General features: G+C 40.4%; 5 protein-coding genes across 21 annotated transcripts; 4 read left to right on the top strand and 1 right to left on the bottom strand.

Moving 5' to 3' along the window:
* Positions 1 to 8,699: 8,699 nt before the first annotated feature.
* On the top strand, positions 8,700 to 66,214 carry LOC133476949 (rap1 GTPase-activating protein 1-like). 16 transcript variants are annotated; one of them, XM_061771063.1, is made up of 26 exons: positions 8,707 to 8,827; positions 22,698 to 22,733; positions 38,604 to 38,697; positions 44,091 to 44,126; positions 46,325 to 46,372; positions 46,643 to 46,681; positions 46,822 to 47,016; positions 48,280 to 48,383; positions 48,721 to 48,799; positions 48,889 to 48,942; positions 49,026 to 49,109; positions 51,011 to 51,111; positions 51,762 to 51,891; positions 53,069 to 53,224; positions 54,261 to 54,332; positions 54,405 to 54,491; positions 54,584 to 54,727; positions 55,925 to 56,059; positions 57,195 to 57,272; positions 58,757 to 58,866; positions 58,942 to 59,061; positions 60,615 to 60,741; positions 61,627 to 61,738; positions 62,707 to 62,786; positions 63,964 to 64,011; positions 64,093 to 66,214. In XM_061771063.1, exons 1-25 carry the CDS (start codon positions 8,784 to 8,786, stop codon positions 63,970 to 63,972), a joined length of 2,274 nt encoding a protein of 757 aa, XP_061627047.1. In that variant the 5' UTR covers positions 8,707 to 8,783; the 3' UTR covers positions 63,973 to 64,011; positions 64,093 to 66,214. The 16 variants fall into 16 exon arrangements, with proteins under 16 accessions (XP_061627130.1, XP_061627147.1, XP_061627020.1 ...); XM_061771036.1 differs by having other exon boundaries at positions 8,704 to 8,827; positions 58,757 to 59,061; XM_061771082.1 differs by lacking the exon at positions 49,026 to 49,109 and having other exon boundaries at positions 8,706 to 8,827.
* Positions 66,215 to 67,177: 963 nt separating this feature from the next.
* Positions 67,178 to 71,132, top strand: fitm2 (fat storage inducing transmembrane protein 2). 2 transcript variants are annotated; one of them, XM_061771023.1, is made up of 3 exons: positions 67,178 to 67,458; positions 68,823 to 69,224; positions 69,310 to 71,132. In XM_061771023.1, the coding sequence occupies exons 1-3, from the start codon at positions 67,193 to 67,195 to the stop codon at positions 69,347 to 69,349; spliced, it is 708 nt and encodes a 235-aa protein (XP_061627007.1). In that variant the 5' UTR covers positions 67,178 to 67,192; the 3' UTR covers positions 69,350 to 71,132. The 2 variants fall into 2 exon arrangements, with proteins under 2 accessions (XP_061627007.1, XP_061626998.1); XM_061771014.1 differs by having other exon boundaries at positions 68,823 to 71,132.
* Positions 71,133 to 71,448: 316 nt separating this feature from the next.
* On the bottom strand, positions 71,449 to 84,626 carry gdap1l1 (ganglioside induced differentiation associated protein 1-like 1). Its single transcript, XM_061770999.1, has 6 exons — positions 84,389 to 84,626; positions 81,686 to 81,878; positions 78,457 to 78,630; positions 77,962 to 78,056; positions 75,530 to 75,644; positions 71,449 to 75,458 (listed from the first exon to the last, which is right to left on the bottom strand). Exons 1-6 carry the CDS (start codon positions 84,566 to 84,568, stop codon positions 75,115 to 75,117), a joined length of 1,101 nt encoding a protein of 366 aa, XP_061626983.1. The 5' UTR covers positions 84,569 to 84,626; the 3' UTR covers positions 71,449 to 75,114.
* Positions 84,627 to 87,880: 3,254 nt separating this feature from the next.
* jph2 (junctophilin 2) lies at positions 87,881 to 106,330 on the top strand. The gene is made up of 6 exons (XM_061770971.1): positions 87,881 to 88,630; positions 92,987 to 93,803; positions 101,393 to 101,511; positions 104,348 to 105,231; positions 105,683 to 105,783; positions 105,867 to 106,330. Exons 1-5 carry the CDS (start codon positions 88,252 to 88,254, stop codon positions 105,761 to 105,763), a joined length of 2,280 nt encoding a protein of 759 aa, XP_061626955.1. The 5' UTR covers positions 87,881 to 88,251; the 3' UTR covers positions 105,764 to 105,783; positions 105,867 to 106,330.
* A 9,588-nt stretch (positions 106,331 to 115,918) lies between these two features.
* On the top strand, positions 115,919 to 122,642 carry LOC133476933 (probable nuclear hormone receptor HR38). Its single transcript, XM_061770985.1, has 7 exons — positions 115,919 to 116,781; positions 118,734 to 119,433; positions 119,785 to 119,914; positions 120,417 to 120,580; positions 120,656 to 120,858; positions 121,167 to 121,345; positions 121,902 to 122,642. The coding sequence occupies exons 1-7, from the start codon at positions 116,630 to 116,632 to the stop codon at positions 122,150 to 122,152; spliced, it is 1,779 nt and encodes a 592-aa protein (XP_061626969.1). The 5' UTR covers positions 115,919 to 116,629; the 3' UTR covers positions 122,153 to 122,642.
* Positions 122,643 to 123,304: the final 662 nt, after the last annotated feature.

Raw genomic sequence — 123,304 nt, 5'->3', positions numbered from 1 at the left:
TATCACTGCAGCTTACTCAGCAATTGTGACCGTCTTTTCATGTCTATACATAAGGATGTATGAATTATACTGCCCCCAGGTGACCAAGGCGTGTAAAAGCAGAAGGAGCAGCACAATGTCAATTTTGGTCAAGGAATGAATTCAACTTGTGTCTCAAGTCACCTCTGTAGTGGCGCATCGTGTGTGGAGCCACTGGGCTGACTTGCACTCGTTGTTTGATGGATGGCTGCGGGAGCGAGTGGTCACATCTGCTCGCCGCGCGGTATACGTGCTCGTGTCAAGACAACCGACAGCCAGACAAACCTCATCTTCTGAAATCATTGACCAGATTTGACTTCTTAAGAAACCTTTCCTGCTTTTTGTCACTGAGTTTTACCCGTACACGCCTTCATCCTTCGCTGCCTCCATCCTCATTGTCTCTTGTCACAGTACTTTGCTTCTTCTTTCTTTCCATTTTCAAAAGGTTTAGTCCTCCTCGCATCCCATCATACGCTCCCTGCTTAATCTTTTCATTCCATTTCCGCCTCCCGCTTTTTATTTCTCTTCGGTCTCGGTTGAGTGCCTCTAGTGATGCTATGCTGGCAGCGAAGAGGATTGTCAGTCCCTCCTCGCAGCAGCCTCCTGTATTATTAAACGTAACGGGACCTTTACTTTTACAGGCCGGGGATGATGGAAGTATTCCTTGCAACACGGTGATCTACACGGACAGGAACCGAGTAAGAAAACAGTTGTGTTATTTGTGTAGCTGTACATCCGTAGTATCAAAGCTTCAACATCTTCATCGCGGGTCGTGTCGTAGTTATGTTTTCCCACAGAAGGCCGTGGGGTCCTTCATTGGGGTCGATTCATTTTGTGAGGGAAATGAGCGTGATGGAGAAGGGCCCTGGAGTCAGCAACTAATTGGCTCTGCCATTGTGCTGGCACGAGGCAGTTGCTGTGCACTCATTAATCAGATGTCACATGATGTCAGAAAAGGCACTATAGGATTAGGGATGAAAAAAAAAAATCCTCTTGTATGAATTGTTCAAGTAATTGCGTCTCTGGGGTTAGATGAAATCACGTCTTACAGACCTTTTGCGTCAAACAGCGGAGTCCTTTTGTGAGCGCGTTGTGCCTCATTTGCGGCGCAGTCATATTCTGAGGAGATGATATTATAATTATGACTTCCCACTAATGTATTCAGATTTAGTCTGACAGAAGTGGCAAAGGTTCTTGCACTCTGTGCTGAAGTGGACATAAAGATACTTTCCTGGACCCAGAATGTTATATACTCTCTATATACGAGCGATCCGATTTAACACATTTTTAGAGATCCAAGTGATGATTTAAAAAAAAAAAAATTTGCCTTAACTTGCGAGCAAAAATTGGAGATACGAGCACTGTATGGTGGCAGTCAACTGAAGTGAATTCATTTCACAACAAGTAGCAGTAGCAGTAAGTAAACCATTTTTCACTGCGGAAGAATTCCATTTTTGATATTATTATTGCTGTCAAATGTCAAAACAGGTCAAATTGACCTGAGCAGTATGTAAGGATTACAGCACGCCACCGGGAACCTTAAAACCGCAGCAAGCGACATTGCGCACATGCAACGGCAGATTTGTCATGGGTTATTTATGTGAGGCCACTGGGCCACTCCTGAGGGGCTTTGCTCTCGCACTGGCGAGCCCCTTTGGCTTAGTTGCCACGAGGATGATGCCAGTGTGGCCCTGTAATGCTCTGCAATCTTGCTCCCTCATGCTCCACTTTGACATCTCATGAGTTTGAGTGCAACCTTGTCCACGTTGCAGAAGGCAGGTTTTTTTTTTTTTTTTTTTTGGAGAATATGGTCCTATTTTCCAGAGAATAAAGGCGTCGTTTTTTTTTTTTTTTTAAATAATAAAACATATAATACTATGAGAATAACCTTGTATTTTTTTTAAAGGAATTTCTTCCCTTGTTGAAGTTTGACTTCAGTGTCATTATGTTAAGACTTCATCTTGCAAAAATAAGACTTTATTCTTGCAAGATAATGATTTCCCCCCCCCCCCAACAACAGACATCTTTGATTTTTTTTTTAAGATTCTGATGTTTTTATTTATGTATTTTTTGTTATTACTTTTTTTTTTTTTTTACATTTTAACATTACACCCCCCCCCTCAAAAAATATATTTATATTATTGTAAGGGTTAGGTTTTTTTTCTCTAGAAAATTGTCCATTGTTAAGATCACGAGGGACTCCTGTACCGAAAAAGTTTGAGAACCCCTGTTTTTGTTTGGTTGTTTTTGTTGCATGTCAGTTCATCGATTTGTTCTGTGACAAATCTCACTCATCTTTAGAGTCGTTCTAGTACTTTGACGCCGTCAACAAACACAACAGTATACGCCAGAACTATGAGGCGGATTTGCAAACCACACGAAAAAATGTTCCTCACTTTTTTCTGTGAACTTGTTAAAAGGATAAGATCTCATGGTGAACCCCCCCCCCCCCCCCCTTCTATTAACAGAACTGGTGTTCATAATTTCCCTCCCTGTTGAATTATTCATGTGCCTCCTCAGAGTCTACGTCAGGCGAACTGCTGCAAACAGATTATTCGAGCCAAAGTGTAGCTTCTCTTTGATGCTTTTTGAATGAGTCTTCTAAATGTATTCTCTTTCTCACGTTCTGCCTTTGTTCCGTCATCCATTGAGTTGTGTGTCCTTTCCCGTTACGGCCCATAACTAGCCTACTTGTTTGATGTCACACTTATTATTAAATTAAATTAATTACCGGTTCATTAGCTGTTCCAAGAAAAAAGGTGATTGGTGTAATATGTAATGAACACTTGTGTACAGTACTGTTTGTTCAATGTCTCTCACTAATACAGTGGTGCCGTGAGATACAGGTGAGTCGAGTTTTTTTTTTTTTTTTTTTGACATACGGGCCGTCATTCGGCCACAAATGGTGGCGCAACACATGTAGACAGATAACATAACATTACTTGCAGGCATGTAGTCTTTATCCTCTGCAAAGAATGATTAATTATTGCAGGTGCAGAATCCCTGACAGCAGTGATGACATACTCGTTTGGGTCAACTGCATTATACTGCCCCCGGTGGAAAGGACACACCAGAAGGAGCAGCACAATTAATTGAATTGATGCATTAAATTATGTTTAATGCCCATGCTATTATATTATGTTATTACTCTGATTTTATAAAGTACACTATTATAGAGTGAGAGTTTCCATATTCAAAAACACATTACAACATTTTTGGTTGATTTTTATGGGGACGGATTAATGGCATTTCCATTCATTTCAATGGGGAATGATGATTTGAGATTTTGTTTGGAATTATGAGCATGGTCACTGGACGAGTTAAACTCGTACCTCAAGGTACCACAGTATATGCAAAATAGTTTATTATACTAAAATTGTTGTCTTTTTTTTATCATAATGCCATTATTTAATGATATTAATGAGAACAAAACTTGTATGAATAGAGTATATACATTTTAATTAACCAATTTCGGGAAAAAACTGCTACATGAATGCAACAAATTATTTTTAATTACGGCAGTCTTGATAATGTAACTGCTCAGTGGGCTGGATTAAATAATGGAATGAATTATATGTGGTTGGTGATGTACTAGAAGTTAACTTGTGTAACTTTATAATGTCACGAGTAGTACGAGTTGCAGTGTTTTCACCTGGAGTGCACTTTTGCCTCACTGGTAACACATTGTCCTACTTGTATGCGAAACAAAACAAAACAAAACTCAGCAGAGGGCAAGTTTAATTTCCCCTCGAGGGATTATCACACCAAAAGGTTGTTTTCCATGAAGACCGCAGTGAATGATTGAATGACTTCTTTGTCTGCCAGATGTGTTGATGAAATCCCTCCAGCAAGCGCAACAGTTCTCGCACATGCACAAGTTTCATACAGTGGAACCTCAAATCACGAATTTTTTGAGATACAAGTCGTTGCTGGGCTGATTTTTTTTTCGTAGTAGTAGTTTTTTCAATTTTTTAAAATTAATTCAAAATAGAATATCAGACTGGAACAGGCTGAAGAAAATGCTTATTTATATGGCGTGCCGTTTGTAAAGCGGGTCACACTGAAAATAACAAACAGTGTTTAAAAAAAAATTGTGTGAATTTTCGAGAGTCCATTTTCTGCATATTTAGACCAATATTTGTCATTATAGGTAAATCCAAACATTAAATGTTACACCTAAATCTCAAATCTAAATGCTAAATATATATTTAAATATTAAACATATATCTAAATATTAATTTTAAATATAAATGTTAAATATATATATATATAAATCTTAAATATAAATCTTAAAACTAAATGTTAAATCTAGACATAAATATTAAATTTAGATATAAATATAAATCTTAAACTAAATGTTAAATATACATTTAAATATAATGATTAGATATAAATGTTAAATGTTAAATCTAAATGTTTCAGGTCAAGCTAAATATATCGCTAATCTGTAAATCCACACAGCTATGAAACGGAAGTAACAAAATAAAAGCTGTGTGTTCGTAGTGTAAAATAATGTATAAAAATATTTATCTTATACAGGGAAATGGACCCTTGAACATAGATGATCACTATCTGAAGTAATAAACCAGTTCGGGAAACTTTATTCGACGAGTACTTTGACTGTTTAGTGTCACTTTTATGAAGAAGTGCCGCTTCGCCACAGCTCTGCAATGAGTTATGGCTGGGTGCAGCTAGAAGATGCCGCTTCTCTCTCTGGAAATCCTCGCTGGCTGGGACCTCTGCCTCCTTTTCTCAAGCAAGGAAGCTAGCTAGCTAACACAGCCGCCAGCATCTGCCTCAGTGCCTCTGCCGCCGTCCCCCTTCACAGCGCTGGACAACCGAAGCAGAAAGCGGCAAGCATTTTGAGGTGAGCAGGCCTGCTTCCCTGGCTCCTGCCCCTCGACTTCCAAGTGACAATTCTTCATAAAAGTGACACTAAACAGTCAAAGTACTGGTCAAATAAAGTTTCCCTAACTGGTTTGTGATTTCAGGTAGTGATAATATATTTCCAAGGCTCTTGGGAACAGGTGGGTGCCATTATTGGGTATAAAAGGAGCTTCCCAGTCATTTACAAGCAAAGATGGGGCGAGGTTCACCTCTGTGAACAAGTGCGTGAGAAAATAGTCCAACAGTTTAAGGACAATGTTCCGCAACGTACAATTGCAAGGAATTTAGAGATTTCATCATCTGCGGTCCATAATATCATCAAAAGGTTCAGAGAATCTGGAGAAATCACTGCATTTAAGCGGCAAGGCCGAAAACCAGCATTGTATGCCCGTGACCTTCGATCCCTCAGGCGGCACTGCATCAAAAACCGACATCAATGTGTAAAGGATATCACCACGTGGGCTCAGGAACACTTCAGAAAAACAATGTCAGTAAATACAGTTTGGCGCTACATCCGTAAGTACAACTTGAAACTCTACTATGCAAAAAAAAAGCCATTTCTCAACAACACCCAGAAATAGATAATAGATATAATTACACTCCAAGCTTCCAACATGTTTTTCAAATTTATGCTTGTATCATTCCAAAATTTGGCTGCAATTACAGAAACACACCAGAAATGAAAATAACTGTTGTATGGACTGTTGTGCTTCATCATGCAAACTAGAAGCCCTTTATCAGTTCCTTTCAATGTCTTGTTTATCGACACACGCTGTAGTTACGGTCTGTATCCAGAGGAGGGCGCCATTACCCTGCATCTATCTAACTATCGATCTATAGATAGTTATAGAAATAGATCTTTCTTTGGGGTAAAGAGTGATGGTAAACACGCCCCTTTTGGTACTAGACGCTCATCCCGTATCACGTGATATTTGTTTGCTCCGGTTCAGTGACCTCATGGTCAATACATTTTGTAAATGTAGGATTTGGATTGGAAATGAGGCAGCCTGAATAAAGTCTCATGGCAAAAGTAGCCTTACAGTTCCCCGATATCTCAGTCAATTAATCAATTAGTCCAAATTGACTGTCTTTACCTCTTTCTACTATATTTACGTCTTTTTTATATTGTGTCATCATCAAGACGAGAAAAGTAATTAGGCACGCATCTGCTTTCAAATGCAGGAAATAAAAGTAAAAAGTTGTTAGAAAAATAAATACAGTGGTGCCTTGAGATACATGTGAACCAACTTATGAGTTTTTTTGAGATGCGAGCTGTTGTTCAAATGATTTTTTTGCTTTGACTTGTGAGCAAAAAAAATAAAATCAAAAATTGCCATACGAGCGCTGTGTGGTGGCAGTGACCTCAGGTCAAGTCGCTTCACAACTAGCAGCAGTTTGCCAGATTGTGAGAAATTCTTCAAAAAAGAGGCTTCAAGTTGTTTCTTGCCACTCCCAGTTGAGGTTTACCGTCAAACTACACATAAAACAAAGTTGGTTTTACATAGCTGACTGTCTGTTTAGCCTAAAGCTAACAAACAAAAAAAAATACAAAATGCGATAGATAGGCTAACAAATAGCATCTTATTGGGGTGTTATAAATCTCAAAGCAACGGATACTTGAACACAAACGGAGGAGCAACACATGTAGACAGTATAACAATACTCACAGGCATATATTCTTCATTTTTTGTGTGAAGAATGACTAATATTACTGCGGCTTACTGAGAAGTGACCATCCCTCACGCTGCCCTGCTGTGAGACGGCCACTAGGATGCCTGGTGCACATCAAATGGACCTTAAACTAATTAGCAGCTTCCCGTCAAATCTTGATTCCTGGCTTCAAAAGACTCCTTCCCCAACCAAAGGGTTGAGGGACCCTCCCTCCAAGAAGTCTATTTGGTTAATATTCAAACAAGCACGTAAGGCGCCACCCACTGGCGTTGAGAGGAACTGCAAGCTCAAACCCGTGAAATCGCCTTTGATGTTGGTTAACTGAAGATAAAATATAACTTTACTTTTCCATTTCTTCTTTGTGTTTATGTTTGTGCATCTTTCTCCAACCCAACCTGCTTCGAAGACCACCCCAAAGACACGCTGATCTGCGTTCTTGAGTCGACACTGCAATCCTTACTATGATGTACAATAATTTTGGGGAAATTAGTAGCTTCACACGAAATCCCAACTTTGCTTTCTCTCGCTCGGACTCAAAGGAATAAACGCTCACGTTTCCAACTTTAGGCCAACACACGAGGTTCTATTCCCCCTTTCGCGTGCCGATTTTCCCTTCTTTTTTTTTTTTTTAACCATTATTAGTGTCATTTTCTTTCTTTAATTAGACCCCTGAATGAATTACATTTTTATTTGACCGATATACGCTACACCATATATTTCAGTATGTCCGTAATATATTGCCACCAGGTGGCAACGAGCAATGCAATGTCCATTGAATTGAAGCATAAAATGTGATGTTCTTTACAATCTTATTAACACTGCCATTACAGTGAACTACTACATATTATAAAGTGCTATTTTTCTTCAAAAGAAACATATTACAAAAATCTTCCCACCACTGATGATTCGCCATCATATGGTGACCCTCGCATGAGACGCTGTGAAAGGCAATATTGTGTTTGTGGGTGCCTGAAGGCTTCTTGGGAAGGAGAACGCTTGAGCAACAAGCCGCCTCTTCAACGCCGTGGAGTCTAAATACCGAGTTTGTCCACAGGATGTGAAAGTGGTCTCATTTGCAGACACAAATTAGCCAGCAGCACTCCATGACCAAGCAGTCTTATTCACTGTTCCAAAGTCCTAAACATCGTCTTTCAAAATAATGACACGCTGCATGGCTTCAGCTTCCATCAGAAGAAACCCAAAGGCGAGATAAGGACTCACTTCTTTCCACCTACTTCAAAGCACAATTGCCCTTTGAATACTTGCGCACTTATATTTGGACGGCACCCCCTTCCTCTGCAAACTCTCCAAATATCCGCCTCTATGTGCACTCCTTGTTCACGCGGGTATCTGGAAAATATTTAGAAAGTACACAAGGGCAATAGGCAGTGTGTTCATTCTCATGCAAGTGTAAATATTGAGGAAAAATGGCCCTCATTCCTTAAGCGGCTGTTTGCGTGCGTTTGATGTTTTTGCAGTTCAGCTCTTTGGTTTCGTGGCCAATGCCAACGCAACACATAATTGTACAACATTACCCTGAAAAAAAAAACAACAAAAAAAAAACAAAGCTTCAGTTCTCATATACATAGATATCATCAGGGACTGCAGTTATGTCATGGAAAGGAATGTGAGTATTCTAACATTAAAAAGCGTTTTTGTCTTTTCGTTCAATAAACAACAATTTGGGCATTTGATGATGTCATATTGAGCAATTGAAAACATTGATGTACAATGTTTTTTTTTTTACAGGAAAAAAAAGAACTGACATATTGTTTTTGCAAAACACACAAATACACACAAGTTGGTAAGATAATGAATTAATCAATTAATCAATTTTCATGGACACATATTGGAATTTAAATCTGTGCTTCTGACTTTGTTGAGGCCAGCAGAGAACGCCTGAATGGGAGAAAGTATAGAAAGCCAGGCCCCCCCCCCCCCCCCCCCTCCCACACCACACTTTTGGTTCCCAGGGTGACTGGCATCGTCAGCACCCACCCCCATCGTCCCCTCTCATCCTCTTTCCCTCCCCTGTTTGTGAAGAAGGCGTGTAAGCAAGGAAGAGGCCGGCCGGGCACGCCAGCCGTGTGGACACACACACACACACACACACACACACACACACACACACGCACGCTCAGTCAGCGTCAGTGACGCGATTCCATTCAGACCTCCGTGGACTCGGTCACTGTTGTGTGTCAGCAGGTATGCCGCAAAGAAAGAGGAGTTTTACGTTTGGAGCCTATGGAGGGTAAGGGTCACGTTCAGTCGGGTGAAGCTCCTCATAGCACATGATGCGTGCGATAGGGACGTTTTTGGGGATGTGGCGCTGGCTCCCGGCTTGATGACATTGCACATTCTCGTGCGTGTGTGTGTGTGTCCATGTTTGGACTGCCATTGTGTTTATCACTGCAGCTTTTTTCCTCAATGATGGTTTGGGTTTGATGATGCTTCAACCCATGATGAATTTAGCGGAGTAATGGCGCCACTGCCTGATTTGGAGGCGTTCCTTGTAAAGTTCAGTTTTACTCATGACATTTTCCTAAGAAATTGCCTTAACAGGTGTGTGACACAAAGCTTCTACAACTCAAGGTTTTACTTTTGCTTCATGGTTAGGGGGTATACGGGTGCCCCAACTACTGCATATGTTCATATGTAGCGTATATAAATGTATCTGAAGTCTTCCCACAAACACAACCATAATGTGTTTCTGTGGAGCGATAGGTCAAACATATTGTCACTGTCCAATGAAAAACATATCAACAAATTGGTTTACTTTAGAGTTTTTCCATCATCGCCAAATTTGGATTTAAAAGCTTTTCATTGGATAGTGACAATATGTGCTAAATGCAAATATTGATAGATAAACAAACGATCCGTGTAACTCTTTCCATTTTCAAGTGGCAATAAAAAAAAAAACACAAAAAAGTGGCAGATTATTTGTTTTTAATCTAACACAAAAAACACATGCTTGATGTTGATCACCGTGTAAAATGTGATGCATGACGTGGATAACAATAACGCTTCAACGCATTTGTCCATAATCTAATATGGCTGATGAATCATTTGCAGCGCGGTGTTCAACTCAAAACATTTGTATCTTAAATCATATTTCCCCATTGAAATAAATCCAAATGCCATATACCCATTCCAGTCTCCCAAAAAAAACAAATATATTTATAATGTGTTTAAAATAGCACTCTATATTGTTGCACTTTATAAAAACATACAATGATTACATAATAAATAGAATGTAAATAATTGAAACAGTGTTTGCCATAATTTTTGCTTCAATTAAATGGCCATTGTGCTGCTCCTACGAATGCGTGTCTTGGCCACCTGGAGGCAGTATAGCACAGACATAAGGATACACATGGAGCTGGTCACTCTTCAGTAAGCCAAAGTAATATTAGTCGTTCTTCGCAGAGGACAAAGAATATATGCTTGTGAATTTGTTAAATTATCTGTCTACATTTGTTGCTCCAAAATATGTTTTTAAAATATCTGTTGCTTGAATGGTTACACCACATAAAAATGTTATTCGTAAGTCTGTCTATCGTGTTTTCGACTGTTAGCATTAATTGTTTTAAGTACACAACATGTAATTCTTTGGGTTTTATCTTTTGTTTGACAGTAAGCTTCAACTGGAAGAGCCAATAAAAAGCTTGAAGACTCTTTTTCGAAACGATTGCTTCCTATCTGTCAAACTGCTGCTTGTTGTGAAGTGAGTCAAATTGAGTTCACTGCCACCATACAGTGCTCATATCTCAAATTTTGGCTCGAAAGTCAAAGCAAAAAAAATCGACCGGGCGATGGCTCATATCTCCAGAAAAAAAAATCTCATAACTTCATATGAGCCTAAAACATTTATTTGTGTGCCGGATTAAAAAACAAATAACAAAACAATCAATCACTTTTTCATTTTTGATTGCACTTTGAAAATGGAAAGCATGAATAATACACAGATTCTAAGGCCGTTTGTGTACTTCTTCCTACTTTTCAGGGGGAAAAAAAGCTTGTTTTTCACTGTGTTTGATATGAATCCCAACTTTCAAATGAGTTTCGATGCAATGCGAAGCCTGCCGGTCTGGTCACATACATGCATGAGCACAGTGTACAGTATATTCTCTGTTGGTTGTCCCCTCATGAACACTTGGTGGTGAAATAAATAGATGGACGAGCGCTGTCCTCAAAAGAGCTCAATGCTCGCTCTGTGGCCTCGGGGAAGGGAACACCATCAGGCGACATGAACAATATGACGCTAATTGGCGTCATGACGACACAGACGAAGAATTCTGTCTCATTTAGATAGCAAAAAAAAACAAAACACAAGATTTTTTTTTTAACCCCTACTTACTGTTAAGGACAAATTTGACAGCAATAAAAGATGTTTTTCTAACATGGGCCAACATATACAAAAATGAACAAATTTATAGATATCAAGGTTTTTCCAGGTCAAATAAGACCCGTTAGATTTATCGCAATTCCACCGAGTAGGAATGAAAATCTTTGTCTTTTTTCCAACTTTAAATCTGACAATACACTACAAAAAAATAAAATAAAAACTACTTGAAATTTGTAATGGCCCATCTTAACATTAAAAATGTTTTATTTATTTTTTTCAATGTTATTTTTATTGTACCGAATCTCCTCATGAGGAACAGGACTGAAACTTAAAGGAGTGGGTTTTTAGTAAAGAATTAGAAAAAAGCGTGAACTACACCCAAGTGGCATTTAGGCTAATAGTATGTTGACACTAAGCACATTACATTGATTCAACAACAACAACAAATATTTTAACTAAAAAACAAATAACATAAAAAATTATTTCGGTTGGCGGCACGACTGTTTAGCATAACCGCCTCACAGTTCTGAGGACCGGGGTACTCCGCTTTCATCCCACATCACAAAGACATGCATGGTAGGTTAATTAAATACTCTATCTTGCCCGTAGATGTGAATGCTTATTTGTTTATATGTGCCCTGTGATTGGCTCAGCCTCTCGCCCGAAGATAGCTGGGATAGGCTCCAGCACGCCCGCGATTCTCGTGAGGCTAAGCGGTAAGGAAAATGGAGGGATGCATGATTCAGGACTGAGTTGTGGTTTTAACCCCCCTCCACCCACAACACATTTGAAATATCATTAAATGTACATTAAAATAAATGAGTGAGCTTACTTTAGGATCTGAATGACACAAATTCCGGTGGATCGTGTGACAAGTGGAATATTTCGAAACATTCAGCAGGGGTAATATGTTAGGGTAGCAGGACTGAGTGAAAACCCAGGCACACACTTAAAGTGTGAATTTAACCTATATTATTCTTTGTTTTTTTAAAGAGGATAAACTCTAATTATAGTTGGGATAAGGACTAACATGGATTTGTAAAACAAAACAAAATGTTTCTAAAGGATTTAAATTAGAATATTTTCTGGTCAAGTCTAATTTTAGGAAGTGGGGACAAGTAACAAATGCTATTTTTCTAGTGTTCAAGGTAGTTTAAATTAATCTTATAAACTGTATTTATTAAATATGCAATCAGATCGATGTGCAGGACACTTCATAATGAAAAAAAAAAAAAAGATTTTACGGTTAATTTTACTGCACATTTGTACATTTTATTTCCTGGTGATACTGTGTGGTAAATCAAGGAAAATTGTGTTAATTGTGGTCATCTCAAAACTGTGAAACCGTACATACTTTACCATAAATGTGCATTATTTATTTATTTATTTTATGAAACAGTGGTACCGGTGTTAAAGCGGGAGCTTGAAGCAGTCATGAAAACGGTCCGTGCCCACCACCTTGTGACGACTATCCGCAGAAACGTGCACCTGTTGGTCTTTGAATGGTCATGGGGGAATCTCTAAAGAGTGAAAAAGTAAAATAGCAAGAATGGTCATACATAGCCAACTAAACATAAGGAACTGAAGTCAAATAGCCTAACCTTAGCCTTGCCCGAGCCACCTCACCTGAAGCTGAAATGAGCTCTGAAATGAAGGAACTTTTCTACCTTCTTCTAATTTATTGAGATGTACCCGTATTCCAGTTTCTGCGCTCTACTGCAGATGCGCCTACTATGAAAGTACAGCCCTAAATAGGTTTGCCTGATTTGTCCCCTGTTGGATTCCTCTGTCACGATTACAATATGGTACAGTGTGAACACAGTTGCGCTCACAAAGACTCCGCAGGAAACCTTGACTCGCATTCAAAAAACACAATGTTTGTATCTGCCTGCTGTTTGAAAGAGCAGACGGGCGGCTGTCGCTGTGAGAGATTTGATGTCCTCATGCCTGACGCTTATTGTACGGAGAATGCGCGGCTGCTTGAGGACAGGAGGCCATTGGAGTGCATTTCCAAGGGCAGGGCCAAAACAAACAGGAGATGGAGGCTGACTGGAGGGCTCTTCAATGCCTACTCAGGCAGTCCACCTTGCAAAATTACTTTGACGTTTTTCGAGCCATCTTCCCATAGAGAGACACTGCGCTAAATTCAATCATCATGCCATCTTCGTTATTCATGCTGCTTAATTAGGTGGCATTCTATTATACACATTATTCTATTATAAATAATCCTTTGTTTTATATGTCAGCAATGGATCCATCACGAGACAAGATGGGTAGATTTGCTTTTGGCACAGTAAAGGTCATCACCGCATCTTTAAAAGATGATCTGCAAAGAATTCTTACACTCAAAGCCGTTCAACTGGTTCCACGTGTATTTTCTCACATTACATACTCATGTTACACAATATATTTTCACTGACAGCTAATTTATTTCCCGAGGTGACAAAAATACTCACACTGTATTTAATTAGAATTACATATACTAAAAAATGACTGGTAAAGGCAGACGTACTAATTCAACTCCTGTACATGATTAAAGGTAAAAAAGTACGTACTTTGAAATGTCCTCTACAAAGGTACAAAAAACAATTCCAATGAAGTTGGGATGTTGTATAAAATGTAAATAAAATCAGGATACAATGATTTGCAAATCCATCTCTATTTATGTTCAATTAAATACACTACAAGGACAAGATATTTAATGTTCAAACAGTACCGTAATTTCCATCCTCTGTATGTGTCACACATATTGAAGAATTGACAATAAAAGTACCTTGTACCTTGTACCTTGAGGAACTTTATTGTTTTTTTTTGCAAATATTCTCTCATTTTGAATTTGATGCCTGCCACATGTTCCAAAACAGCTGGGATAGGGGCACTTTTGCCATTACATTACCTTTCCTTTTAACAACACTCAATAGGACACTAATTGTTGAAGCTTTGTAGGTGGAATTCTTTCCTATTCTTGCTTGATGTCCAACTTCAGTTGCTCAACAGTGCGGGGTCTCCGTTGTCGCATTATGTGCATCATAATGTGCCACACATTTTCAATGGGAGACAGGTCTGGACTGGACTGGACGTTATTTTAATACACAGCCACACTGTGGTAACACATGCAGAATGTGGGCATTGTCTGGCTGAAATAAGCAGAGACGTCCCTGAAAAAGACATTGCTTGGATGGCAGCATATGTTGCTCCAAAACCTGTATGTACCCTTCAGCATTAATGGTGCCTGCACAGATTTGCAAGTTACCCATGCCATGGCCACGAACACGCCCTCATCCCACCACAGGTGCTGACCTTTGAACTTTGCGCTGATAGCAATCCAGATGGTCCTTTTCCTCTTGGGCCCGGAGGACACAACGTCCAATTTGAAATGTGGACTCATCAGACCACTGCACACTTTTCCATTAAGCGTCAGTCCATCTCAGAGGAACTTGGACCCAGAGAAGCCTTTTGCGTTTCTGGGTATTGTTGATATATGGCTTTGGATCCGCATGGTAGTTTTAACGTGCGTTTTTAGATATAGTGACAAACTGTGTTAACTGGCGATGCATAGGGACCCCAAAAGCTCAATCAATCAAGATCTCAAACGCGATTGACTTTAGCGCTCTCAATTTACATCCTTTATACGTCGTGTTGTAATTTGCCAAAGTTGGAAAAAGGAACGAGGCTATTTTGCCATTACCTCCCACCACTGCTTACGTTTATGCTGAAATATAAAAGTATAGGATCAAAAGTATAAAAATACAACTGTATCATTGCAGGCAGCTGTTTGAATGCTATATAATTCATATCAATATGAACGAACACACCATCTCAATCTTGACAATCAGATATGACACCTGTCGCATGAATGGCCACATAATGAGTTTGTTTGTTGTTATTCTGCTGATGGAAGGCTGTTTGATGTGTGTGTACGCGCGGGCCCGTGTGCGTGTGTGTGTGCGTGCGTGTGTGTGCGCGTGCGCACATCCGCATACTGTACTAGAACTTGTAGTGGGGCGAAATGAGAACACTCAGCTATTCGGCACCCACGTCAGTCAAAAGGCTCATTCAGTCTCTTGTACAGTTCTGGCTTGTTTTCATTGTGTGCTGACAGTATCTATATTCTATTCTCACGTATTTTCAGTCACAAATATTCCAATCGTTGTCATGTTTGCTTTGGTTATTTTCATTCAAACATGTCTCATGCACTCAAAACACTTGGATTTTGACTACAGACTATTTAGGGTCGCTCTAAAGGGAAAATAAAGACGTCGTATAAATTTGACATATCACAGAGAAGAGTGTTGTTAAGAACCATGCCAAATTTGAATGAGTAAAAAAAAAAAAACATTGCCAAGTATCTAAAATGGAGGCAGCTTTACACCCAAAATAAAATCAGCCAACAAGTTTTGCGTCGTTATCCCCAAAACGTTAATGAATGCATCCTCACACTATTTCAGTATAAGTGTCCATATGTTTGTTGTGATTAAAAACCTCCAATCAATAGTCAGAAAAAAAGTCAACATCGCTGACGAGATATGAATGCTTTACATTTCTGGAAGTTCACATGGTTGTGAGTGATCTGAAACAACGTATTGAGTTGCCTTCAAAAACGATTGACTAAAGGATGCATTTGTCTCACACAGATTACGTTTGGACTGCTTCAATTTCACGTCGAATGTCGCCTCCAGACTATGTCAGTGCAGCAGATTGCAAGACAACAAACTTGTTTGTTCTAAGATGGATTTATTCGGGGCGCACTCCTCAACCCTGCCTGATGACCTACTTGCAAACAGCCATGTTGCTGACTTGCTAACGTAACGCGGCTCGCTCGAGATGTGGAGCAAAAAAAACAAAAAAAAAAAAAAAACATTATAGATGTTTAAAGTTCCTACAGTTGCTTTGTTACGGCGCCTTTTCACCCGCACAGGGAGGAAGTGCTTAGACCCGTTTCGCCGAATGCGGAAGTAGGTTTTGCATATACCGGATTCAAAAGTTTCCTCCTTTTGTGGTTTCTTTCTTTAAAAGGGTGCAGTGTGAGAATGAAGTAATAATCTTTTCAAGAACAAAGACATACTGTATTTTGTTGGGAGAAGAAGTATTAATATTCTAAAGATAAAAGTCATATTATTAGGATATTATGGTCAAAGTTTATTACGGGAAGAAATAAAAAATTTATCGTGGTGCTTTGAGATACTGTATGAGTTAAATTTGTTGCGTGACCATGCCCGTAACTGGAAACACACATATCTCAAATCCTTCCCAATTGAAATAAATGGAAAGACCATTAATCCATTCCAATGTCCCCCAAAAAAGAACAAAAGTGTTGAGGAAATATAGCACTGTATAATATGGTACAGTATTTAATAAAAAAAAAAAAAAAAAAAAAAAAAACTGCTGACATAATTAAATAGAATGTAAAGAATTTAACTGTTTTTGCCACATTGCTTCGATTCAGTGGACATGGAGACAGTTCTCAGTAAGGTGCAATTATATTAAGTTGTTTTCAGAGAGGATAAAGAATATTTGCCTGTAAGTATTGCTATATTATCTGCCTACATTTGTTGCTGCACCATTTGTGCTCAAATAGGCATTGCTTAAAGGGTTCTAACACCGTGACAGTGATGCTATACATTAACACTTAAGCTCAATTGAATTACCGGGGACCCCAGTTTGGGAACCACTGCCCTAGCCTTTTCCGATATCTCTTTCCAGGGAAACCAGCTCATGTTTGATCACTTGATGAGAGTGCAGCGATTGAATGAAAAGCAATATTTTTCTTGCCCCATGACACAACTAAACCAGTTCAACAAGTCCATCTACTTTTTTTTTTTCCAAGCTAAAAGCAGGCAATGTACACTGTTTGCACTCTGCAAATATGACGCATGAACCACATGCACATTTGTTATAACCTACTTTTGTCCATCATAAGAAATCAGACAGACTCGTCTTTGTTTCACCAAGACTTTGTTTCATAATGTACAGTATATAACAGAACGTGAAAGGAAACAAGAAAGCCTCAAAAACTACATGAATACTAAGCCAGTGTTGGCCAAGTTTCTTCTACAGTATAATATATTACTGTATTCATTACAAGTTACTGCCATTTAAAAGTACTTAGTTTCAAGAAAGATTTTTAAAAAACAAAACAAAAAAAAACAGCAGAAAGCATTTTGTAAGCCGTGAAAAGGGCAGTTGTCTAGAGAAAAGATGACATCTGGTTATTACAAGTTTCCAATGTAGATTTTAACTCGGGAAACCGATACCAGTTTAGGTATTGTGCTGATACTGCACGTCATTACTTACTTAATCTGAGAAGAAAAAAAAAAAACAGCTTTAATCCTCCGACATCGATACCACTTTACCAGGCTGGCAATTAATTGCATTTTAATAGAATACAAATATTTGACAAATTTAGCAATGTTTGTCTCTTCAAATCCATTTCGGTTGATGAATAACCAATACGTGAACTTCAGCAACAATGGTTGCTCCCTTGAGCACTGAGAGCACTGAAAGTTGCTTCGAAAAGTTCTCTTTCGCTTGGAGTACAGAAATAGCAAAGTGCGATGAAAGTAATGTCACGCATACCATGATGTCAGACCAAGAAAAGATCACATTCTTCATGACCTTGTGGCACTTTTGAGCCTCATTCGTTGCACTGTTTGGACAGGAGCTCTTATGTGCATTGAGTGTTGGAGCAAGATGCTCGATCTAATGAAAGTGTCTCTTATTGGCTCATGCAGGACTGCAGACGCACCCAGGCCGATTCAATTGACAAGAATGACAAGAAACTTAGTCAGCAAATGAGATTTTGATGTTATTCTCTGGGGGAGAATGGAACCCTTCCTCACACTGAGTATCTTGACAATGAAGCAAATATCAAGTTGTGCGTGCGAGTGCGTGTGTGCATGTGTGTGTGCGTTTGTGTTTGTGTGTTTTGGAACGCCCATAAGACATCTTTAAGTTGTATCACATGTCGCAAGTTGTATTTTGCTCACATGATACCTACTTCGGGGGAGGGGGAACAAATTAGTATTACGGTATGTATGCATGCTCATGGATCTCGTTTGTTGTGCGTCCCGCATCGGAGACTGACAAAAATGAGAAGGGATGCTGAAAGTACGCTCATTCTGCATTGTTTGGAACTTCACCGTTGTCAAGATGCTCAACAGAAAAAGGGAAATTCTAACTTTTGTATTTTTCTTCGGTCAAGCACTTTATTTGAACACGTATAACTTTTCGCTTTTTATTTACTGGCTCTTATTGTGAAATGAAGCCCCACTTTTATTTACGAAATGAGAGCACATTACACAGTTGTGCTCATATGTTTGATTACAAAGACAGAATTTGTAAGAGGTGTACAATTCTTTATTATGTTCTAATATCATTATATCAGCGGCATGAAAAAAATAACATCAACGATACATAATGTTTTTGGAAAACAATACTTTATATCGTTCTAAAGAGTCTTTTATTGTGGCACGTCTAAACACATAATGTATTGAGCGGGAGCAAGAGCAATGGAAAAATATTGTACAAACAGTATAAAAGATAGCGTAACAACTGTAATAAAAATGTGCAATAGCGGAGAATTACTGTATCTATATTCGGTGATGATAAATTGCAGTGTTCAAGGGCTGGGACTCATTGTTTCCATGACATGTGTATCCTGGGGCTCACATAGTCTCAAGTGTAAAACGAGCTAGGCATGTTATATCTATACTGTGACCACGATTAACATTTTTTCCCCTCCATTTAATGTTTGGGGGTGCCATACATTTAGCCCACCCATGAAAGTTAAATACTGAGATTCAGCTGAAAACCAAAGCTGCTCTTCTTCCAGGAGCTTTCATTTGCGACCACATTCGCGTGATTTTTTAGCCATGGTGAAGGTAGAGTGACTGAGTTTGAACTCCTGAGGACCCGCACGGTGGAAAGCAGTCGTGCATCACCGTCGTCAGGCTCGGCAGCAAAACTATGTTAATTCAATTGTACGTCTGGAATATTTGTGCAATGCCGTGCGCGTCCTGACTCCTGACATACTAAACATTCTGTGTTCCACGTGTTTGCAGTGTCGGCGAGCTTAGGTGTGACTCAATGAATAGTGCAATACCGGTCGTTCTTAAATGGAGCAGGTTAGGCGTTATGGTGCATCTGGTGATGAGCAGGTAAATCGGTCAACTTAAGACAAATGGCTGTTTGTTTTAATATACAACCCCAATTCCAATGAAAGCTCGGACGTTGTGTTAAACAAATAAAAACAGAATACAATGATTTGCAAATCATCCATCCATCCATCCATTTACTGAGCCGCTTCTCCTCACTAGGGTCGCGGGCGTGCTGGAGCCTATCCCAGCTGTCATCGGGCAGGAGGCGGGGTACACCCTGAACTGGTTGCCAGCCAATCGCAGGGCACATAGAAACAAACAACCATTCGCACTCACAGTCATGCCTACGGGCAATTTAGAGTCTCCAATTCATGCATGTTTTTGGGATGTGGGAGGAAACCGGAGTGCCCAGAAAAAACCCACGCAGGCACGGGGAGAACATGCAAACTCCACACAGGGGGCGCCAGGGATTGAACCCGGGTCCTCAGAACTGTGAGGCTGACGCTCTAACCACTCGTCCACCATGCCGCCGATTTGCAAATCATGTTCAACCTATATTTAATTGAATACACTACAAAAACAAGATTTAATGTTCAAACTGATAAACTTTATTGTTTTTAGCAAATAATCATTAACTTAGAATTTTATGGCTGCAACATGTTCCAAAAAAGCTGGGACAGGGTCATGTTTACCACTGTGTTACTTCACCTTTTCTTTTAACATTCTATAAATGTTTGGGAACTGAGGACACTAATTGTTGAAGCTTTGTAGGTGGCATTCTTTCCCATTCTTGCTTGATGTACATCTTCAGCTGTTCAACAGTCCGGGGTCTCCGTTGTCATATTTTACGCTTCATAAAGGGCCACATATTTTCAATGGGAGACCGGTCTGGACTGCAGGCAGGCCAGTCTAGTACCCACACTCTTTTACTACGAAGCCACGCTGTTGTAACACGTGCAGAATGTGGTTTACCATTGTCTTGCTGAAATAAGCGGGGGCGTCCATGAAAAAGACGTTGCTTGGATGGCAGCATATGTTTCTCCAAAACCTGTATGTACCTTTCAGCATTAATGGTGCCTTCACAGATGTGTAAATTACCCATGCCATTGGCACAGCCCCATACCATCACAGATGCTGGCTTTTGAACTTTGCGTCCATAACAGTCCGGATGGTTCTTTTCCTCTTTGGCCCGCAGGACAAGACGTCCACAATTTCCAAAAACAATTTGAAATGTGGGCACGTCGGACAACAGAACACTTTTCCACTTTGCATCAGGTCCATCTTAGATGAGCTCGGGCCCAGAGAAGCCGGCGGCGTTTCTGGGTGTTGTTGATAAATGGCTTTTGCTTTGCATAGGAGAGTTTCACGTTGCACTTACGGATGTAGCGCCGAACTATATTTACTGACATTGATTTTCTGAAGTGCTCCTGAGCCCATGTGGTGATATCCTTTACACATTGATGTCAGTTTTTGATGCAGTGGCGCCTGAGGGATCAAAGGTCACGAGCATTCAATGTTGGTTTTCCGCCTTGCCGCTTACATGCAGGGATTTCTCCAGAATTGCTGAAACTTTTGGTGATATTATGGACCGTAGAAGACGAAAGCCCAAAATTCCTTGCAATTGTACGTTGAGGAACATTGTCCTTCAACTGTTCCTATTTTCTCTCTCGCCCCATCTTTGCTTGTGAAGGACTGAGCAATTCAGTGAAGCTCCTTTTATACCCAATCATGGCACCCACCTGTTCCCAATTAGCCTGTTCACCTGTGGGATGTTCCAAACAGGTGTTTGATGAGCATTCCTCAACTTTCTCAGTCTTTTTTGCCACCTGTCCCATCTTTTTTGGAACGTTTTGCAGCTATAAAATTCTAAGTTAATGATTATTTGCTAAAAACAATCAAGTATATCAGTTTGAACATTAAATATCTTGTCTTTCTAGTGTATTCAATTAAATATAAGTTGAACATGATTTGAAAATCTTTGTATTCTGTTTTTATTTATGTTTAACACAATGTCCCAACTTCATTGGAATTGGGGTTGTATATATTATTTGCACAATGGTTACTGTACCAGACTAGTGCTCTATTAGTCATGTCAAACTACTCTAAATCGATATAGGACTCTGCATCATATACATTACCACATTACTGGTAACTTTAAGCTCAGTGACTCTAAGTACTGTGTTTTAATGTTTTTACGTCTAAAAAAGTATTTTCTGTCAAATGGCAGTCTGTTGTCGTAGTAAAGCGGCTCCAACTACTGGAGACAAATTCCTTGTGTGTTTTTGACATACTTGGCAAATAAAGATGATTCTGATTCTGATTCTATTAATATGTATGTACTGTATAATATACACTTATGGATAATTGTTTCACATACAGTACGCATCAAAGGTTTTAGACCCCACATCCTAATTTTTCCAGTTTTTTTTTTTTTTTTTTTTTAAATAGCAATTCATGCAGTACAATATCTCATTCAAGTGAAACAATTCAAGTTCAAAATAAATCAAATCCTAGAATCAATATAAAAACAAAAATATATTGTAAACTTTTGACTCATTAAAGTAGCCACCTTGGGCAGAATACACTCGTGGCGTTCTTCTACAATGGAAATCAGATATTCTCCAGAAAGTTCTGCCCGATTCTGTAGCAGAAGTTCTCATAAATGTGTGTGGTTGATTTGCTTTCACTCTTTTGTCCAGTTCATTCCAAACTCGCTTGATGGGGTTAAAGTCCTTTTTAGTATAATTCTAAAACGTAAAATATTTTTCACTTTTGGGTAACCTTACTTGTTTTTTTCCACCACTTATCTTAGTTTTTACAATATCAACTTGAACTGCTTGACTTTCAATTGAAAAACAATTTTTAAAAAAATGGTGCCCTGCGACTGACTGGCGACCAGTTCAGGGTGTAGTCCGCCTTTCGCCCGAAGTCAGCTGGGATAGGCTCCAGCGCCCCCGCGACCCTAACCAGGATAAGCGGTGTTGAGAATGGATGGATGGATGAAAAAACTGGCGGTGTTCTCAAACTTTTGACCAGTTGTGAATCTTTAGCCACATTGAAGTGATGGATCGGTTTCACAGTGTGAAATCGATCACAGGTGAAAAACCTTAAAGCGACCCTTGCATCCTGGAAGAAAAGGTTTGGGCGGCCTTGTTCCCAACTGAGCTTTTGCACTGCCAAGTCTGCTGTGCCATCTGTGCGCACAGCGCCCTCTATTGTCTGAGAGTAGCTGTTACCTCTTTCACTGTTGCGAGTGAGTGATTTAATGGGCCAGCCATAGACCATTGTAGACTGTGTCAGTGGTTTCGGTTTACAGAGTGGATTAAAAAAAAAAAAAATACACAAGGAGCAGCAGTCCTGTCATACTTGGCGCTGGAAGCACCACTTCAACAGATGGCCGCAGTTATTTCAGGGTAACCCGGCCCACAGGCACAGACCCACCCCATCTCGGCCCCCAATCCCAACCCGCCAGGTCAGGCCACTGTTACATGTGCAAAGGACAGATCAGGAACACACTTAGGTGCACCAGGTAATGCAGGAAACTGTATGACATTTCATATATGGCATCTAATCTTCTAAATATGCCTCAAACCTAGTAACGTTTTTTTTATTTTCTTTTTTTTAAACGCATCATGCGTCATATGTGTAAGCTAGTTTGTAATAGTTGTGTTTATTTCCAGGGTGGACAGGACCTTCTCCAAGGCAAGGCGTGCGTGGTGAGTTATTCTGTTTTTGTAATGACGTGTTATTGATGTCTTAGGGCAATGTTTCCCAACCTTTACTGAGCAAGGGCACATACTGTACTTTACATTAAAAAAAATAAATATAATAATTTCACGGCACACCAACAAACAAAAATGTCATAAAAAGTCAACACACATGTTAATTATGTACCTTCTGCCATCTAATGGCAGAGCATTAAAATGTTATGCCCGTCACTATAAGTGGCTGGCATAGATACAGTAGATAAACAAAGATACATTATTTGCAGATAATAAATAGTAAGCAATTCAGTGAAATTGGATCATTTCTGGTTGGGGATGACTGTAGTAGTTGGTATGTCAGTCAATTATGATTCATGAAGTTGGCCAACACATGTTGAAACATGTGAATGACCACCAAGCGTGAGGAGGATGAATGAAAGTAAAGGCGTGGGGTGTCAAATATAGATTAGGGTTTCAAATAGGGCCTGACCCATATGGATTTTTTTAAGGTTGATGCCGATTCCGATATTTGGTCGAAACACATTTTGTTTTATTTAAAACATAAAAATAATGAAATTATAATTTTTTTGCTCCCTTATATATCTAGATATAGCATTTTTGCTGAAGATTACATGAAAAATAATGGCAATTTCATATTTTTTTTCCATTTGTTCATAAAATACATATTTTGTACACCACACACAATAAAATGAATTGAGGAGGCTAAAACAAGCAAAGAATGCGGCCCAAAATGGAAAGTACCGTACTGTAATCAAGTCATCTTTTAAGTTTGATCTAGTCTATCTTCTTGTTCTTCTTTTCCTTTCAGCTAGTCCAGTTAGGGGTCGCCACAGCGTGTCATCCTTTTTATATAAGCCTATCTCCTGCATCCTCCTCTCGAACACCAACTGCCCTCATGTCTTCCCTCACGACAAACATCAACCTTCTCTTTGGTCTTCCTCTCGCTCTCTTGCCTGGCAGTTCCATCCTCATCATCCTTCCACCAATATACTCACTATTTCTCCTCTGGACGTGTCCAAACCATCGAAGTCTCCTCTCTCTAAGTTTGTCTACAAAACATTGAACCTTGGCTGGCTCATTTCTAATCGTATCCATCCTGGTCACTCCGAGAGCGAACCTCAACATCTTCATTTCCGCCACCTCCAGCTCTGCTTCCTGTTGTCTCTTCAGTGCCACTGTCTCTAATCCGTACATCATTGCTGGCCTCACCACTTTGCCCTTCATCCTAGCAGAGACTCTTCTGTCACATAACACACCTGACACCTTCCTCCACCCGTTCCAACCTGCTTGGACTCGTTTCTTCACTTTCTTACCACACTCACCATTGCTCTGGATGGTTGACCCCAAGTATTTCAAGTCCTCCACCCTTGCTATCTCTTCTCCCTGTAGCCTCACTCTTCCCCCACCACCCCTCTCATTCATGCACATATATTCTGTCTTACTTCGGCTAATCTTCATTCCTCTCCTTTCCAGTGCATGCCTCCACCTTTCTAACAGGCATCTTCTCACCTGCTAGAATTCTGTTGAACAAGCTGGTCAAATACTTCACAGCCTCCTCTCCTAGATGCTTCCATACCTCCATCAGGACCAACTGCCTTTCCATTTGTCATCCTCTTTCGTGCCTTTCTAAATTCCCCCTTACTAATCATTGCTACTTCATAGTCCACCACACCTGCCTCTTCTACTCTTCCTTCTGTCTCAATTTCCTCATTCATCAACCCCTCAAAGTATTGCTTCCATTTATAAAGCACACTACTGGCACCACACAATACATTACTATCTCTATCCTTAATCTCCCTAACCTGCTGCACATCCTTCGCATCTCTATCCCTCTATCTGGCCAACCTATAGACATATAATTTGTCTCCTTCTTTAGTGTCCAACCTGGCATACATTTCATTATATGCCTCTTCTTTGGCCATTGCCACCTCTATGCCGGATCTACATGTTTTCCTTTCTCCTCTCCTCAGTCCTCTCAGTGTCCATTTCTTATTAGCTAACCCCTTTCCTTGTATGATTTCCTTGTACTTTGTAGTTCCACCACCAAGTCTCCTTGTCCCCTTTCCTACCAGAAGTTACACCAAGAACTCTATGCCTGTCTCTCTGATCTCCTTAGCTGTAATGGCCCAGTCTTCTGGAAGCCCCTCATGTCCACTGAGAGCCTGTCTCTCCTCTGCCCAACACTCTTCCTTCCACATGGTTCTCTGCTCTGCCTTTGTCTTTTTTTGACGACCACCAGTCATCTTACACATCACCATCCTATGCTGTGTAGCCACACTCTCCTCTACCACTACTTTACAGTCAGTAACCTCCTTCCGATTACATCGTCTGCACAAGATGTAATCCACCTGCGTGCTTCTATCTCCGCTCTTGTAGGTCACCCTATCTTCCTGCCTCTTCTGGAAGAAAGTGTTCACTACAGCTATTTCCATTCTTTTTGCAAAGTCTACCAACACCTGTCCCTCCAAGTTCCTTTCCTGGATGCCGAACTTACCCATCACTTCTTCATCACCCCTATTTCCTTCACCAACATGTCCATTACAATCTGCAACAATCACGACTCTCTCTCTCTGTCTGGGATGCTCAGAACTACTTCGTCTAGCTCCTTCCAGAATTTCTTTCACCTCTTGGTCACATCCTACCTATGAGGCATAGTCGCTTATCACATGATACATAACACCTTCAATTTCAAGTTGCAGCCTCATCACTCGTTCTGATACTCTTTTCACCTCCAAGACATTCTTAGCCAACTCTTCTTTTAAAATAACAATTGTCTTCTCATCTACACCATGGTAAAATAATTTTAACACTTGCTCTAAACTTATAGCCTAACTGCCTTTCCACCTGCTCTCCTGGACACACAATATCTCAACCTTTCTCCTTAATCATCATTTCAGCCAACTTTGTGAACAGCTTTTCCTGTCATAGTCCCAACATTCAAAGTCCCCAGATTCAATTCTAGGGTCTGTGTTTTCCTCTTGCCTACAAAAATGCTTTCCACCTCTCCTTTGTCTTTGACCCACAGTAGCTGAATTGCCATCGCGCACTGTAGGTTAACCCGGGCTACGACTGATGCGGTATGGAATTCTTTGGATGAACGCTCATATTGGTTTTGCCAAGTTTTAAGACCGATGCCCTTCCCAACGCAAGCCTCTGCATTTATCTGGGTTTGGGACAGTTTACACTGGCTTGTGTCTCCCATAGGGCTGCATTTTGTCTATTTATACTGTACTGTATATACAGTATATAAAGTATATAGAGGGTAGTATGTTATCCTCATTCTGATACGAGTCCAATTGCATAGAGCAGCCAAAGTTCTCCACAGGCAGTTGAAGGGCGCATCGGCAAGTTAACAAATAGAGACGATCGTTTCCTTCCTGCAGCCCTGGTGAAGCAGCATTAAGCCCAGACACAGACAGACACAGAGGTTACATTACATGCAAAGCCTTCCACATGCTCACAGCAAAATCCCAAATCTATCTTAACTTCATAATCGATAGACAGGATGTGGCTTGAAATGAGAAAGTAAGCTAAATCCTCAGAAAAAGGTTGCGGTCACCTTTACAAATCAACCATATAAGGCTGCTCGTACGTCAAGCTCTTCATTCAGTCAATGACGTTTTGAGTATTTTACTCCATATATATTTTTTTTTATGTCAGACCACGTATGCATAGATGCATTAGGTGGAATAATTTTTTTTAAAAACAGGGTTAGGGTTTCCAGTGCAGGGATAGTGTTACAAAGTAGGCTTTGAAGCTAGGGTTAAGGTTACAAGCCAGGTGTTGGATTTCAAGTTAGGCTTTTAAATTTGGGTTTCAAACTAGGGTTAGAGCACAGGTGTCAAACTGGTGGCCCGGGGGCCAGATCTGGCCCGCCATCTCATTTTATGTGGCCCGCCAAAGCGAATGAAAATGGCTAATTGTGTTCCAATGTAATTTTTAGAGGCTTCTGATTTCACAACTAGTTGTTCATCAATTTGTTGTGTATATCTAATTATATGAGGTGATAATTCCTTCATGCGGGTTCATAACGGCCCTCCGAGGGAAGTCATAACTACGGTTTCTAGCTGTGGTTAGGGTACAAGGGTTAGGGCTTAAAACCAGGGTAGGGTTTAAAATTAGACTTTCAAATTAGGGTTTTAGCTTATGGTTAGTGTTTCAATTAAAATTAGAAGCTATTTGTTCTGGGCTTTAGCACTTTTTGTTGTTGTTGTTGTTGTTTCCCAACCAGTGACCCTGCATGTTACGTTGTTCTGGGGCAAAGGTAACATCTGAGATAGGCTTTAAAGACAGGGATTTGGTTAAAATTCAAATTCAAGTTTAAGTCTTGGTTTAGGTTTCAAGCTAATATTAGGGTTTGAATTCGTCGGGCACTCAAGGACACACTGATGATGTTGTTGTTGCGCAAAAGCGATATGGAGTTATCTTTTTATGTTATGTCATGGATGGTCTCATCCAAAGAGCTTGTGTTGTGCCAATATCATATTCCCACCCACAGTATAACCAATAGTATTACAACCTTTTAATATTTGAACTTTATTTTTATTATTAGGAAAGGGAATTGAGAACAGATTCTCACTTGCTATGCCGACCTGTCTGGAGTCAGCGGAATAAAACAAAGCAAAAATAAAAGCAGATATAAATAAATACAACACATACAAACAGATACACATACAACAAACTGTACAATGTCAACTAGTTAAATATTTACATTATACATGACATTACATCATAGTATATAATGAATAAAAGGTTCATAACAGGCTAAAAACAGGTGCAGCGATCATATACAGTATACCTCACTAACTTTTTAAACGATGATGTTGGGATGAATGAGGTGAGTTTCATTATTTTGTTGCTTTGTCTTCTTCGGGCAGAAATTTGAAAAGCAGATCAACCAAAAGTAGTGTGAACTTTGTTAACGAAGAGGTTAATAAAACCGCTCTAGTGCGGGTGGTGGTATGCATGGTGAGCAGAGATCCAATGAGGGTTTTATAGAGTTTTTAGACATGGATTTGTACCATTTGACTATGATTGTACTTGTGCTTGTATTGTATTATTGGAACCATAATAACTCAAGTCAATTTATGAAGTACACCAACAAAATCTAATCTAATACAAGAGCTACAACAAGTAACCTTTTACAAAGACTTCAGTTCTGATTGACCCCTTAAAAAAGGTAATAATTGCATAGCATTGTATGAGAACTGTTGCTTGTAGTTGCCCTGTGATTGGCTAGCAATCAATTCAGGGTGTACAAGTGTCACCCCAAATCAGATGGGATAGGCTCCAGTTTAACCTAGTGAGGATAAGCGCAGTGATCAATTTTGGACCATTTCTCATGAGACTGCAGAGGTAGTTAATGTTTTATCCTCCGAGAGCACAATGCCTAGCCTTCGGTGTGCACTTCCCCGCGTCATGCGGTGGTACTACGTTTTTATGAGCTCAGAGGCTCTAATCTGACCTAATCTGTATTTGATGTCAGGAACTGCCCGCCTTTAAAATTGTGCACTTGATTAAATGTTCAATGGTCATTGTGGACCAACCATTGATCCCACAATCTCCATGGAAGTCACCTAATTGGTTGTAATCCTGTCTTGCTAAGCTCCCCGGATGGGAGGATATAGCAGAAAATGGTTGGTGTGGAAAAGATGTTTTGTAAACCCCCCCCCCCACCGCACACACACTCACTCACTCACACACACACACACACACACACACGTACATAAAGTGCACTCTGCCTCGCTGTCCTTGGAGCATGATGGATTATTGTGGCCGGCTGTCTATTGTGTAACTCCCTACTCATTCTTTCAAACAATTTGGCCTCTGGTGCCGCCGCGCTATGTAGAAGTGACCTTCATGTTGGGCAGCCGTGGTCATCCATGGGGGATTGTTTGCTGTTAGCAAAGATGAATTCAAGGCAGATGCTCTCTTGACAGCCGTCAGAAAAGAAACAGAAACGAGCTGAGGATGTTTTTTTTCTCACAGAAATGATTTGTTGTTTCTCAAAAAGAGACGAACACATGCACCTTATACCATACACCTTAAAAATACTGTACCTTTTTATTTGCTGTATTTTATAACATGTTTTTACAAACGATACAGCGCACTGTACGGATCTTTTCATCGTGACGTCACGTTTGCTCAAGAGTTGCCGTACTAAGAAAATACAGTGTATGTCATTTGACAGATGCAGAGTGACTGAGAAAACAGGATCAATAGCTTGAATGCTGATTTGAGCCTTCTCCTCTGCTGCTGTAGTTTGAATGTGTGACATGTCCGTCGAAAAGATCTTATGTCAGTTAAAAGATCAGCTGTAATTTGCATTTCAACAGGTAAATTGATTCAAAAATAGATGTGGTGGAAATTTAGACATAGGTAACATGATCATTGAGGTGCTGGCTTATTAAGTGACTTTTCTGTTGCTCGGATGTGCTCGTTTGATTGTAAAATTAATAGCATGCTATCTGTTAGCAGGATGGCAGGTTGTCAAAACAACACCTCTGTTTATCCTCCCCACCCACAGTTTGTGATGGATTTAAAAAATTTTTTTTTTAAGGAAACTGAAAAAAATGCAGACATATTCAGGAAGGACAGTGCAAACCTAAACGCAACAAGTTTTGTCATCACACTCGGTGACCCGGAAGTACTTAAGCCTTTACCAACATTATGAAAAGGTCTTTTGCAAAATATCATACAGACATGCCAGGCAAACATTTACAGAGAGTCATTTGTTAAATGTATAACATGGATGTTTCTTACCGTGCCCAGCAGTCTTGAATGCAGCTTACAAGGAGGGTTCGTCCATTTTATGAAGTAGTCTATAGTTGCACTGAGTGCCTTCATTTCCTGTTATACAGATTCCTCTCAATTGGGCTTTCCACCATGAGTAGATTCACCTGTTAACTTTTTACATACTATTTTTAAGAAGAAGTCTGGACCTCTCTGAATGTTCTGACCTCCTGTTTTTGATTCTTGTGTCGTCGGACGTGTGCCAGCGAATGAATATAGCTCTGTAACAGATGATGTCATGTTGTTCTTCTTTAGACCTCAAATAGTTGAATCCATCTTTTTTTTTTAATTATTATTACAATTAATAATCAAGACTCTTTGGGGTTTTCACATTCATCCACAGTTGAAGCGCGGTTTGTCAGAAATCTGGATGGGAGAATACGTGTAAATGAAAAAGACCTATGCGCAAACAGGAAATTATGGCCCTTAGTGATTATTGGTGGAAGTGTGACTTGGCCATAGTCATTTAATATGATGATGGTGTTCTGCTTGGGTATTGGAAAGATGATGGAGAACTTCAGGGAGGAGGGGACAATGGCGTGACTCAGTGAGTAGTTAAAGATCTTGATGAAGACTCCAACCTGCTGAGATGCCGTCAGAGCCCGCGGCTTTGCTTGGCTTGACCTTACACAGTGTGCCCCTCACCTGATGCTCCACCACTGTGAAAGCAGCGGCCGTGGTTGTGATGAGTCAGCCTCCGGTGACTTACGAAACACTGCAGACTCTCCTGCTTGCTAAAATCCCATCAGATGTTACTCAGAATCACATTCGAATCTGTCTGTCTGTCTTCACATACACACGTGTTTCTGCAAAAGCCGGGTGTCAGCTTGCCTTTGCGCGCTCTTCTATGTGTCAAGGGGGAGAGCAAAGTATCAAGGGCGGTCAGAGCAGAGCGTCTGCTGTGTGCGTCTCCTGCCGACAGACCAAATATGGAACCAAAGTCACAAGCGCGCCCCCGGATTCAGACCGTCTCCCACATCCACCTGCCATCCAGCTATAGAGCACAAGATGTCTTCAACAATCATAGAGCCCACGTGACAGCAGCTTGTTGGAAGGATGACGAGGCAAGGAAACATTTCCATGTTATTTTTATCAGACAGTTGGGTTTGTTTTTTTCTCTCCCTGTCACTCCTCGTCAACTGTCAAGTGAAGCATCCTCTGCTTCTAGAAAAAAAGATTGTGGAAAGGTCTTTCAAGCTTATTTTTTATGCGTGCTTTTATTTTTGAATATGTATTAGGGCAGAGAAATTTTTACCACAAGAATGAAGTCATAATACTAAAACCCCAATTCCAATGAAGTTGGGACGTTGTGTTAAACATAAATAAAAACAGAATACAATAATTTGCAAATCATGTTCAACCTATATTTAATCGAATACACTACAAAGAAAAGATATTTAATGTTCAAACTGATAAACTTTATTGTTTTTAGCAAATAATCATTAACTTAGAATTTTATGGCTGCAACACGTTCCAAAAAAGCTGGGACAGGGTCATGTTTACCACTGTGTTACATCACCTTTTCTTTTAACATTCAATAAACGTTTGGGAACTGAGGACACTAATTGTTGAAGCTTTGTAGGTGGCATTCTTTCCCATTCTTGCTTGATGTACAGCTTCAGCTGTTCAACAGTCCGGGGTCTCCGTTGTCGTATTTTACGCTTCATAATGCACCACACATTTACAATGGGAGACAGGTCTGGACTGTAGTCAGGCCAGTCTAGTACCCGGACTCTTTTACGACGAAGCCACGCTGTTGTAACACGTGCAGAATGTGGTTTGGCGTTGTCTTGCTGAAATAAGCAGGGGCGTCCATGAAAAAGACGTTGCTTGGATGGCAGCATATGTTTCTCCAAAACCTGTATGTACCTTTCAGCATTAATGGTGCCTTCACAGATGTGTAAGTTAGCCATGCTATTGGCACAGCCCCATACCATCACAGATGCTGGCTTTTAAACTTTGCGTCCATAACAGTCCGGATGGTTCTTTTCATCTTTGGCCCGCAGGACAAGACGTCCACAATTTCCAAAAACAATTTGAAATGTGGACACGTCGGACCACAGAACACTTTTCCACTTTGCATCAGTCCATCTTAGATGAGCTCGGGCCCAGAGAAGCCGGCGGCGTTTCTGGGTGTTGTTGATAAATGGATTTTGCTTTGCATAGTAGAGTTTCAAGTTGCACTTACGGATGTAGCGCCGAACTGTATTTACTGACATTGATTTTCTGAAGTGCTCCTGAGCCCATGTGGTGATATCCTTTACACATTGATGTCAGTTTTTGATGCAGTGCCGCCTGAGGGATCGAAGGTCACGAGCATTCAATGTTGGTTTTTCGGCCTTGGCGCGTACATGCAGTGATTTCTCCAGATTCTCTGAACCTTTTGATGATATTATGGACCGTAGATGATGAAATCCCTAAATTCCTTTTGTACGTTGAGGAACATTGTCCTTAAACTGTTTGACTATTTTCTCACGCACTTGCTCAAAAAGAGGTGAACCTCGCCCCATCTTTGCTTGTGTATGACTGGGAACTACAGGGAAGCTCCTTTTATACCTAATCATGGCACCCAGCTGTTGCCAATTAGCCTGTTCACCTGTGGGATGTTCCAAACAGGTGTTTGATGAGCATTCCTCAACTTTCTCAGCCCTTTTTGCCACCGGTCACAACCGATCAGCCGATCAGCATACAATGCTAATTATGGGCCGATACCGATCATACCGATCAGATCGTCTACTTTCCATGTAAAGTGACCAGTCCTTATACAACAATGACCCCTTGTGTCCAGGCGACATGTACATATCATTACTTCTTCACTAGAATAACAACAAAAAACAACAACAAACAAATAAAACAAAAACATTTTAAAAGCCAGAATGCTGTTAGATAATTTTTCCAGTGATGGAACACCACCATCTACAGGGATCTGCTATCCATTACAATGGTTTTCGAACCGGAATTTCCCAGACAAGCTGGACGAGACCCTCTTCCACACCTATCAGTTGAAAAATGTACTTCATGAATATATACATCGGTGGCAGTAAACGCTTGGATTCCAGTTGATGAATATAAACATCCACAGCAGTAAATGAGTTAACAAGGGAAAAATACACATTTAAAGAAGTGACTTTAAAAATCCACTATCAAATAGCTAAGCTATTGCTGGCTCTCTCTCCCTGTGTACATATATGATTGCCAACTCAAAAACGTATCTTTAAACTTTTAAGCGTTTTATTCTCATAAAGTTTCAACTTTATTCTCTGCTTTTTTTTTTCTTCTCCGAGTTGTCCTATGACTCCAGCTATATATATTTTTTATCCATGAGCTTTGTCAACATATTCGGATGTGTCTTGTGTTGCTGACTGACAGCATGCATGCACACCTGTGAGATTTAAAACAAAACACTAAGGAGGCACATGTGCATGGCTGTGGTTTCCCCAGGGGCGTGATGAAGGTGGTGGAGGATTTGTTTCCAAGGAAATCCGGAAATATTGTTAGAGATGAGTGGGCTGATATTGTAGGTCGCCTGGAAGAATAAACATGCACAAGAATAACAAATAAATACCTGCTGTAGCTGTCCTTTTGATGGAAGCCCAGATTTAAACACTGTCTGGGCAAGTGTGTCTTCACACTCATGTTTAAGTATCCTTTTTTTCTTTTTTTAAATCATACTGCCTTTTTGGCCACATCTTGTAAACAGAAGCACTTCAAACAGTTGCTGTTGATCATCCAGCACGCCCGTGACCCTAGTGTGGAGAAGCGGCTCAGAAAATGGATGGATGGATGGATGGATGACTCGGCAGCTAGCATAAGGATATGGGCTAGAGCGCCTTGTTGTCCCGGTGTGGAGAAGCCCCACGAGACTTGGTGGTGTAATACAGTATAGTCAAGCTAATGGAGGCTTTAAGAGAATATATTTTAGAGGCTCAAACATGTCGTTATGTGTCGGCATGAGAAAGATACTCCACGAAATGGCATCCATTTTTCCAGGTCGAAATAGTGGAATTTGATTGGCAGTTGAAAGTTGAGCAGCGTGCGGTTTCAGCCTATTCAAAGCGTTCAGCTGATAACATTCAGGAGCGGAAAATAAAGCTTGATGTTTCACGATTTTCAAGGCTCATTTGATATACTTGGCGATTTATTATAATTTTTTTTAATCCTTCTAATTTGTCAGGGTTGCTTGCCAATGGCACTCTTCGTTGTTGTGTGTCAAATTTGCAAGAAATATTTATTTTCACCTTACACCACGATAAGCATGAGGCATTTTATGGCTTTGTTCAGTGTGTTGATTGCAGCTGTCTCTGAATCTAGATTTCAGCACGTCAGCCAAGACGTTGCAGGTGACTTTGTCGCCGGGTGTCACACGTGCAGCCTCCCGTGATTGATTTACTTGTCGTGAAGCACAGCATCTTTGACTTGATTTGACTGCATTCGGTTTTCTAGTGTCTTGACAAAGTAGTGAAAGAGAAAGTGAGGCAGCCTGGTGAGCGGACAGCAGCAATCCCCAGGGGTTAAAGGGCGTTGGGCAGGCGAGGGGAGTGACCACAGCCCAATTTGAGAAGGCTAATGCATTGTGGAATTTGTGGCAGAGGGGCCAGCTGGAGGGGATTTACTGAGGGTGGATGCTCTTAATTCCTGCCCTAATATCTGTTCAAATTAAACAAGAGCTTTCTGTTGCTCTTGCTGATTATTATCATTATTCTTATTATTATTTTCCCATCATGTCTGAATTCACAGGGGCCTCGTTTTAAATGCATGTGACATTGATTTGCCATGATCCGTGTTTTGACGCCACTGTGTGGAAATCAGAATTTAAGCAGCACATCGGGTGAAAATCTGTCTTCTCTTATCAGATGACAGACGTTTTATGAATAAGCACAAGTGTAAAATGCTGCAAGCATTACGTACTTAAAATCACACAGCAAATGTTTGTGAACGAGGGATTATCATCCAAAACAGCATTTTAGCCTCCCTCACATAATCCCAAATACAAAACAGATTGTCGCTAATGTGGCCGTTTAACTCTGTCTACCCTGTAATACTGTTCGCTTCAAAGCTTTGGAGAGTGAGCAGATTATCGTGTTGTTTTCACTGGTGCATATTATGTTGTAATCCCCAGTTAGCACTCTTTCAGTGTTCGCACACGTGCACACACATATACACAGTCATATATTCTTTATCCTCGGCGAAGAATGACTAATATTAATGCCGTACTGAGGAGTCGAGCTGAACCAAGTTGAGACTTCTCCACGTACAATACTTCCAGCAGTCTAATACAAGGTGGGCAGACCAGAAAAAGCGGCACGATGGCCATTCAATTGATGCAAAGTGTGACAAAAACTGTTTAACAATCTTTTTTTTAAAATTTAATTCTAAATCATCATGCCCTTACTGTATCCTTTTAAACTGTGTTAAACTCTTAACTCAAGGCACCACAGTAACAAATGATATCATGATGATCATTTATTGCAAATTATTTTACAGAGCCCCGCAGTCTGAGAACCACTTCTTGAGGAAAATAAAAAAACTTCCGCACATGCTTCCTCATAATGACCATATTGTGCAAGTCAAAATATTAGAAAACATGCATGTGGGTGTTTTGCCCTCCCATCATCATTTGGCTTATGTGGTTGCCACGGCAACAGCCCTAGCTAACTGGCAGAGGCAACCTCCGTCAGTGGAATGGGGCCCGCTCGCTTTTCCAACTGTGAGCGGTGGACTTGATACATGAAAGGAACACGGGGGGGGGGGGGGGGGGGGGGCGCTGTTATAAGACTTGTGACGGATGCTCGTGGGGACCGCACGCTGGGAGCAGACAAAGAGGGAGCAAGTGACAAGAGAAGAATGCATATGCGCACATGAGGGACTGAGTGGGAGGGCACAGAGGGGAAAAAAAGAGAGAGGGAGGGAAGGAGGAGATGCTTCACTTCACCGGCAGCGAGCATCGGTCTGGCGAGCCGAGCGAGGCCGGTAGGTGGACGGCGGAATCGAGCGGAAGGTGCGGCCGTGACGCCTACAGGGAGGAGAGAGAAGTGCGAGCGCCGGCGAGGAGCTGAATTGCGGCGAGGGGAGACAGAGGCAGTGAGTCATCTTGCACACTTCCCAGGGAGCTTTCCACGCCGCGAGTAAGTTTGGCTGCTCCACTTCACTCACTCTCTCACACACACACACACACACACACAAAACATATACACAGAGGACGTCAGCGCATCCAGATGCCATGCTGGGACCATGCTGTCTTATGTAATTTGTTGTGTTGTTGGGATGAAGCTGTGGCTTAGCGCTGAGCTGCAGGAGGTTGTACAGTGCTAACGGCGCAGGTGTGTGCGGGATCTGTGCTGCGCAACAGTGGACATTTCGTCCCTTACTTTTCACGTGATGTGTGTCTTAAATGCGTGACAGATGCAGACACCGTGCCATGTAAGTATCCTCTATCTTCAAATGTGGATGTTTTTCTTGACAGCTCATTGCCTTCACATTATGTTCAGTGTCGTGTGGTTAGTTGGCGGTTGTGTACAAACAACGGCTCGGCATCTCAGTGAGCGCTCCTTCTAATATTTTGGATACAGCTCACAGTATTAGGGACAGCTTTCAGTGTGATGCAGTGCGGTCATATACGGCAGACTGCAGACGAGACAATGCAATTTCTAAATGCCGTGTGAATGCTGAACTGAAATGGTGTGCAACTCATCGAATTGTTGAAGGAGGAGGAAAATATGTAAAGTACCTCCTACATTTTTGTTTATTTGGAATATTTTGGGGAAAATATGGGAATTTTAGTTTGAAAAGTGTGGAATTTTGGGAATGTGAAAAACAGTTCGCAAGCTGTTCTAAAATGTTCATGCTTTTATTTTAAGGTGTGACTTTTGAGAGGATGTGTTATGTTGCCGAGCGGACTGGGAGGGTTGTTATTGCCGGTATTTGTTAATCCAATTTTACATTGCGAAATACGCCTTGCCATCCTTGGAACGCTTTTTACACAATTTACTAAATGCTTCCGATGAACGTGCATTAATCCCTCAAAATTAACGAGTTTTGTAAGAATATCGAGCGGACGTATGAACACTAACAAAATTTTGATGTGAAAAAAAAAATAAAAAATTGAAGTCATACGAAAACCGAGGTTCTACTGCACTTTTATTTTAATCAACCGAGTGTTTCTACGAGTTTTAGCAGTTCATAGTTCATATTTGTGAAGCAGAACCTCCACTTGTTGGACAACAGCCTGCTGCATGTTAAAGATTCATGCTCCTTCGTCACCTGCTTTCTGAGGAGCAACTTGTTTTATTTACATTTCAAGCAGTCCCACAAAGACTCTCTAATGGGACTAAATTGTTTCAGCCCGTCCATAGGATGTCCATTGTGGCTCATTGAGTTATTGAAAGTGCATAGGAGTGTTTATCAGTACATGAAGCTTTGGTCCACTTTTGTATGCCTGTTATGCACATTAGGTTTATTATTGACTACTCGGATCCGCACGGGCAGTAATTAAAATTCCCTGCTGTGCGTGAACTCAACAACGAGACGATTCCAGGTCCACGCTGATCGACCGCCTTGCGTGTTTGAGACAGACTGAATCAATGGAACAAATTGAAAGCCCTTTGTTTGTGCAAACTGCCCTTTTGTCAGTGTCAATGGAGCATTGGGTATCGATCGGTGGTTCTGTGGTGACAGAGCCATCATGGTACATCTTGAATATAGAGCAAAGGATGCATGCATGCTCACTGGTGAAAGGAAAACGCGTGACCCTGTCGGCTTGGAGATGTTATGCGCCGTGAGGTGTTTGAAGAACATCCCTTTGTTGCTGTGTCCATACCTATTGGGAGTCATGCTATTTAACGCAAGCAATGAATGAGCCATAAAGTACATCAAGATTTAGAATGCAATAGATTAGGCTCAACTATGTGTTTCTGAAAAAAAAAAAATTATGAATAATAGATTAGCTGAAAGCAAAAACATACAATATGGATTTTATTCATGAAAGGATTGTTCCAATTCATGCATTTTTTTCTCATTCATGCCTTGTCTTGTTTGCCATCATCATACATTTTCGGGCAGGATTGAATTTGAGGATGGTTTGTGTGACGGATCGATGAATGGCGAATGATGGATGGATGTTGCGGGGGTTGATTTCATAATTTCTACAAACAGATATTGGACGGACACTTTTTTAAATTGTATTTCCTTTCATAAAAGAAAAGAAAAAAGAGACATGTTCACATGAAAACACAAAACCGAGAGAAGAATAGCTTATTTTCTGCCCATTCTTACAGAAAAATAACGTTTCATGTCTAAATTTCCCTTTTAACCTCTCTATTCAAATAAATCCATTCAGGTCTTCGTAATGATGACTAACCTATGTCACAGACTGCTATCTTAACCATTTCATAATTATTTAATACACTTGATTTAATGAGCTTTTTAAATATATGAATTGACTCGTTTCTTTGTTGAGGTTGTTCTAGAACATTACCCCTTTCACTACTATATACTCATCTCCATCACTTTGGTTCTAAATCTTGGTATTTTAAAGACTTCTGTAACTTTCAAACTGTAGTTGCTTACTCTTTTTTGAAACTTTTTTTTTTTTGAATATTTATTGGTAAAATATTGTAAAAAATAAAAAATAAAAAAAAAACTAAATTGTGAAATATAAATACTTTATATTTTTAAAATGATTTTCAACGTTCTGTTTTGTGAAACAATTATAGGTTATACCTTGTACGTAGGTTTGCACGTTGATCCGCTGACTTCTGCACAGTAGGTCCAATTATGGAGCAATCATTACGTTGCACAATGTTAACAATGCATAATTATTTTTGTTTAAATTGTATTTTATGTAATACCACATTGGCCTTAGCTATTTTTCCTTTTGTTTAATTTATATTTGACTTCCGGGTTAATTCTATGATGTACACTTTTTATCTCTTGGTACGACAAAACAAATACCTTATGAGCTCGTTGGTTGTTTCTGACTGCTGCAATCAGAGACCATCATCCTCTTAGTTGACCTCATTGTGAGCGCCGTTTGCTTACTGGGTGTTCTCTTGCATCTCATTCCCATTGTAGGAAACACGATGGGAGTGAGCCCAGAATTTGTGCTGCACTAGAGCCTCCGCTCTTCCAGCCAAAGCTCCCGTACAGCGCCGTGCTAACCCACAAGGTAGGTGGCCGTTACATGCAAACAGAACACGATAGTCTTCTTTTGAACTACAGTGGTGCCTTGAGATACAAGTAACCCAACTTAAGTGTTTTTTCAGGTATGCTCTGTCATTCGTCTGATTTAAAATTTTTTATTTTATTTATTTATTTTTTTTGGCTTGGACTTGTTCGCGTAAACTTATACAAACACTGAATGGTGGCAGTGAACTCAGTTCATCTGCGTTCACAATTAGCAGCACTTTGGCTCATAGTGAACAATTCATCAAAAAAAAAAAAGGCTTCAAAATGTTTAATGCCACTCCCAAGTTTACGTTTACTGTCAAACTAAACATAAAACAAAGAGAATTACACGCGCACGTCTTTATCCTCTATGAAAAATGACTAATATTACATTCAATCACGACGGACAAACTGTTTAATTTCCATTCCATTGAATTCTGTTATCTTTCTGATATTAAAAAGCACAATACTAAAGAGTGCTATTTTTCTTTATTAAAATCTTTTTTTATGTTTAATAATTAATGGAATTTCCGTTCATTAATGGCATTCCCATTCATTTCAAAAGGTGAGTTACGAGCATGGTCACATTTGGAAATAGACTTACGGCTTAAGGCACCACTGTACTCCAAAGTCAGCAAACCTGAAACTAAGTGACGACGAGTCACTTTATATTGGCGTTATAAAGTGGTATTTATATGCAGTTCTAAGCTACTAGCTAATTAATTTTCCTATCAGTATGAGGCAGCTAATCATTTTTCACGTTTAGTTTTTTAAATTTATGATTATATGATATTTAGACTATAATTGATTTATATAAATATACTTTTGGATCATCCGTTTGTTTATTATTTCCACCGTCACACTTCGTATCTGATCCATTTCCTCATCGTTCTCGCTAGACAGAACATCTTATCATTAATAACCAGTGACTGGCATGGGAAAGCTGCCAGGGATATTTTGGGAGCACCGAGAGTGAAAGGAGCTGAGCTTCGTGGTGATTAAAAGAGGATATGATCGCATTCGTGTTGGATTGGTTTCGTAAGGCCCCTCCAACTTTGGAAAGGGGCTTACACGACTGACTTGATCTAAGGAGAGCGCCGGGAAGAGAGAGGGATTAAAAGAGAATTTGGATCTAGTTGTTCCACATTCCCGATGTTGTTGATGCACTTCTTACCATCTGTAGGCTCCTCTGACAGTTAATTTGACTTTAGGGGAAAGATTTGGGTAGGGGTGGGGGTTGTGTCTGTAGTCTACAGACTGGTTCCAGGTATTTATCATTTGGCCTACATTTTCTAAGCTATCATGTAATTGTTCCGTTTAATTTGTGCAGTACTAAGCTGCGTTGCCTTCTTGCTACAGTTGTGCGGCTCAATGATTTTCTCTTCTCCCGATTGGTTTGAATGCAGGTAACCTCGGCATTACTCCACTGACTGTCTGCAGCCGTTGTACACCTCTAATGCGATGTTTTCCAACCCAGTAGCGGCTGGTGGAGTTTTCTCCAGTGAGGGGCTATAACCAATAAAATAGAAATACAATGGCAACTTGAGATACGAGTGTCCTGACTTGCGAGCTTTTTTTAAATACATGAAGCAAAATTTTAGATGTTTTTTTTTTTTGTCAACCTCTTGACCCCTATGCTGTAGCCTTCATCGAACTGACATGAAATCTTTATTTTACCCGTTTTTTTTTTGGGGGGGGGGGGGGGTAGTGTGTTTTGTTTCAAATGGCTGTGTGCATTGCTTTCCAATGCGTGTCAACTTCTTCAAATGATTGGACGTGATTTTCAAAATGTTTTTATGCTCGCCCATGAGCGCACCCTGGTAAAACAAATGAGACGGTCCATCAACTAAAACCATTCGCTGTTACATGGAACATTTGACCTCGCATATAGTTATTTGACGATGATGCGAATGATGCGAAAAGACCGCAATAATAACAGATAATGGAATGCATTGATTGTAACATCACTTTAATCAGAGCCTACGGCAAACCAGGTCAATCTGCAATTAACCCCAGTGGTTCTTATGGTTGCTGCTTTATTCATGCTCGAATGTTACACAGAGGTCCTCGTTATGCACACTTCCTGGTGATGAACTCGTTTGAAAGCTACGTGTTCGTGATTGCCATGCAGATTCAAACGAGTATAAAACACGCAATTAGTGTGATGACAAAGATGATCCTGCCTGCGGTTTGGCTTGGAATGAGCGATCCCAAATAAGCCTGCTGGAATTACATGGCACGAACAGCTGAACCTAAAATAACATCACATCAGCAGCTGGAGGACAGTGTAGGTGTCCTTGCGTCATGTTACATCACGTAATGATCTGTCTGATTGTCTGCTGCACTGAGGATCACACACTTGCTCTCTTCTGGCCACTTCAGAGTCAGAGATGAGTTTCTATTTATTGTTCTTATTGCATCTTTAAATCTGGAATTCATCATAACATTGACAGAAAACAAAGCCGCTTGGTTGACTTACATGCGTTTCGGCGGTTTTGTCTATTAAAACTACTGCCGCATGCACACACGGCTCGTCACCATGACAACAATACATTTTTCCCCCACCATCCAATACTATTTTAGGGGTAGCGAGGGCACCACCAGATAATACTGTTCATTGTTTCTATTCTAATAATGTGTTAGATGTTTAATAAGGGCAAAATGATGGTTAAGTCGTTAGCACATCTGCCTCACAGTACTGAGGTTTAACCTTTGAATCTCACATTTTAAGTGTGGGTTTTTTTCTCCAGGGTTCCTCCCACATTCCGTAAACATTCATGTTAGGTTCATTGAACACTTTTAGATTGAATGTGCGTGTGAATTTATCGATGTGTGCCTGCGATTGTATGATGATGTATGATGACTGAAATATTTTACTCACAAATTGACTTCATCAGTACAGTAATCAGCTGATATACTCGCTGGAAGCCATGAGTTATTCTGCTGCATGCATGGGGTCAGATTGTACCGGCAAATTTGCTATGTCCACAACTGTGATGGGTTAAATGCAGAAGAATTTTGTGTGCATGTGTTCATGACAATAAAAGATGATTCTTATTTGTACTACTCTGTAAAGAAACAGTAACATACTGGCCTATCTTGCAAAATCTCCAGAACCCACAATTATCCTACTATCGCGTACAGTAATCCAAAATACAGTAATATACTGTTAAATAAATTACCAACACTTACCGTTCAATTATGGTAACATACTGTTATAACATACCATAATACTGTTAAATTATGCAACATAATGCACTCCATAGTACGGCTGTATAAAGGTGTTAAAATAAAGGTGCGCTGTTACGTAAATCACGGTGACAATGCTTGCAATCCCAAAATCCACTACTGTACTGTTAAAATCACATTACAGTAATTGCACTGTAAATTACTGGCATCCCTGCTTCCAATTTACTTACTTAATTTACTACAACAACGGGATTGGGAATAACCTTTCACAGGTACAAATATTTTTGGGGCACTTTTGTCAAAAGTTCTGTATTAATAGCACATGCTTTGGTGTTGCGAAAAAGTAGTTGGATAGACCTCCCCCATGTTTAAACAAGAACTGATACCTTAAGACCTGAGCAGTTGATCATGTCAAAGGTTTTACGAGGAGAGGAGCTCCACCTCTGGAGTAGATGTAGGCGTGAGTGCTATAACTTCAGTTAAGCGGTGTGACTCACCGTGCCCAAAAGCAGCTCAGATGGGACACCGCTGTCGTCGGTTGCCTGCCACCTCGGATCAACTTTGACTAACCGACTAACCGCTTCGAGTGTGGATCTATAAGAATGTTTGATGTGACGCGTGGTCACGGAGCCGGTGAACTGGGAACGGCCATGGTCTCATAGAAAGGTCGATTTTCATTGCAGCATCTTTGAAGCATTGAGCTTGTTTGAAGAAATATGGCGAAAAATCCCAGTATCTCTTCTGCACTGGTGACTCGGGCTCACTGGAACAAACCCAGGCATGTAAGTGTTTTTATTTACAAGCATAACTACAGAGATGGCAGTAGTTGAAATTTGGCGACAGTCTCGGCTGGCATTTGAGTGACAGCTCATATTTGCTGATCTGATTTCAGATTGAAGATATGTTAGCGTTGAAGTCGGGTGTTTATTTTGCATGGCGACATTCTCGGAGGTTTAAAGGCAAATCGAAATGAGCGGCTCATGCTTCAGCCTTCAGATGAAGTGTATGCGCTGTTACTCTGATCTCTCGCTAACATGGTGCACGTCAGCTTTTATTTACCTTCAGAGCTTGTGGCAGACTATTGTTTGCACATGGTGGGGGACTTTAGGTGTACTCACACTGAAAGCTAGCACACAATCGCTCTGTACACTAACGTTTTAACTGGCTGAGCTGACCTGCCTTCACCCCACATGGACTGCAGTGCTGTCATATAGTGGTCAGCAGATGCATGTGGAAATTTGGACAGATAGACTTGCCGGTTTTGCCTTGTTTGGCAAATGTCATCAATAAGACATTCACATAAACATCACTCTGAGCGTTTCTTAGTTGTCCGTCACACAAAGAGTTGCTAGTAACAGGAAAATGTCTACGCCGTAGGACAGCTCTCTCTGGTCTAAAATCATCTGGATGTATTGTAGATTGGAGAATGTATCTGGTAGAAGTTGAATAATACAGTGGTGCCTTGAGATACGAGTAGAAAAGTCTTTTTTTTTTTTAGCTTAATGCTAACAAACAATGCAAAATGCCAGAGAAGGGCTACCAAATAGCACTGGTGTCACGGTGTTATAACCCTTCAGCCAACAGTTATTTGAACACAAATGGTGGAGCAGCACATGCAGACAGATAATATCCTCTTTATCCTCTGTGACGAACGACTGCTATAACTGTGGCTTACTGACCTTAATTGTGACATTTCAGTGTACTGTATATCAGTATGTCTGTAAATACATACGTGGCCACACCAGAAGGAGCCGCACAACATCCACTGAATCGAAGCAAAAAAATGTGGCAAAAGTAGTTTCATTCTTTACATGGTATTATGTCATTAAATTAGGTTTTCATATTACAATACTATAGAGTGCTATTTGTGTTGTTAAAAACACATTACAAAAATATTAATGTGTTTTCCTTGGTAGACTGGAATAGATTCATGGCATTTCCATTCATTTCATGCATCTCAAGGCACCACTGTAATCTTTGACATCATCAAGGTACTGGTCTAATCTGTTGTTTTCATTATTTCAACACATAAACTACCCGATGGACCAAATGGTAGAGCGCATGTTGAGTGCACACGCGGCGAGGCAGCACCAGCCTGGTAGTGCCAGAGCTGATTTGGGCACGAGTGATCACCGTCAGTGCGAGAAGCAAATTAACTTCAGCACTCGAGCGAAGAGCTCAAAACATTTCTTCTCCTCTCTCCAGACTGCAGAGTTATTTGAAATGATTGAAAAGATGCAGGTAAGGGGTTGCGCCCGTTGCTACATTTTCTTAATCATCCCAGCTACTAACTCGGCATCAGCGTGCCTCCTCTCTACTCCGTCTTGAATTGCGGTTGTTCCTGAGTTTAGATTACATTGCTTTGTTAACCTTGTTTGTCACTGCACAGGAAGTTATTTTTTTTGTTTTTATCTTACCTCATAAGACCTCCCCTGGTCTCTGAAGGTTTCCAAGCTATGTTTGTTTTAATCAAGCAATCTGGCACATGACAAATAAAGAGTTTTAAAATAGAGCTCACATTTTTCCGCGCCTGTGCATCATCAATTCATATGTCGGCAATCAGTTCATCATCAAATAATTAAATGAATTACTTGTGTGGTAATCTTTTATGTCTGGCGTAACTGAATGTATTTAAGAGAGGCGGGCCTCTTTATGAAGAGGTGTATTGAAATGCTTAGACAACTTAATGCAATGAGATTCTAAGAAAATAATGATAATAACAATCAATCAGTCAATCAATCACTTTCAATTAATAACAACAAATTTATCGTCTAAGATTTTTGTAGCTTATTTAGGAGAGTTTTGATGTGTGGAATCCAAAGATCACATTGGTTTTGCTTAGGTCAACTTTTTGAACTAAGGCCACATGTGTTCGTTTACCTGTAAAGGTAGCTTTAGAGGTTATTGATCTGAATTTTGAACGATGATTTTACTGGTACTTACTCTTGTCAATGTCTACTATTCAATTTACAGTAAGTAAAGTTTGTTACATTTGATTAATAAACTTTTAACAACTTGGCATAAAAACCTGACCCGAACAGCATAAACGGATGTCTTTTTCGGAATCAGCGATACAAAATTGTCTGAAATCAATTGAAAAAACAGACAATTTAAATTTAGATTTTTTTTCAACCCAGTGTAGGAGACTGAGAAATATTGATTTCGATTTCTATAACACTTCTTGCGTACATTTTAGCAACAACTGCATCATACCAAAAGCAGTTTCTCAAGTAACACATTACAGTGGTCCCTCGCTTTTCACGGCTTCCCAGCATTGTGTTTTTCAATCTTACAATATATATATTATATATATATAATCGTGGATTGTTCGCTATATTGTAGGATGTTGCGGTGATCATTTTTGCACACGGACTGTTACTGCAGACTCACCTAGCGGCAAGCGTGAGCCAGGAGGAAAGAGTGCGTAAAAGACAAAGGATGTACAATGTTTGGGATAATTTCATATTTAATAAAATAAGCTAAAGTGCAATGAGCCTATTGCAAAGCATAACTGGCTTACAACTGCACCTGTATGGTAAAGTAAACATTAGCTAATTTAATATAGCCTACCAATACTAGTTAGAACCAATTGTACTTTTTGGCACAGGTAGTCAAGGATAGACACAGTTGCCGGTGCACTTTCAATCGTTTTATTAAACAAATGGTAACAAAAAACTAAAAACAAAAAACAAAACACATATTCACACTCGACCTGGCGTTTGCTACACCTGACGCCGAATCACTCAACACACACTGGCAAACGATTTAGCCAGTTCACCGCCAGCCAACTCCGGCATTTGCTGACTCTGAAAGTCACACGCATTCAGTCACAGATGTAATACTGCACAAATGTAAAGGTGGCAACCCCAACTGGACAAAAATAATACCTGCACATCACGTTCTTATTGTATTTGGTATTATGCATGAAGCTTTAAAACAAAATATAATGTCGCTACTTCCCGGATTTTGTCTATCGCAGGGTTGGTCTGGAATGTAAACCCCGCAATAAACGAGGGATGACCATCTTTCAATTGAGCATTACTATTAGCATGACAGTTTTTCTAATGTAGCCCTTCCCAATGTTATAGCAGTTGCCTGTGCATTCCTGCCTTCTCTCTTTGCCACTTCCAACAGATGCTTCAGCGTGGAGGCGTCATCTTTTTAATGCCCCTAGCCTCACTGCCCGCACTCGCTCCATGCGCTAACCGACTCTTCTGTCACCCAAACGTTCGCTCTTTACCATCCTTAACCGCTCTCTGTCTATATGCTTCCACCTGTCCCTGCCTGACTTTTTTTTTTTTTTTTTTTTTGCTTTGTTGCCCGCTGTGCATCCTTGGAGAAAACCACCGTGTCATTTTGTTCCTGGTGTCACTTTTCTGTTTAAGTTCAGGTTGATAAATGACTTGTCGCCCGTCTGTTTTTTCTTCTACATCTCGCAGGGGAACAGGATGGATGAGCAGCGATGCACCTTTCCACCTCCACTCAAGGTATGACTCTCCACGCAGACAGCGGGATATTAATCATACAATGCGACTGTTACATTAATAGTACATCAAGTCTTGTAGTTATTTTACAAAGAGTTGTTCCGATTCATTATCATTTAGTCTAATGTGACCCCAGTGCAAACATTATTAACCTGCAAGTTTACAAGTTTCTCAGTAACAGCAGCAAAATGAATAATGAATAATCAATTCACGATTTTGTTCTTGTTAATCTTGATATGAATCTTTGATGACGAACCAAAGCTCTATTTTCAGACCGAGGAGGACTACATTCCCTACCCGAGTGTCCACGAGGTAGGGTGCAGCACTTCCATCAGTTGCTAGTGTATGATTCTGTTTTTTCGTGTTACCATCAATAACTGAGCGCCATCAATAATTTTGTGTCTTAGCTAAAAAAAAAATACATATTTTTAAATAAAAACTTTTTGTGACAGGTTTTGGGAAGGAAAAGCCCCTTTCCTCTCATCCTTCTGCCGCAGTTTGGCGGTTACTGGATTGAGGGAACAAATCATGAGCTGGGTAGTAGTCTGGACTCATTGGAGCCACTTCAGACTTTGTCCCCGGAAACCCGCACAAAGCTGGAATGTAACACAACGGCAACACTCTACCGCAAACACTTTCTGGCAAAGGTTTGTCACAGTGTTCACGACAGAATTAGGCCACTTTTGTTATCACTTGACCTTTTTCACTTCATGCAACCAAACCAAGAATCAGGTTTGTGACCTTTTACTGCAGTGATGTCCAAATTTGGAAAAGGAGGGTCACTTTATCTCGACTTTGTCAAACATGCTACAACCAATCCAATATACTGGAGCTCAGCATATGCGTGACAGTTAAAAGTATTGAAACGGGAAAAAAACTTTAACACTCACTTTTTGTTATCGGTGACAATGCCGAAAGTTTTACTGTGATCTCTTCTAACATTCAGTGCTTCTCTTTTGTTTCTTTTAAAAATAAAATAAAATCTTGTAACATTGAAATTTTCTACATTAAAAAAAAAAATCACACGATGTTTATTTCAAGAAATGATGAGCCTCAAATGATCATTGTTATTTTGAGTGGTTTTACAACGTGTTTTAAGCTTACACTACAGTGGTGCCTTTAGATACGACTGACCCGACGTTTGAGTTTTTCACTTTAAAGAAAAGATATTTGAACGAATACGGTGCAAAAACACGTGGACAGATAATACAACAATACTCTCAGGCTTAGATTCTTTATCCTCTGCGAAGAACCCCCCCCCCCACTAATATTAGAGCAGATTACTGAGTCACTTACAGTAGTTGAGTGAAGCTCTCCCGGTGGCCAAGTCACAGACGGAGCCACAATGAATTGATCATGATGCACAAACTGTATCATTCTTTACATTCTATTGAATTATGTTATTACTATATGTTCAATTAAGTACAAAATTATAGAGTGTTATTTTCCTTATTGAAAAACACATTACAAAAGTGTTTATTGTGTTTGGTTGGAGGCAGAACGGTTAATGGCATTTCCATTCACTTCAATTGGGAAAGATGATTTGACATATGAGTATTTTGAGTTGAGAGCTTGGTCTCGGAACAAATGAAACTCATATCTTGAGGCACCACTGTACTCAAAAACTGTTCAATGCGTTCAAATGAGCAAAATTCCCCTCAGAGAGGACTTCACAATCAATTTCACTTTGTGCTCATTACAGTAATGTCATGGATAAGCAATTGTCTGGCAGCAAATGGCCTCAATGTGCATTTTTCATGCACTTCTTCAAGTGAAGACACATGAAGGCTCACCACCTGTTCTTGTGAGCGCATAATATGAACAAATTGGATCTGGATGTGTACGCTGAGGAAAGTGTGTGTGTATCCAAGCATGATATATTGTAACCTTACCCTTGCCTGTGCCCTCAGGAACACTTTAATTACTATTCAGCAGACAGCGCCCTAGGACATCTGGTGTTCTCTTTAAAGTACGACGTGATTGGTGACCAGGAGCATCTCCGGCTAATGCTTAGGTAACACATCCACGTTGCAGAGAAGCCCGGGTTCAACCGGTCAAAACAGAACAAGTCGAATCAGCTGCCTAAAATGTCCAGTATTCAGTGCATCAACACATCCCACTCTGACAGAGTGTTATCACAAAAGTCATAAACCATGAAAGAGTGTCAACAGAACTGTCATTTCCACAGTAGGGCAACAGATGGACTATTTAGGCCAGTGAGTGGGTGGGGATGGAGCGAGCGAGAGGGGAAGGGTGGGGAAGTTTGATAATGGCTCCTACCGGATCCTCTCGATCTCATCTGAGAAATGTTGCATCATATTTATATGCGGATTGTTTTATGACCTGGCCAGGACCAAACAAAAAACCTACCACGATGTCATCCCCATCTCCTGCCTGACAGAGTTTCCCAATGTGGTCCAAATGGCCAAGGTGAGTTTATTTTTTATTTTTATTGTTTTATTTTTTTCCAAGGCTGGCCACAACAGTTTATCTGACCTGTCCGACTTATTTATCCCAAGCTTGTTTGTGAGGAAGTCAACGTGGACCGCTTTTTCCCAGTGCTTTATCCTAAAGTAAGTTAATAACTTTAATCGCTAATGCTGCTGCTGCTTATTCCTTTTCCATTCCCACACGTCCCTTGATGCTCTTTTTACAGGCCTCGCGACTTATTGTGACCTTCGATGAGCATGTCATAAGCAACAACTTCAAGTTTGGGGTTATTTATCAAAAGTTTGGCCAGGTGAGGGATAAAGTTTGAATTTGAATTAACTCATTCACTGCCATCAGCGTTTATGGACGTCAGTTGGAATCCCAGAGTTTACTGCCACCAATGTATATATATGTCAAGTGCGTTTTTCAATGGGCAGGCACGGACGTGGGTCTCGTACAGTCTGTGTGTGAAATTCAGATTTATAAACAACTGTAACTAACAGATCCCTGTAGTAGGCAGCCTTACATGTCTTTGATTTGGTGATGAGCAGAGCTTTTGAATAGAAGAAAAGATTAAGTGGTGAATCTCAGTTTTGTCATGTCGATTAAGAGGGAGAGAAATGTTAAAAGACCGATAAGTGTAGGCACCTACACTTGAACAGAGTATGTATGGGTATAGTATAAGCAGAGTATGTGTCGCGGTAGGTAGTAGAAAGTGTGTGTCGCAATCATGAGAATTGATGTTCAGGGAGTGAATGTTGAACGGCATGCTAAAAACCCACTGACGTTCATAATTGTTATCCATTTCTCAGTCTGGTTTTTGTTGTTTTAAGTCAAGCCACCATTCCGCTTGGTGTAACCATTTGGTGTTTCTTCCGAAGTTTTTTTCCCGCTACATGGTCAGAAACCGGTGTTTTGGACAAAAACAACCTAACATTAGAAACAAAATTTTATTCTGAAAAAAGAAGAGTCTACTGTCTTTTGGTAGGTTTGGTGTTTAGATTATCGCAGAACACAAAATTCTGTGGGTCTTGAAAGATCAGTTAAAATGCTCTAAAATAACTGCCAATATGGGGAAGTATGCTTTGAAAACGCAGTTAAGGAAATGTATTTGTTGTGCTTTGAGAAGTCGCTGTGGCGACGCATCGTTTATGCCACTCTGTTATGCGTACCGCGCCAGTGTTACATGAAAGATTCACTATCTTTGCATAATGGTTTTTTTAATGAACACTTGGGCCTACTTCGCTACTGTATTTTAATATTGGTCATGATAGTGTTACTTTTGTAGCAGTTTTTAGATGGTACTTGTAAAAAGTTTAACCACAACTTGTTTGTATGAATTACATTCAATGTAGGGGTGATTGAGGCTCTCGTAAATTCTAATTTTCCATCTCCTCAAGCAACGTTCAATGCTTCCCTCTTAATTAAGGCGTTCAGTCAGCGCAGCAGCTTTCAGTAATCCTTTACGACCGCTTCTTTAGTCTGTCGGGGGCGGAAGAGCACTTGTAACTTCAAATGGAAAAAAATCAATATGGAGTTGTGAATGGATGAAAATGATTGGTGATTGGAAATGTCCAGTAATTAATACAAGCTGTATCGTATTCAATATTCTGTTCTGTCGGAAGCAGACTTGCCATTAACCATAATATATGTTTTTCAAAAACATATCTGACTTTTGACAATGGTGGCATATTTCCCTATGTTGATGACTGGTTGTTTTACACAAGATCATGCTGTGATATTTCCGAGAGACTTACCTGCAGGTTTACAGTTGATTCAAGTTGATTCCTGGAGATTCTTAAATGATTTAATTCCAATGCAATCTTAAGTCAAACAATTTCCAGTTTCCCCACTTTAAATTTTCACATGTAGCAACTTTGCGATCATATACAAACACCTTTCAAAATGCAATAGGGTTCTCTCCTTAATATAAAAAAAGAGAGACAAGTTTGAAGAAGCTATGGAGGAGCTCACTTTTACATGATGCTGTAAAATTGTACAGATAACAAGGAGTTTGGATTGTTTTCGAAGCGTTTCTAAAACCCATTGCTACATTCACAGTTGAACTAAGGGAGGCCACCACAGACATGTCAAAAAGCAACTTCATTTCATGGTCACCTACCACCGTGTTTTTCAGACATCACTTGTGTGTACAGGCTTTAAATATAAATGTTACAGTATGACACTTTTTTTTTGTTGTTGTTGTTGCAGATTTCAGAGGAGGAGTTATTTGGCAATAGCCAAGAGAGTCCTGCCTTTGTGGAATTCCTGGAGTTCCTTGGAGAGAAAATTGAACTTCACAACTTTAAAGGGTACGGCTCTAACAATGACTTGAAAACACTAATTATTACATACTGCATCGCCAAGTTGGTTATATTGGGAAATAACGACGCGTAGGCGTTGTCTGCGAGGCCGCGATGGTGTCTGAATGTGATTGGATGAGCGACTGGCAGGGAGCGTGAGCTTGTGTTTGGAGGCGGAAGGCAAATACTTGCACGGACAGCTAGTTGACAACTGATAAGATATCAATGACATCACTGATTAGGCAATGCGACTTAACTGGCAACGATAAAGTACAGTGAAACGCGTACTAGTAGTGTTATGCGAGCTCTAGTGGTGCAGTACAATCATTGCCAAGTACAGTTCGGTTGTATTTAATTTTTAAGTTCAATGCATTTGAAGTTAAGCTTTAAGAACTGTTTTAAATATCTATTCGGGTACGCATTTGCAATATATTTTAATTTAATCATTACTTAAGTAGTTTTTTTTTTTTTTTTAAATATATTTAAGTGCAGTGCTCAGGCTTATGCGTACTAAACTTATGTATTTTAATGTTGTCATCGTGGTACTTGGAGAATATCTTTTAGGTGGCACTGGGTGTAAAAAGTTTGAGAATTACTGCTTTTGTAGCTGGTGAGAGACTCTTGTTGTGTGTGTGTGTGTGTGTGCGTGTGTATGTTAGATTCCGCGGAGGCTTGGACGTGACTCACGGCCAGACTGGCACAGAATCCATCTACTGCAACTACGGCAACAAAGAGGTCATGTTCCACGTGTCCACAAAGCTGCCTTACACCGAGGGGGACACACAGCAGGTACTGTAATACGATACTGACACACCTTTGTATGGCTGACGTGTCATTTCCCTGTGCAGTATTTTCTTATGGTGTCAGCTAGACGGTTTGCATTCAAAGAAGGTCATACACGGCTTGAAATCCAATGTCAGCAACAGTGCTCACTCATTCCCGAAGTGATTTTCTCTGCATCATTTTGTTTTGGTTGTCATCATTGAAGAAAATCCCACGTCACAAAGATAGGATATTAGTAATGGAAACAAATAATTCTGGTGTTTTTTTTTTAGTTTTTCTGTGTGGCCCGATGTGGGGGCCTCCCTCTCATGCCCCCACTCCCTCCAGCCTCTGCTCTGTGTCATCAATACACACAAGCATTAATCAGCAGATTAAGCGGTTTATCAGGGAAGCAGCACTCCCTGGTGGTGTTTCACCAATTTCTCTGCTGGCCTCAACACTATCAGAAGGAGCACTGGCCTACATTTACAACCTGAATTGTATTATTTGTTCCAAGAAATTGTATCAATTTATTCCCAACAGCTTTTCTCCAATCAGATTCCAGCCTCTATATTTTGCCATATACAGGGGCGCCCTGAGGTACGAGTTTAATTTGTTCCATGAGCATGCTCGTATCTGACAACACTCGTATCTCAAATTGTCTTTCCCCATTGAAATGAATGGAAATACAATCTGTTCCAGTCTCCCAAAATAAACCAAAATAGTTTTTTCACCTGAAAAGTTGCACTTAACTGTCTTTTATGTATGTATGTATGTATGTATGTATGTAATGACTGCATTTTGTGTTCTTTGATTGGTTGGTCTGAGCAAACCGCACTCAACTAGCAAAACATCTGTAGCGATCTGCACACTTACGTAATAATACATTAATACCTTTACATTTGTCATCAGCATCTCTGGTGAGTATGACGTACACTATTGATATTTTATTCAACTGTTTTTGTGAGGTTGTTGGATTAATTTTGATTGTGAACTGCTCCAGATGATGAGATTATATCACGTTTTTGTATAGAATTGATGGGTTGTATAATTATGACATAATGGTGGTGTTAAGTCGGATATGTCCCCATGAAGGCCAACATATCAAATGCACGGCCTGCCACGGGTCTTTTGTAATTTGTTTCTTCTATAAAGGTAAACGTTAAATGGTCAATCGTCTTGCTGTGTGTCTCTTGCATTACAGTTGCAGAGAAAGAGGCATATAGGGAACGACATTGTGGCGATTGTATTTCAAGAAGAAAATACTCCCTTTGTGCCAGATATGATCGCCTCCAACTTCCTTCATGCCTACGTTGTGGTCCAAGTGGTCAACCCATGTTCGGACAATGTTCTCTACAAGGTAAACAACCTTCTTCACATATTGCATTGTGCTTCCTGTAAATAAATACTTGTTCAACTTCATCTAGTTTTAAATTCTGTTTTACAATAATAACTATATTTCTAGTTTAATATGTTTCTACGGGCCGGCACGGTGGGCGACTGGTTAGCACATCTGCCTCACAGTTCTGGGGACCGGGGTTCAAATCCCGGCCCCGCCTGTGTGGAGTTTGTATGTTCTGCCCGTGCCTGCGTGGGTTTTCACTCTGGTTTCCTCCCACATCCCAAAAACATGCATGGTAGGTTAATTGGAAACTCTAAATTGCCCGTAGGTATGAACGTGGGCGCGAATGATCGTTTGTTCATATGTGCCCTGCGATTGGATGGCGACCGGTTCAGTGTGTACCCCGCCTCTCGCCCAAAGATAGCTGGGTGAGGCTCTGGCAGCCGGCGACCCTTGTGAGGATAAGCAGTAAAAGAAAATGGTTGGATGGATGTTCCTACGGCTTAAAAGCGAAGCGTAGGGAGTCTCTGTCACTGAAATGCATGAGTGCAACTAATGAATTTGGCAACCATGGCCAAAAGCCTCTCAAATATCCACATTCTGTCCTTTCTCACCCGTGTCCGACTCTGCTTCAAACAAACAGCTCATGAAAACAATAAGACCAAAAAAAGAAAAAAAAAAGAATCATTTTCATTTTTTTGACCATTTTTCATTTTCTGCAAATACATAGTATGATTAATCATTTGGAATGAGGATGTTACAGTATCTTGTCAGTAGTTTGTAGAATAAAACAAACATGTTCATTGTACTAAAACATAGCTTTCATGCTCAGTAGTCATCATTGTAACACAAACTGTATTCGCATTGGCACCCCCCCACCCCGCAGTGGAGAGGGCAGGGTGAGCAGTGGCTCATTTGCATGAGATAGGCCAGCCTCCCCCAAAACCAGCTTCTTTGAACTGACCCGTTGACAGAGGGTTAGTTATTTTTTGTTCTTGGGAATTTGTTTAATTTGTGGGGGGAAATGCATAATAGGTCACATTTAAACTCGCAGGTGTCAGTGACGGCTCGGGATGACGTACCTTTCTTCGGTCCCGCCCTCCCAAACCCTCCTGTCTTTAAAAAAGTAAGAAAAGTGACAACTTGTACTGCCAAATCCCGCTTTTATGCTTTTGTTTAATCAAGCTTTTCCTTGCAGGGCCTTGATTTCCATGAATTCCTTTTCACTAAGCTCATCAATGCTGAATATGCCTGCTATAAAGCTGAAAAGTTTGCCAAGTTAGAGGTGGGTCTTATTTCATTTTTGTCTCATTCTTTTCTTTTCAGATAGAAATGACAATACTGTGTCCGTTGCGCCTGTGTGTGTGCATGCGTTAGGAGCGAACGCGGTCGGCCTTGTTAGAAACGCTGTACGAGGAGCTCCACGTCAATAGCCAGGCCATGATGGGCGTCGGGGGAGAAGAGGACAAGCTGGAGAACGGCGGCGGAGGAGGAGGAGGGGGTTTCTTTGAGTCCTTCAAGGTAACTAACGAGGCAGCAGCAGAGGCTTCCGACAAACAGCCTCACTTCCTTTTGAAATGATGCTGCCTCGGTGGAAAAAGCAAAACACCAAGCAGAGGAATAGTTTGGCATGCTTGGAAATGTGCTTTGAGTTGCTTCTCACTGAGATGAAACTAACAAAATGGCTTTCTTTGTATGAGGAACTATTCCTTTACAACACTGCAGCGGTCCCCAACTTTTTTTTTTTTTTTTTTGTGCATCACAGACCGGTTTCCTGTAAAGCATACAGTGCTGCCTTGAGATCTGAGTTTTCTGACTTTCAAATCATCTTTCCCATTAAAATGAATGAATTGCACTGGATGCCCACCCAAAAACTGTGAGGACTGCACTCTTATCTCAATGTTTTGCTTGTATCTCAAGACAAAAACATTTGTCAAGTGACCGCACGTATCTTGGAAAACTCCCGAAAAGTTGAGGCACCTGTATCTCAAGGCACCACCGTACTATGACGATTATTTATTTTTTTAATCATTCGAATTTGGCAGGGCTGTTAACAACACTCATCTCTGTGGTCTGTCAAATTCACGAGACTTTTGGTTTCACTTCGCAAGGACTGTAAATGCAGCTTCCCTTTTGGGGGAAGTTATCAACATCTTTCTCATCATTTGGCCTTTTCTCCTTGCTGAAGAAGTTCTCCTAATATATTTCTTTTTATTTGGTCTCATTTTTACCAGCTTGGAGGCTTACTTTTTTAAAAATATTTTATTTTGTGTGCGTGTATGTGTGTACTACAGTCTCACGTGACTGAGACCAGTTCCACGCCTAGTGGTTGGGGATCGCTGTGATACAAGATGACACATGAAACTTCTTTCTGTCTCCTCTGTGGCTGTAAAGATGTTCTTTAATGACGGAAGACGCCCCGTCCCGCTGCGGCACGCCACTCTCACCTTCCTGCCTTTTTACTCCCAAGCTTTCCGTGCTCTATGTGTGCTTCTCACCTTCAGATGTGTCTGCTTCTCCACTATGTTGTACACCTGCATATCAGCACACTGGGCCCCTCGCTTCCTTTACGATCTCACTAAACAATGAGTCATGTGAGCTACCTGGGGGGCACTAAAACATAGAATGAACCTCAGGCTTTCCGCCTGCAGCGTTCAGCCCCGAGGCCCCCGTCGTCGCCATCTCAATGCATGTCCTCCTCCTCGTCTCTCTCCGTAGCGGGTGATACGCAGCAGAAGCCAGTCTATGGACGCCATGGGTCTTACTTTCAAGAAGGCGCACACGGTGTCCGCTAGCCTCAGCGGAAGCTTTAACCACAGCACACCCGCAGAGAGCCCCAAATTCCCAGGGATAGTAAGTACAGCCCCGCTCCTACTGGTCTTTGGGGAGCTGCGCTTCGGCCCCTCTTTTCTCCCGTACAACTACTCGAGTTCGCGCCTTCCCGCCTCACTTGCCTGCTGCACTAACGTCTCACAGAGAAGCGTGGCGCACTCGCTTGACTGAAGCCGTGTGCATTGCGGGGCTCGGCTCTCGCTTTACAAGACTCGCACGTTTGTCTGCCACCGCAAACCCGTGCGACTCGACTCTCACAGCAGCAGAGACTCGCAGCAGCGTGAGGTGATGTCGTGCACCTTGTTAACGGTGCGCCTGAGAGTTTTCGAACACTTACACTTGCATTCTGATGACGGCATCCCTTATGTGGGTGCGGGGTGTGTGTTTGTATGGTTTTTGCATGTGTGTGTGTCACATTATGACAGTGTTTTCCCAACCTTCATTGAGCCGGCTCAAATATTGCACATTATAAAATTCTCACAGCACACCACCAAACAAAAATGTCACAAAATGTAGATTTATACTGAAATGTATTTTTTACAAATCAGTGTGAAATGTGGGCCTGATTTGTTAACACAAACTGCAATAGTCTATTATTCTGTTTTGGTAAGATTAAGATTATTGGTTCATCCATTCACCATCGTGTATGCCACAGCTTTTGTCCGTACAGCGCATTAATAAAAAAAAGACCCATCACAATATCACAGTAAAGTAAACACATCTCACCAGAGGCCCCAAGGCTCATACGTTAAACATAAAACATGCATCACTGTGTATCACTTCCAGGTTGCCAAACTAACAATAGCGATGGGCTATGAGCAAACCATTGCTTTGGTGTGGACCTGAATGTACAGTATAACTGCTACTTTGTGTCCTCTGCTGCACTATTTTGTTTTTTGCATCTTCTTATCGTCACAGATTCCCTTACCTGGCTCACCTTTTCTTTCTCTCATCCAGCTGCCTGTGTCGCACCACTCGGAAGCAAGCCGGTGCACGCTTTGTATTGTGTTTGAACGACACAACCTGCATGGAATCGCATATGTTTCATATATATCTCATGTTTTTACCCTCCTTGTCGGCTGTCATCATCTTGCTCTCTCCCCCTCCCCGTCTCTCTCTCTCTCCCTCTCCATCTCTCTGTTCCTGCGTGGCTCAGTCATTGCTTGTCCCAGGCAAAAGTCCCAGTAAATATGGACGTCGAAGCAGTGCCATAGGAATAGGATCAGTAGAAGAGGTTCATGTTTAATTCTAACTATTTTTCTACTAACTCTTGTTGTTCTGTCTGTCTGCATGGCACCGCTGCACCATGACCAAGTCCTTGTCATGTTCATGCCAAGTCTTGTTTTATTAACCTAATCTAGTCAACTTTGTGTTGTAATGAAAGGATGCTATGTTAAAAATATGTTTCTTGAAAGACCCTAAATGTAAGATTAAAGGGGAGCTAAATCCAAGATGTCAAAACCCTTTTTCGATTTTGGCTGTGCATAACTTCTTTATCGGCTGCTGTTTATTCAAATCTACAAAGTATTTATTCGCAAAAAAAATATCTTTCAAAAATTCCATCAACTCGAATCCGAATTTGTGCAAATGTGATGTATAGTCGCCAGCTCTGGCTTATTAAGCAGCTTTATTTATGAAGCAAACTATACAGAGTAGGTAAATATTCAGCAACGACAAGCTGCACGTCGCTGTCGGGCGGAAGCCGAGCTGACTCACAACGCATCATTCAAGTTGGTGTCCTGCCTTATATTGTCGTCACATACATACAGTATGCAAAACAACACCATATATATATATATATATATTGTATAACAAAAGAAATCTAGACTTTCATTCGTGAGGGACACTGCTGACACAATTCAATTGAGCGCTGAGATAGCGGATGGCACATACAATATATTCTGGCTTTAAACTTTTTGAGGGGTTTAGTTCCCCTTTAAGGATAAATAAAAGCGCTGGAAAAATGAAGAGACCAATGCAAAATGGTCAGATTGTCCGATTATTTTGTAAGCATTTGAAAATGTGGCAATTGCCTATCACCTAAAAAGTCAAAGCAGCTCACTTGATATTTAATGGTGCCATCTTAATATATTTTCGACTGTCACCATCTTCCTCACTGCAATAGGCTTTCCCTGCTATATTTGTTTAAATGATTGATAACTATGATTTAATAGTTGCTTAACTGATACTTTTTTTTTTTTTTTTAGTCCTCCTCTTGCCCATTTAAGCCACATTGACTAATGTGACGCTTTTCAGATTTGATTTTTAAGCTGAGCTAACCCATAAATTCAATGTAAAACACTCACCGACCACAACATTCAGTACAGCGACACAATTCAATGATAGTCAATATGAGCTGTTACCAAAAAATATATATATTATTTGACATTTGTCTAATATTTTGGTTGCCTTATTTAGCGACATGAGATGGAAATAGAACTTTTGTTGAAAGACTTCTCAGTCTGATGCACTGCATTTGTGCACATCAACAATTATATTATCAAAAGCAGATTTTGGGGGGTTTGGCCACTGTATTGCATCTCATTACATACTGCAAATTGACCTATGATTTTTTTTTAAACTGAGTAAAAAGTCAAAATCACTATAGACTCTCTTTTGTAATGAGCAGATCTTTACATATTTGTAACTTAAGTGTATAATAATGAGTATTGTATGTTTTATGAGTCTAACTGTGATTTGTCTCTCTTTGCCTGGCAGTCTTTGATTACCCCAGGGAAAAGCCCCACCAGGAAAAAGTCTGGTCCTTTCAGCTCCAGGCGAAGTAGTGCCATTGGAATTGAAAACATTCAGGAAGTACAGGAGAAAAGGTGCAATTTGAAAAATGTATATTGGCTTGAACAGAATCACAGAAGTGTTAACGCTGCGTATGTCTGGTGGAGCAGCAGAGAGAACTCCCCAAACACCCAAAAGACGCCCGACAGCGGCCACGTTTCTCAAGATCAGAAATCGGACAACTCGTCCAATCAGAGCTCCCCTGAGGCGCTCACCACTGCCAAGAACAGGTGTGACTCCTGAAGTTGGTTATGTGCTGTTTCCATTCTCAACTGGCAAATGAAAAACCAAAAATTGACTCACTATTTCATTTTTTTTTTTTTTTTTTTTTAAATCTAACAAAACAAAACCAAAAAAAATTTCATTTTCCAATTTTTGGCTAAGATCAAAATTATGAAGTCGAAAAACGGGCCACAGGACTGAATTGGATTTTATTATTTAATCCATTTACATGACCCAGACGTTTGGTCACGTATAAAAATAAATAACTTTTAACCGGTGAGATCAGTTCGGTCCACCAATGAACCATCAGTCATATTATATCAAGGATAAAAGTTGTTTCAAGTGTTATTGTAATCGGCTTCATGCGTTACATGGTGATATGCTTTCACCACTGTTTTTCTGTCCAATCACACTTTGTGGACTATGAGACTTGGGGGTTCACGACATTGTTTTTTTCTTTCAAGTTGGAGTGTGTGGTCCGAGAAATTCAGTCAAAGTACAGAAGTGGGGCAAAAATAAGACCGAACAGAAGGAAAATGTTCAAAAATGTATTCTGACTGCAGCAAACGCGTAGCTTTAATGTCAGACGCAATGTTGCCACAGATACTGTACGTTGACCGATTGGTCCTTGAAAATGTAACTTTGTTGTTTTACTGATTTCTTGATTTGAAAAGTAACTAAGTTAGATTACAAGTTACTTTATTAGTTACATTCAGCAGCTGCCGACAACCCCAAGGGCTCGACATTAAAATGACGGACATGTCTACGGAAGTGCATTTTCAACAGTAATGTCAACAATGTATCGCCTGACTTTTGAATTAGAACTAAAGCTATTTCCTGGAAAAAAATAATGTTTTTTTATTAAAAAAAATAAAAAAATAAAAAAAAAATGAAGATAGTCTTTTTTGACTTCACTTAACATAAATACAGCCAGCTGGCTCTTGCTGTTGTAGGTTATGCACATCCGGTTTCATAGTGGAAAATTTAGATTTTGGCAGCCCCGCTTCATTTCCCTCACAAATTCATCGCTACTGTCTCCCTGTATCAAGTCTACACATGTGCAGTAATTAGATGTCCACTGCATGAGAAGGGAGGTGGGAGGAGTTAAAAAAAGGTCATGATGGGTTGAGCATTTGGATGTGTTTTAAGCATGTGAATAAAGACAATAATACGTACTTGCTTTAAATTAAGGAAACCTTTATTGATCATTTCAAGTTTGCCTCTGACTTGATAAACTATGGTTGACGGATCATTTGATGGATGGTGATCAGGTCTGGACTGATTGTGGCGGCTAACAAGCTCGCAAAACTTTACTAATGTTCGTTGCCAAACTTCTGGGTCACGTAAACCTTACCTATCAAATATTAAAATCCACCGTTTTTCAATGTTATATTTTTTATCCCAGCCAAAAATTGAATTATGAAAAAAATTACAAAATAAAATAATCAGTCACATTTTCTTTTTTTTAATTATTTATTTGTGATTGCCAGCTGAAAAAGGAAAAACCCTGACAGATTGGTGAGCTCCTGTGGTGTTTTTGTGGTTTAACCCAGCAATGTAGTTCTTGTCTGTGTGGCAGGGCTCCATCCATCCCCGAGGCCGACCTTTCCCGCTCCTCCTCCAACGCCAGCAGTTTCGCCAGCGTGGTGGAGGAAAACGAGGCGGCGGAAGCCTACGACACAGGCATGGTGAGTACCGTCTTCCTAAGGTTGCAAAGTGGTGGAAGAGTTCGGTCATGTGTCTGGTAAATTGCCATAGGATGTTAAGCTGGGGAATTTGGGAAGGGTATCACACTCAAGTATAAACATGAACATTTGGTTTTGTCATCACCAGACATCAATAAAAAAAATTAGTACACAATTAAAAAGCATGACATTTCAACAGATTAACACGTAACTGGAACTCTATTAACTGTACTGAATGGAAATGCAGTTAATTAATTTCAGCCCCCCCCCCCAAAAAAAGCAACAACAAAAATTTGTCGTCTTTTTTAGTATGGAAAACAGCACTCTATAACATTGTACATTATAAAAACATAGTAGTAACATAATTGAATATGATGTAAAGAATTAAACAATTGGGTTGGGAGTGGGTTTTCCCCGGGCACTCCGGTTTCCTCCCACATCCCAAAACATGCATGAATTGGAGACTCTAAATTGCCCGTAGGTGTGAATGTGAGTGCGAATGGTTGTTTGTTTGTATGTGCCCTGCGATTGGCTAGCAACCAGTTCAGGGTGTACCTCGCCTCCTGCTCGAAGATAGCTGGGATAGGCTCCAGCACGCCCGCGACCTTAGTGGGGAGAAGCGGATCAGAAAATGGATGGATGGATGGATGGATGATATTTACATGAAATCTGCTTGTTTTAGGCAGGGTTATCCTAAAATGTATTTTTCTCAACTAAGTATTTTTAGGTTCCCTATTAAGGCCCGTGCTTCAATGTTGTAAATTCCTGGTTTATTTCCATAAATTGTTATTCATTCCCATGGAAAGTTTCCAATTTTAAAAATTCATGAAACTTTGCAATGTGTGTTCCTTTCAACACGCATGCCGATTGTGTTCTGCTTTCTCTTAGGAGAGTTTGTCATCTGCCGGAACGCCACACAAGCGGGACTCTTTCACGTACAGCACGTGGCTGGACGACAGCATGAGCAGCACCAGCACCAACAGCCGGGGCAGCTCCCCAGGTGAGCTCACGTGTGAGCCAAATGAGGAAACATGACAGTCCTGTAGTTGCCATTTTTAAAGGAGGATGTACTGTGTGTGGCTTTTGTTTCCGACTCTCTCGGCATCACCACTTCCTATTCCCTATTCAGTATTGTTATATTGCTGGAAAGATGGATCTGGTTTTAAAGTTGGTTTTTTTCCGCCCTCAAAGATGCAGCATTGTAAATCTACCCAAGACCAGAAGTATCCAAAGTACATATTCTAACGTTAAATTAAAAGAAACCATGGCACACAGAAAGAAAGTTAAAGTGTTGAACGATATCGCATATTTTTTTATTTGAAAATAAATTCATTGAATGTTACACACTTTTTATTTTTATTTAATGGAAAAAAACGTTTAGTAAAAAATTGTCACACTGTTGTTTTTTTCATTTAAAATTGTAAAAACAATAATACACGCTATGACACTACATTTTGAAATGTTTTCAAAAGTTGAATTTCAAAAGCTATTGGCTATTTTATTTAAAACAGAAAATTAAAAAAATAATGTTGAATGTCACAATAGCTCATGCATTTTTATATAAAAAATAAAACATAAAATACATAGTAAATGGAATACATTATATAATTATGTTATGTCATTGTGTAATAACATTAATACTAATAACTTTTTGCTTTGTCACGGTGAACACAAAACTCAATTTGTTTTTTCTTTTCCATTCATTTAAGTGCTGTTTCGCATGTGGCTAAGCAATAATAATAAATTACTGTCTGGTGTCACTCAAAATGAATGATATTCTTGTTCTGTGCTCTGTTGCTTGTTCCACTAAGTTTTCTTAGTTAGCTTCACTTTTTCCACATTTTATTTTGTTCAATTATTTAGTTTCTTATGCACTGCATGTGAGCATAAAAATCAGTATATCTATATATTATTATACTGTATGTAAATCAGCATGAATGAATGATAAATGGTTGACCAATCATTCAGGACCTGGTAAAAGTGAGCGAGGGAAGGGAACAGACATCCGCATCAAACTCGAGCGACCTCACGATCATCAGTCGTCATCGGTGAGTCGGCCCCGTCTTATTCTGCTTTGCTTTGCTTCTCGGTAGACCGTTTCACAATGTTTGTAAACAGTAAGTGCCAGGGTACCGTCGGGTTGCAAAACGCGAGTGACTGCACCTAAAAGTGATGACAAAACCTTGTTTTTGTGCTTAGACTGCTAAATATTGACCCAAATGTTTTTTTGTTTTTTTCCCAAAAAAAAAAAAACAAACAACTAAGCCAGCGAAGCCTCTGGGTGTGGAGGATAAATTATATGAAATGGGTTGTTTCCTCGGAGAATGCTCAAGCTTTTGCCACCCAGAAAAAGAGTACGTGTGACGTCATGATGGAAATGTTTAAAGTATACAGTGGGGCCTTGAGGTGCGAGTTTAAATCATTCCGTCACCATGCTCGTAACTCAAAAATATCATATCTCCAATCATCTTTGCAGCCATTGAAATGATTGGAAATATCAGAAATCTGTTCCACCCTCCCCTAAAAAAAAAAAAAAAATTGGAATGTGTTTTTTAATCAGGAAAATTGCACTGTATAATATAATAGTGTTCTTTATTTAAAAAAAAAAAAAAAAAACATTGTGCTGCTCCTTCTGGTGTGCCCGCTTTAGTCACCGGGGGCAGAATAATACAGTCTTGCAGAAACAAACGAAGAAGAGTTTCACACCTACTGTGACTCAGTAAGATGCTGCAATGTTTGTTATTTTTCACAGAGGATAAAGAATATATGTCTGTGAGTATTGGAATAGTGTTAATATCTATATCTGTGTTGCTCCACCGCTTGTGTTCAAATATCCATTGCTTAAAGGGTTCTAACACAGTCATTATCAGTGCTAAGTTTTACCCCGTCAATGGTGTTTTTCGTTATGTGTTAGCATTAAGATAGCGAGGGCGTTCTTAAAAGCAAAGTTGTTCAGTTGTTTGAGATTTTCAACGAGCATTAAACAGCTTGAAGCCTCGTTTTTGAAAAATTGTTCACTATTTGCCAAACTGCTGCTTGTTTTAAAGCGAGTTGAGTTCACTGCCACCAAACAGCGCTTGTATCTCAAGTTTGGCTCAAAGCAAAAGCCTAATGAAGCTCGTATTTTGAAAAACTCGTACGTTGGGTCACTTGTATCTCGAGACACCAATGTATGCTTTCATTCGGTTGTGCTCTAATTGTTTGTTTTTGCATCTCTGTGTGCAGAACTGTTAGTTCGGCCCACTTGCTTGCATCATGGACTTCCATCTTCAGGTTAGCTCGTCACCCTCTCAGACGCAGTTAATTGTGTGTGCAACTTTTGACTGACATTTTTGTCCCTCTCCTTTTCCAAAGCATTCCCATAAGTCATGGTCCCTCCAGGAGATGAGACGAGTGCAGGCGTTCGCCACGACCAATGTGCCGAACGTGGGGAGATGAGCAGCGGGCGCTGCGCGTGGAACCTCGCCTGACGGCTGCTCGGTGAAGACCGGAGTGCAGCCCATCAAGAGATACTGCGGGTGACGCGCCAGGAGGGCCAAACCTTTGCACAATGTTATTTCCTGGCACTCTTTTTCTTTGCTACTCAGCTGCTAATGCTCACACACACGGCACCCGAAATCTTGAATTTTTTGATGTGTAACACATTTTGACTTTGTCTCATGAAGTGTTGCGACTACACAGGGTAGAGAGGGGGCCATGGAGCTCTTTGTCAAATCTTGCAGATTTTTACTGGTTCAATGGGCAGACATTAAATTGTTTTTTCAGCACAATATCCAAGGCGCCTTGAGATACGAGTGAGCCGACTTACAAGTTTTTGGAGATATGAACCATCATCTGGGCTTTTTTTTTTTTTTTTTGCTTTGACCTGCGAACTTGAGATACACGCGCTGCACGGTAGCAGTGAACTCAACTCACTTCACAATCAGCAGCAGTCTGGCAGAAAGCGGACAAAACTTCAAGAAAGAGGCTTCAAGCTGTTAAATGCCACGCCCATTTCAAATTTAGTGTCGAACTAAACATAGAACAAAGAGAATTACAAGTTGTGTATCTCAAACAACCAACTTCTTTGCCTGAGCAATGCCTCAGCTAGCCTAATGCTAACACATAAAGGAAAATGCCATAGCTGTGGTAACGATTGGCGGCGTTATTACCCTTTCGGAAACAGATATTTGAACACAAACAGTGAAGCAACTCATGCACTCAGATAATATAACAATACTTACAGGCGTATATTATTTATCCTCTGCGAAAAACTATCTTATCTAATCTTATTGAGTCACTAAGAGTAGTGGTGAGTCTTCTTTGTTTGTCTGCATGATTGTATTATACTGCCTCCTGGTGGCCAAGGTGCGCACACCAGAAGGAACAACACAATGAATTGAATTGAAGCATCAATTCATGATGCACACACTTTATTTATGTTGTATTTAATTATGTTTTACGCTATGTTTCTATAAAATACAATATTAGAGAGTGCCATTTCCTTCTTAAAAGCACATGACTTTAAAAAAAAACGTTACACAAATTTTTGTTGGGTTTTTATGAGGCCGCAGCAGATTAATGGCATTTCCTTTCATTTCAAATCTGGGGAAAGAATCTTCGCGATACGAGGGTGGTCACAGAACGAATTCAACTTGTATCTCAAGGCACCACTGTGTTTTTTTTCCACATCTGACATGTTTGCACTTTTTCTATCTTCAGGCTCTTTGGTAATAGCATAAAATCAAATGAAATGGCCTTAAACTGTTATTTGATTGCCCCTCCTCATTTCATGGACTCAAAAGTCCATCAAAAAAGCCCATACAGTGCAGTGCGGTATGTGCTGTTAACATCTGGAAGCATCCACCATTGAATTGTTTGATTTTGTGTTTTGTGACCACTTTCTATTTAACCTTCTAGTTTGCTTTTCTTTCTATGTTTTATTTATTTATTGAGTTGGTTCTTTTTGGCGTGACGTTAATGTCGTCCATGTCATATTGTATCTCGACGTGACGTTCTTCTTTTCCCGAGCTTTGGCTGTGTTTCTTGTGAATTCTAATGTTTGGAACTGTGAAACTCTTCAGGGGTCAACTCTTTCGGTACAAGAAATATAAAACAAAATTGTTTTTTTGTTTTTTTTTCTGCTTTGAAATTGAAACAAAAATGCTCTACATTCAACTACTGATTGTGTAAATAAATATTTTGTTGGAGTGCACCATTTAAAAAAAAAAAAGGCTTGACCAAATCAACAATTTATTATTTTTCAGATCTGTACCTTTTAGATTGTATTTTTCAGAGCTTTTGGATTACTATGATTCGAAATTATTTTCTGACCATTTTCTAAAAGGGAAAATCTGTACTTTATCTGGATCATTTCCGTTGCCTTATCATAAACAAGTATAGATCATGAAGCAAATGGTTAATATCTGGCAGCATTTAAAATGAAATGAATGTTTTGTTGTTGATTTAGTGTAAATAAATCCCGAGGTAAGTCGGATGTCAGTGTATCCTTAACTCAACCATGGACACATTCAATATTGGCTGTCAACACTGCCTACACATACTGAGGACATTGCACTTCCCACGTTACGAAAGCCAAGCACCTCATGTATTAATCACTTCCTGCCTGCTCTGTAGTTTGAAAAACTAGAGCAACTAAAAAAAAAAAAAAAAAAAAAAAAAAAAACAGAAGTGAAGCTTTCTCGGTTGTGTAACTGTGCCACATGGAAGGCAACATGCAGTTTGAATGAGCAAATGAAAATAAAGCAGAATCATGAGGCTTTTTGTCAGAGGAATTCAAACACGGTGTGGTTGCAGTGTGACAACTTCTATTTGTTATTTCTATTTTTTTTTTTTAAGTCATCTCAGACATGTTTTTCTAAGTTGGACAATTCAAAAACATTCTGGCATGTCCAGTACCATTTTGACAACCAGCAAAGGCCTTCACTCATTTTAAATACCTATACTCCCTCCAACCAACCCAAACTTCAAACCCTAATTTAAAACCCCAACACTTGTTTGAAACCCTAATTTGAAGCCCGAAACCTGTCTTGGAAGCCATTGGTCAAACTTAACTAACTTAACACTAATTTAAAATGCTAACCCTTGTTTGAAACATTAGACCAGGCTTGAAACTCTGTGAGAACCTAACCCTTGTGTGAATGTGGAATAAATAATGATATCATGCTAATGCGCATGTATGTCATTTTAATGACTGCTTATAATTTTGTTTAAAATGTGTATTTCTTAGCAGACGTTTATTAAAACAAGACGACATGTTTTTTCTAAAAAAAAATAATTAAAAAAACATTTAAATAGTTAGCATGTTGGCGTGGCCCTCGGCAACCGTTCCAGTTTGTCATGTGGCCTCTTTGGAAAATAAAAAATAAAAAAATGTCCACCCATGGTTTAAAGTTTATTTAATGTCTGGGGTGCAGTAGTGAGCAGTGCAGTACTTGTGAATAAACCACATTAAATGCTTTACCAGCAGGGGGCGGTGAAGCGCGATGTCGCCGTTGTCTTGTCAAACAAGGCGCAGAAGAAGTCCGGCCCGGTTGTAGGTTTTAACATGGCGGCGGTGGACGTCGTCGTGTGCAACTTGGTGACTCTGTGGAGGATACCAGCCGTCAGACACAAATTCCCGTGGATGTTTTTGCTCATTTCAGTGTTGGGCTCCATTCTCAAAGAGTTCCAGCTCGTCCCGCAGACTTACTTCAGCAGCAGCAGAAATGTCCTCAACGTGTGAGTGGAGCTAAAGCTGGCTAGTTTGTTGTTAGCCTGCCGAGATCAGGACACAACCTGCTACGTGTCTACTTTCAACTGACTGAAAATGATCATTAGTTGGTGCTTTGGTGTGGTATATATTGATTTGATAATTATTATAATTACACTTACATTTATATAAACAAACATACTGCTGCTCAATAGTTTGGGGTTGTAGTATTTTTCATTCAGTTGCTTTTGCAGAAATGTACTCTAAACCCGAGAGAGTTCGTCATGTATGAAAGGAAAGCATGTCATCGTTTAAGTTCAGGGCAGCAGTTATAAATCATTTTCTACGTCTTTTTCAGCTTGAAAAAGGGCCTCAGTTAAGGTGGAGGAAATTCTGAACGGTTCTGCTGAAAGAAAGTCAACAAGGTCAGGAAAAGTCTATGATAATAGCTGAACATTTTTTAGGATAATCAGAGGCACTTAGTGGCAGGTTTGTGCTGATTCCCATTAGCATGAGTTCGAATGTGATTGGGTAATCCTACATCCCCAGTTATTAGAGGGTGTGCACCCTTTTGCAGCCATATTATTATTATTATTATTTTACATCCACTCTCATACTTCTTTTTTTCCAGTTAAGTTGTGCAGGTTATAAGTCACATTAATGGGTGGGAAAAGCTTTGAAATGATTTATTGCAAAAACCTGGCATTTGAACAGGGGTGTGTAGACTTTTTATATACACTGTATACATTCCAAGCGCAGTTAATTTTTCACATGTTGGAAATAGATTTTACACGACCAGGATTTTTGGGGCCGATCAGGAGTTTAAAAAAACGATAACCGATCACTGGTCCGATCACAAGTTGGAGGAATGTGTCTATTTAAATGAATGAACAGGTCACTGTATATACTTGTGTACTTAATTGCTCAAAAATGATATTTACAATAAATAATGTATCTTTGTTCCGCTATTTATGCCAGTGAGGCATAGTGACAGACATGTCTTTTGCTGAGCCATTGATCGGATCGGCGAATTATGCCATTAAAGCCGATCAGCATAAAACGCTAAATATCGGCCGATACCGATCAGCCGATCAAATCGGTGTAAAGTCTAGTTGGAAACTTTTGACATGACCCAAGGTATGTGCTTCCAAGCCTAAAGCCAAAGCTGACTGAGAAACAAGCGTATGGTTTTTTTTTAACTCACAAAAACCTGGCATCTAAACGGGGGTGTGTAGACTTATTATGTCCACTGTATGTCAGTCAGGATTTCTAGCCTTGACTGCTGCTGTTGGTGGCTTTGACATTATTTGATGTAAAAAAATGTGTATGAAACTTTTGCCTCCCGAGTGACGAGGGCTGGATGACTACAAGCATCCCTTTGTTTGTCTTGCAGGTATTTTGTCAAAGTGTCATGGGGTTGGACACTGCTGCTGCTGACTCCCTTCCTCCTCCTCTCCAACACCGCCTTCAGCAGGAACCCCGTCTTCCTGGGCAGACGGCTCCTCTCGCTGGCGGTGGCCACCGTCGTGTGGTACTTGTGCACCGAGACTTTCTTCTACATCGAGCACGTGACCGGTGAGTGTTTTCAAAGGGACTCCATGGACGTGAGGAGCAGCCAGTTCACGTCCAAAGCTGAGTGCAGGAGCGCCGGCTACCACTGGCACGGCTACGATATCTCGGGACACTCCTTCATCCTGACTTACTCGGCCCTCTTCATCGTGGAGGAAACTGCGCCCATGGCCTCCCTGAAGACGGCGAGAATGTCCATGCGACAGAGGGTGGTCCTCAACCTTCTGTATGTGGCTCTTAACCTCATCGTAATCATATGGGTGTGGATGTTTATCTGCACCTCGGTTTACTTCCACGACCTGTCTCACAAGGTGCTGGGGACTGCGAGCGGGCTGCTGGCGTGGTACCTGACGTATCGCCTTTGGTATCTTAAACCTTGGTCTCCGGGACTCCCGCCGCAGCGCCAGCTCAAAGAACAGAAACAGCACACTTAGCTGCGCTTATGCATTGCTACACTACACGCCGTTTTAAGTTATTCCCTCTGAGCACGGAGGTCATTGCGTAGAGGAAGACTTTCCACTCTCAGTGTGGTACAAATGCAAAGGTTTAAAAAGTCGGCTTGAAAGTATGCTTTCCTGACCAATGTATTGCAGCTTCTCTGTTTTTATAAAAGATACAAACTAGGTATCTAGTAACAGCATTACTTCTTGATCATAACTGAATATGACACTACAAATAGTGGCAGAGGAAAGGGACCAAGCCCTGCCACGAAAAGCGAAAGTCTCTGCCTACAAATCTATGATCCCAAAACACTATTATGTCAGTCATCTTAAAACATTATCCATACAAAGAAGATGATTTTGGAAAAAAAGCACCCTGAGTGCTAAAGTGCACGTCAATGTAGTTCAATGGCATCAAAATGCTACAAGATGGTGCCAAAACCCTGTCAAATTATAGAAAAGTTCTATTAGACCAGTGGTCCGCAAACATTTTACACCCAAAAACATTATTGGCTCTTCCAAGTACCACTACAATGACCAATATTATAATACAAATGCTAAATGGACTGCACTTATATAGCGCTTTAGCTACACCATCACTGTGCCCAAAGCGCTTAACAAAAGCCTCACATTCACCCATTCATACACACATTCAAGGGTGGAGTAGGCCTAAATATTTATCAAGAAAATGACACAGCGGTTGTGTTCCTAAAGTTGTAATATTATAAGAAAAAGACCTAATTTTCCAAGAATGTCAAAATTTAAATTCAAAAGTTAAAAACTTTAATTATACATGAAGTCATAATACAAGAAAAAAATGAGTTAAAATAAAACACCCCAAGCGTTACAGGAATTAAGTGGAAATATTACGAGGAAAAAAAGAAATCAAGTTATCCGAGTCTAAAGACGGAATACCACAAAAAGTATTTGAAATATTTGACAAGAAAATCAAAATTAAACGACAATAAAGTCGTTATTACGTGAACATTTGTAATTTATGAGGATAAAGTAAGTTTCTATCAACTATATCAAGGTTAATAAAGGTATCAGGTTATTAAAAAAAAATACCTCAATCAAAAGTTTTTAAACAGTTTTTAAAGATTAAATGCAAATGTATGGAACTGAAAAGTTAAATACAACTGGACTGCACTTGGGCAGTGATCAAGGCGCTCGCCACTAAATGGAGCCGCATACCACACTTTAAGAAGCACAGTATTAAGTCAAAGCCGTAGAAAACATAAGTGCGGAAACGCTTTGAAGTCACTGCACTGTCATTGGTTAAATCCATGTCACATGGTATAAGGACACCATGTGGTCAACCAGCGTCGCCAATCCCAGCATTAATATCCCTTACACGTGTTACATTTTGGAAATAGTCAATGTCATTGCATAGTGACGTTAATGGAAGCTGGATGACAAGATTGTGGCAGCACATTTCAGTGTCCTGACTTTCTGTGGTTTTGTGTTAGACGGGGCTTTGACACCTTCGTAGGGTGTTTCGGAAAGAGTTAAAAAAGAAATGTATAAAAAAAGAAATTGGCAATCGAGAATAGCTTGCATTAAGCAATGCAAATAGGTAAAGTCGGGTGAAGTAGTGCAATAATGTTTGTGTGACACTTTCAGACCTTGATCAGACTGATGAATATCATTTCCTGTTCCACACACGCACGTGCCAATAAAATGCATTGAACGTTTGAATGAAATGAAATTGTTCAGAATCTTTTGCAATTTCAATAAACGTCAATGTCGGTTTTTTATAAGAATGCCCAGCTCAACACTATAAACAGTTGAATTTGAAGAGACTTTGTTGTAAAGCAACATGATGTTTAGCAAATAATTGGACGAACCCCTCGTTAATGAGACGTCACTCAATTAATGCATATGTATAGAATAATGTAACAATAATTCATAGCTGAAAACGTTGCCCTCTCAGGGACAAAGAATGCTTTCAACACTGGTGACGTCAGCATTTATTTACTAAAATATATATTTAAAAAAAGCAATGAGGACTTTTTCTTTTAGTATTTATTTGTCATTGATGGCAACTGAATAAATTAAGGCTTATGAACAAACATCATAAAAATACCATAAATAAATGCATATTTCGAAATATAAAAAAATAAAAAAAATACTATTGTGAGATATAACGGCCACAATCACAAATAGAATTTCTTGATTGTGTGTGCGTGATGCATGAGTTTCCAGGCCTTGCCGAGAGGCCGAGTCACAATCCAACCAGGAAATCATAATAATGTAAGCTCACTTGCACTCTCCTCATTTGCCCTTTATCAGTGGAGGGCTTTGATGCAAATATCAACATTGTGTTCACAATAATAGCCAGTGTGTTTTATAAAGTGACTCGGTGTCCTCATGATAGATTTGAGTTCCATTCACTCAAAACAGAACGCAGTGGGAACACTGCACAGTCAGTTCCATAGCAAAACAAAGATATCAATTCCAAGTTCAAAGGTTAAAACTTCAGCCTTGAGGAACAGTGCTTGTTCAATTAAATAAATCAGTGATTCACAGGAGAGCAATAGCTCACATTTTCTAATCGGGTCATTCTTTTTTTCGTTTCTGTAAAGGAATAACATGAATGTTTTTCCATGTTTTGAGTTGGAATAGAATGTTCAGTGCTCATAATTCACTTTGGGAAGGATTCTGAGCATTTTTATTTATATACTGAACACAGCTGTAATTTTGCTACTAAGTTAAATCACACTCAAATGTTCATTCGCTCACAAGCCAAAACCTCCTCTAACGTCTTTAAATTACCACACTTGTGCCATGAAATCACTGCTCCTCGTGCAAGAGCGAGGATGCACGGCTATCCAAATGTAGGTTAAAGTTTGTCAGTGCGGTTGAAAAGAAAGTGGATGCAGAGGTCGCGAAGAGCAGTGATTCCCAAGCACATTAGTCAACAAATAATGCATCTTTGTTCATTTATCTATGCCTGCGACGTATATGGAAAAAAATTAAACGCTCTTCCACGAGATTCACTTCATCTGTTGCCATTCATACCTCTGAATAATAGTAAAGTGTTGAACAGAACATGGCCACATTTCACACTATAGTCATGCTAAAAAAATATTGGCACCCCAGGGGTACCAATATTTTTTAGCATGACTATAAAACGATACATGCTTTGTTTTTTTTCTTGATGATCTGACATGAAATCAGACTAAACTCTTCCTGTTGTAGGTCCATCAGAATTACCAAAATAGTTGGTATTTGGTAAATGCCGGAATACTGAGAAGATTTTTTGGGATAAATATATATGTATAATATATAATTGACTATACATTCTCAAAAAATATTGACACCCCAGGGGAGCCAATATTTTTGAGCACGACTGTAAGTCAGTTTGTGAGTAAAGTAATATCATTAATTCAGTATAGAGTGGTACTTTGAGATATGAGTTTGATTCGTTCCGTTCATGACGACGCCCGTAACTCAAAACAGTCATTTGACAGATCCTCTTTTCCCATTAAAATGAATGCAAATGCCATTTATCTGTTCCAGTCAAATAGAAAAGAAAAAAACAAGGAGCAGCAAAGTCCACTCCTTTCCCTGCTCATTATTGCTGGGGATCCAAACACTTTGAGACACACGTGGAAGAGGATGCAACATTTGCCAAGTGCTTCGGTGTCGTCGTGGCTTCGGGAGGTTACAATTGTTGAATTCCTGCTTGGTGACAGCGGACAGTGTGCTGTGCGATCTCTGGTGCTCAAACCAACCAAGTGCGAGTATGTACCACGTGTACAGTTGGTATTTGGTGAAATTTCTTGAATTGAGTTAAACGTCACTTTTCCTCTTTAGACTAAAGGACATGGGCCCGTATCCATAACGATGTGAAAAGTTCTTTCAGACTAATTGCAGTTTGGCGCTTGAGATTTTGAAGGAGTAAAAAAAACAACAAACTATGAGAACTAAGTCATTACAAGACTGAAGCACTTTTTTAAGAAAAAAAAATTATCAAACAATTTCTTTGAGGGTAATGTCATTTTTTGAAAGATAACAGTCATCTAACAAAACTATTTTAGAGAATGAACTTTAAATATAGTCACTTTTTTTTAGTCATATTTTTCAAAAATACATTTTTTTTAGAGAAAAAAGTTGGTAATCTGACAAGAATAAACTTTATTTTAGAGAAAACTTTTCAAATAGTTGTATTTTTTTTCAGAATAAAGTAATATTTTTTTCAAGACTGAAGCCAATTTTTGGAGGGAAAGAAGAGGAAATCTTACAATCAAATTTTTTCAAGAATAAAAGTTTTTCCGACAAAAAAATTGAGTTACGAGAATAGTATTGTGAATACTTTTCAAAATATTCTTTTTTTTTTTTTTTTTTTGTTTTTTTTTTAGCACAGTTGTATTTTTTCAATGAAATAATGTCATGCTTATGAGAATAAAGTACTTTTCAAAAATGGTCATAAAAAATCTGATACATTTTTTATAGAACTCATACTTTTGAGAATAAAGCCTTTTTTTTCAAGGATAGTGGGATTTTTTTGGGGAGAGATAAGTGGTAATATGAGAATAGTCAAATTTTTGTCAAGAATAAATTGCAGAATAAACAGATTAATACATTTTTTTAGACTCATTTTTAGCATATAAGTAGTTTTGGACGAAAAAAGTAATGGTTGTACAAGTATCAAGTTGTATATTTTCAAGGATCAAGTCATAAATCTGATAAAATAACTAAAGTTGTACAGTATTTTTTTCAGCAATATTTTCAAGGAAATAGCTGGAATTTTTTTTAGCAAAGTGGTAAATAAAAATACACAAGGTTTTTAAACTTTGTACTCTTATGAAAGCAAATTGTACTTTGTCAAGGATAATCGTATTTTCCCAGATTTAAAGTCATAATCTGAATAGAATTCTCTCTTTTTTTTTTTTTTTTAGAGAATTCATTTATAGGTCTTTTTTTTAGGATAAAGTCAAATATTTTGAGAAAAATTAGATTTTTTTTTTTTTCCAACAAAAAAAGTCAATGATAACTGACTAAAATGTATTTAATTGAAATTATAGCAACCCGTGACCTGAGTGAAAATAAGCGGTACAGAAAATGGATGGAAATTATAGCAATGTCATAGCTGCATTTTCCTTATCTTGGACCCATTTTGTCAAGCGCTTAAGACAACTCCTAAGCTTCTGAAAAGTCCTCTTCCCCACTCCTAGTATGTTTTAGTTCAGGAGAACTTTAAAGTTTTTTTCGACGCTTTAGAAATAGATTACTTTTCTTGATTGCTTTTTGTTTTGGACACGGGCCCTGATTCTTCTACCGAAAACAGCGCGGTATCAGAAGTAATACATTTTCCTGTGGTTGAGTGGTTTTAGCCGCAATGAGTAATGACTATACAAGTGGTGGGCATGCCAAGGGCACTTAACTCCTCTGACTGCACACGTTTGAATGAAGTACAGTATTCTGTATAAGTGAACCGGTTGCATGCCTTCAACAAACGTCAAACACAAGAGCAAGTGAGCTCGATGAAGGCCGCGACTACCAGAAAATGTGCAATCAAGTCTTAATATGGAATGTTTTCATATCTTTACTCGCCCGGGTAAGTATCGGTGTTTCCTATATTCAATATGGTTTTCCTGCAGTCCTCAAATGTTACAGAAAAGTTCGAACATCACACATGTACACAGACATTGAACACACTGAGAGCATTTACTACATGTATTTCTTTTTTAAAAACCAGTAGGCAAAATAGCCCATCCCCCCGAGGGACCCCATTAGAAAGGAGGCCCCGAAGAAGGACGGCGGCTTCTTTTTTACCATGCGGAAGGCGTTGGGCAGGACCGCGGAGAGGAGTGTCGTGTGGATGTCGCCCAGGACTTTGCGGAAAGCGTAGCGTTTTTGCACCCGCAGAAAAAAGGACTGCAGGTTGGGCCGACTGCCGTCCTCCCAGTATTTCTTAGAAAGTCCCAAGAACTTGAGCCTGTGCAGCAAGGCTCCCAAGCAGATATCAGCTAGTGTAAAGTCAGGTCCACATAGCCACAACTCACACTTTTGACCTGTGAGGGGAAATGGCACTACTGTATTGCTGCTGATGTCATCGAGATAGAGAGGCATCATGCCGGCCTACCTTGGTACTCCAGTTTCCTTTTCTCCAGTTCAGCCTCCACTTGATCTAAAACCATCGCTAACTCTCCCAGGATTTTCTTCAGGTAGTTGACATTATCGTGGTCCAAGATCTTTGCCTGCCAAACACAATAGAGAAAGTCACTTCAAAACCACACAAGCCTCAATAGATGATTTCATAATGTTTGCAAACAATAGGAGCCAGGCTACTTCACAGTGGGGGAAAAAAAAGCGATTTACCGCCGGCTTGAAAACATTTAAAAAGGATGCCAGCGACTTGTTTGGCGTTGCGCCACCAGATGATATATACGCTGAACGGTGGCTGTATGGTTTTTTTGTTTGTTTATTTTTTATTTTAAAAAAAAATAAAGGAATCCAGCAGAACTTGTGGGTGAGCTTGTGAGAAGGATAAATCGAGTGGCTGTTGCAAATACTGGACATAGTTCTGCGAAGACGGCAAGACGTATTAGCCACTCTTAGAGGGACAGACTTGGCACCAAACATCCATCATGGGGTTTGTGGAAAGCATTTCCTCACCGGTATGTGCAAAATGTTTAGTTGGGTTTTCAGAGTAATTCAGCAAAATATAAAAGCGAGCCTGCAAGGAGACGACAGCGTGTTCTCCATTTCAACGTCAAAAGAGCACATCTGCCCCATTAGTCCAACGTACCTGTTGAAATGTAAATTACAGCAGCCATTCCGGCTCCACTCGATCAATTTACCTCCCGTAACATCTCCTTTTCGACTGATACTGTCACACATTCCAACTACAAAGGCTAAAATCATTCAAGCCATTTAGCCTGTTTTCTCAATTGCTTTGCGTTGGTCAAATGACAAGGTATTGTTAACTAGTTGTGAAGTCGGCGAATGCTTCAGCTTTGGCCACCTGGAAGAAGGTGGTGAAAAGGGCTATTAACTAAATAACATGAATAGCAACATGCTACGCTGAACATGAATAGCGAAATGCCAAGCATTAACTTGACATGTTAAACATTCAGTTGGTTCACAATTACAGATGATATGCAAGTTTACAAATAGATGGCCACTTAAAAAAAAAAGATTTGTCATTAGGTTAAATAATTTACAACTGTAGGATAGTGCAGAGGTGGGTACGAACATGCTACATTTGCTCTGTTACGTTTACCCAAGTCAAATTTTGGATAAATTGTATTTGTCAGAGTAGTTTTAATGCATCATACTTTTTACTTGTAGAAGAAACGGTACTTTTACTCCTCTACAATGATCTGTACGCCGCTCGCTACTTTCATTTCTCACTAATTGCGTGCGTGATGTATTTTTAGACTTTTGTTTTTCGACCACGGTGAGGTTTGACTCAAGTTCACCAATCAGGCGACACAACAAAGTCACAAATCCGCACGCAGTCTTCATTGGGCTTCGCGGGCCAATCAAAGTGACTTGTGACAGCCGTGCGACTGGTGTTTACAATACAAACTCAGAAAAACATCAGCTTTAACATACAGTGTAGTTTTGTAACTGCCCAAACTTGGAAAGTTCAGCCCACTTTTAGCTTGAGAAAGCACATTGCAGTGAGTTGCAGATGTTTTTGCTCTTTTGGCTGTTCATATGGGAACATGAGCACTGTTTTATGGCAACAAGTAACTCTAAAAATGCATCTTCTGCAGCACGTTCTGTTCGAGTTTGAATGTGAGCTGTTACTTCAGAACACAGCCATATGACAGTTGTAAGAGGGAGTGCATCCTTGTGCAACCAGATTTATTTTTATTTAAACTTTATTTAACCAAGTAAAAGACCAGTTAAAACCGAGCATCTATTTTGCAGTGGTGACCTGGGCAAGAAGGTGAATCAAGTCCAAGTCAATTCACATTCAAGTTTATTTCAGTTGTTTATTTTAGCCTGTGTGTATACTTTTTATATCCACTGCACTTTTTCCGGATTTTGTAATCTGCCTGGTGAGCCTACAGTATTGTGCTGTTTAACAAAGAGAAGCTGAATTTGCCTTAATCTCTTATTTGATAAATATTTTATTTATTATGTTTTAGATTGTGTTATTGTTCAGTAAAATCTGAATTTTCACATTCATATTTTATTTAGTTTTATTTTATTTGACATTCATGCTCTGATATATAAAAAAAAATTAACAATAATTTGTTACTTACTAGTTACTCAGTGCTTGAGTATTTTTTTCCCACTGAATACTTAATCACTCTTAAGTAATTTTTTGGAGGACTACTTTTTACTTTTACTTGAGTCATATTATTCTAAACTAATATTACTCTTACTTGAGTACAATATTTGGCAGCTCTACCCACCTCCGGGTTACTATAACAAAGATAAGTATAGATTGTGTTTGAAGTGATGAAGTGTTTTGTCAAAAATGAAAACATATTTCACTGACAAAAACAAAATGTAGATGTATAAATAAAGATTAAACTGAACTTTACACACTGAACTGACCATGAGCTTCTTCTGCTTGGACAGGTATGGTTCTGTCAGTTGGGGCTCCTCGTGGTCCAACTTCATCAGCTCTGTCGCGGCGTTGACCAAATGTCCTGTGTCACAAATGCACAACAAACAAATACTGGAGTGGCTTGATCTTATTACGTCTCATGATGCAGTATTGTTTTGAGTCTGTTGCAGATGCAAAATATTTTAAGGGTGGAAAAAACTTTGTGTGTACCAGGCCTAAGGTAGTGTAATGCCCTCGCATGTGGGCAAGCAGCGCCATCTATTTTGCTTGGATGTTTTGCTCGTCACATACTGTAACAGCATTTTTATATTTATGCTTGGATTTGACACCTTTCCATTAAATTGCCCTCAATTAGTGGAACATTTCCAATCCGGAATATTTTTTAAAAAATGACCAGGTTAACTTCTCATGGAAATTTGCCGTAAACTATAAAAAGACACACAAATTATCCCAGCCCGATGCAGCAGGTTGGCTTCACTTACGACGTATTTCAGCAGTGGCGTACTTTGGGATCATAGAGTCGGTGGTGAGCTCCGGATGGAGGATGCAGCCGTGCGTGTAGGCGTCCATGGGAAGACCGTCCAGCAGCTGACGGTACTGCTGCACGCGCTCGTGAACGGGCGAGTCTGGAGCGGGAAGCAGCTGACCCACCGTGTCTGCAGGTGAGAAAAAGAATAGAACACCGAAGAAACACTTTGAAATGACACATTGCCCATCCCAGCTGACTTGGCGTGAGAGGCGGGGACTGAACACCTGTCAGTTACAGGACTAACACATGACTACAGACCACCATTCTCCCTTACCAGTGGCATCGCGAGGCCCATTTTAGGAGGTTCCAACCCCCCCTAAAAACCTGACAAGCCTCCACCAAAATATTTGGTATTATGTGTTCATGGAAAAGTTTTATTGTCCTAGCCCCCCCTCAACAAATATTGGTCTCCACAAAATTTTACATTTGAATTCTGTTTGTTAATGATCACCCCAACATATATTTCAATATTTATCATCACAGTAACAATGTTAAATACATGGGTACCTGTAAACACACGTTTTGGAGCAAACCGATTTATGTATTTCCGAATGTTTTCATAAGTGTTATTAATTAAGAATTAATTTGTGTCGATAATAACCAGATCCTTAAGTGTACGTGACGTGGCTTTTCTGAATAAAGAGAGAAAAACAATCAGGTAAACAACTGCTGCAACCACAATCTATAAGCTAACAACAAACTTTGGGGTAATTTAGTTAAAGAGGAAAGACGACTGCTTTTTTATTCTAGGGAAAAAAAAATGCAATCAAAAGCCATTCTTCAGTCTTAATCCCATGAGAGCTGACATTAAGTTTAGAAAAGTTGGTCCATCCCCAAGCAAATGAAGGTGGCAGGCATCTTCACCCATCACTCCACTTTGCCACATCCAATATGGCCACGACCTTTGATTCAGCAGCGTTTATGTACACATTTCTAGGGTGTGGCCCGATATCACTCCTCATGGCATAACTCCAAAAAGATGAGTAATCTATATGATTTCATTCTTTACATTCCATCTAATTATATTATTACTCTATGATTTAGTACGAGTACAATATTATTATTATTTTTCATATTACAAAACACACTTGGTCACAGAACAAATTCAACTTGTATCTCAAGGCACAACTGTATAGAGTAGATGAGGGTGTTGTTTGAGCGCGATATATTAAAAACTGTCCACCACATCACCAGTACGGTTCAGAGTTCAAACTCATGTAAGTGCTTGAGATTGACGTCTTCAAGAGACGACCTCAAGACATCTGACGTCACGCGCCATTTTAAGAAAGGAAACCGTGTTATGAATCTTTTAAAATGAATGAAAAGGTCTCTGCTCAGTGTTTGGATGCTGGATTAAGCAGACTTCCCTCAGTGTCTCTTACACTTTTCATGCACGGCCGCTAACTGTAGATGAAGACCATCGGCCCATCTTTACTGAGCTGAGGCTCCCAGAACATTACGTAATAGCTGAATGGACAATAATATACTGTACGCTAGGCCACCCTCACACGCTGTAGCACAAAAATTATGACGCTTCAGTGTGTGCATGCGTATATTATTATCCGTCCATTATCGATACCACTTGTCCTCGTTCGGGTCACGGGACAGCTGGAGCCGATTGCAACAGACTTTGAGAGAGAGGCTAGGTACACCCTGGACTGGTCGCCAGCCAATCACAGGGCACATAGAGACAAACAATAATACCCAGACTCCAATTTATACAGTCAAACTCATACAGTATATTCTACGCATTTATGAAACACATTTGGAAGTATTTCTAGTCTTCATTTTTGTTCATTGTAATGATTACGATATACAGCTCAAGTATCTTAGATTTTGAATATTGTGAAAAAATTCCACATCGTAAAACCAAGGATGCTCAAAGTGTGGGACGTGGGCTCCCTCTAGTGGTACACAAAGAATCACTGAACTGAATGAACTGTTTTTTTGTTGTTGTTTTTTAAATCCAGTACAGTACATTTGTAAAGTACAACAGTTGTTTTGAACTTTTAGGTACAAAACTGTAGCATTTAATCCTTTAGAACGTCAAACCTTTCGGTTAACAGGTCGCTATATTGCCAGCTGTTTGAGAGCATTTTGACTGATCTTTCAATACCCACAGAAGCTTGTTCAGTGACAATAGAAGCACCCGAACCTCACAAAGACTCTCTTTTATCACCAGAGAAAAAGTTTGCTTCTAGCATTTTCCGTTTTTTAGTAATCAGCGGTAGAAAATGAGTTGATGTCATCAAAAACATGTTTCTGACCCAAAAAAGCGGAGCGAAAAGGAGCTTTTTGTGAAAAGAAACGGCAGGCAGCACAGTGACTTTGATGCGAATATGTTTTGCTTTAGTGACAACTCAAACTATAAAACAACTAAACAAGCCTGAGAAACGGCTGTTGATGGCAAGATAGTCATTTCTTTGACAGATATACAACTATGAAACGTGCCGTGAGCGACGCCGACTCACAGCGTGGCTTTATCCCGACACACGCTTTCTCCTCCCCACTGTAACACATAGTCTATTTATACCATACGAATGCATTCTCTGTCCAAGTGTGAGGTGCCTCAACTTGCAGGGGCTCCCAACGTTTTGGCATTTGCCTCCCCCATAATCAACCAGCCGAGACTCACCTCCTAATCTCTATATTCTACTCAAAATCTGTGCTGATCTCAAATCCAAAAGCGACGTTCTGCCGCCATCTAGAGGGCTAGCTTAGTCATTACAGTGGTTTACAAAGCTGAATTTCACAGTCGAGCTGGGCGAGACCTTCTTCCGTGCCTACCTGTTGAAAAACGTACTTGACACATATATTCCTTGGTGGCTGTAAATGTCAGTCAATGATTAATTTCCATTAAAAATACTTATTACTAATAAATCCTCTGCCTTCATTTTGATCACCAGCAAGGCCTTTTTGAGGTGGTCCTCGGTGTAAAATGTTTGAGAATCCCGGTTATAATCTATATATATGATTTATTCCATTTAGGTGTCTCACATGGCAGTTATTTTCTTGTTTTTGTGTTAGGATTATGGAAACATTTCTCTTCTTAAGGGGTCCCCAGGTACGGATGATTTGAACTGGACCATTCATCTTCAGCAACGTAAGCTTCCCTGGAAACACGCAGAACCATTCTTGATCTCTCTCTCTGCATGATGTGCGAAAACCCCCTGAAATCTTACCTCCCACAAAGTTGGTCTCCAAGTAGTCTATAATCTGATTGTAGTCACTGATGATGTTGCCGCCGTGGAGGAAGACGGGCACCTCCTCTCCCAGGTTGAGCCTCATGAACCACGGCTCCTTGTGCTCCTGCAGCGGCAAGCTCACGTCTCTCTCCTCGCACACCAGACCCTTCTCGTTGATGACGAGGCGGACCTGCAACATCAAGCGGGCCCGGCGTGAGCTGAAGCTGAAGTCACCACTGTGTTCTGTATTATGCCGATCGGAAGGAAAAACATGGTAGCTTCTGCGACAAACATGGCGTTGACAAAGTGTAATGAAATAAAAGTATACACAGGCAGTACTGACTGTGCAATGTCAAATAAAAACAATTGGTTACCTCTCCACTGCCAGATGCTTCTGGCCCCTGCGGTGAAATCATTCCTACTTTCCTTTTACAATTGAAAGTCAAAACGCCTGATTTTCATATTTACATTTTAGGCTCAGATCACAAGTACAACATGGAAAAACGGGCCACAGGACAAAATTGGATTTGCGTGTTTATTTGGTTCGGTTTACATGACTCGAAATTTTGGTAAAGATATGGTAGCGTGTTAGCTGCCTGAAAAACAAACAAACAAAATAAATCAGCAACTTTTTCATTGCCAATTGAAAATGGACTGAATGAATGATTGCATTGGACTGAATGAGGATTAAGTGAGGTTTCTAACAAATCAGCCACTTTTGCAACAACACTTTGTTATGCAATTGTGTTAGTCACTGGTTATTGTGCCAAGTGCTTCAGCTGCACAGTAAAAAAAATAATAATAATAATAATTTTTTTAAATAAACTCACTTTTTTTAGTATTATTATTGGTCCAGAAAAAAAATGTTGATTCCCTACAAGAAAGACCATATTTTAGAGAGCAAAGAAGAGAAAGCAGATCTGACTAATATGGCAGCTGCCGTCCCACTCATACTAAACATTGAGCCGCATAATGACCTTTACGACTACTGATACCTTAAAGATATACGTACTGTAGAGGGCTGATAGTGAGGTCCCTCTGCAGGGACTATTTCCATTTTACAACACCAACAAAAGGTGTCCACAACTGACCGAGTAGTTTGTGGCATCATGACGTGGCGCGCTATGCAGGTAACAGAAGGCATATTAAAAGGTATAAATCTCCTCACATGCTCCTTCAGATGCTGTTGCACTGATCTAAAATAAATGCGCCTTTCCCCTCTATCCTTTTCATATTCACCTGACATGACTAAATTATGAGGAGGATGAATGCACACTTTTTGCCTTCTCCAGCAAAGTGGAGTCACACTCTCCTTGGGAACTCGCTGAGTCAAACGCACACTTGTAACTGATCCTCTTGCGTATGACGACGACAGTTTCTTGGCATTGAGAAAAGTCTTATAAGTGACTCCTTTGTCCTTATTCGTTGGGTTGGTGTCCTGTGCAAAGCTCTTCCGGTTATTTTGGAGACAGGATTATGTGTCGAATCACACTGAACGCATGCGCTGATTGAGTACAGTTTATAATGGACGAGACAACCCGCAACGTCCCAGATTCCATCACAACATATGCCTCGCATGTCTTTATACAAACATTCAATCAATATTAGGGATGCACTGATACTGCTACCATTATCGGTATCGATACTGTACGACGTCTGTACTCATACTTCTCTTCTTTTCCGACACTATGACAGCAATACCACTTCCCCAACCGGAAACAAAAGGTTGAACCTTTTTTTTTTTGTTTTTCCAGATGGAATTGTGGCCTTAGTTAAGGTAGAATTACGAAGAGTTCTAAATAGCAGTCAGTGTTAGAACAAAACTTGGAGTCTTATGCTACAAAAAAAAAAGAATATGGTTAAAGGGAAAGGCTCTCTCTGACAAATCAAGACATATCGATCGCGCAAGCAATAATCGATGGATACAAATCAAAGTAGCGAGCGGAATGTAATTCAATATAACCTAGTAGAAGTACCGTTTCTTCTTAACAAAAATACTCAAGTAAAAAGAATGCTGCTTTAAAACTATTCTGAAAAGTACAATTTAACGTAAAGTATTAAAAGTAGTCAAGTGTGTTACTACCCACCTCTCTTTAGTCACTGAAACTTAACTGCAAAATGTATTTTATCCGAACATTTATGATGTTCATTCGTCTAATGAAAAAACAAAATCAATCCAAAACTTCACCCTCCGTGCTTGGGGAGCCTGATACAGCAAATCCTTTCCATATTCATTGCTTGCAGTTTGTAGCCTGCACGCCCCAGTCACCGGCGTGACAACCCGCATTTGCCAAAACCTAACAATTTGCACTAGTCTGTATGCACACACACACACAAACACACACATACATATAGTGTGCATGTTGACATGTGTGAAGATACAGCTGCAGAGCGGGGGTTTGTTTTGCGCGTCACGTGAATCAATTATTCAGCCTGTCACGTGTCAGAGCTCGGAGGTTGGCGGCGTCTCAAGAGCCAAAAATCCAAAAAGGTGGTTGATGCATGCAATGCTACAGAGTCTATATTGACCACGCGTCGAGGGAACGAGCCCCTTATTATTGCTGCAGCGCCGCTCCAAAAAAATAAAAAAAACCTTGCAGCTGCACAGACACATTGCGTGCACACATAGAGAATGCAAAACAAACACAAACACACAGTAGCATAGCACCAAGCGAGAGGTACCTCCATTTTTTTTATTACCTTCTGGGAGGCGAAAGACTGCGTCCAGTGGTACAAAACGAGCCTGTCTTTGTTGACGCCTTTGGGCTCCGCCGTGGGGTCTTCACACTCGTTCCCGTCTGGGATTTTGCCGTCCTCGTCCATCGCGGAGATGGGCCACCAGCCACAGTTGGTGGGGGTAACATTGTTGGAGGACGCCATGACAGAGCGTTTTGAGCGTGTGGAGGAGAGGAGCGAGGAGGGAGAGGTGTGCGGGTGGTGGGAGCTTAGGGGGGGGGCGTGGGGGGGGGGGGGGGGGGGGCATCGCGAGAGGATGGAGGGAGGTGGGGTCGGGAGCTGGAGCAAGTATCGCCGGCCATGCGGCATCCGGACGGACAGTTCTGGTGCTGAAAGAAGAAGAAGAAGAAGGAGAAATTCCAAGGGTACCTTGAAGGAGAAAGTTTGCAATTTAAAAAAAATAAATAAAAAAAATGTACATTAAGTAAAATGATGTGAAGTCATCTCTCTGGACCCATCTCGTACCTCAAATTCAATTATTAACCACAAAAAACATCCAATCAGAGACAGAAGACTCAAGTAGCTGGTCACAAACCGTCGCTGACCCGTTACCATGGGCTTGAGGAGCTTTGCTGAAACTATGGCTGAATAGCCATCTTGCTCAAATCAAATCAAATCAAATGCCAATTCCTTGTTTGCTAACAGCCTGGTACACACATATAAGGATTTTTTTTTCACATTTTAAAAGATAAAAATACAAATAAAAAAATCAGGCATTTAACATTTTGGGTCCTGTTGTGTGCAGGCGTGCTGCGATACGATTGCGATACTCTCGAGCCAGAACACCACACACAAAGATTCTGTTCTCTCGAATGTAATCCACTCAAACAGAAGCCTCGTGTGATCAAACATAATCTGACAAAAACGAAGAAAGCCAAAGCAAATCATGTGTGTCGACTTCATGTTTCTTGTGAAAATACCCAAATTGGTGTCTTGTATAATGTTGAGCTATTGCAAGCATTTGATGTTACAATCACCTTTTTTTTTTGGAATAAATGTAATACTAGTTGAACATTTTTTTTTTTTATTGGCTTCTGAATTAAAATCTAGTTATCCATCAATTTGTTGTGTATATGTCATTATATGAGACAATATTTTATATGGGTTCACAGTCATAACGGCCCTCCGAGGGAAGCCATAACTACAATGTGGCCCGCGACAAAAATTAGTTTGAGGAAGTGTAAAAACTGAGCTACAGTACATAACTAAGCAGAAATGACATCAAGCTAGGTAATTGTTCTGACCATGGGGATATATATATATATATATATTTTTTTTTTTTATTTGTATTTATTTTTTTCAGGTTCCAGCCAAAATAGAATGTTTCCCTCGAAACCAATGCAACCCTGTTACTCATACTATCAGAAAGAGACAACATCAAAGTTTTCCTTTTAAAAAAAAAAAAAAATGATATTGATATATGTATAATATATGATTTACTTGGAGTGGTTAGCGTGTAGCTATCACAGCTAGCAAGTACTCTTGAGCACAATTTCTAACGTTAGAATGGATTTGCAACACTGTTACTTGAAATTCGAGTCAAACTAAAATTAAGTCAGTGATCAAGTAAAATGTTACTTAATTTATACATTTGTACAGAATTTACTCAGCAATATCTTTGCATCTGACAAATGAAATATAATAATAATAATATACTCTTGATGGTAGAGATGGAGAAATCAAATTATATGGTTTATTCAACCCAAAAAATAAAGGCTCCATTTTTGAAAAATGTTGGTGCCTACTGAATCCTCGTTGTAGTCACTCTGCATCATTTGCACAATTCTGTTGTTGAACATCACTTGGTATTACTGAATTACTCAGTACATTTGTGTGTATGTCCTAAATGTATATTTTGTGATCGTGTCTATTTTTTACTACAGTACTTACTGCAAGTGACCCCGATTGCCGCCAATAAAGATGATTGTGATTCTGATGTTTTTCATTGACGCACACTAGAAAACAGACGCATTGGGTGCAGATGCAGTTATTAACATTGTCCAGCAGAGGAAGTACAGTACAGTGCAATACTAGTACTCTATCTTACTCACTTTCAAAGAGACTGACATTTCAATCCAACTTTGACTAATGTGTACTTTCAAATGAAGCCCTTTAATCATAGAGTGCAGTATGTGTCACTTTTATGAGCATTTGATAGATGCAACATACCATTTTTTTTTGTTACCTTATTTTGTGCAAGTGTACCTAATTAGGTGTCTCTCAGGAAAACTACTCATTCATATTTCCAAGTGCATTTACTGTCATATTTATCTACCAAATACTGTTGCACTCAAAACAGTGAATCCCGAAGGTAATAATTAATATTGTCCAGCAGAGGGAGTAAAGAGAGTGGCGTCAAGAGTGGGTGTGCATGTACGTTAACCCACCCCACAATGTGTCAGTTGGAGCGACATGATAAAAATCTTGTCGATGAGATTTACCATCAGAATCATTTCTTGTAAATATCCACGTTGTTATCATTTTAAAATGTTCGCTTTACAATATACAGTGGCGCTTTCAGATACGCGTTGAGTCCGTTCCTCGACCACGCTCGTAACTCAAAACACTGAATGGAAATGCCATTAATCCATTTCAGCCTCCCAAAAAGAAACCCAACAAAACATTTTAAAAAAAAATCTTTTTAATGACGGCAAGTGCACTCTAAAATATTATAGCTTCTAAAAACATAGTAATTTCATAAACAGTTTTTGTCACTCTTTCGCCTTCAATTGTACTGCTGATTCTAGTGTTCACACCTTGGCCAACTCGGGGCAGTATAAGACGGCTACACTGTTCATTGGGATATCTAACTCCTTCAGCTCATCAGTACGGCACTAGTATTAATCGTTCTTCGTGAAGGATTAAGGATATGCCTGTATTGGTAAATGGTCTGCCTACATGTATTCTCGCAACGTTTATGTTCATAAATCTGCTGCTTAAGGGTGAACTACATCGCTACAGAGATGCTAACTGTTAGCCTGTGTGTCTATAAAGTTTCCCATTGTATGTTTGTTTATGTTACTGAGTTGAGTCGCCTGACACCATACAGCTCTCCTATCTCATATTTAAGCTTGCAAGTCAATGCAAAAAAAACAGAAAACAAGACTGCTCAAGGGCTCATGTCTCAGAAAACTCATAAGTCAGGTGACACGCATCATCACTAGAGTGTGTTGCTCAACACCGGTTGTATGTTGTGTGACTAACAGTAAATAAGGCCAATACGATAATTGTGATGTGTGACATTTCAAACATGTTCACCGGCCTATGAGGCAAGAAGTGCTCTCAAAGTGGAGTCCACAAACGCATGCACCTCCGTCCCAAAGGGGAAGACTCTGGCATGGCTCCTTGCAGTCAGCAGAGTAAGGATTGGGTCGTATTTTTGGAATGGCGTGTGTGTGTGTGTGTGCATGTGTGTGTGTGCGTGTGTGAGTGTCGCCTTGTTAGGTGCGCTCAAATGTTTCCCCTAGCAGGGCGAGTCAGGAGACTGCTGGGTGGCAGGGACAGGGGGAGAGGGGCTTTTCTCTGTGGCCACCTGGAAAGCCATGAAACACCTCCGGCTTGTCAGGAAACAACCTCAAAACTCACTCAGTACAATTCCCTTCATCGGCCTTCGGGTCTAAATTTGAAACAGTTCAAGTAGAGAAGAAGTTTCTTTCCAGATCTTCATGGACATGCTCAGAAGAGGAGGCCCACTCAAGTTGAGCACCCAGGATATCTCCAGGCAGTTTTGATGTCAGGGGAAGGCAAAGTAGGTCTGAAGGGGGTTTTAATCTTTAGCCAGGCTACGGGCTCCAAAGCGTCGCTCTCGGGTGTGCGTCCGGGCCGAGATGAGTGGAGGTCGCTTTGAGTTTGATGACGGTGGCGCGTACTGCGGAGGCTGGGAGGGCGGCAAGGCGCACGGCCACGGCATCTGCACCGGCCCCAAAGGCCAGGGCGAGTTCTCCGGATCCTGGAACTATGGCTTCGAGGTGGTGGGGGTCTACACCTGGCCCAGCGGGAACACCTACGAGGGCTACTGGTCGCAGGGCAAACGTCACGGTCTGGGGGTCGAAACCAAAGGGCACTGGATTTACAGAGGAGAATGGACACACGGCTTTAAGGGGAGGTACGGCATCCGGATAAGTGTCGGCAGTGGGGCGAAATACGAGGGAACGTGGAACAATGGACTTCAGGACGGCTATGGAACTGAAACTTACGCCGATGGAGGTAAGTTATCGCAACGTCATTCATTCCGGTGCAGCAGAAGATTCTAGATCAGAGGTGTCCAGGGGGCCATTTGCATCCAGCGTTTATTTATTGTATGATTTATTTTGCGACATATTCGAAATGTCTACTAGTACTACTAGGGAATAATTAACATTAACAATAAAAACATAATTTTGAGTAACTATTAACACAAGGCCGCTCGGCATTCCATTCAATGCCATTCATATTATTAACCTAATAGCATAATTTTGAACGTTTTCAAAAAAAAAACAAATTAACAAATTCAACAAACAAGAGTTCAGTTTCATCGATTCAACCTTTGCAGATTACCATAACATGGATGACTGAGAATCTACACACACACAAAAAAAAATAAAAAATTTTGCAAGCACACCCGGCATTTTGTATTGTTATTGTGACCGTATTGTGGTACCATTTATGTTCAAAATGATTTGGGCAACTTTGCTATTAGGCTTTTCTGGATTTGCAGAAACAAGTAAAATACAGAAACATTTTCTATTCATAATGCTCCGATAAATACAAATAATTCAGTTAAGGCAGCAAAATGTGTGAATCGCGATTGTTACTCCCTTTTCTGCTCTGAGTGAAGGTCAGCTTAGTACAGTTTGCTCCTTTTTTTGGTTCTGAATATGGAGATGTGATCCTGCTGCTACTAGATCTATTCTAGTGGGATACAGGGCCGCTGCCCACCCCACGATCCTGAAAAATCCATGAATTTTTGCGTCATTTCGGAGCTGTTTTTCTTTTAAAATAAAGACATGTAAAAGCAATATATCAATGCTGCGCATATCTTTACTTACACTTGGTTTGGTTTTAGCATGCTACTGTAAATGAATGAAAGGTGAAAAATGTCAAAGTGACAGTTACATCCTTGGATTTTTCTGCATGTGGCCCATGGAAGAAAAAGTTTGGACACCCCTGATCTGGGTCCTCAATTATCACAACAAAATACCAAAATGTGTATTCAGTTCCCACTCAGGGATGGTGTGAATGTGAGTGGTTATTTGTGTCCACACAGTATGTGAACTGTGAAAAGCACTTTGAGTTTATTTGTGAATGAAATGTGCTATATAAATAAAGCTGCCTTGCCTTGCCTTACCTGTGAGTCAATGGTGACCAGTCCAGGGTGTCGTCAGCTGGGATTAGGGTCCGGCTCCCTGTGACCCAGAATAGGATAAGTCGTGTAGTGAAGGAATGGATGTATTCAAACATCACGTGCGCAGTACACAGGATAGTAAAATCCTCATATCCACATATAACTCAGTCTTATGATGTATTATGTTAACATGTAATATTTCAAGGGTCTGTGGCCTAAACTGTGAAATTAATTTTAGTGGGCTTCAAGTAACCTGGGAAAAAAAAAAAAAAAAAAAAAAAAAGTAGTAGGCTATGGCATTGAAATCGTCTACATTCCAAGTTCATCTAGTACTGTATCATCTTGCTGTAAATAATTTTAGAGGAGTTATCATTTCCATAACTTGAATTGATATGACGTGATGCAGTGATGTGACTGTGGGAAATAACAGAGACAACAATAAAACAGCAGTAGTGGTTCCCCTCGTGCCACAGCTGACTCATCAGCTGCGAGGACAGGCTTGGTGGACATTGCATTGGGGGATGGGAGTGATGGTACCAAATGTGTGCATATAATAATAGCCCAAAGCCCCCCTGCGTGCCCTGCTGGCCTCTCAGCTGCCTTGCTACCACTATAATGCACGCACATGTCCATTTTAGTATGAGATCGAACAACCAATTGACTTCTCATGAGTTGGCATAAATAAGTGAACCGTTGCACAGTTCACACATATTAGTGCATTTTGAGGGGATGAACGTTGACACGGCTTCAGATGGTAAAAACGGTGCTCTTACCTGCCCTAATCTCAAGATCTAATAATATATTAAAGTCTGCATGAGTATGTTAAAATTAAAAGGAGAATGTGTGGCGGACCAATGGGTAATTATCTTCAATAGCTCAAATAGCTTGGAAAGCACAACAGCAGCTAATACACGTCCAGTCGATGCTACCACTAATTCAATATACTATCAAAGTGATACAACAAGGACAACGCAGGTTCGCGCAGCGGTAACAGGAAGCCATGATTGAACTACTTACTGAGCCTCTTCTGATTAATGTACATGTAAAACAAAAAGATGACAGTTCAAAACCAGGTACAAGGTATTCATTTTTACATTTGAAAGAAGCGATGATTTTACGAAATGCAAAAAACCCAAAACAATTAGGTAAAGGAGGAGGCCACGCCCGTCACTTATGTGCATGAAATATGCACTGTACGTAATGAACGCTATAAACAAGCCGATGTTAGCCATGCTGCTACGTTGGCTGCATGACTTATTCGTATAATAAAGTTTCACTATAACTAGGGATGTCCCGATCCAACTTTTTCACTTCCTATCCGATACCGATATTGCAGCCTTGAGGTTTGACCAACGCCGATATCGGTCCGATCCGATATCAGCAATAATCATACATAATCATTACTTATTTTGTGGTATGGAATGTTACAAAAGGCTTGATCAAATTATATTACTCAACCAGAACAATAATCAACAACATTAGGTATGAGAAAAACTGATCCATTTATTATTAACCAATGGGTTAAATAAAATAAACTTTAAAAATAAGAATGCACATCAATTGAACAAAATCAACAAAATATACATTAGAAAATCCTGAAAAATAACTTAAACAAAACCAATAATAAAAAATATATATTTAAATTGTAACATAGCCACTGCTTAACTTAAACATAAGCATATTCTACATTTGAGTAGATTACATTAAAAAAAAAGAAAACAATGAAAATTAATCTAAATCAATAATAAATACAAATTATAATTTTAAAGTTTAAAATAACGTTCAATTCAGTTATATTTCTACTGTCAGTATATGGTGGGAAAAGCATTTGCTTTCTCCACATGTGTGTCTATACAGTTTTGAACTTCTTGATGCAACTGAGGTTTAGTTCGTTGACAATGTCATGGCGGATCGGAAATTAGGACTCATAATCGTGAAGCTCGAGGTGCTTCGTGGTCTCTGCGTGCCACATTCGGATTGCGGTTCCTGCTGTGCACATCTTGACCTCTGAGGGGCAGTGTGGTGCACACAATGAGATACACACTTGCAGTTAACAATGAAAGTAGAAATCACGATCGAATATTGTTAATATGACTTTTTCCACAGAGTTTAAAGAATATATGTCAGAGAGTATTGTTATATTGCCTGTTAATATGTTTATACAGTGTTTGTGTACCAATCTTCATTATTTTGAGATATAAGTGCCGAGAGTTCAATGCTAATTTTCGTTAGCTCGTCAATGGTGTTTTTCATTTGTTGTGTGTTAGCTTTGAGCTCGCGATTTTCGTGCACAAGAAAAAACGAAGAAACCAAGTCTGTGATGTGTTTGAACATTCAATAAGTGTAATTCTTTGCTATGTGTGTTTAGTTTTAAAATAAACTTCAACTGCAGTGTCAATAAAAAACGACTTTAAGCAAGCAACGTTGACTCTTACTCCTTGCTACGATGTTAGCACTGTTGTTGTGGTCATGTGGGCTCCGCATGCCATCTGGGTGCTGCTGGATAAAAGTGCTGGAGCACAATATGGAATAGAGTGCTTGTTTAACTGTGGTAAAATCGAAGATTTTAGATCCAGTCCGATCCGATACTTGTTTTTTGCTGACATCGGACCGATTGCCGATCTCAAAGATTGGATCGGGATACCCCTAACTAACAACTACATTTATTGGTTTTAGGTTTTATTTTTTTGAATATACAATTAAATATCAAGATGTACAAGATGGGGACAGAGAAGATTCTTTTTCTTTTTTTTTTTTCCACAGATGATTTTACTAATGGGCGTCACAGTGAACGGCTGCTTAGCAAATCTGCCTCACAGTTCTGAGGACCCGGGTTCAATTCCGGCCTCGGCTGGGAGGAGTTTGAATGTTCTCCCCGTGCCTGCTTGGGTTTTCTCCGGGCACTCCGGTTTCCTCCCACATCCCAGAAACATGCATGGTAGGTTGATTGAAGACTCTAAATTGTCCGTAGGTGTGAATGTGAGTGTGAATGGTTTCTACTACTAATGTAATACTGTCAGTTTATACTGACAGTTTCAACAAATATGTTTGTTTTTTGAAAACTCTCCCTTTCAGTTGGGTTAAAATACTTAAAGGGTTCTCACTCCTACTCTTTCACTTGGTTAATTGAAGCTTAGTTTATTAGACCTCAGGTACAGTATAAGCTCAAGCAACTAACTTTTCATTTCATAGCGGGATTCAGCAGGACATAATGAACAAATCCCATTGTATTTTTTCAGGTACTTTCCAGGGTCAGTTCACGGGCGGGATGCGGCATGGCTATGGGGTCCGTCAGAGCGTCCCCTATGGCATGGCAGCAGTCGTCCGTTCGCCTCTCCGGACTTCCCTGACTTCCCTACGCAGCGAGCATAGCAATGGCACAGTCCTGCAGCAAGACATCCCTATCATCACCACCACAAGCGTGTCCGGTGAGGAGACTGCTGTTGCCGACCCTGCCCAACTGGGACCATTGCGAGGAGGCTTCGCCCTCACTCTCCAGGTGGATCCAGAGGCAGTGAAACCCAAGAAGAAAGGTCTATTTCGCAGGAGCGCTCTGCTGGGGAAGCTGAAGAAATCTGACTCGAGCACCTCGCTGTCCAGCCAGAAGAGCAAGATAAGTTTCCTGAGGACGGAATCGGCTTTGAGCTCCAACGCCAGTGAAACCAACTCCACCATCAGCATGGGGGACGAGAGCCTGGCTGGAGCAGAAGACTTCCCCCCTGTTGAGGCAGACATCGATGCCACCACCACAGAAGTCTACATGGGCGAATGGAAGAATGACAAGCGCTCAGGATATGGAATAAGCGAAAGGTCCAGTGGCCTCAAGTACGAAGGCGAGTGGCTGAACAACCAAAGACATGGCTACGGGTGCACCACCTTTGCTGAGGGTGGCAAAGAAGAGGGCAAGTACGTGAACAACATGCTGGTGAAGGCCGTGAAGAAGAGAGTGATCCAACTGAAGGGAACAAAGATCAAGCAGAAGGTGGAGAGGTCCGTGGAGGGCGCTCAGCGGGCCGCTGCCATCGGCAAGCAGAAGGCAGAGATTGCAGCTTCCAGGTAAGTACAAACATATAAACAAACACAATTGTCAAGCAATAATGAGAACTGCTGTATGTTGTTTGTTAACAGTGGATGCCATGAAAAATACTTTCAGGAGTGCATGAGGTTGTTGGCTGAGAAGACTGGGAACGTGCATGAGACTGCAGGGGGGTTACTTCCAAGGGATCAAATTGTAGTTTGGATTTGAAATATATCTTTTGTGACACACCTCATAGACTTGTGATGAAGACTAACTTCCGATAACAACCGAGGCTAAACTTAGCTCGTGCCTGACATGCAAAGATCTTAAACAGTCGAGATTTATCACTTCAACATACCTCCTTGACACCAATTGCTAGTTTCCTATTAGCCAGGGTTTTGGTGGCATCTAGTGCCTGCCTTACAGAGAGACTACAAAAAGCCCAAAATCTGTTCAAGTGTTCCCTGTATTGCTTCATCTTATGAATACTGTCCTTCCTATGAATAGTGCTTGCATACTGGTTTTTGTGGTAGATCATCTGGTGTGTCACATTAGCAGCTCTACGGGATATTTTGTGCACGTGAGGTGGAAATTGAACCCATCAACCTTCATGAGACACATCCAAAACATGTACAGCACCTGCTCTTTGCCTAAAGACAATGGTTCCTTGTTTTTTCCTGCCGTGGCATCCTCAAACACTTAAAATGAACATTTAATTGAAGCATTAGATAGCTTTTGTTTTAATAGAGCTATATTCTGTGTTTTATTGTGTAATTTCATGAGGGGGCAGGGGGAGCTTCTTTTATGAGGCTTTGTGAAGTCATTAAGAGAGAATTCATTAATTGTGTACCGTTATGTCTTGAAGAAATACTGGAAGTTTGCTTGAATGAAAACGACGGAATTTGAGCAGCGAATTCTGTGTTACTCATGAAATATACCTTATTATTATTATCCACAATCCATCTGTGACCGTACAAGGTCTTTTCATCTTCTGCACCTGAAATGATCCTGGTGTTTACAGCAGCATGACTTCCCCTGACAGACTGCAGACTATCGTTTCAGCACATAGAAATCCAAATATTTCCTTTCAAGTATAAGCACTATACAAGAGTTATGGAAGAGTTGCGATTGGATTGTTGCTTTTAAAAGCCACCGACAATGTCTGGAGACCGCTGACTCGCATTTGTACTTCTGTCACACAGAGCTGGTATAGGTGCTGCTGTGGTTCTGGTGTTAGTGTCATTGCTCAGTTTGTGCATCTCCAAACACCACTTTGGCTTTGCCCTTGCAGAGAACCAACCGAGTGCGACATCCTGACGTCACCAATGACCACCAATTTCAAAAATCAAAGAACTTGAGCTCATTTTAGCTGTACCAGCGCAACGTTGGTACCAGCTCGAAGCTTTATAATTAGTAGCAGCTACTGAATCTCGACGTGACGATAAATTGCTTTTATTGAAATCCTTTTTACACTGCCCTTCAGAAATTAAACCAGCACAGTTAACAGCAATGACAACTACAGTACACTTTACAGTTATGCATTAGAGACACACTGGCATGACGCATCTGTTCCAGGTTTCCTCATTCTTTCCTCTAATCTAGTGTCAGTGGTGGCGGGTTAAAAATACATGTTCAACATGCTCTCCGCTTGGAGAGCCAGACTTGGCCTCCCCAGTCCTGTAACTATTTCACTGACGGTCAGACGCTGTGTGGACATTGTTCTGTTGTATGTGCTGGCAGACAGGCGTCTGGAGGGGTGTTGTGTGTCAGGACGGGGTGTAAATGACGCACACTCAGGGGCCCTGTTGTCACGGAGGAACCCTGACTAAATAAGGACAGGCGCACTCTTGCTGTATCACAATCACAGGGGAATGCAACAGCTGATTATCTCCCACCCTCCCCCTATTTTGCTGCCTTGCCGCAGATACACACCCAAACTGTTTTCTTAAGCTCAACTGCGGTGGCCCTTTCTTTCGTAGCTGCTTCTTGTCCTGGTGAGAAAATCGACTGGCTTAAGAGACAGAAAATAGGCACACAACTTTCCAGTCAACACTTGCTCATTTCATCACCCGCTGTAAGCTTTGTCTGTTGCTAACAATTACAGGCCACGGAACTAAGGTCCATCTTACGTCAGTTGTGGTGTCAAATGGTTCCATGGATATAAATATGACACACCTCATCAGCAAGTACTCAGGTAACAAATGAGTAGAGTGTAAACGTACCCCACAAAGCCTTACTTGTGCAGCCCAGCTTATACGGTACTGCTGATCTATGCAATTTGTATGCTGGTGAACCATCAGTGGGTTGTAATATTTGGTAACAAAATGAATTTGTGACATTTTATGTCATCATCTCAAGAATCTTTCTATTGTAGGAAGTTTTAATTGTGAATGCTGATACGGAGGAGAAATTACTCTTGGGTAATTAGATACTTTGCAACTCACTGTCATTTAACCTCGGAGCAATGCTGAAATAACGGATTGAAATTAATACTCAAAATATAGAATATTTCATTTGCCAAACACATTTAGTTAGTGTATGTTATAGAGCATGTAGTCATCTTTTTATAGAAAGTAAGTCACTCTTTCGCGTTCGCTGTGCCCGCTCCCGCTCTGCACACAGTTAAAAAGGACCCTTCACACAGATCCAGTGGCACATGCCACAATGACAGAATATCTCGCCATCAACAGGCAGCACGACAAAAAAAAGAGATCACCCGTGAGAAGAAGCCGTTACATTTGTGTACATAAGTATAGTGTGGTACAGTATAGCACAGTATGGATTAGTAGTGTAGAGTTCTGCAGCCATACAATATTGCATAGTGCAGTACAGTGTAGCCTATTGTATCACTATACTGTCTCTAATATGATATAGCAGTATGGTATATGGTACAGTCCGTATAGTAGGTACTCGTAGGGTAGTACAGGTATAGCATGTTTTTGTGTGCTATCACACAGTAGAATCAGAATCAGAATGATGATACATTAGTATCGTATACAGTAATGTAATAAGTGGTGGAATTCTGCAGCCATACAGTACAGTACAGTACGGTGTAGTATTATATTGTGCATTATAGTACAGTGTTGCCTTGAGATACAAGTTGAACTCATTCCGTGACCACGTTCTAGATCAAAACGAGAAAAATGAATGGAAATGAAAAGAACCCAAAAGAACATGCCTACAGACATAATTACACATGGAAACGGTTACAACTAAGCTCAGTCAGCTGCAGTAATATTATTTGTTTTTCACAAAGGATAAAGGAAATGTGCCAGTGAGTATTGTAATATAATTTGGCTACATGTGTTGCTCCACCATTTGCGTTCAAATAATCCGTTGCTTAAAAGGTTATAACACTGCGACACCAATTTGTTCGCGCGTCTATGGCATTTTGCATTGTTTGTTAGCATTAAGCTCAGCGGACGTTTCTAAGGCAAAGCTAATGTGGTTGTTTGAAATAGACAGCGTTTAATTGTCTTTGTTTTCCATTTATGTGTGACATTAAACTTCAATTGAGAGTAGCAATGACCAGCTTGAAGCCTCTTTTATGATGAATTGTTCACTGTCTAGTGTAGTTGATCATACAGGATATAGAACGGTACGATATGCTGGTGTAGTCCAGTCAGTGTGGACAAAGTCCTCTTAGGGCAGGGGTGTCAAACTCTTTTTTTGTCTCGGGCCGCACTGTAGTTATGATGTCCCTCCGAGGGCCGTTAGAACTGTGAAACCATATAAATGTTTAATCACCAAAACTTATTATTACCATTACACAACAAATTGAGGGATACCTAGTTTTGAAATCAGAAGACACGGATAATAGTTTGTTCAAGTATTGTTTAAGTTACTGTAGAAGAAGGGTTTGGTAACAGAAAAATGCAATATCTCAACATTATTGTTTATTATTATGACAATTTGGAATTTGGGTACAGATTTTAGCAAAAATCACGGAAGTTGACGACCATGATTTTCTTTCGCGGGCCACATAAAATGATGTGGTGGGCCGCATCTGGCCCCCGGGCCTTGAGTTTGACACCTATGCCTTAGGGGTTTTAGCGGGTTGTTTTCATATTTAAATGGAGTATTGTAGTATCATAGATGGTTGGAAAATACTGTAAGGATATTTGTAATTCGTAGTTAATGTGTCATTCACTCTCACCGTGACTGGTCATCTCTCATCCTTTGCTTTATGGTCCTCAATCATGCATTTCTACTATTGATATGTCTTTTGGGCTGATTGCGGAATAGTTAGCATGTGTAATCGGTTTGAAGAATGTGCAATCTTCAATTTTGATAGCTGTGCAATGAACGAGAATGTTGTGACTGTATTAATGCTTATGCCATCCATCCATCCACGTGTTCTTTTTTCAATTAAGGATTGGATTACTTGGTACTTTATAATCTTTACAATCTCGTTGTGTGCGTTACTTGTTCCTGTGTTACTTTTAACAGAATTTCCCTCTGGGACAAAAAGGGCGTCTTAGTAAACCACAGCCTTTATAAGGTTCAAATGTGGATGTACTGTAAATGAAATTTAGCATCCCTGCCAGTTGCTGTTTAATTCCCGAAGGAACTCGTTTATGTGTAACAATGAAGGCTCTCCCGCATTTTGACAACTTGACAGTCTATTTAAGAAATGCATGTGTTTTTTTTTTAATAATGCCTTACACAACTGTGTGCGCCCACACTCTGGCCGCTTCACTATGTGTGAGTTTGTTTGTGTTTATGTACCAGCTGGCAAGAAGACTTTGATGGTGACCGGCTTCTCTTTGGAGGATGTGAATGATGTGCAGTAGCCCTCAGCTCCCTTTTGTCACTGGTAGAAAGGCATCATTAAGTTTCACACAAAAAGCAGAGCGAAAGTCCTCAGGAATAATTCAGCTATTTGGCAAAATAGTAACACAATAATAAGAACAATCATCCTGACGCTGTAAATGACCATTGCTGGTATTTCAAATATCCTCAGCAACTCAAAGTCCTTGAACTCTGAAAGTGTGAAATGTGACAATTGGCACGTAACATTGTCATTATCCTCACACTGTAGGTTTTGATTGTTTTATTGGGACTTTACATTGTTCAGACACATTATGTATGTAATAATGAATTGTACTGCAATTGGCTGGCGATGGGTTCAGGGTGTACCCCGCCTCTCACCCAGAGTCAGCTGGCAAAAGTGTGTGTGTATATATATATATATATATATATATATGTGTGTATATATAATCTATATCAGTGATTCACAAAGTATGGAACTCTTCAAACTGTGTATGTTGCTGAACATTGGCCTCTGTCGACTCGGAGGTAGAAGGCTGCGCGGGAGGAGGCCATCTGTCGCCACCCTCTCTTGGCCGTCATGAACTGGCTGCCATTTGTTCAGCTATTAAACACAATCTTCTGTTTGGAGGAAATCACGAACTAGATACAGTTGATACATGGGAGCCAATAAAATCTGCGGTGAGTGTTGCTAGCTTGAACTAGAAGATTTTCTAAAATGCGAAACATGAAATTGGATGTGATCCCAGCCGGTGTGAGACCTGTTTCAGTAACAAGAGACGTGGCCAACACATTTACTCAAGCAATATACATAAAAATACAAATCGTCGTTCAGTTTTATGTGTCATATATTCTCCGCTCTTCATTTCAGAGAGGAAGATAGGGCTGGGCAATATATTCTGAAAATAAAATCCCTTATTTTTTTAAATCCCCAAAAATCCAAGTTCAATTTTGAAAAAAAATCAATATGCCCCCCAAAAAAAGGTTTATCGATTAAATCGATTAATCATCCAGCCCAAGGGAAATGTTGTATTTACTACTGTGTTACATTTGATAAAGCTTTACTTGCTTATATGATGAACATTTGACTAACTGGCTTGTCAGTATTTTTGCCATGAATGACTTGAAGAAATCATTGTGCCGTCACTTTTGTCTCACCGTAATAAAGGTTACTGATAAATTGGTATATATATATATATATATATTTATCCATACAATAAGCCCCTGGCTTATGATGTCACGACTAGCCATTTGGATGACTGTATGGAAATTCCAAATGTTAAACACAGAACATTATTACATTATCACGTAAACAAAAACAAATGCAGCCAGAACAAATGAAAAATATAAGATCATTAAGATATTTTTCCATTAGTCTGATAATTGCTGTGGTGTCCGCTGGTTCCATTTTCTCAGTTGTGATTACTTTCTGTGCTTTATAATCCTATAGTATGAATATGTTTGACTTGTTATTTGCCAAAAGAATAGTGACCCTGACAAAGTCTTCAAAACGCTTGCATGCAGGAATTGTGACCTTATCACTCTTGAAGCTTGGGGGGGGAGGAGTTGGCCTGGGCAACAATGAATAAAATAACACTATGACATTTCTATACTATTAAATGCATGGCAAAAACATTCAACCAAATTACAGTGGACAGTTATTCCAAAGCTGTTGGAATAACGCTGGCTCGTGTACCTTCATCTTTATTAGCAATGGGACTGTTTGTTTTTCTTTAACCAATCAGAGGGCCCAAAATAATGTCATAATTTTTCTGATTGGTTGGTCAGAACAAAACTGTTGAACTAGCAGAAAGATACTAAATATTACTACAATAATTATGATAATATTGATGGTTCACAGTATTGATTGTGTACTGCTAGAGATCAATGCTGCTACATTGCATTTTTGTATAGTAGTGATGGTTTGTAAAATTGCAATGTGATAGTGGTGGTATTAAGAGGTGGATCAAGTCAAGTGAGTGCCCACTGAAGGCGCAGGTACCAAATCCACAGCCCGCCACTGCCTTTCCCGTTGCACTTCTGAATTTCCTACGGCCATCCTGTCGTTTTGAGGACTTTTTTCCACACTCTCAATGGCTGACCAGTTGGTAGCAATGAGCGGGATGACACAACTCGTGCCCACTCTCGTAATTGATGTGCAATGTTGACACCAAGAGTCATGTACCTGTACAACAAAGAAAAATACTTTTGAACTGCTGTCCACTGTCGGCAAACGAGTCTGCAGGTTTCATTTTTGTGACTGTCGTAAATCCAGCGCTGCGTGTGACGTAACTCTACGAGGAGGCAGGTTAGCTTGCAGCTTTGCACGACAATCAAGATACGCCGGTTTTTACGCTTGAACACAGTTGCACCGTCTATGTAAATAGAGCCCTGTACGGGTGTTATTGGGGATTATGATTTATTCTAACACTGGCTTGGAAAAAAGAACAGCTGGCTCTAGGTTATGGTCGTACATAAAAGTGACTGAGTTCTCAACAGTAGGTGAAGCGAAGACTTGCTGAGTGCATGTGGACAGGTGGAACTACTCTCATCTCAAAGGGAACCTCAGGAGCATGTAATTGTTCCAGTGGGACTCAACAAGCAACACACAGCCTAGGAGGCTATTTTCAGCTCAGTGTGAAGTTACACTTTGTCAACTGAATCAATCATCACAAATCACCAGTAGCCTCGAATGTTCAGTATTCAGCTGCCAAGTGTAAGTTAGGGGGCATAGTCGTGTCTTTCTTTAGGTCCGTTTTTGTTCTCAGCAATGCGGAACATCTCTCTTTCTTGGTAAGACAGTGAATGTTGCTGTTGAGTCTACACTGCATTAACATGCCGTACGTGTCCCCTTCAGGTCCGCCCACGCTAAAGCCAAGTCAGAGGGAGCCGATCAGGCCGCTCAAGCCTCCAACAGCGAGTCAAGCATCGCCAGGCTGGTGGCCAAAGAGCTCTCGCCTTCCTTCTACCAGCCAGGTCAGAGGACAGCATCATCATGCTAACAATACTTTTAACGTTATGGTCTTGAATGTCATGGTTTCCCATCTTTGAACCCAAATTAAAAACAATAACAATCATTTTCAACCCCAACACTGTCATAAAAACTTCATTCACAACCGAGACCTTGTATGAAACCCATCCATCCATCCATCCATTTTCTGAGCTGCTTCTTCTCACTAGGGTCGCGGGCGTGCTGGAGCCTATCCCAGCTATCATCGGGCAGGAGGCGGGGTACACCCTGAACTGGTTGCCAGCCAATCGCAGGGCACATACAAACAAACAACCATTCACACTCACATTCACACCTATGGGCAATTTAGAGTCTCCAATTCATGCATGTTTTTGGGATGTGGGAGGAAACCGGAGTGCCCGGAGAAAACCCACGCAGGCACGGGGAGAACATGCAAACTCCACACAGGCGGGGCCGGGGATTGAACCCAGGTCCTCAGAACTGTGAGGCTGTCGCTCTAACCAGTCGGCCACCGTGCCACCCTTGTATGATATGAAACCCTGATTTGAAATCCTAACCCTGTCTTGAAAACCTAATTAACGCATTCACTGCTCTGGATGTAGGCATTGAGGAGGGTTTTGCCCAGCTTTTCTGTGAAATTCAGGTTTGTAAACCACTTTAATGACTAACAGATCCCTGTAGGTGGCGGCATTTAATCGCTTCAGATTTGAGATCAGCAGAGCTTTTGAGTAGAAGATCAAAATTAAGTTCTCAATCTCGACTTGTTATGTCTATTATGAGGGAGAGAAAGGCCAACACGTTGGAAGTAAAGCAAGTTTAGGCACCACTCGAACAGAGTATAGACTGCACTGTATATGCAAGGGAGTGTGTCACGATCATGAGAAAAGAGAACATGGCGTGAATGACGAACACCATGTAAAAAAGCCACAGACGTTAAACTGGAGCCATGCAGGGAGTCAGCGTCGCTCCCGGCATGTTTCACAGATGCGTATCTGTAAATAAATCATTTTGCTATCAAATTGTTTGTATAGTTGGAGGTGTAACAAAATCTTTTTTACAAAACCTGGTTTTCTTTTGGTAGGTTTGGTGCTTGTATCGTCATAGAACAGAATATTCTCTGGGCCTTGAAAGATTTGTCAAAATGTTTTGAAAACCATAATCATACTTTGAAACCCTAACTCAAAACCTGACCATTGCTTGAAGCCCTAATTTGAAACCCTAACCCTTGAATGAAAGCTTAACTTGAAAACCTAACGGTCAGCCTGGGTTGACATTTCACTGTAGAATGTCCCTACCACACCATATGACCATATCAATAAAATGCAAACAGAGGTCCACACTAGTGGAATGCAAATGTGAGCACAAATATGAGTTCACGTATCATTTGCAGCTGACAAATAAACTTCTCACCGCTTTAGCAGCGTATCTCTGAACTGTAGCTTGACCTGGCGGATCGTCTGCTGAGGCTCGCTGCCGAGGTCATCGCATTTGAATGTCTAAAAAAAGGAGCATCTTATTTGGACTCAGAGATCATATCAGTTTCATTGCCCGTCTGGAAACTCACACAACATGCATCCATACAAAAGTGGCAGTGTGGTTTTTTTTCAGGTCTTGTTTTTCTTCCTCCTGTGTGAAAGTGAGGCAGTGTAAAAATAAGAAAATTCACACACAGGGAAAAAAAGCAAAACTGTCTTTGTTTTCTCAGTCCGATTGTACAAATGTCTTGCTAAGCCCATCTGTATATAGCAGAGGACAACACACACGGACAGTCTGAATACGTGACATTCTTTTACTTACAAAAATAAAATTGAAAAACAGGAATTTGTCTAACTCGTCATTTAAATTCCTATAGTATGTTCATACACACTTTTTGTGGAAATCATTTGACATAACATTTTACAGAACCCAATCCTAGTCATAAATCAGACGTAGATTAATACTTGTTGAGTAAAAGTTCTCCACCCTGGCAGACGTTTTTTTAAAAAGTGACATTTTATTTGTAATAATGTAATTCTCTCGAGTGTCTGCTCACTCATTAAGTGTGTAATTACAAAAACAAATGTGTTTTTTTGTGAGCTGTCCACCCAAGACCTGACATCTCCGTAGGTGAAGATCTGACTATACAAAACTACATTGTACCACTATCACCTCAAAGCCAAAAGCCAAATTGAGCTGCAGTGTTGTTGAATGCACAGATTAGCATTCGCTAACAATGTTATCAGTGATGGCTTCCAACAACCACTACATAAAACTTACCATCAGTGGGAGGAAAAAGTATGTGAACCCTTTAGAATTTACGTTACGTTTCTGCATAAATTGGTCACAAAATGTGTTCTGATTTTCATCAAAACAGAACCCTGCTTCGACTTATAACACCCAAACAATTATATATTGTCATATTTTTATTGAAAATGAAAAAAAAACATTCATGGGAGGGGGAGGGAAAAAAAGTAGTGAAACCTTGGATTTGAATTGGTTGACCATCCTTTGGCAGAAATAACCTCAAGCAAATGTTTTCCTGTAGTTGCAGATTAGATGTGCACAACGATCAGGATAAAATTTGGACCAGTCCTCTTTACAAAACTGTTGCCATTCAGCTAGATCCCTGGGATGCCTGATGTGAATATTTCACAGATCCACTAAATATGGCACATTATAGTTTCAAACACATTTGAATATTGCACAGTAGGGTCAGGGTTTTGACTGTCAGTGTTAGTTTAGGGTGGTATAGGCTTTTGGGAAAAAAATGTTCTTGAGTTTGTTTGTCCTTGCTCTAATAAATCTGTAGCCTTTTAGACTATTGCGGTTCTTTAACCTGTTAATTCAACTGATCCTGCACAGGTCCGGAGTATCTGAAGAAGAGGCAAATGCCAGAAGTTGGGGAGGGAAGTGAGAGCACTGATATAGTCATGCATGAGCCACTGTTGGCCGAGGAGGAGCCCGTGCCTACCCCGCCCGAAAGCCCGATCGTGAACGAACTTGACAGCCTCATGCCTGGATCCTCTCCAGGTCGCACCCCCTCCCCCAGTCCAGGCATCTTCATCAAGGAGGACCCCAAACGTTTAGGTCCTGGCAACTGGAATGATGACAAAGCTAGTAAAGGCAGTGGCAGTAAAGGTAGCAGTAAACCCAACAGCAGGCCCAGTAGTCGCCCCACCACACCTTCACTCCCTGTTCCTATTCCAACTGCAACAGAGGGTGCCAGCGGTCACAGCCTCTCCCGAACCCCAAGTCGCCACAGCACCAAGAACGAGCAGGGATCTGATTTGGAGATCAAACCCTTGCAGAAATTTGATGCAGAGGTGAATACTCCAGACACCACGTCTGCATCCAAATCTGCAAAAAACTGTTTTATTGCTCCGGATGAAGAGGAAAAACTGGGCCCCAGCCCCAAAGTGGCCCTGGGAGCTGCCACTCCAAATTCTAAAGCCAATGATCTCAAGCCCCAAAGACTTCCGACAGTTCACGATCGAGAGCAGTTGAGGGAGGCGAGCAGGCCCTCTATCAAAGTGGAAACAAAGCTGCCGCCAAAACGACAAGCCAGCCCTGCACCATCCCCAAAGCCTGCAACCAATTATGAACCTAAGACAGTGGCCAAGCATGTAGAAACCAAAACCAACTGTGCCAAACCTGTCTCGAAAGTGGATCCCAAAACAGAAGCCCGACTGAAGGCACCAATGTTGAATTCAAATACTGATGTTACTGCAGATTCTTTGGAGCAGGAGGTAACGACGGGAGATGCTCACACTGTTGTTGTATTCAGACTTTTCACACTGTTCGGTTTTGTCATTTATTTGCATCATTTTGGTTGGAAAATCAATCATCCTCAAGCCGGTTGCAGTCTCGCATTAGGCCTTCTTGAAAGACAACATCGCATACTAGTGCTAATCATACAAACTACAACAAACTTCCACTATTCGCCGACGGTAGGGACCCAGCCCATTTGCATATAGAGAATAACCGCAAGTCATAAATATACCACAAACTATGATCCCAAAGCCCTGAAAAATAAGTTCAAACACATCGTATATGAATCTAAAAAAAAATAAAGCTATCTCTTGTCTCTTATAGTAAGCAGATATCGTGAACATTCTCACTCGGTTTGTTGAGAAGCATTTCGGAGGTGTTCTCCCAATGCCATGACTCTATGGACTCACATGTTCTTTTCTTCTCAAGAGCCCCAACACCATCATGATCTGCATGGTCATCCTGCTCAACGTCGGTTTGGCCATTCTCTTCGTGCACATTTTGTCATGAGGCGTTTGTCGCCACCTCAGGTATGGCACATGTTTGTTCAGTGTTCCTATGAGTCGCGAATGTAACAGCGAGAAGCGCCGAAAAATAGCTTTTCTTGCTGCAGGTCGCCATCCGCGTTGTAGTGAGACGGCCTGCCTGCCTGCCTGCCTGCCTGCCGCAGTTTGGACCAGAGCTCAACGAGATGTGGAGGGAAATCAGAAGCCTTGTGTAAACAGCAGCAGCTCCTCTTCTCTGAGTGTCTGTTGGTGTGACTGTGTGAGGCCCTGTCAGGCTGCTGTCTCTGCAGACCACTGAGAAGCTGAAGGACACTGAATGACTGAAATGGCTCAGTATGAAGTTTCTGTGCTAAAGTGAGGGGAGGGCGGGATGGTTGAGTGCCCCATTGCTTCCACTAGAGGAGCTCTGAATGCACTGAAGGAGTCAATATTCAACTCATAATGCCCCAGTATGGCAACATTATGCAAAAAAAAAAACCAAAAAAACTTTTATTAAATCCTTAACTACCACACAAGCTTGCTCTCACAACACCCGAGCAGGTGTTTTAATTTATTAAATCCTCACAATGTTTTTTGGTTTTGTGTTGTTATTGAAGCCAATGAAATTATTTAAAATTAGAATGTTCCTCCCATTGTGCCCCGCTGCCAACGTTTTCTCATTCCCGAATAGTCCTACACATCAACCTATGACCCAATTCTTAACTGTAACGAATTAGCTGAACACTTGTTTCGTTTCCTTGATGCTGCCTCGGCCCACGTAAAAGAAATCAGTCTTAAGGTTTTTTTTTTTCCTTTCTTTAAATGGACAGCGTTTGGGTAAGGTTGGTTATAAAAAGGACTCTCACTGTACAGGTCAATTGTACATGTGTCAATTTGTACTACAATGATGATTTGAAGACCACATTTGAAAAAAATGCATGGATTTAGGGTTGGTTTTTTTTTTGATTCACACAAAAAAGGATGACAAATTTAAATAACTAGACAAAAGTGTTCCCTGGATCTGCACTCAATTGCTTGTCCTGTCCACAGGAAACTGACACCTATCAGTAAAACTGCATCTGAATTATAACTGCAAGCATTGTAGTGTAATATTTGCACACAAATCCACAATATGTTCTTGAGACATGAACTCATAAGCAGATATACAGTGGGTACGGAAAGTTTTCAGACCCCCTTAAATTTTTCACTTTGTTATATTGCAGCCAAATCATTTAAGTTCATTTTTCCTCATTAATGTATACACAGCATCCCATATTGACAGGGAAAAAAAACAGAATTGGCGATCTTTTTTTCTGTTTTATTTCAAAAGAAAAACTGAAATATCACACGGCCATAAGTATTCAGACTTGAAATGCTTCTACACCTTGATTGGAGTCCAGCTGTGTTCAATTACACTGATTGGACTTGATTAGGAAAGCCACACACCTGTCTAAATAAGACCTTACAGCTCACAGTGCGTGTCAGAGCAAATGAGAATCATGAGGTCAAAGGAACTGCCTGAGGAGCTCAGAGACAGAATTGTGGCAAGGCACAGATCTGGCTAAGGTTACAAAAATATTTCTGCTGCACTTAAGGTTCCTAAGAGCACAGTGGCCTCCATAATCCTTAAATGGAAGCCGTTTGGGACGACCAGAACACTTCCTTGAGCTGGCCGTCCAGCCAAACTGACCAGGGGGAGATGAGCCTTGGTGAGCGAGGAAAATAAGAACCTAAAGATCACTGTGGCTGAGCTCCAGAGATGCAGTCGGGAGATGGGAGAAAGTTCTAGAAAGTCAAACATCACTGCAGCCCTCCACCAGTCGGGGCTTTATGGCAGAGTGGCCCGACGGAAGCCTCTCCTCATTGCAAAACACATGAAAGCCTGCATGGAGTTTGCTAAAAAAAAAAAAACACCTGAAGGACTCCAAGATGGTGAGAAATAAGATTTGCTGGTCCGATGAGACCAAGATAGAAATAGTTGGCTTTAATTCTAAGTGGCATGTGTGGAGAAAACCAGGCACTGCTCATCACCTGTCCAATACAGTCCCAACAGTGAAGCGTGGCGGTGGCAGCATCATGCTGTGGGGGTGTTTTTCAGCTGCAGGGACAGGACGACCGGTTGCAATCGAAGGAAAGGTGAATGCGATCAAGTATAGGGATTTCCTGGACGAAAACCTTCTCTAGAGTGCTCAGAACCTCAGACTGGGCCGAAGGTTCACTTTCAAAAAAAGACAATGACCGTAAGCACACAGCTAAAATAACGAAGGAGTGGCTTCAGAACAACTCCGTGACTGTTTTTGAATGGCCCAGCCAGAGCCCTGACTTAAACCCAATTGAGCATTTCTGGAAAGACCTGAAAATGGCTGCCCACCAACGTTCACCATCCAACCTGACAGAACTGGAGAGGATCTGCAAGGAGGAATGGCAGAGGATCCCCAAATCCAGGTGTGAAAAACTTGTTGCATCATTCCCACAAAGACTCATGGCTGTATTAGCTCAAAAGGGTGCTTCTGCTAAATACTGAGCAACGGGTCTGAATACTTATGGCTGTGTGATATTTCAGTTGTTCTTTTTTAATAAATCTGCAAAAATTTCAACAATTCCGTTTTTTTGTTCCCTGTCAATATGGGGTGCTGTGTGTACATTAATGTCGAAAAAAAATGAACTTAAATGATTTTAGCAAATGGCTGCAATATAAGATAAATATAAAAATATTTAATATTTCAATATAATATAAAAAGAGTGAAAAAGTTAAGGGGTCTGAATACGTTCCGTAGCCACTGTATACTGTGAGCAGTTATATAGGATCTCAATATGATAAAGATTGCAGAGAAATAGGGTGCTGTGCAAAGGTCTCGAGCCCGCCGCACACCAGTGACGCAGTGTCGCGCAGTGTCTGGGGCTCTACAACTAGTTTTCGTAAGTGGTTGACCATTGGCCAGGTGCACTAGGTTTGTTTCAACCGCAGATGGGCGGCGGCATAACATCGCAGATCGAAAATTCCATGTCGTATCACATGAGATTTTACGTTAAAAAAAATTACAAGGTAAGAAGAGAGATCCAGCCAATATACAAATCATATTCATAAATGAATTAGTGCCAGATGGGACACTATATTATGTGTTACCTGTTGGAGAGTGCACCAGGTTGCCCCATTGTTTCTGCTGTATTTGACATCTGGGAATGACCCCGTGCAATGACAAAAACATTGTTTTAGAGTCATGTTTGACAAGGTTGTATTCTGAGCAGTGATACATGTATGTATGTTTGAAATTCTTCCCTGAAAATAGAGTCTTCAAAGTTGCATTTATTTCAGCTTTGGCATCCTGCAAAGTTGCATTTTGGCTGTGGTGTTGAACACTGTGAAGTGCGATGTTTTCACTGTGCATTTGTCGTCATTCTGCCGCATAAAAGTTGATAAGGCAATGAGGAAATGCCAATAGGAAGCTTATCAGTTGTTTGTGCCGATTATGTTCAGTATGTGCCTGTGGCGTCTTTTAGGAGGTTTAAACAGAGTTGAGTGTATTCCGTGGGAGACAAGAAAACAGAAAATGGATACCGGAAGCTGACTGAGAACAACCACAGCATCATGTTAGCCTGTGAGCGTTTAGTATTCAAAGGGGAATAAAAAAAAAAAAAAAGTGCTTACACTCTTTTGCACAGCTCTCAATCCAGCGCCTGATGTGTTTAAAAGCCAAATGAGTTGCTCTTTTGTAAGCATATGACGACTCTTTGAATGTGCGTGTATGTACCAGAATGAAACATACACTGCATCAGCATTCAAAATAGACTTTTACAAGACTGAACGAGGATTACCTCCTTATTGTGAGCGCCACGTTTTACATTGAAATTACACCCCGCTATTATTTTACCCATTCATATGTGGGATATCAATGATTTTATTGGACTGTATGGTAAAAATGTCTATCTAGAAGCGCTAACGAAACTTCTCTGTGACCTTTCAATTGGCATATAAGTTCATCTTTTAGTTATTTGTAAAAGTTATTTGTAGAACAAACATCACAGTAGAAGAGATTAAACGTGTTACACCAATCAAGAACCCATAGCTTTTTCCAAAATGCCCAAAAGAAAGTCAATCGAGTGACGACAGGAGTATTTTTAAATCACCACCTGTCTGTGAGGCGGCCTTCCAGAACCCTTGGGCCACTCAACGCCTTGCATCATTTTAAACTGGATCACTCAAACCTCACTTCTTCTAACATGCAAAAAAAGGTGTGAGCGTTTATGATGTCGTCGAAGCGGACTATCCCATTTCTGTGAAATCCATCAGTGGCTCAGCTCTTCTTGAAGTCTGGAAGAGTTTGGGGCAGGCGCCTCGACTTTGCCCCCGTGTGGCAAAGAATAACCGAGTGGCCTTCAACTCCTAGTGAACATCAAGTCAGAAGAAATTAACACACGTTTAAGTACTCACACTCATATAGATAGATACTTGTGAGGAAAAGGAAAAAAAATCAAAATAAAGGCTGGTAAAAGTAGAAGTAATGATTCAATTCCTCAAGAGAAAAAAGTACAGATTCTGAAATGTACTTAAGTACAGAAGTAAAAAAAAATAATAATAATAATTTAAGTTTTACTGTTGATTATACATAATACCCCAAAATCTCAACCACCGTTGGTTTTACCTCTATTTACATTGTATCGTCATTCACGGAGTTCGTTAAAAAAAAAAATTAAAATTATTATGACAAAGCAAGGAGTGTAAAGTAACATATCTGTTTTCAAATATAGGGAGGAAAAGTAAAAAGTCATCAGAAAATTAAATACTCAAGTAAAGTATAGATTCTTAAAAATGATCTACTTAGGTAAAGCAAGGAAGTACATAATTTCTACATTTCCCACAACTGAAAATGAATGACATAAGCATTTTACTATTGTAATATTAGTAAAGCACAGCAGTGGGAAGTAGCGAAGTATTACAAACCACCAACTTGGAGCGTACAAAAATTCTAATCTGAAAAAAAAATGCATACAAGGTGTCTTTTATAAAATGTTATCATAAGCGAATATATGGTATTTTTTATGTTTTGTTTTACGCCTGCAGTAAATGTTGTTAGTTCAGTCCCAATTAGCCTGTCAGAATTTAGATTGCAGCAAAGTCCAGTGATTATTATTATTATTATTTTTTTTTTTTTTACTTCTCAGGAGGAGTAGAAACTGTAATGCGACAAAATAATGCAAAACATGGCATGATACTTTTGTCCAAGAAGCCAAACTTGACCACAGTACACAATCAAACAGTTACAACACAAAAAAATAATAATAATTAGAAGAAAGCGTTACCAAGCACGTTTTTCCTCAACACAGGAATTGAGGCATTATTTTGTATGAATGGGAACATACAACCCACAACTATTCACTGTTATTACACTATACTCAATTTCCAGATTACCATAATTGTTCCCTAATGTTTGATTTAAGAATGTGGAAAAAAAAAACACAAGACTTGCAGGGGTCATTTAACAGAAACCATAAGACCGTTCACACCAATATTTATTAATTGTATTACTTTTGTTTTTTGCAAGATCTCGCCTGTACAACTGATGCAAACTACGATGCTAAATGTTCCCAACCACTAGAGGGCGCCTGTATCTCGTACTGCAGTGAGTTGAGGAGCTCTGGCACATGGCTCCAAAATTTGATATTGGGTCCCTCTATTTCTGCCAATAATAATGATTATTGTTCATTCAAACGTATCTAATCAATTCATTATGAGCTGGGTATGGAAAGTTTTCAGACCCCTTGAATTTTTCACTCTTTGTTATGTTGCAGCCATTTGTTAACATCATTTAAGTTCATTTTTTTCCCTCATTAATGTACACACAAGCACCCCATGATGACAGAAAAAAAAAACGTAATTGTTGAAATTTTTGCTTGATTTATTAAAAAAAGGAAAACTGAAATATCACACAGCCATAAGTATTCAGACCTTTTGCTGTGACAGTCATATATTTAACTCGGGTGTTGTCCATTTCTTCTGACCATCCTTGAGATGGTTCTACACCTTCATTGGAGTCCAGCTGTGTTCGATTACACTGATTGGACTTGATTAGGAAAGCCACACCCCTGTCTATAGAAGACCTTACAGCTCACAGTGCATGTCAGAGCAAATGAGAATCGTGAGGTCAAAGGAACTGCCTGAGGAGCTCAGAGACAGAATTGTGGTAAGGCACAGATCTGGCTAAGGTTACAAAAAAAAAATCTGCTGCACTTAAGGTTCCTAAGAGCACAGTGGCCTCCATAATCCTTAAATGGAAGACGTTTGGGGTGACCAGAACCCTTCCTTGAGCAATCGGGGGCGAAGAGCCTTGATGAGAGAAGTAAAAAAGAACCCAAAGATCACTGTGGCGGAGCTCCAGAGATGCAGTCAGGAGATGGAAGAAAGTTCTTGAAAGTCAACCATCACTGCAGCCCTTCACCAGTCGGGGCTTTATGGCAGAGTGGCCCGACGGAAGCCTCTCCTCAGTGCAAGACACATGAAAGCAAGCATGGAGTTTGCTAAAAAAAAAAAAAAAACACCTGAAGGACTCCAAGATGGTGAGAAATAAGATTATCTGGTCTGATGAGACTAAGATAGAAATTGTTGGCCTTAATTCTAAGTGGCATGTGTGGAGAAAACTACTGAGCAAAGGAATACTGAATACTTACGGCTGTGCGATATTTCAGTTTTTCTTATTTAAGAAATCTGCAAAAAATTTCATCAATTCTGTTTTTTTCCTGTCAATGTGGGGTGCTGTGTGTACATTAATGAGGGGAACATTTTTACTTAAATGATTTTAGCATATGGCTACAATATAAAAAAGAGTGAACATTTTAAGGGGGTCTGAATACTTTCTGTACCCATATATGGTATCTAATGTCAAAAGGGAGCACATTCAGCTACAAAAAAATATTGGGCTTGATTTACAGTACGTAACATTTCATATGATAAAGCACCAAGTGCAAAACTGAATATCAATCAGGCCTTCTAAAATTAACAAAAATAAACTAGTATACAGTTGTCCCTCGCCATATCGCGGTTCACTTTTTGCTTTCTCAATGTATTGCAGATTTTAAAATCCTGTGTAAGTCATTTTATATCACGGAGTTTTCGCTATATCACGGCATTTACATTTTTCCACACTGAGTAATGTTAATGCAGATTCACGTAACACTAAGTGACAGCCAGGAGGAAAGAGCGCATAAAAGACAGAGAATGTCCAAAGTTTGTGATGATTTTACACTTAAGGACTAGAAAATAAAGTGATAATGTGTCTACCGCAAAGCAGAACTGGCTTACGCAAATGCAAGTGCCACTGATAGTTCGAACAACTTCCCTCCACAGGTGGTCAAGGAAAGGCACAATTGCCAGTGCACTTTCAATTGCTTAATTGAACAAACCGTAAGAAAACAAACACTTCTTAGTCATTTAACAGTGAGCCAACAACCGTGAACCCTTCACTCCCATTCGCTGACACCCACGTCACTCAACAGGCTAGGCACTTGTCTTTTAAAGCCACACATATCCAAAGTCACAGATACTACAGTGTGGAACACGAGAATGGCGACCCCAAGTGGACAACAATAATACCTGCACCTCACATGCAAATTTTGTATTGATATTATATGCACGAACCTTTCAAATATATATCAATAACAAGGTAAAGGTATGCAGCTACTTTGCGGATTTTTGTTTATCACAGGGGTCTGGAATGTAAAAAAAAAAAAAAAAAAACTACCGACACCGACAGGACAGAAGTCCAACGGCAAACGCTGTTTAACTTCACTGTACATGTCAAGTCATATTTATGGTGGTGGGAGGAGAGAAGTGGCAGTAAAACAGGCCAAAATCTAGTTGTCAGGGGATGAGACTAGTTACTAGGTGTGGTTTAACCAAATGTGAGAGTGTCCTGTAGAAATGCCTCAAGTTTGGACGGAGGGATTTCTCCACAATGGCAAGCATCTTCTCGATCCAAAAATAGCAAGGTGCTGGGCGGCGCTCTCGCCATGCACATGTGATAATATGGAACAAGTACATGATGCGTGCTTGTGTGTTGGAGGGATAGAATGCCGCCATATCAGACTTTGAACACCTCCCCTACATCTCCTATATACATAGTGGGCAAAAGTACTCACACTATGTACTTAAGTAGAAGTACAGATACCGTTACTTGTGTACCAAATAATAATAATAATTGAATAGTACATGTAGAAGTATTGATTCAACTGCTTTATTCAAGTAGAAGTTAAAAAGTACGGCCTGAAATGTAGTTAAGACTAAAAGTTAAAAAAAATTTTTACTCAACTCAGCTTAATTTATTTTCACTTTCACAACAGCCGCAGCTGTAACAAAGTGCTGTAAGTAAACTAAAAAAAAAAATGATAATACAATTATGAATAACCCCAAAAAATCTTGAAAGTAAACGGGCAACTGTAGGTATCTAAGAGCCGATAATTTGTCCGTTGGTGAGTTACAGTATATACATTTTACAGTGAGGTTCGTGGCTGTTCAAGGCGCTGACATTAGAATCAGATTTAAAAACATTTTGAAGCAAACAAGGTGTTGTTTTTTTTATGTCGTGTCATACTCGTTGAAAAAAAATTAATGAGCCTATTTTGACAAAATTAGGAGTAAAAAGTGCACATATCTGTTTTCAAAGCCACTGGGTAAAAGTTATCAAAAATAAATAAATACTCAAGTAAATTGCAGATACCTGGAGAATCTACTAAAGTAATATAATAAAGTAATTGTACTACTACAGATTTTGCCTTTTTTTTTGTAAAGATACGTCTTGTATAGTCTTGTTAGACTACAATTTTGTTCTAAAAAATAAATGACTGCATTCTAAAGATTACAACTTGTTTCTCATAAATACGCGACAATATTCTCGTAAGATTACAACTCTTTTCCCGAGATATATGACCATATTTTCATAACATTACGACTTTTTTCCCGTGAAAATATGATGACATTCTTGTAAGATTGTGACTTTTTCCTCATAGATATATGAAAAAAATCTACTTTACTAATGCAACAAAGTTTTGGTACTTCATTACTTCCTGCGCGACTGCCGACATAATACTGTGACAGCAAGAGGGAGAAGTTGTGATGTTGATAAGCGGTGTCAATCATTTGCCAGCGTTGGCCTGATAACATCTGCACTCAATGTTCTTCAAGCAAAAGTTATTTCCGTCCTTTTTTTTTCTCACACCCACATTTTAATCTGTTCATCAATGTTCCTCCATGTGATGTCATAGATGCTGTAGTGACACACACACACGCATACGCGTGACTTTCGGCCCGCCTCCCACATCACGTCACTGCATCTTGTAAATGTTGAATTTGAATTATTATTGAATTGAATTTTTTTTTTTAAAACATAATCTAAAAGTATAACCCTACAAGATTCAGATGCAGATATCTTTATTAGCCCCAGAAGGGCAATTCAGTTTTACAATCAACCTCCCTATAGTACGTTGTACAACAATAATCAATCAATCAATCAAATAGATGCATGTACATACATATATATATACATATGTAGCTATACATATACATACATACACATAAACACAGTAATACCCCATGGTTTCACACTACTTCCTTCTATTGTCAAAATATTATATCTTTTGTCCCCCAAAAATATTAGTATAATTTCATGAGTTTATGCTTTTTTTTTTTATTTTGAAAATACACAGTTATATTCTTGTGTGATTATAACTTTTTTTTAAGATTTAGAAAACTTTATTCTTGGAATAGTATCGTTTTTCTCCTCAAAAATATCTCTCTCGATTCAAATCAGATTACAACTTTTTTTTCTCATTTAAAATATAACTGTATTCTTGTTAAGCTATAACCTATTTAAAAAAAAAAAAAAAAGACTATTCTTGTAATCTTATAATTTTTTTCCATTAAAATAAAACAATATTTTTGTTAGACTACAGCTTTTCTCTCAAAAATATTCAGTTGACATCTCTCGGTCTGGAAAGGGTTATACAAAGCCATTTCTAAAGCTTTAGGATGCCAGTGAACCATAGGGAGAGCCATTATCCTCACATGGAGAAAGCATGGAACTTTCCCAGGTAGTAGTGTGATGGTCTTGGGCTGTTTTGCTCCTTCAGGACCTGGACAACTTGTTCTGATTGATGTGATGATTGAATGATTGAATTTTATGTTATGCAATATTTCCCTGTAATACAATGAATCAGCCATCAGAAAGAGTTAACTAAACCAAAAATGTTTGTAGTCGTTAAAATCGACATCGAACATCAAGCTGACGCAATACAAAATTGTGTGTTGTAAGCGTTACAGTTCCAAACACATACACTACTTGCAAAAAGTCAGGGATGTTGGGCTTTTGAATTTTCACAATGAACCACAAAAATGCACCCTAACCTTTACAGGTCTCCGCATTTCGACAATTTTGTAAGTAGTCTACATTTTTATTTATGTGTAAAGTGTAAATCTTGAGAGGAAACGGGGCACCTCTAATAATGTGCCCGTGCTGCTACTGCTGCTTTTCTTCTTCTTTTCAGATGCAAAATCATAGAAACAGCCAAATATAGTCCTTAGAAAAAACATGCATGCTTGTGACTTCCTGTTTTTTTTGGAGGGGAGGTTTTACCATGTGCGGTGTCAAGAGGCAAGTGGGTGAGTGACTGTCTTCCTGCTCTCAATATAGACTCTATTCATCACTATCACGTTTTCATCATCGTAGTGTGTGTGTGTGTGCGCGCGCGCGCGCGCGTGGGTTATGCTTCCATAATACTGCGGTTGTTCTATACGCGCGTCAACGGAATCCCGTAATGCGTCATTTGCAGGGCTATTCTCCGGAAGGCACGCTGTGATTGGGCAGAGTCCGGACGTGGCTCCGCCCACCTCCCCCTGCCTTCTATGGAAAGTGTCGGTGACGTCACGGAGTCTCCCCGAGGCCCCCACCCCACCCCACCATGTGATAAAACCTGTACGAGCGGGCGGGAATTGTTCAGTTGGAAGAACGCGGACGATGACAAAGTGTTGCTTTTGCCGGAGAGCACTCTGTTACGGTAAGAAGCGGTAATGGCAATGCTTTATCTGTCATATTTAATACTCGGGCTAGCAGTCAGCCGTAGCAATGTAGTCACGCTGCAGAAGTACAGATACCTGACGTACTGATAAGTCAAATTATAAAGTACATAATTTGAGACGTACTGAAGTAAAAGTTTTTTTTAAAATATATATATATATATATATATATATATATGACAATACCAATTGCGATTACTTGGCACAACAGAAAATAAAAATAAAATAAAAAGCCTTTTTTTAAGAAACACAAATCAATGGTCCTGCTATCAAAATGTGCTGTTTTGCGAACGTGAACTGATTTATAATAGCACAAGAAACAATGCATACGCCACCTATTATTCTTGTAGCCAGCGACAAACAATTTAAAAAGGCAAGGGATGGGGAATATCTTGCTTCTCCGAATCTGTTGCGTCGTCATCAGTTTTGAGTGGTTCACGTTCCTTCATGTCGCTTATACGACCCCAAGATCTCAATCGAGCAATCGAGATCCAAACGCGATCGGCTATGTGATAGTCACGTCATCGTCCATGGAGGCTTAAAAAAAAACAAAAAAAAAAGTTTTGACAAAGCAACAAGTTGCAAGTACGCATCTGTTTTCAAGGAAAAGTTGTAGTAGTAGAATCAAAATACTACATTAACAAAGTGCCTCCAACAAGTAAGATTTAAAGTAGCAAATAAACACAAGGAAACAAAACACTATAGGAAACATGATGACAATGACTCAACACAGACTGAAAAAAAACTGAAAAAAAAACAAAAACAGGGAACAAAATACAAACAAATTTCAACAAGGCACACCTGGGCATGACATGAGTGCCTGGAGGGAGCTGATTGGTTGGAACAACGAGCAGGGCTGGAGACGAAAACCTAATGAGTAGATAAGACTTGAACAAGTGACATGGAACAAAATACCTAATTCCTGGATCAGACAAGATTTTTAGCCCCGTTAACTGCCCGATTTGCTATCGCAGCTGATTGTCCAGCTCGCCGCCGACATATTTTGGCGGGAACAACTAAACACGCCCCATGATGTCAAAATTAAAAGGCTAGCATGTTCGATTTTCGGGGATATCTGGCGAAGGGAAAGAGGGATGAGTGGCACAACACAATTGAAGGAAAACCGGTGAACTTAATGGCAGCAGCGTCCCTACCTAGCTAGCTAGCTACGTACATAATGTGACTAGCAACATATGTTGCGTGCTTGCTAGCTGTATTAAAAGTATCTTCGCAATTACCTCAAACGCTCCTTGAAGAATCGACAGCCCAAACCGTCCTCTCCGGAGCACGCGGGGATAACAGCACACACGTTTTAAAAAAAAATATATATATATATATTCAAAACTAGCGGCTCTTCTTCGGCGACTGTTGTTGCTGGCGCTATGGTAACTGTTTAATCCGGTAGCGTTGACACATTTTCCGATCCCGCCTCCCCCTGACAGCTTGAGTTGACAATGTTTGTAGAAGACAGGATAAGGTGATATCGTAATATATGTCGTTTAGTGTGGCCAGTGTTATGACTGAGACACAGCAGGGTTTTATGGCAGTAGTCTGCCATCGGGAGAGGCGAAATTTGTCCTGTAGTCCGATCCAGGCATTAAACAAACAATAATAATAATAAAGAAATATTCTTCTCTCATGAAAGATTACACTAAGAGCTGCCTTCATATTGGCATTGAGCAACATGTTTGAAGTCCCTGCTGACCAATGACCAGTTATGAGGGCGTGCATGACGTCACTCGCATTGGCTGCAAGCACGTTTTAATTGAAACAAACAACTGCAGTTTTCTAACAGTCGTTAGTTTGTCCGTTGAGCAGTGGCACACATACAGAAGGACTGGTTCAAATCCCTCTGTCCCTCTCTCTCGCTCCACTTCCTTCTTTTGTTGTTGAGTCAAACAACGTTCTAACATTTGTCATTGTCTTTTCTCAGTCTTGTAGCCATGACTTGCATACACGGTTCCTTCAACAACAATTTGGGTAACTTGGAGCCTCAGAGCTCGGACTTGTTCTCCAGGCTGCCGGTGGATTTGGACACCCCGTGGGACCACCTGTGTGCCCAGTCCCTGCCAAGCATCGGCTCAGTGGCGGGCACTCAGGCGGGCGACTGTGACGCCTACTCGTGCCAGTTCAAGCTGGATGACCTCCAGGTTTACGGCTGCTACCCCAGCACCTTCATGTTCACTTACCCGGATGAGGCTTTCTCTCCTTGTGGCTCCAAGCATTTCGCCAGCTCCGCATCGCTCTCGACTCCTTCGACCCCCGGCTTCCAAAGTCAGCACGCTGCCGCCTGGAACTCTTACTCACCCAGTCCAGGATACTGGGTGGCTGAGGACATCTCTGTACCGCATGAGCCATCGTTCTTCACATTTGGTTCAGGGACCGTGGAGGATACGTCTCCTTTGGGACAACATCACCACAGCGCTCTCGCTGACACGTCCTCGCTCGCCTTCCCCGCACTCGCCGTGGAGCCGGCGTGTGGCCCAGATGGCGCTGACCACTTGGAGGGGAGGTTACCACTCAAACTAAAAAGCCAGCGGCGGAACGAGGGCTCTTGCGCCGTCTGCGGGGACAGCGCCTCCTGCCAACACTACGGGGTTCGCACCTGCGAGGGATGCAAAGGCTTTTTCAAGGTAATTACATATCTTAGAAAAGTGACTACACTGCTCACATTTTTGTAAATATTTGATTACAACGGTGACTTGAGATACAAGCTTTTCGGGACACAAACCGTTTTGTGACTTTCTTTTTGGGCGCTGTGCCGTGAAGCTTTGCCGACGTAAAAATATGTGCCTTGACTCAATGAACGTTGGGAAACACTGCAATAGACAGATAAGGTGACGTTAAATTGTGAACATTTTGAATTTTCAATATTGTGCACCCTATTGGCAGAAACCTTTCAATGCAATAAATCCCATGGAGTACCAGCCCGTTGATTGCCGCTCGCAGTTTCATTTAGACAAATGTTTCTTTTTATTGGCTAGCGGACAGTACAGAAGACTTGCAAGTATGTTTGCCTGGCCAACAAGGACTGTCCTGTGGACAAGAGGAGGAGGAATCGCTGCCAGTTCTGCCGTTTCCAGAAGTGTATGGCTGTAGGAATGGTGAAGGAAGGTAAAGTTCAATGTGGAGCTTGTGTGTTTACCCATCGAAATACGCGTCTAATGTATAACTGCTGTATAAAATGTTTTGCCTTCACAAAGGTGACAATGCCAATTTTTCCGTGGCAAATATCGAGCCTGCTAGTAGACGGCCACGTCAAAGAGCACATCCGTGCTATTATTCTGAAAAACAGAAAAGTCAATTAGCCTATCATTCAATGATTATGTTAGCTATGTCTGAATTTTTTAATCCAAGTCTATTTTTGACTTAATTTAGCCTGCTGAAATGTAAACTCATGTAAAGTAAATGTCGCACTCCGGTGCCAGAGAAGAAGACTAAAATGATGATTCAAGCCATTGTCAAATGTCAAATTGTCATTTAAGGGTTTGTTTACTATGAGAATGCTTGAGATTTGACCACCCGTGACGTGTTGGTGAAAACGTCTATTGGATCGAGATTACATCGTGATGGAGTGCCTAATGTTTTGACATGACGTTTCTCTCCCTACTTCCAGTTGTGAGGACAGACAACTTGAAGGGCCGCAGAGGTCGCTTGCCCTCCAAGCCTAAAGTAGTCCAGGAAGCGTCGCCCGCAGTGTCTCCAGTGAGCATGATCGCGTCGCTAGTGAGGGCTCAGATCGACTCAAACCCCAGCAATGAACAACTGAATTATTCCAAAGTAATAACACGTTATTTGCTTTCTTACGCTCACACGGGGCATCTTTTTGAACATCTCCAACGTCTGTGATTCTAGTACGAAGAAACGGATGTCCGCGCAGACCAGAAAGAGGACGCTAGTGACGTCCAAGATTTGTACGACCTGCTCACGGCCTCCATGGAGGTCATCAGCAAGTGGGCCAAGAGCATCCCGGGTTTCTCAGACTTCTGCTCACCAGATCAAGAGCTGCTTCTGGAGTCTGCTTTTGTCGAACTCTTCATCCTGCGTCTTGCATACCGGTGAGCCACCGACCTTTTGGCTGCTTAATTAAAGACCCTATAAAGTGAATTCAGAGATTTATTTCCAAATGCATTATACATGTTTAAAGATCATTACTGGAAATATGCAAAGAAAGAACTTTATAGTACTCAATTGTGGAGATACAGCGTGAAACGTTTTTTTGACTATTTCAGTTTTTCAGATTTTTTGGGGGGGTTGCCTTCAGCATGGGAATTCCCCCTTCCCACTATATATATATATATATATATATATATATATATATATAAGAACTTGAGACTTGAACGTATTTGTTGTTGTTGTTTCCAAGGTCAAACCCAGAAACAAACAAGCTGGTCTTCTGCAATGGGAAAGTGCTTCACAAGAGTCAGTGCGTCAGAGGCTTTGGGGACTGGATCGACTCCATCTTGGAGTTTTCTGGAAGCCTCCATCGCATTAAACTCGACATCTCCTCCTTCTCCTGCCTCACGGCGCTAGTCATTATCACAGGTAGGAGCCTCTAACGCACTGACGCCTTCAAAAGGGAAAGGGGTTTGGGGGATGTGGGGTGGGTGCAGACCTTCAATTTGCCAGGGCAACCGTTCTTATGAGGTCTCTGGTTTCACTGCTGGGCACCGTACAAGAGAGTTATGCAACAAGAGGATTGACAGAACAGGTGTTTGAGAAAAATATAACACAACCTCATGGACAGCAAAGAGACACAGTCATAATGGCCCTCTGATGGAAATTGTAACTACAACGTGGCCTGTGACATGAGTTTGACACGCCTGCAAGTGGATATATTTTCCCGGCTCAAATATGTGGTTATGTGTCAGCATAAAGAGAGATGTGTGGTATTTGATTGACAGTTGATTAGGGTGTGATGTCAGCGCATTCAGTGGACACGCCCACGGCATTTGAGCGCGGACAGAGCAGATTGATTTTGAACCGTCATTTTATGTACTTGATTCGTTTTTATTTATTTTTTTGTCATTCAAATTTGACAGGGTTGTTTACAGCACTGTTCTTTGAAATATTTATGTTTGTTTGTTTGTTTTCTTCTCAGAACGATATGGTCTCCAGGAGCCAAAACATGTGGAAGATTTGCAGAATCAGCTCATCAGCAGCCTGAAAGATCACGTGTCGGGCTGTCCCTCCTCACGGGCCAACTATTTGTCCAGTCTGCTCGGGAAGCTGCCCGAGCTCAGGACACTGTGCACTCAAGGCCTCCAGCGCATCTTCTACCTTAAATTAGAAGATCTGGTCCCCCCACCGCCCATCGTGGACAGAATTCTAATGGATTTGTTTCCGTTTTAAATGGAAGGTGTGAGACAGCACGCATGGAGTCAAAGACAATGGATGACCCAAATCAAAGGGTTAGTTCTGAATCCAGTTGTGTATATCTGGGAGAATAAACAAAGCTTCTCACGGACCAATTTGCTGACAGTTTTCCACTTAAGGCGCCATGAATGGAATCTCTGATAGAAGCAAAACGGACATATTGTCCAAACTCTGACAAAACACATAGGGTTGCAAAACTCATGGGAATTTTCAACCGCATAGGCTGTCTGTTTTCTTGATTGTAGCTGTTTTTGTTGTTGGGACTATTGCAACGTAGCCACTGACAAATGCTTGACGTCCACTTGAGGTCCAAGTGGTCCCCATCATAAATATTAGTATCATTCATGTATCATGAATGGACTTGGAGCAGCTAACATGCTGTGTCTTATATATTGCTTTACAAATGTGTCTGTTTTACTGGACATTTTTCTGCACTTCAGCTTGAAATAAAATATTTTCTGTTATAGTCTCGATTCTTTGTTGACTTCATTTAAAATATTTAGAATTACACTACTCACAAAACAGGGATATTTGTGTTTTTGGGAAAATTTTGCATTAATTTTAACCCTTACTCAATCAAACTTTGTTAAAAGTTAAAATGCCAGTATAGTAATTAGCAATAACAATCTGATAAGTATCCAAATGTTAGAGAGATGTTTCAAAGAGAACATATCGAAAAATCTGCCATCGGTGGTAATGTTCAGTTTTGACTGTCAGAGGTGAGTAACAAAATGTTTACGATTGTGGTTGGAGTTTGTAGTGGCGCAGAACGGCACTACATCATACTGTTTCAAATATTTGGACTCTAATATACAACCCCAATTCCAATGGAGTTGGGATGTTGTGTTAAACATAAATAAAAACAGAATACAATGATTTGCAAATCATCCATCCATCCATTTTCTGAGCCGTTTCTGCTCACTAGGGTCGCAGGCGTGCTGGAGCCTATCCCAGCTATCATCGGGCAGGAGGCGGGGTACACCCTGAACTGGTTGCCAGCCAATCGCAGGGCACATACAAACAAACAACCATTCACACTCACATTCACACCTACGGGTAATTTAGAGTCTCCAATTCATGCATGTTTTGGAGACCCCGGACCGTTGAACAGGTGAAGCTGAGAATGGG

Source organism: Phyllopteryx taeniolatus, chromosome 1 (genome assembly GCF_024500385.1).
Source record: "Phyllopteryx taeniolatus isolate TA_2022b chromosome 1, UOR_Ptae_1.2, whole genome shotgun sequence".
In the NCBI taxonomy this organism is placed as follows: domain Eukaryota; kingdom Metazoa; phylum Chordata; class Actinopteri; order Syngnathiformes; family Syngnathidae; genus Phyllopteryx; species Phyllopteryx taeniolatus.
Note: the sequence above shows the minus strand (reverse complement) of the source record. Positions and strands in the feature narration are given on the sequence as shown.

Bases quoted from the DNA above. Each gene is read 5' to 3' on its own strand.
- LOC133476949 (XM_061771036.1), top strand. From the start codon at position 8,784: ATGCCGCAAAGAAAGAGGAGTTTTACGTTTGGAGCCTATGGAGG. The intron at 44,127-46,324 runs GTAAGGGGTTGC...TACATCTCGCAG, and splicing joins AAATGATTGAAAAGATGCAG to GGGAACAGGATGGATGAGCA. The intron at 46,682-46,821 runs GTAGGGTGCAGC...TTTTTGTGACAG, and splicing joins CCTACCCGAGTGTCCACGAG to GTTTTGGGAAGGAAAAGCCC.
- fitm2 (XM_061771014.1), top strand. From the start codon at position 67,193: ATGCTTTACCAGCAGGGGGCGGTGAAGCGCGATGTCGCCGTTGTCTTG. The intron at 67,459-68,822 runs GTGAGTGGAGCT...TTTGTCTTGCAG, and splicing joins AGCAGAAATGTCCTCAACGT to GTATTTTGTCAAAGTGTCAT.
- gdap1l1 (XM_061770999.1), bottom strand. From the start codon at position 84,568: ATGGCGTCCTCCAACAATGTTACCCCCACCAACTGTGGCTGGTGGCCC. The intron at 78,057-78,456 runs GTAAGTGAAGCC...TTTGTGACACAG, and splicing joins CGCCACTGCTGAAATACGTC to GACATTTGGTCAACGCCGCG. The intron at 75,459-75,529 runs GTAGGCCGGCAT...TTCCCCTCACAG, and splicing joins AAGGAAACTGGAGTACCAAG to GTCAAAAGTGTGAGTTGTGG.
- jph2 (XM_061770971.1), top strand. From the start codon at position 88,252: ATGAGTGGAGGTCGCTTTGAGTTTGATGACGGTGGCGCGTACTGCGGA. The intron at 101,512-104,347 runs GTCAGAGGACAG...GATCCTGCACAG, and splicing joins GCCTTCCTTCTACCAGCCAG to GTCCGGAGTATCTGAAGAAG. The intron at 105,232-105,682 runs GTAACGACGGGA...TTTCTTCTCAAG, and splicing joins CAGATTCTTTGGAGCAGGAG to AGCCCCAACACCATCATGAT.
- LOC133476933 (XM_061770985.1), top strand. From the start codon at position 116,630: ATGGAAAGTGTCGGTGACGTCACGGAGTCTCCCCGAGGCCCCCACCCC. The intron at 116,782-118,733 runs GTAAGAAGCGGT...GTCTTTTCTCAG, and splicing joins CCGGAGAGCACTCTGTTACG to TCTTGTAGCCATGACTTGCA. The intron at 119,434-119,784 runs GTAATTACATAT...TTTATTGGCTAG, and splicing joins GATGCAAAGGCTTTTTCAAG to CGGACAGTACAGAAGACTTG.